Source organism: Juglans regia, chromosome 2 (genome assembly GCF_001411555.2).
Source record: "Juglans regia cultivar Chandler chromosome 2, Walnut 2.0, whole genome shotgun sequence".
Classification (NCBI taxonomy): Eukaryota; Viridiplantae; Streptophyta; class Magnoliopsida; order Fagales; family Juglandaceae; genus Juglans; species Juglans regia.
The window spans coordinates 35,468,627-35,609,838 of NC_049902.1; the positions used below are offsets into that span (position 1 = coordinate 35,468,627).

The 141,212-nt window shown below is 35.6% G+C and overlaps 17 protein-coding genes and 1 long non-coding RNA gene across 22 annotated transcripts; 10 read left to right on the forward strand and 8 right to left on the reverse strand.

Moving 5' to 3' along the window:
* Positions 1-19,322: 19,322 nt before the first annotated feature.
* Positions 19,323-24,358, forward strand: LOC109014317 (calcium/calmodulin-regulated receptor-like kinase 1). Its single transcript, XM_018996749.2, has 8 exons — positions 19,323-19,625; positions 20,587-20,954; positions 21,311-21,464; positions 21,873-21,999; positions 22,678-22,763; positions 22,859-22,930; positions 23,157-23,360; positions 23,864-24,358. Exons 2-8 carry the CDS (start codon positions 20,641-20,643, stop codon positions 24,200-24,202), a joined length of 1,296 nt encoding a protein of 431 aa, XP_018852294.1. The 5' UTR covers positions 19,323-19,625; positions 20,587-20,640; the 3' UTR covers positions 24,203-24,358.
* Positions 24,359-25,305: 947 nt separating this feature from the next.
* On the forward strand, positions 25,306-28,960 carry LOC109014328 (50S ribosomal protein L24, chloroplastic). Its single transcript, XM_018996758.2, has 4 exons — positions 25,306-25,503; positions 27,242-27,280; positions 27,727-27,957; positions 28,646-28,960. Exons 1-4 carry the CDS (start codon positions 25,399-25,401, stop codon positions 28,844-28,846), a joined length of 576 nt encoding a protein of 191 aa, XP_018852303.1. The 5' UTR covers positions 25,306-25,398; the 3' UTR covers positions 28,847-28,960.
* Positions 28,961-31,327: 2,367 nt separating this feature from the next.
* LOC109014337 lies at positions 31,328-34,370 on the reverse strand. The gene is made up of 2 exons (XM_018996767.2): positions 32,747-34,370; positions 31,328-32,191 (listed from the first exon to the last, which is right to left on the reverse strand). The coding sequence occupies exons 1-2, from the start codon at positions 33,441-33,443 to the stop codon at positions 31,560-31,562; spliced, it is 1,329 nt and encodes a 442-aa protein (XP_018852312.2). The 5' UTR covers positions 33,444-34,370; the 3' UTR covers positions 31,328-31,559.
* A 5,586-nt stretch (positions 34,371-39,956) lies between these two features.
* On the forward strand, positions 39,957-41,278 carry LOC109014347 (histone H2A.6). Its single transcript, XM_018996779.2, has 2 exons — positions 39,957-40,251; positions 40,774-41,278. Exons 1-2 carry the CDS (start codon positions 40,063-40,065, stop codon positions 40,987-40,989), a joined length of 405 nt encoding a protein of 134 aa, XP_018852324.1. The 5' UTR covers positions 39,957-40,062; the 3' UTR covers positions 40,990-41,278.
* Positions 41,279-43,291: 2,013 nt separating this feature from the next.
* LOC109014354 (formin-like protein 5) lies at positions 43,292-51,196 on the reverse strand. 2 transcript variants are annotated; one of them, XM_035687397.1, is made up of 8 exons: positions 50,985-51,196; positions 50,313-50,622; positions 48,398-49,154; positions 47,656-48,319; positions 47,365-47,567; positions 45,784-46,019; positions 43,957-44,822; positions 43,292-43,768 (listed from the first exon to the last, which is right to left on the reverse strand). In XM_035687397.1, exons 2-7 carry the CDS (start codon positions 50,478-50,480, stop codon positions 43,971-43,973), a joined length of 2,880 nt encoding a protein of 959 aa, XP_035543290.1. In that variant the 5' UTR covers positions 50,481-50,622; positions 50,985-51,196; the 3' UTR covers positions 43,292-43,768; positions 43,957-43,970. The 2 variants fall into 2 exon arrangements, with proteins under 2 accessions (XP_035543290.1, XP_018852333.1); XM_018996788.2 differs by having other exon boundaries at positions 50,313-51,196.
* Positions 51,197-54,158: 2,962 nt separating this feature from the next.
* Positions 54,159-55,198, reverse strand: LOC109014368. Its single transcript, XR_001999717.2, has 2 exons — positions 54,845-55,198; positions 54,159-54,340 (listed from the first exon to the last, which is right to left on the reverse strand). It is a non-coding gene; the product is annotated as an uncharacterized LOC109014368 (long non-coding RNA).
* A 2,021-nt stretch (positions 55,199-57,219) lies between these two features.
* On the forward strand, positions 57,220-58,374 carry LOC109014371 (21.7 kDa class VI heat shock protein-like). Its single transcript, XM_018996817.2, has 2 exons — positions 57,220-57,655; positions 58,034-58,374. Exons 1-2 carry the CDS (start codon positions 57,352-57,354, stop codon positions 58,318-58,320), a joined length of 591 nt encoding a protein of 196 aa, XP_018852362.1. The 5' UTR covers positions 57,220-57,351; the 3' UTR covers positions 58,321-58,374.
* An 11,475-nt stretch (positions 58,375-69,849) lies between these two features.
* LOC109014381 (kinesin-like protein KIN-14N) lies at positions 69,850-77,011 on the forward strand. Its single transcript, XM_035687893.1, has 17 exons — positions 69,850-70,117; positions 70,280-70,495; positions 70,653-70,797; positions 70,881-70,990; positions 71,081-71,200; positions 71,303-71,485; positions 72,924-73,133; positions 73,241-73,315; positions 73,465-73,611; positions 73,683-73,821; positions 73,944-74,053; positions 74,481-74,642; positions 74,732-74,937; positions 75,310-75,391; positions 75,562-75,666; positions 75,760-75,864; positions 76,719-77,011. Exons 1-17 carry the CDS (start codon positions 70,046-70,048, stop codon positions 76,896-76,898), a joined length of 2,367 nt encoding a protein of 788 aa, XP_035543786.1. The 5' UTR covers positions 69,850-70,045; the 3' UTR covers positions 76,899-77,011.
* Positions 77,012-77,430: 419 nt separating this feature from the next.
* Positions 77,431-78,499, reverse strand: LOC109014410 (photosynthetic NDH subunit of lumenal location 3, chloroplastic). Its single transcript, XM_018996879.2, has 3 exons — positions 78,165-78,499; positions 77,774-78,060; positions 77,431-77,684 (listed from the first exon to the last, which is right to left on the reverse strand). The coding sequence occupies exons 1-3, from the start codon at positions 78,442-78,444 to the stop codon at positions 77,586-77,588; spliced, it is 666 nt and encodes a 221-aa protein (XP_018852424.1). The 5' UTR covers positions 78,445-78,499; the 3' UTR covers positions 77,431-77,585.
* A 707-nt stretch (positions 78,500-79,206) lies between these two features.
* On the forward strand, positions 79,207-82,384 carry LOC109014401 (transcription factor ILR3-like). Its single transcript, XM_018996869.2, has 5 exons — positions 79,207-79,634; positions 81,044-81,106; positions 81,460-81,537; positions 81,620-81,782; positions 81,906-82,384. The coding sequence occupies exons 1-5, from the start codon at positions 79,495-79,497 to the stop codon at positions 82,170-82,172; spliced, it is 711 nt and encodes a 236-aa protein (XP_018852414.1). The 5' UTR covers positions 79,207-79,494; the 3' UTR covers positions 82,173-82,384.
* Positions 82,385-82,786: 402 nt separating this feature from the next.
* On the forward strand, positions 82,787-84,106 carry LOC109014394. Its single transcript, XM_018996856.2, has one exon. The coding sequence runs from the start codon at positions 82,896-82,898 to the stop codon at positions 83,916-83,918; it is 1,023 nt and encodes a 340-aa protein (XP_018852401.1). The 5' UTR covers positions 82,787-82,895; the 3' UTR covers positions 83,919-84,106.
* On the reverse strand, positions 84,102-87,706 carry LOC109014385 (probable galacturonosyltransferase 12). The gene is made up of 6 exons (XM_018996844.2): positions 87,249-87,706; positions 86,342-86,397; positions 85,925-86,080; positions 85,252-85,842; positions 84,783-85,085; positions 84,102-84,675 (listed from the first exon to the last, which is right to left on the reverse strand). Exons 1-6 carry the CDS (start codon positions 87,457-87,459, stop codon positions 84,388-84,390), a joined length of 1,605 nt encoding a protein of 534 aa, XP_018852389.1. The 5' UTR covers positions 87,460-87,706; the 3' UTR covers positions 84,102-84,387.
* Positions 87,707-92,439: 4,733 nt separating this feature from the next.
* LOC108999376 (disease resistance protein At4g27190-like) lies at positions 92,440-96,083 on the forward strand. Its single transcript, XM_018976268.2, has one exon. It carries the CDS (start codon positions 92,733-92,735, stop codon positions 95,706-95,708), a length of 2,976 nt encoding a protein of 991 aa, XP_018831813.2. The 5' UTR covers positions 92,440-92,732; the 3' UTR covers positions 95,709-96,083.
* A 704-nt stretch (positions 96,084-96,787) lies between these two features.
* LOC108999377 (autophagy-related protein 18f-like) lies at positions 96,788-106,526 on the reverse strand. The gene is made up of 8 exons (XM_018976269.2): positions 105,555-106,526; positions 101,130-101,594; positions 100,618-101,049; positions 99,936-100,172; positions 99,035-99,844; positions 98,762-98,928; positions 97,985-98,350; positions 96,788-97,004 (listed from the first exon to the last, which is right to left on the reverse strand). Exons 1-7 carry the CDS (start codon positions 105,828-105,830, stop codon positions 97,987-97,989), a joined length of 2,751 nt encoding a protein of 916 aa, XP_018831814.1. The 5' UTR covers positions 105,831-106,526; the 3' UTR covers positions 96,788-97,004; positions 97,985-97,986.
* A 7,015-nt stretch (positions 106,527-113,541) lies between these two features.
* Positions 113,542-125,090, forward strand: LOC108983527. Of its 4 annotated transcripts, XM_018955193.2 has the most exons (20): positions 113,542-113,903; positions 114,003-114,091; positions 114,343-114,452; positions 114,575-114,629; positions 115,110-115,198; positions 116,323-116,389; positions 116,473-116,535; positions 116,890-117,060; positions 117,361-117,454; positions 117,524-117,603; positions 117,738-117,813; positions 118,033-118,076; positions 118,529-118,596; positions 119,269-119,354; positions 119,475-119,632; positions 119,717-121,055; positions 121,217-121,503; positions 122,244-122,453; positions 122,544-122,700; positions 124,500-125,090. In XM_018955193.2, the coding sequence occupies exons 1-20, from the start codon at positions 113,792-113,794 to the stop codon at positions 124,796-124,798; spliced, it is 3,654 nt and encodes a 1,217-aa protein (XP_018810738.2). In that variant the 5' UTR covers positions 113,542-113,791; the 3' UTR covers positions 124,799-125,090. The 4 variants fall into 4 exon arrangements, with proteins under 4 accessions (XP_018810738.2, XP_035543807.1, XP_018810747.2 ...); XM_035687914.1 differs by lacking the exon at positions 113,542-113,903 and having other exon boundaries at positions 114,013-114,091; positions 114,544-114,629; XM_018955202.2 differs by lacking the exons at positions 113,542-113,903; positions 114,003-114,091; positions 114,343-114,452 and having other exon boundaries at positions 114,610-114,629; positions 115,117-115,198.
* Positions 125,091-125,950: 860 nt separating this feature from the next.
* On the reverse strand, positions 125,951-130,377 carry LOC108983540 (polycomb group protein FIE1). The gene is made up of 13 exons (XM_018955212.2): positions 130,092-130,377; positions 129,645-129,710; positions 129,420-129,542; positions 129,044-129,124; positions 128,874-128,966; positions 128,644-128,719; positions 127,796-127,875; positions 127,648-127,719; positions 127,088-127,147; positions 126,829-126,925; positions 126,540-126,603; positions 126,391-126,450; positions 125,951-126,293 (listed from the first exon to the last, which is right to left on the reverse strand). The coding sequence occupies exons 1-13, from the start codon at positions 130,266-130,268 to the stop codon at positions 126,230-126,232; spliced, it is 1,113 nt and encodes a 370-aa protein (XP_018810757.1). The 5' UTR covers positions 130,269-130,377; the 3' UTR covers positions 125,951-126,229.
* A 2,786-nt stretch (positions 130,378-133,163) lies between these two features.
* LOC109014956 lies at positions 133,164-134,091 on the forward strand. The gene has a single exon (XM_018997449.2). The coding sequence runs from the start codon at positions 133,180-133,182 to the stop codon at positions 133,963-133,965; it is 786 nt and encodes a 261-aa protein (XP_018852994.2). The 5' UTR covers positions 133,164-133,179; the 3' UTR covers positions 133,966-134,091.
* Positions 134,092-136,817: 2,726 nt separating this feature from the next.
* On the reverse strand, positions 136,818-137,878 carry LOC108999666 (glutathione S-transferase T3-like). The gene is made up of 2 exons (XM_018976574.2): positions 137,441-137,878; positions 136,818-137,363 (listed from the first exon to the last, which is right to left on the reverse strand). The coding sequence occupies exons 1-2, from the start codon at positions 137,876-137,878 to the stop codon at positions 136,818-136,820; spliced, it is 984 nt and encodes a 327-aa protein (XP_018832119.2).
* Positions 137,879-141,212: the final 3,334 nt, after the last annotated feature.

A 141,212-nucleotide genomic window follows, 5' to 3' on the forward strand; every position in this document is an offset into this window, starting at 1 on the left:
TAACGGCTCACTGTTTACCATTTTCAAAATCTGTCTGCTCTTATTTTCAAACAAATGGCACAGTGATATTCTTAACTAAGAATAATGATGAGTCAGAGGAGACTTTTTATTTTTTGTTTTTTAGTACGCTTGGCTCTTGGTATCGGTTTTCTCCGTGGAAATGCGGCCTACTACTCTGTTCTCTTAATAATATCAAAACCCAAGCCCACCGTTGTATTTGATTTGGGCTAGGACCAGATCCATGCCGACCAGCCAGCCCTTCAAACACACGTGAATTTTATTAGAAAGTATCTATTATTTTTAATTAATATATTAAACACACAATTAATATAAAAGTCTGTCGCATCTTTTAATAAGTAAATAAATATTATTTATGTTTGAATTTTTAATGGTACGTGAAGAGAAATAGCAAAGCTCTATGAAGATAATTCATTTGTTGAAATGCCTCAGTGGGCGTAAACTATTTTAATATAGTGTTACAGAGTATATTTTTACCATATATCGCACTCAGGGCTTGTACAGTATTTATAAATAGAGGAAAACAAATCCAATCATTTTTACATAATATTTCTACATGCTTCTATAATCTTCTTCTGTAGCATTTTGAGGTGGCCTCACACGGTTTTGCCTTTCTGTTGTGAGGCATTCTATTGGGCATTTTGTTGTGGTACGTTGGTAGCAGGTGAGTGCTATGAGCTGGTGTGCAAGGGTGTAGAATAGTCACTTGTGCAAACATCCCCCCGCGATGCAAGCGGCACCGCCATGATGGTGAGGCTTGATCCTAAAAGAGAGAAGCGAGCGGAGGAAAGCGGCTTTGTAAGGATATCCGCAATTTGATCTTTGCTTTGGAGAAACTTGACAACAAGTGATTTGGCAGCAACGCAATCACAGACAAAATGATAATCCAAATCAACATGTTTAATTCGTGAGTGCATAACAGGATTAATAAATAAGTAAGTAGCACCAAGATTATCACAAAATAAAGTGAGAATATTAGTAATAACAATTCTGAATTTAGTTAATAAGGATTGTAACCAAATAATTTCGCAAGCCGTCTTTGCCACGGACTTGGATTCGACCTCAGTTGAGGACCTTGCAACAATAGGTTGTTTCTTTGAACCCTAAGAGATTAAATGGGAACCAAAATAGATGCAAAAGCCCCCAGTAGATTTACGATCATTAGGACAACCAGCCTAATCCGCATTCGAAAATGTAATTATTTTAAAGGAAGAAGTAGGAGACAGGTACAGGCCGAAGGAAAAGGTGAGGCAAAAATAGCAGAGAATGCGTTTAACGGCTTACCAATGAGTGAGACGGGGACAATGCATGTATTGACATACTATGTTAACTGCAAACGAGATCTCGGGTCTAGTAAAAGAAATAAATTGAAGGCTTCCAACTATACTTCGATAAAGTTATGGATTCTTAAAGGAGGGTTTATCAACAATAGTGAGTTCAGTGGAAGAAGCCATTGGAATAGTCACTGTTTTGGACTGGTACATATTAGTGCGGTGAAGAAGATTAGAAACATAGCGATGCTAGGAGAGGAATAAACCAGAAGCATTTCTACAAACCTGAATACCAAGAAAATAATGAAGCATGCCAAGATCTTTAACAAGAAATGATTGATGCAAAGCAACAATGAAATCATTGATAAAAAAAGAATTAGAAGCGGTAACAACAATATCATCGACATAGACTAATACATAAATGGAGGCAGATGCATTGGAAAGAATTAACAGAGAAGAATCAGATGTGGAAACATGAAATCCTAAATCTAACAGACAAGAACTTAACTTAGCAAACCAAGCCCTAAGGGCTTGTTTGAAACCGTATATTGATTTTCGAAGCTTACAAATAAACTAACGATAGTCAAGGTTTACAAACCCAGTCAGCTGATGCATGAAAACATCCTCCTCCAAATCCCCATGCAAGAACGCGTTCTGCACATCCAGATGATAAATAAGCCATTTCCAAGTTACTGCAAGGGAAAGAATTAAACAAATTGTGATAGGCTTAACTATCAAACTAAATGTCTCAAAATAATCGAATTTGACTTGCTGGTGGAACCCTTTAGCAACAAGTTGGGCTTTTCGACATTCTAGAGTTCCATCAGCATGTCTTTTGGTTTTAAGAACCCACTTAGTACCAAGGTGTTGAGATTGGAAGAGGGAGGAACCAAATCCGAGGTGTGATTTCGTAAGAGGGTTTCGAATTCAATGGCCATGGCATCACACCAAGCCGGATATTGGGAAGCCACATTATAAGATGTTGGTTCTTCAAAGATGGAGGTCAATTCGGTTAGAGAGGCAAAGAGTTTAGGAAGATACCAAAGCAAGGTACCATTCGTGCAGTTAAGTGGACGGGAATGATGAGTCTTAGATTGTGCAAACATCGGATGTGAGGTAGAGGTAGTCTGTGAATGAGGTAAGGTAGGGTTTGGTGAGGACGGCACAAGAGATAAAGATGGAGAGGGAACACTCGATAGATTGGTGTCGGTTAGGGTTGGAGAAGATGGATTGTCATGGGCCGAAGGAATGGCAAGGGAGTGGGCCGAACATGAGGTAGGAGAGTGGGCTGGAGAGAGATGATAACTAACAGGTGAGGAGTAAGAGGTGATGGGGGAGGGAAGAACACTAGGCTCGAGAGAAATGGGCCGAGGAGGTAAATTGAATAAAAGGAGTTCCAGGCAGCTAGGCTAAGATGAAGAATTAGATGTGTTCAAATGAGAAATAGAATCAGAGAAAGGAAATCGATTTTCATCAAAACGGATGTCCCGTGAAACATAAATTTGACCCGTAGGAATATGCAAACAATTATAGCCCTTATGATTTAAATTGTATCCAATAAAAGCACAAAGTTGGGAACACATGTCCATTTTATAACGATTAAAAGGACGAAAATTGGACCAACAAGCACACCTAAAAATTCATAAAAATTTATAATAAGGTTGTTGATTGAATAAGGTTTGAAAGGGAGAAACATTTTTTAAAATTGGAGTAGGCATCGTATTTATTAGAAAGGTAGCCAGCCATTTGAAATGCATCAACCCAAAATTTGGATGGGGCCAAGGATTGGGCTAGAAGGGATAGCCCAATTTCTACAATATAACGGTGACGTCTCTCTACACTTCCATTTTGAGCGTGAGAATAAAGACAAGTAATGCGATGAGAAATACCAAAATTGAGAAGAATAGAAGAAAAGGGGCAGAGTTCTACACCCCAATTTGTTTGTACAACAATGATATTTTTAGAGAAAGTATTTTGCACAAATTTAATGAAAGCTAAGAAAATAGTAGATACTTCAAATTTAGCATGTAAAGAAAAACACCAAATATATTTAATAAAATCATCAACAATGGAAAAGTAAAATTTAAAACCACTAGAGGATAGCACAAGCGCCGGTCCCCAAACATCTAAAAATAAAAGTTGAAAAGCATGAGTTGATCTAGAAGGAGAAAGTGGGTGAGGAAGAGTGTGAGATTTTGCTTGAAGACAAGCATTACAAAGAGAAAAATGTGATATAGAGGTGGTGGGTAGATTATGTTGGCGGATAGTAAAAGATGTGATACGGGGAGACGGGTGGCCTAAGCGGGAATGCCAAATTTGAGGAGTTGTTCTTTCACCAATGAGGGTCTGATGTTGTATGGAACCAGTAGATCCGAAAATGAACTAATCATGTGATGAAAGCACGTACAAGCTGTTCTTAATGGGGCCCTGAAGAAATACTTCCCGGGAATGCAAATCTTTCACAAGAAAACCAGAAGAATTAAATTCAAAGAAAACAGAATTATTAAGGCAAAATTGTCGAACAGATAATAATTTTTTAGAAATAAATGGGACACGAATTAAATGACGAAGAAGAAATTTGCTAGTGGGTGTTAGAAGAAGGCCAGTGTCAGTGTGTTGTATAGGAAGAGAAGACCTATCACCAATAGAGACTTGATCAGGTCCAATATACGGTGTTGATTCCAAATTTAAATTAGATAAATTTGACATGAAATGGTTCATAGCGGCAAAGTCAAGAAACCATAAATTGGAAGGCGATGGAGAGCCGAGAACAGAAGTATAGTGTGCTGTAAGGGATGGGGGTGGGGATGGTTGATAATTGTGAGTAAAATGATGATAGCACTGAAACGCTGAGTGACTAACCTGAGTACAAATTTGACAAGTGGGTTTGGTTGAAGTGTGGGAGGAAAAGAAGTTAGGAGGCCCTGAAGATGAGTTACGGGCACCACCTCGATCACGGCCACGACCTTGGTTGGAAAATTTTGAAGAGGGGCGAAAGTAAGTAGAGTTAACCGAGAAGGACATAACAGATAGAGTGGTTTGGTTCTGATGAGCTAGACATGATTCATGATTTAGAAGATAACTATACACTTGAGATGAGGATAATGGTTCAGGTCTGGTGGTGATAGAGGATACAACAGATTCATAGTTAGATCCCAAACCAGCTAAGAGATAAACGATGAACTCATGGGGAGAAAGAGGATGACCAGCAGAGAAGAGGGATGAAGCTAATGCTTTGGCTTTATGGAAGTAAATAGAAACATTGTCTAAGCCTGTTTTTAGGGTAGCCAATTGATACTATGTCTGCATAAGGTGGGCGGTAGATTGAGCAGAGTAAAGGTTGGTAAGGATAGACCAGATTTCGTGAGAAGTTGGACAATCAACTACTTGGGAGAGAATATTGTCAGTGAGGGAAGAATAGAGGGTCGAAATGATCATCTGATCCTGTAGAAGCCATGAGCTATGAGCTGGGTTGGGCTTGTCATCGATGGAGGGAGGGGGAAGAGAAAATGAGCCAACGATGTAGCCATATAGTTGATGACTTTTGAGGAAAGCAAGAAGTTGAGCTTTCCAAAGGAGAAAGTTGTCATGGGAAAGTTTAACAATGAGAAGGTGGGTAGCGGTATTGGTGAGGGAGAGAGTTAGAGGTGGGGAAGCCATTGATGAATTGTAAATGGACAGAGGTCCTATATAGCTCGTGATACCATGAAGAGAAATAGCAAAGCTCTATGAAGACAATTCATTTGTTGAAATGCCTCAATGGACGTGTACTATTTCAGTGTAGTATTACAGAGTATATTTTCACTAGATATTGCACTTAGTGCTTGTACAGTATTTATAGATAGAGGAAAACAAATCTAATCATTTTTACATATATTTCTAGTTGCTTATATAATCTTCTTTCTTAGTATTTTGAGGTGGCCTCACACGGTTTTGCCATTCTGCTGTGAGACATTCTGTTGTGATATGTTGGCAACGAGTGAGTGTTGTGAGCTGGTGTGCAAGGGTGTAGAATAGTCAGTTGTGCTAACAATACGTACTCATTAATTAGTGTGTAAATAACGTGTTTACACACTAATTAATGACTACTAGCATTTTGCTATATTTTTTTCACGTTATATAGCATGCAGAGTTTTTGTTATAATTGATACGGATTGAAATAAGTCAAAACTTTAACATATTAAATTGTTTTCCCTTGCCATGGCTTTCTCTATAGAGTTATAGAAAAAAAGCCCAATTAAAGTAGTATTCAATTAAACAGTCAAACTTGCTATGGATCGACTGAATCAATCAGGTCAAAACAAACTCCCAAAACATGACTAGTTCCGCTGTTGGAAACTCGTGACGAAACGTTTAATTACATTCGGTTTGATACACCCACGATGAGATCGATCGATCTCAATATATGTCCACTAGTTAAGATATTCATGATTCTTTAAAAGTCAAAACACGAACTCGACGTTACATGTTCTACCTTTTATCATAAGTAAAAATACAACCAATTGATGACTTATAACTCTTGTTTAATCAGTCCCGCCACAATGGTTGGGCCTGGAGGTGGATATATATATATATATATATATATATATATATATATCTCTCTCTCTCTCTCTCTCATCGAATCATCCCCCGATCGAGTTGGGATCGATGAATGTCATGTCGAGAGAACAAATGCACATGTTCCAACATGTGTACATCACATGCATGGACCCGGAGAAAGAGGTGAGGCGGCAGCTTGCTTCAACCTCATGCCATCATTCATACTATCTTTGCATCCAAGATAAACGTGAGCACATTCAATGGCCCATATCTATACATACATATATATATATATATATATATATGTATAAATGAGATGGAGTAAAATTTCTGATGCATGATCTCAAAGTTGGAGAATGGTACCGTATTGGTATTGGTAATCCACTAATCCATGCCTTGCACGCTAGAAGCACGTTTGTGATTAAATATACTATGTGCCATAATAATAAATAAATTCGAAGGATCCCGGACTCTTGTGCTTTTGGTTTTCCAATTATAAATGTAGCCTTAAATAACGGGAGGCATATTAAAAATTGCCACTACTCCATGCCGGTAACACTTTCAAGTCAACCAAAGATAGGATCAATTATTTTTTTGATTTTTTTATAAAAAATTTAACATATTTTAATTTATTTTATGTATTCAAACACATATATTAACTTATTTTATATATTTAAATATATTTATTTATATATCAACGTAAATCATTTGATTTGATTTAAGATGGTTTTAGTATACAAAAATAACCTTAAAAGGTTTTAATTTTTTTTTTCTTAAATGTATTTTTTTAATATATATTTACAACTTAGAGTGTTAAATCAGGTCCCTTGGAACTTTAAAGGTCATTTGCTTATTCTGAAACCTTGGCCACTAGGAGCTACTCTTCAAGAAATCAGTTTAAACTATGCTATTTTCAATGTGCAAATACATGGATTACCTCTAGATCACATAACTCTTGAAAATGCAATTGAAATTGGGAAAGCTCTCGGTTCTTTGATCAAAGTGGAAGTAGACCCTCTCTATGGATTAGCCTTCAGAAAATATATCCGTATTAAAGTGGAGATTGATATAACCAAGCCTCTCAAGCAAGGTTTTATGATGCCAAGAATTGGGAACCATGAAGTATGGGTAGCTTTTAAGTATGAAAAATTATCAGACATTTGTTATGCGTGTGGGAGACTTGGACACTCTCAAATCTTTTGTGGATATCTAAGCTCACCTCCAACAAGACTTTCATACGGCCCATGGCTTCGAGCTGAATTCAACAACATCCCAGAAAATATTCAGTCAAACCAACAATCAGATAGTGGGCAACAGGAAGTAACAGATCACTTCGAACAATTTCATCCTCCGGCTTCAAATGCAGATGATTACAGTAAAGGAAAGCAAGTTATTTCCCCAAGAAAAAATTATGAAATAACTTTGGGTGGACAGAGTAATTTTACCAGTGTTCAAATAGAGAAAAATGCAAAAAAAATACCAGATGAGATGCAGTTCCTCCATTCTCCTTCAACTCACCAAAGCCCGAATGAACTTGCGAAGGGAACGACCCCAACAGATTCTCAAGCACTGTTTAACTACAGTGATCAATCACAATTAATTCTCTCACCTACAAGTGTAAATGTGATTACTGTTCGGCCAACCACTGCTCCCTGCAGTTTTAATACAAGTCTCAGTCAAATATCTCTTTTATCCTCAAATACAGAAGCGCCGACTGAGCAAGGAAAATTTATTCCACCTTATGATCCTCACTTTGTCATTTCATCATTTAATTCGGCGTCAGAACAAATCAATCCTTGGAAGACACAATGGAAGACTATCCATAAAGCTATGAAGACTTATCAACATCAGCAGAAATCTGAAGGGATGAGATCAAATATCGGGTTTGAATCTGAAATTGGGCTGGGTATTCATAAAGCCAGCTGTGTTGACTTTAAGGGTATTGAGACGAGGCCTTTATTTATGACTCCATCTAAGACTGGCCCATGTAAAGCTGATAATCACGAGTCCATTCAGCAGCAAACCGAAGCCTCTCAAGTCAACATATTTAATGCCCATTTCTTTCAGCCCGTAACAGCAAATGCAGGCCCCAGCTCGTATCCGCACAAGCACACCGAATCAGCAAGTGCCGGCTCCAGCTCGTATCCGCACAAGCAGACCGTAACAGCAAATGCAGAACCCAACCCGTATCAGCAAGCTCAGCCCGTATCTTCAGTCAAAACTATCCTCAGGCACGAAAAGCTAGCTAAGCCAATACCAAGTCACAGCCACTCATTGCATCTTCCGAATGCTGCATACGACCCAGGCAAATCTGATCTGCCCATAGAGATAAGCCAAGAACCCGTGAACATTGAAGACCAATCTGCCTCTCCAATGGATTTTCAGTTGATTACTCCATCCCTCAAAAGGCACCAGTTGGTAGAACTTTCTGAAGCTCCACAGAGAAAATCTCAAAGACTCATCAAAATAGAGAAAAAAGACCCAACAGCCTACTCCAATCCAGAAGATTCATCATTGGCTAAAGCACTCTTAGATATGCATTCTGGTAATATTGGAAAAGAAAAAAAGATAAAAGGGAAATCAAAACTTAATCCTTACAGCAGACCATCTTTCCAAGGAAAATCCAAAACAGCTTCTGAGGCAAGCTTTAAAATGCCTCCACAAGCTAAGTGAAGACATTAGTTTGGAATTGCAGGGGATTAGCCCGCCCTAAAGCAATCAGAAACCTTAGGGCTAATATTAGAATATATAACCCGGATGTAGTTTTTTTGTCGGAAACCTTGGTAGTTGATGATAACACCTTATCTATTGTTCATAGTCTAGGTTTCCATCATTTTGTTTGTAATCCTGCTGTTTGTAAAAAAGGGGGACTTCTACTTTTGTGGCGTCCGGGTGTAGAAATTGAGCCTGTAAATATTAATAGTAATGCAATTTCTGTATTAGTTTACTCTGATCCCCCACACCATCCTTGGTTACTCACTTATGTTTAAGCACCAGCTCAGTGGATTAACAAAGCTACTTTTTGGAATCATTTAGATTCACTTTCTCAAGCATTTCCTGGACCCTGGGTTTGCATAGGTGATTTTAATGATATTACTAACCAGTCTGAAAAATATGGGGGCAGGCCCGTTCCTTTCAACCCAAATAGGGGTCTTAAAGCCTTTATGGACAGAAATGGCCTGATTGATATTGGTTATATGGGTCCGAAATTTACTTGGACCAATAATAGACAAGGGAATGCTCTTATAAGAGAAAGACTAGACAGATCCATTGCTAATCAAGAATGGAGGCTACTTTTTTCAGATGCAACATTACAGCACTTGGCATCATCAGCATCGGATCATCATCCAATTTTGCTGCAAACAACAGCTAAGATTCGTCAAGCTCCATCATTCAAATTTGAAGAATTCTGGACTCATGAACCTCTGAGCCACCAAATAATCAGTGAAGCATGGAAGAAACCACAATTGGGCAACCCTTCTTATATTCTATGCATGAAAATCAAGTCTACAAAAGAAGCGCTCAAAATGTGGAACAAAAGTCACTTCGACAGGATCAATCACAATATCCTTCAGATTGAAACTGAACTTCTTGAAATACAAGGCAATCTTATGACTCCTTCAAACCAAGAAAAAGAAAGATTCTTGCAACATAGACTGCACAAGCAACGTGAATATGAAGAAATCCTATGGAAACAAAAATCCAGACTCACTTGGTTAACTTCAACGGATCTCAACACCAAATTTTATCACTTGACAACAACAATTCGTCGAAGAAGGAATGCAATTGAAACAATCAAATTGGGACCAGGTATTTGGTCTATGGATCCTCTTGAAATAGAATCTACTTTTATTAATCATTTCAGCTCTATATATTCCTCTTCAAATCCAATATTTCCTGAACAATTGGATAATCTCTTTGACAAACAAATCTCGGACATTGAGAATGATTCCCTAATTGCCATACCAGAGGAAAAGGAAATATATGAAGCTTTATTACAGATTCCAAGTAACAAAGCTCCAGGACCGGATGGAATGACAGCCCTTTTCTACAAGCACTACTGGAACATTGTTAAAATAGAAGTCATACTAGCAGTGCAGAATTTCTTCAGTAGTGGTCAACTTCTAAAGCAGATCAATCATACCAACATTGCTCTTATCCCAAAGACTTCTAATCCAAATAGTCCAAATCAATATCGTCCCATTAGCCTTACGAATGTCAGCTACAAGATCATAACCAAAATTCTGGCAAACCGTCTCAAAGTTTTACTCCCAAAAATCATCTCACCACTCCAAACAGCTTTTGTCCCAGATAGAAACATCAAGGAAAATACTATAATAGCTCATGAGCTTTTCCATCACCTTAAAAGAAAATCAGGGAAGAAAGGTTTGATGGCTATTAAGCTAGACATGGAAAAAGCTTTTGATCAAGTTGAATGGGAATTTCTCTATACAGTGATGAAGAATTTGGGATTCAGTCAGAAGTGGATAAATTTGATAAAAGTCTGCATATCTACAGTATCTTTCTCCATTCTCATTAATGGTTCACCCAGAGGATTTTTCAAATCACAAAGAGGTATAAGACAAGGAGATCCAATATCACCATTTCTTTTTACTCTGGTCACAGAAGCTCTATCAAGAATCTTACTGAAAGCTGAAGTTCAACAGAAACTGGAGGGAGTTCAAATTAGTAGAAATAGTCCATCTGTGTCACATTTACTTTTTGCAGATGATACTATTATCTTCACAAAGGCCACGGAAAAAAATGCAAAAAACTTATCAGAGCTTTTGACAAAATACCAATGTTGGTCAGGACAGAAGATAAACATGAGCAAATCTTCAATGTTCATCACCAGAAATACAAGCCAAGCAACAAAATCCTCTATTTCCCAATGGTTACCTTTTAAATCTGCATCGGCTAGAATGAAATATCTGGGTTTACCAACCTCTTTCAATAGAAACAAAAAAGAAAATTACAGTGATATGCTAGCAAGAGTGGGGGAAAAATTGGAAGGATGGAAATCCAAGCTATTGGCTCAGGCAGGCAGAACAATGCTAATCAAGTCTGTTGTAAGCTCGATACCAACTTATCATATGTCCTCCTTTCAGTTGCCAAAATCAGTTTGCAAATCGCTTGATCAATCTTTTAAGAACTTTTGGTGGGGATTCTCAAAGGATAAAATTCATCATATGACCTTAAAGTCCTGGAAATCTATCTGCATACCAAAAAAGGAAGGTGGACTGGGTATCAGATTAATGGAAATGATGAATCAAGCAATGCTTGCCAAAACAGGCTGGAAGTTAAGCGGTCATTCAAATGGTTTGTGGCATTCAATTCTATCTGCTAAGTATTTAAAGAACACAACTTTCTGGGAGGCAACACAAAAAACAACGGACTCATGCATGTGGAAGGGATTTCTTAAAACAAGAGAATTGCTTCATCAAGGTCGTTGCTTCCAAATTTATAGTGGAGAATCTATAAATATTTGGTCAGATCCTTGGATTCCTTCACTGAATAATTTCAAACCGCAGCAAATACAAGGTATGTCTCTTGATCACCCAAACCTTACAGTTTCAGATCTCATTATTAGTAATCCTAGGAGTTGGGATGTACCAAAACTACAAAGCCTGTTTGATCAAGAGAGCATATTAGAAATTATAAAAATCCCCCTCTCGGTAAGATCGATTGAGCAAGACAAAGTTGTATGGGCACTCAGTCACAATGGAAAATACTCTGTCAAAACAGCCTATCATGCATCTTTGCAAAATCAAGTATTGGTTCAACCTGGCTTCTCTATATCACTCTTCAAGCCTTTGTGGAGACTTAAAATTCATTATCGCCATAAATTGATGTTGTGGAAACTTCTCTGGAATATTCTTCCTACAAAATCACGAATTGGTGAATTCATTTCTCAACAAGATACTGAAGAATGTCCACTTTGCAACCAAGAGAAAGAGACTCAACTGCATCTCTTTATACAATGTCCTGTCATCAGAATCTTGTGGCAACAGAGCAGCTGGCCTTTAAATCTTGCTAGATTGCCTATAACTTCTATATCAGATTGGATTAGGATGATCATCTATCCAGATAAAGAGTTGGGCCTTCTTTCAGAAGAAAAGCATCATTTCCAGCTATTTGCAGTCATAATGTTAGATTTTATCTGGAGAAAGAGAAATGACATAGTCCACAATCACACTTCTTTATCATTATCAGATGCAAAAGTCCAACTTCAACACATCTTTGAAGTTTATAAAGCAGCCTGGGAAATAAAAAAGAGTCAACAAAGCAAACAAGAAGAACGGAATTCTCCTCCATTGAATTATCAAAGCTTCTCTTTTGATGCAGCAGTGAGAGATAATTTCTCAGTTGGCTCAGTAATACAAAGAAATCATAGAGGAGATATTCTGGGTATCAAAACGGAAAAATTCCATACCACTAATCCTCTAGTCGCAGAAGCCTTGGCAGCTTTTTTAGCTTCTAAAATGGCCTCCAATCAGAATAGTGTAATTATAGAAGGAGATGCCCAGTCAATATTTACATCTATTGCAAATCCAGGTTTGTCTCCTTTCTGGAACATTTCAACTATTATTGACGACATCATCCATATCTCCCAACTTCATCAAGACTGGAAATTTACTAAGATACATCGAGTTCAAAATCGATGTGCGCACTCGGTGGCGCAATGGGCAGTTACAAATTTTGTATTTGGAAGCATACCTTTAGATATTATTTCTAGCTGTTTTTTGTATCTTGACAGTGAAAAAGATCCATCTTAAACTTTTATAATTTACTATTTATAATATGATTGATTAGAAAAAAAAAAAAAAGAAGAAGGTACGAATAGAACTACAAAGTAAATAAATGCAAGGGACGTGTAGCGTGGTTTTGGGGGCAAGAGGAAAAGTAGTGGATAAAACTGAGATAGACAAGACTGAAAGCTCACCCACTCTCTCAAGCCTAGGCCTAGGTGATTAATTAGTAAAACCAAAACAGACCCCAAGCGGTGGAAAAAATTGCATGCTTTTATTTCCAATAGTCGTAGGCTTGGGAGTGGGGACAGACAATGACTACCGTTTTCTAGGCGTCCAAAGGCTCTTTTCATGGCTTTAGTTTGGCTCACTTTGACCGTTTTAGCAATTTGATTAATCACGTTTCACTGCTTTTTATGCCTTTATTTTGGTAAAGCGAAAGTTTTTGATGATCCCAACATTTTTTTTTATTGTCATTTTCAAATCCAAATCATCACCAAAACATTTTCCTTTGGTTTTTGCATTTAAGGAGGTCAGAATCGTCAGATGCTTGAATTTAAGCATTTGGTTGTGATTTCTAGAACCTTTCTTTGGTTTTCCCGTCAAACATTCTGGCTTTACTTTCTTTCAAGGCAAAAATACTAAATTGAACACGGACCCTCCATATGCTTTCAGATTTGCTTTCTTTATATATATAAATAAAATAAAATAAAATAAAAAAACTGACCTTTTTTTCTTGTGACCGATATACCCTTGAATTTTTTTATTCATTATTTAGAATATTGATAATAGCCTAGTCATTGTTAAATCTAAATTTTAATTAAAATTTTAAGTTTTAACTATAATATTAACCTTTAGTTAGGTAAATTCACATTAGACTAATTATCTTAAAGTCAAAATAATAATATAATATTATATATTTAAATAATATTTTATAACTTTTTTTTATATTTTGTAAATACACTTCATATATTAATTAATAATTTATATTTTACTTAAAATTATTGTTTCTCAAATATTTGTTTCATCAACCTAATATTAACATTTCATACTAATATTAACCGAGGTATTTAACTACATCCATTAGAATACTATAATGCTAATATACAAACAGATGCATGGCTGAACCACCCATATTACTATATAATATCATTTCTAATAAAATTACAAGTGTAATAAAATCTCACAATGAATCATGCAGATATGAATATCAAAATTGTGTGAGAGAGAGATAGAGACTTGAGTATAATTTAGACAACATTATGAGTGAGTGTGCAGCTTAAAAATCAGAACCGCTGGGACAGCTAGTATCCATGAACTTCATAATAAAAATGGAGAAGCTACAACAAAGCATGGTTGAAAGTTGAAAAATCCAAAAACAAAGTTGATTTCAAGTAAGATAGGTAAAGAAATACAGTAAAAACATCAGAACACTAAAAAAGGAAATTATCAAAATTGTACATAATATATATTGTAAGAATTTAAGAGGAAATCAAAAGACAAAATGAATTGAGACAAAACTTTATTCTCATTCATGAAAAGGAATAAAAAATACAAATGTTATCTTCTACCTAGCACTCAATTGTACTGTCCACTACATTAAAAATCAGATCTACTAAAGATACTAACAAAGACACTATAACAGAAATTTATTTACAAGCAACAAGCCAAAACAAAGTGGTTCTTTGGTAAGGAATGATCTCTGGTGCATCGTGCATTCCCTATGGCTATTGTGCATCACTTGGTCGCTGCACCTTCATGTTAGGATCATTGAGAGCCTCAACCTGATAGTGAGCATGATCATCATGCTTCAATATATATGGAGGGTTAACAAAGAACAATAGAAAAGTGCTTGTTAACAAGACCTAGTTGCAGGATCAAAAGGGTTTACAAAGTAAAAAATAACTAGAGAGAAGAAGAGTGTGATTCTAGGCCTCGAGCCTATGGTCAATTTTTTCCTTGTTTGTGAAAATAGAATTAAGAAACTATACTAAAAAGCCAGTGTACTATGAGGTCTTAAACCTTATAAATGACTTTGAAAGAACTTTCTTAATCAAGACAAGAAGCTCAAATGAGGAGTTGGTGGATAAATATCTAATCGAATGAGAAGGTAGTTATGGATTAGTACTGGGGCAGTTGAAGATTAGGGAGGGATATAGAGTATATTTCAAAGTGGAAGCAATACCATGTCTTTGATTTTTTTAAATGGGTAATAGATAATTTATTAAAGGTGCAACCACTGTACTAAGGTGACAAATCTACAAGTAGTAAGCTAAGGTTATCATATGCCACTGTACTAACATAGAGAGACTAAAGCATAATGGAATCATTCACCACACAAATAGGCGACAGAGATTACTATTTTCCCTTTCAGCTCCACCCTTCCCAAGGGAATAACCCAAACTATCCCAAGACATTTGAAAATTGTGACCAAAGTGCTCTGGCCACGGCACTTTGAAGTCATGCTCTTCCAACACATCCAACTCATCTCATCCACGAGTGTTATCTCCTTGACAATGTGAAGAACCTCATTTCTTATTATTGTCACTTTATCAAATAAGAATCTTTCTTACCAATCACTTCAATATCATGGAGATTGCACATGCGTATCAATTTCATCCTAACCAGTCTTTGATTTTTTGAAAACATGAAAAAATAAATAGCTGCATTGAGCTACCACTTTAATATAGTATATGAATCTCCTCAGAGATCATAACCAATCATGGCCCTAAAATTTATGAAGGTCAGCTAAATATATGTATAAGATAATTAACAGATTCATCTATCTATCAATGACTTAATTAGAAATATGAAAACGAAAATGCTACAATAGTGGCTCAAAGCTATCAAAAATCAATGGAATCAATTTGTTTTACCTCGCTCATCCTCGGGGGGCTTTAGCCTAAAGGAATCCGCTGTCTCAGAGTCTATACCATCTAATACCACAGCTTGATACGTCTTAATCTCACCTCCATCGCCAAGATCCTTAGCCATGAAGGTTATATAATACCCAATTCCCCTGGAAGCCTGACCGTTGCCTTCAAGACCTTAACAAACTCCAACTCTACATTGGCATCCTACACACCAACCAAAGCCATGACTAATTTTCACAAACAATTCCACAAGACCCATGTCGTCCGTCTCCATTGCTCTTTAAGCAATAACCCAACAATTGGAGAACACGAAGACAAGGCTAGTTGCTGTCGCTATCGCTATTGCTATTTCCTGAATGACCTTGGGACGACAGAATTAGGAAAATCAAGGATTCAAGAGATTTCCAGGAAAACAAAGACAAGAGGAAGCGAAGAGGGACATAAGAGCAAGAGTTTCCAAGTTTCTAAGCTTCCAGCACAAAGAGAGAAGAGAATAGAGCGCGAAGAGAGAATGAAATACGAGAGAAAGAGAGAAGGATAATTGGACGGAAAGAATAAAATAAAGGTTTGATCTTTCTACAATCGCTCATCAAGTATGGCTAGGGAAAGAATTTACTGTAACTCAAAGTCAAGAGATTATCCATTTGGCTAGTTCAATGTAGAGATTTTAACACAAAAAAATGTAAAATTTAAACTTGAACTTGACAATGGCTAGTCCATTGCCAATACTCTTACTTGATATATTTGTTGTTTTGTATTATTCATTCAGTCGGGACCTCCTCCACCACGTAGTGACCATGGATTTTGGGATAGGTGGGTATTTTCATGATCTGCTCTTTGACTAGTATAGCATCTATTTAGAACAAGCCAAACTTACGTAAATTATAAAAATAAATAATAAAAAAGGCTAAAAATGTCCTTAATTATTTTTAGCCTAGAAACGTCCTTAATTATTTTTAGCCAATTATATATTAAAGTTATGCATGCATTTCAATGAAATAAACAGACCATTTCCCAACCCAAAAAACATCGTTTTCTCTCGTTGGCAAGGTTAAATAGAATACATGGTGCTAATATCCTTGCGTGTAATTAGAATGCGACACTGTACCTCCAAGCAAAAAAAGAATATATATAATTTAGGGATATTAAATGGTGTTAATGGGTCATCTTCGTGTCGTATCAAAACATATATATTATACTATATAGGTCAATTTTAACCCGACCAGTTAAGCTTATCGTATCAAAATTTCAAATCCTAACACGATCCATTAACATAAAGGGTAGTATCGTGTCAATCCGTTTTGACCCGTTTATGTAAATGAGTTGAACATACATAAAATTAACTCATTTGACCTAATTAAGTTTAACATAATTTTATATAAATGTTAAAATCACAAGATCTATAAAAAATATAAAATTAACTATAAGTTCAAAATTACAATCCAAACAATAAAAATATCGAAATTAAAATTTCAACAATTTTATTTTTAGGTATAAGGGTATAATTTCCATATAGCTTAAAATGGGTTATCAACCCATTAAGCAATCGTATCTTAACGGATCAATCTGTTTTGATCCGAACCCTTTAAGGCTACACCCTAACTCATTTTTATTTCATCGTATTCATGTTGGGTTAACAAGTAGTGTTATATATTGTCACTCCTAATACATATATATATATATATATATATATATGCATTTTGATAGATACTTATTATTATCCTTACATGTAATTAGAATGCATTTATCAGATTTTAATGAAAGTTTGCAATCCGTCGTGATCTCCCATCAATGAAAACATGCATTCTGTCTTCTGATAGATTTAACAGGTTTTTAATATTATCATCTTATCCACACCCAAAAAAAGAAATAAGGTTATTGGTCAAAGTATTAGGGGAGATACATTGGTATACTTAAAAAAAAATTGATATTTATATTCATAATTTTATACACATAATCATGCATGTTGACCTATTAATTATTGAAATTATAAAAACTTTAACTAAAAAATAAAATTCATGACATTCAATATATACAATATTACGAAGAAAATTACACTACGTATACGTAACACTATTACTAAATTCTTGCAAGGAAAATACCTGAGGTGGACAACTTAGGCTGAAGGGACTCAGTCCAAGATAATATAATTCACTATTTTTTTATTTTTATTTTAAAAAAGACAAGGTTTGCAGTCGTTTTACAAGGAGGTCACATGTGGGGTTCATGATTATGATCAGATTATGTTTTTTTTTTTTTTTTTAAATGACTTTTAATCCATCAGATTAGGTGTGTGTTTCTTGGAGAGGAAAAACAAATAAAAATAAAATAAAAATGTATAGGATTAGGTGTGTGTTTGGTACTTTGGTTGACAGTTGCTCACTACCGTTCGCAAATTTTTCATACCTATTAACCGCCTCTATCAACAACCACTGCATCGGCCATAGCCAGAAAGAAACTAATCTCATCAATCCAACAAAAAAATCCTGAGTTTTAAACTGTTTTTGGATATTGATTTGAATTGAGTTGAATTAAAAGTTTTATTTACATTCAAAACTCACATCAACTTATTATTATAATTTTTTTAAATTCTCACACAAAATATAATAAACAATTTAACTTTTTTAAATTTCAAAACAATTTTTTTAAATTTCTACACAAAATATAATAAATAATTCAACTCTTATTCTACTATTCACAAACCATCTCAACCCATATCAATTATCCAAACTACTCTTAGAATATTATTTTTTTAATATTATTATTATTTTGTGATTTGAAAAAATTAAATTATTTATTATATTTTTGTATTAAAATTTTAAAAAAATTATAATAATGAATTGAGTGAGTTGAAATGAGTTTAAGAACCAAACAAAGCATATCAACTACTATTCATCTCTACATGACAATTTTTTCTTTTAGTATAAAGTATTTTTTATAAAATATGAGATATGAAACGGTGAATAATAAATGATGAGAAAGAACTATCTTCGTTACTTTTTTCTTCACAAGTTATGCCAATGAATGCTATTTGCCCTGGCCAGCAACCATAGTGTTCGTTCCATGCAGGAAGACTGACTGACGATAAGAGTGAATGATTATGCATTAAATCTCACATTAATCACTTGGTTAGTAGGCAGAATTAATTAACTTTATAATGATTATGAGATGTCTGATTCTTTTATAACGTTGATGATGATTACTTTTTGGATTATAAATTCAAATATGATTTCAATTTTTATTGAGTCCCTACAAATTTACTTGATGATTAAAGGCGAAACACGCCTCACTCATTTGGTATCATGATTTTGGACTCGTATTATAGATCATACATATTAACTTGTTTTAATTGCATGCATAGAGAGAAGTACAGCCGCCAAATAATAACATTATATACTCTAATCTTAAATTTACTTGGCAGTCATAAATTAGCCTAATACATATATATATATATATTAATGTACATCTCTTAAATTGAGAAGTGTTATAGTCATAAAAAAAAATCTTATAAATTTATATGATTTTATATAATATATTAGATCTACTTTATAATAAAATTAATTTTATAATATAATAAATTATATTAAATTACGTCAGTTTATAAATTTATTTTTTAAAATATTTTTATAATTAATAGATATTTTATCTCAAGGTAATTAGTCTACACCCATTAGTATTATGATACAGAACCACTTGCCTTAAATAAGTGGATATACTTAATTATATTGTAATTCTTTAATCTATAAATGTCATTAAAAATTAAACAAATGAGAGGACATTTTGGGAAAGAGAGGAATATTCAGACAGGCTGAGGCGCGTTCTATTTTTAAAAGAAAATTGAAGGAAGCAGAGAAAAACACATGGGGGGCCGATGCTATTTATTGTTTTCTCGAAGCATTCATTTCTCTTTTGGCTACGGAATAGATCGAATCTACCTGGTTTACTGGTTTGCTTCCCAAGACTCTTCGCTCATTCACCATTATTATTCCTTTCTCCTAGTCTAACCCTTCGAATCTCTCTTCCAAGAACTCGAACTCGACCTCGACCTCGACCTCGACCTCTTCTTCTTCTGCTGCTTCTTCCTCCTCCTGCACCCCCGGATTCTTTTGGGTTTGTTTTTCTGTTTTACGAAAGCATGTGATTGCCACCAACTTTGTAGTATAAAGTATGAACAGGTAATCTCGAGTTCGAATCGCTTCTGTAAATGCGTTACAGTTTCTACCAAGTGCGTTTCTCAAAATATGTTTTCGTTTTTAAAATTATTATTTTTTGCTCTTGGTCCCTTTTTTTGGCGTTGATTCGTTGTTTTATTGTGCCTTGATCTGTTGTTTTTCGTGGTCTCTGTTTGGTTGCTGTGGTTAAAAAGAAAACGCTGAGTAAAATAAAATAAAGGCAAAAGAAAAAAAAAAAGTGCCCGAGCTTTGTCACTAGCTCGTATTAGCATCAGCGAGGCGTTTTTTTTTTTTTTGTTCATTCTCTTTCCCAAAGTAAGTAATCGGGAAATAATATTATTTTTCAATGTTTACCCATTTTTCTTGATGTCGATCTTGGTCATCTGGGCTAAATCAGTTGCAGCTAAGGTGTAGAGATAGAAAGATTTTGCATCAGAAGGAAAAACTTCACAAAATTCTGTCAGTAACAAACGATGTCTCTCATTCTAGTAAGACTTGATTTATGCAAAGCTAAAAAATACGTAGATATGGTTTTCAAACCGCATAATGCTTAATTTTTCCAATTATTTAAGTCCCCTTTCATTTTTGTTAAGATATCGTTTATGCTAATGAAGTCACTGTAAAACCCGTTTGAACTCTGAATGATAGTATTTGCCTATTTGGGGTTTTGAAGTTAGTCTTTATCTAATTGCCATTGATTTTTCTTTGTAATAGTCATTGCGTGTCTTGTATTGAATTCCGCAATAAGACTTTTCTGTATGATTATTAGAATGCTCTTTTGGCATGCTTGCGTATTTTTTTTTTTTTTATCGACGTCTCTATTTGACTTCGTGGATGGCTAGGAAATATCAAACAAATTGACTTCTCTATTTTTTGCTTCGTGGGTTGAAATTTGGAACGAATAAGAGTGGCCTGGTGTTTTCTATTCCTTGCTCTTGTTGAAGATTGAAGGGCTAATTTGCAGGTTGGTCAATGAATTGGACGATTGAATAGGGGGTGGTGAAGCACGAAAGAGGAGATGAAAGGGGAGTCATCTGATTTGATCATTGGGATTTCCATAGGGGTGGTGATTGGAGTGCTCTTGGCTATTTTAGCACTGTTTTGTATTAGATACCACAGGAAGCGCTCCCAAATAGGGAATAGCAGTTCTCGTAGGGCAGCGACCATCCCTATCCGTACAAATGGTGCCGATGCTTGTACCATATTATCTGACTCAACTGTTGGTCCGGACTCACCTGTAAAGTCTGCACGTAATGGCATGTCCCTTTGGTTTGACGGATTTAGGAGGAGTAATGTGGTCTCCGCATCTGGAATACTCGAGTATTCGTACAAGTATGATTTTCTTGATATTCTGCTCTATATATGTCTTCATATTTTTAAGAATAACCAATAGCAAATTTTCCTTAGTTGAGATGTTCATGATACGATGTTAATCCAATCAACAATCATGGGAATACGTTGGTTGTTTTTCAGAGTTTAGATTAGCCCTGTTATACTATCTATGGCTGCAACAAAGATTAGATGTTTGCTATTTTGAGATGTGCTACTATTTCTCACACTTTTTGTTGCAATCAATAGAATTTACAATCATTTGACTTATAAACAAGTAGTAGCTGTTCTGCACATCTTTGCTCGACCGTCTCTTTCTTCACTTCTTAATTAATCTTGGCTTAATGGTATCCTTGCAGGGATCTGCAGAAAGCAACCTATAATTTTACAACTTTGATAGGACAAGGTGCATTTGGTCCTGTTTACAGGGCTCAGATGTCCACTGGCGAGACCGTTGCCGTTAAGGTTCTTGCAACTGATTCTAAGCAAGGGGAGAAAGAGTTCCATACAGAGGTAGTGATGGTTGATGGATATTTTTTTATTATTTTTTATCTTGGGTACCCAAAAATAAAATATCTGTATACAAAACAAATTTATTGGGAAAGTTGGGTAGTAACTATTGGAACTTAATGAAATTTAGGGAAGTGAGACCATGTAAACAAATGTCAGGGAAGTCTTAAGTCATTTATTTAAAATCTTCCTTGAAATTAGCAGATTACAGATATGAACAAGAAACTTGTTCCATTCTTTAAAAAAATCATTTTGCCTTTATGTATGCAATCGCCAATTTGGATGTCTTATTCTTTAATCAAAATCTGTCCTTAACTGTTTTTTTTTATTATAATCTGTATTTTTTTTATATATGAGAAACGTAGAACTGCATTTTAACATTTCACCTCATTTTAATTTAATCATTATCAGGTAATGTTATTGGGAAGGTTACATCACAGAAACCTTGTGAATTTGATTGGATATTGTGCAGAAAAAGGCCAGCATATGCTCATATATGTCTATATGAGCAAGGGCAGCTTGGCTTCTCATCTATACAGTAAGCTGTCTTTCAATATATATGAATAGGTCATAGGACTTGTGAAGTATCTTACTGCAATATTTGATGAAACATGCATATCATTTATTGTTTGTTAATTGATATCATTTGATTATATCGGGGTCTCTACAAATGAATCAATTGCATATCTCTGGCATGCCTGAAGCTCCCCCCCACCCCACACCACAAAACACACACCCACTCAGATGTTTGTGCAGCCATATCCTATGAAGATTAGTGGTATGTGTGCAATCTGGACTAGCATTAATAGTTCAATCACATAATCGCGTTCCTATTGTGAATTTATAAGGTCTTGTTTCATCGAAATAACCTAGTATCAGAAAGAATGAGTAGGCCTCGTTTGTTTTCAGAAAACATCCCATCTCATCTCATCATTACAACTTTCCCAACTTCCAATACAAAATAAAATAAACAATTGAACTTTTTTACATCCCAAAACAAAAATAATATTAAAAAATATATTCTAACAATACTTTATTCAACTTTTTAACTTATCTAAACTCATCTCATCTCATCTACGAAAACAAACAAGCCAAGTTAGCAAGAGAAGGTTGATACATTTGTCAAAAAAGAAAAAAAGAGAAGGTTGATATCTCTGCTTCTTGTTGTTTTATTCACATGCAATGTGATAAATATTATCTCGTTCTTTTTATGTAGGTGAAAATAATGAGCCATTGAGCTGGGATATAAGGGTTCATATAGCTTTAGATGTTGCAAGGGGCTTGGAGTATCTTCATGATGGGGTAACTCTACTCTACATTCTTTGTGTGTGGACCTGGACATGTATCTAGTTTTTTTAAGGTTCTTATTTGTTGGTTTTTCTTTAATATCACTTCAGGCAGTTCCTCCCGTAATACATCGCGATATTAAATCTTCCAATATTCTGTTGGACCAGGCCATGAGAGCCAGGGTATGTCTCTTTTCTTGGTTTTGATTATATTTGTCTCGAAGACAAGTTATTTTGCGTTGTGAAGAGGACCTTTCTATTTAAACCTTGCCTTTGATGGACTTTCTTGAGTTCTGGATCTTGTGAAAATTTATATATATTTTCTGAAGATATGAGTCTATGTACATTAATTAGTAATTGGTTAGGCTGCCTCTTATACTGTTGTAGCTGGTTATGTTGGATCAAGTAGGTTGCTGATTTTGGGCTTTCAAGAGAAGAGATGGTGGACAGACAGGCAGTTAATATACGGGGTACTTATGGGTATCTAGATCCTGAGTATATATCTACGAAGGCTTTCACCAAGAAAAGTGATGTTTACAGCTTTGGAGTCTTGCTCTTTGAACTTATAGCCGGCAGAAATCCTCAACAGGGTCTCATGGAATATGTTGAGCTTGTAAGATCTCTCTCTCTCTCTATATATATATATATATATATATATATGTATATAATAAAAAACAAAAACCAAAACAAAGTATAGGAACCTAGGGTCATGAACATGAAAGGTTTGAACGATAATGATAATTCTTCTATTGTGTTTGTTATATAATAAACTACTAGAGGGTGTGATTTGCCAGCTTTTGGTGGTTGAAAGATGCAATGTGTTAGTTTTAATACTTTAGAATGTATTAAAAAAACAGTGATAGGCCGGTGTTATAAAATGTGGTTTTCCTAGTTTTTTAAAACTATTCTCTTTAATTTAAACTCAAATAAAACAAATTCAAGAGGGTAGTGACTTTCTAAATTAGATGGTAAGTTTGCAAGTTAAAAATTTTTCCGTCAACTTTTCAAATGGAGAATATATTAAGACAATAAGGCTTTTGTTTCTAGCTCTAGTTGCATTAAGGCTTGTGTTTCTTGTGAATTTAATTCCTTTTGACTTTTGTTTGTGGTGAATAGGCAGCCATGAATACTGAAGGAAAAGTTGGGTGGGAGGAAATTGTGGATTCTCGTCTTGAAGGGATATATGATGTGCAAGAGCTCAACGAAGTAGCTGCTCTTGCATACAAATGCATCAACCGTATCCCAAGAAAGCGGCCTTCCATGAGGGACATCGTGCAAGTGTTGTCACGGATCCTTAAGTTGAGATACAACAGAAACCATCACAAAAAGTCGTTATCTGCCACAGCAGAGGAAGTTACTATCGATGTCGACCAATCAGAAACCAAGACTCAAGTCCCTGAACACAGAAGGGATGAATCAATGGATAGCAGCACGGCTGACACCTATGAAACATAGATGATGGTTCTTTCATTTGTTCATTTGTTTTGTTGCTCGGTTTTTTGGTTTTGCTTTCTCCTGTATATGGCATATGCAGTGCGGAAGGAGTTTTCAAGGCTAGAAATCTTCTGTTGTAGTTACGATTTCTGATCGAGTGCCTTCAGGATTCGAGTCAGTGTTCCTTGCAAATTTTACACAGCATAGTTCAGTCCTCTCTTTTTTTTCCTTTTCACCTTTTATTTTTATTTTCTTTCGCTTTGGTAATATCACCCATCTTTTTGTCTGTAAATTAAATAGTTAAGAAATGAAAACGAAAGAAAAATCACCATTTTTTTTTTCTGTAAATCTAGTATCTGCTAATTTATTTTGGTGTTGAATGCAAGGTTTTGACCCTGGGATTGTCTCATGCCAATTAGATATGGCATGTACTCTTGCTAAACTTCAATCACTAGAACAATAACAGGGACATTATCGCAATGAGATACAGAAATGACGGTTCTTGTATTATTAGTTTTTGAGTAATGCTATATACAGTCGTGGAATACGCAAACGTTATGCAGTCGTTTTGAAAAAGAGTGAGGTCTATTATTAAAAAATTAATTTATTTTCATGTGGGTTTTATGTTTATTTTTTTTTTTAAAGTGACTACACGGCATTTGCATATTCACGACTACAAGTATTATTTCTCTTATTTTTTTATACATACGGGAGGGGAATTCGATCTTTAGTTCTTTTAGTGAGAAATTAAGGTGTTGTCAATTGATCTAAATGATCTTGACAGTTCTTGTCTTGTTTTGCATAGAAGATTCCTCAATAAAACATAAATTTTGAACTTATATCTAACACCTAAATGATCATAATATTTCTCTGGTAAAAAAAAATGTTCGCCACATTATGTCTACAAGATGAGAAAATATTAATTTCCCTTTCACCCATTCGTATTTCCTCTTTCCAAATTGTAGAGAGAGAGAGAGAGATCGATGGACCCCAATTTGGAGCCCAAATCCCATCTTGAAAATTGAAACCCAATCTGCCTACAGATACGTCGTCGTTTCGGTAAAAATCTTGTTTTTTTTTTTTTGATAATAACAATCTTGTTTTAGTTACAGGTAGAAGTAGAACCCTATCCAACGTGCATTATTATCCTATCCTTATACCATTGTCAGGATAGAGCTCACAGCGAAAGCCACAGGGTCGAAGCAGCGGCATCGAAAATGGCAACCATGGCTGCACTTCAGAGCTCCATGACGTCTCTTTCCCTCTCCTCCAACTCCTTCTTGGGCCAGCGCCTCTCACCGCCTACTCTCTACGCTGTGCCGGTACCTTATATATTACTTCTCCTTGTCTCTTCTCATATTTCGTGTTTTGTACCTTCGAAACTCATGTGGGTTTTTGTACGAAATCCCCCTTTTCTCCCCTCAAATTATCGTTCTTTTTTGGTAATATTATAATGGGAGTTTCGAGGATTAGAGTTTCCTCTCAAATTTCTGGTGCTATGTAGATGCTTACTCGTTGTGTGGGTTGCCATCATGATTTTTTCTCGTGTTTTGATTCTTATTGGTAATGTTGTAATGTACGATTTTAAATTGGAGCTTATTGCGCTTTGAGGCTTTTAATTTCCCATAATAATTTCCTTCCTTATCAAAGGAAAAAAAAAATCTCTCAATAACTTAAAACTTGAAAAAACTCAAACAGGCGTCTTTAGTTAATATTTAAGAATTCGAAGTATATGTTACCTCTCAAAACAAAAACCGAATTATATGTTAGTAAAAGAAATTTGAAAGCTGTTATTTAGGAACAACTGGAAGGTCTTAAAAGGAGGAAGAAACCCGGTAGTATATTCTAATTGATTTAGGGGGTTTCAAAGTAGGTTTTAATCTTTAAGCATTATTTTTCATAGTTGGGGCATGGCATTGGGCATGTCAATGTCAATTTGCTTTGGCCTTGCCCGAAGGTGTTAAATGGGTGGGTGGGGCTTGAATATGCTGTTGGTTCAAATCTACTCAATCAAAAGGGAATGATGGAAAGTACCAATATGCTGAGTCCCTATAGACAAGGTGCCATGATTTAGTTTATGCTGTAGATTCCCGGTTTTCTTTCCTGGGATTACTAAATTCATCCTTGCCCAAATTTTGTTGATAAAAAATGTATTTTCTCTGTTGATGTGGATGTACTTTGTATAGGCCTATTTAGCAAATAGAAGTCCATGTTTTATTAAACTGGTAAATGTTTAGCCCTTTGCTGGTTTTCTTTATTGCTTATTCCAATGTATGTGGAAATAACTGCTTCATAAATTGTTTTGTGCGCATTTTCAAGTACAAACCATAACCCTGCCATCCAATGTTGTCATTAGTACTTAAACAAGGGTTTGGGCTCATGTTTATGATATTTTTTGGGTGATGGAACTTCTTGGCTAGATGGAAGTCAAGAAAACTTGAATTATTTAAAGATAAAATGGATAAAGAGATGTACTGGTTTGAGAAATCTTTTGTTAATAGCTTTTGGACTCAAATTTTTCTCGCCGCGCATGATTTTTTTCTTCTACAAACTTAGCTTACTGACAGAGAAGTATGTATGTATGTATGTATTACAATGCCTCCAGGGGATAAGAGAGAGTGATGATTAGAATATTGGAAGACAAATGAAACCCGACAATCTCAACAGCCAAGTTTCATAACGTCTTAGTTGTTTTTTTCTTGCCTAGAAGTTTGGACACGTGAATCTATGACTGAAATTTATTCCTTTACATAATCACATATTATGTATAGATGACTTAGTTTGCTATTTCACATATTAAAGGTATTTTTATGTGACGTGAAATAAATTGTGATTAACAACAATATTCACTTATCCCCCCTTTCCTGCAACACCCCTTCCTAAAAAAAGATGATGCATCTTTTGTGACTAATCCTATTATCGTTGCCATCTCAAACTTAGAATTAACTCGTTTAGCATAGGATTGTTTTTGTCATTCATCTTGTAGTTTGAATCCGAATCACTATACCCACCAAAAATGGTATAACTTGCTAACATCGTTTCTATTTGTTTCACATGCAGGCCAAGCCATCAGAGAAGCCATGTCTCATTGTAGCGAAGGTTAGTAATATGGTTCCTATGCTCATGTTCATGTTGATGAACTGTCTCATTTGTTGAAGGAGAATATGATGTACGTTTTTCACCGTTTAGAATGGAAACAAATATGATTAACAAAATTGTTGACCCGCCGAGTGGGTAGAGCACATAATTGTTTGGAACACTTCATTATGTCCATTATTAGTGACACACGGTATTTAGGGGTAGTTATTTGACTGCAACCTATTGGTGAGTGGGGAAGGAGATGCCAAAAATAAAATAAAATTTTAGAGAAACCAAGAGAGAGAGCTTGGTGTCTTTTTTACATGGGGTGGGTTCAATTTATTTTTGGCCTCCTGCTGAGGTTAAGGGCTTACCGTGAATGTAGTGTTTCCTTATAAGATTTTATTGTGTTACATGATTGAGTTGTCATTTCATGCTCTTATTTGTCCTCTTTATTCGTCTGACAGCTTAAGCGATGGGAGCGGAAGGAATGTAAGCCAAACAGCCTTCCAGTCCTACACAAAATGCATGTTAAGTTGGGAGATACAGTGAAAGTAATATCTGGACGTGATAAGGGCAAAATTGGAGAGATTACTAAGGTCTTCAGGCATAACAGCTCTGTAGTAGTAAAAGATATAAACTTGAAGACAAAGCATGTGAAGAGCAGAGGAGAGGATGAACCGGGCAAGATTCTCAAGGTTTTTTTTAGCCTCTAGTGAAAACATGAAATAATCAGTTTTAATCTATTTAGTTATCAAGATATATTGTTTTGATCAAACAGGAATTATCATTGCAATAATCTCTTTTAGGTGGGAGTAAACACCATAGTACAGATTACAACCAAAAAGACAAACGAAACATTTTTACACCCACAACCTATACAACGCAACTTATTTTACATATCAAGTATGGTAACCAAGAAGAGTCAGACCATCAAGCACCCTTTGATCTCTCTTGGAGGCTCATTAAAAGCCTGGAACTCCTTAGAAACGCCTCTTACAGTCTTACTCCTTGCTTGGCTAGAAAATCAGCACTCTGATTTGACTCCCTATAAATGTGCTTCAACTGTACCGCTAGCCTCCAAAAATGAACAATAAGAAAAGATTTGAATGTAGGAAACACTGATATGCTACCATTCCTCCCATCCAATTGTTATATCTGATGTTGTGGTGATGTGATAGGTGGAAACTGGTTATCTAGTTTTTTTTTTTTTAAATAATAAAAAATACCTTGCTGTCTAGTGATCTTCATGAAAATAGGTTTCTAGATTTCCCATCGTGCTTGGAATACATTCATGGCTCAAGTTGATATGCATTTGTATTTTATTGATATATGTTCATATTTACTACTCGTCATTACAAATAGATGTTTGATGTGATATATTAGATCGAAGCACCTGTCCACAGCTCGAATGTGATGCTCTACTCAAAAGAACAGAATGTAGCAAGCCGGGTGGGTCACAAAATCCTTGAAGATGGTAAACGAGTCCGTTATCTGATAAAAACTGGGGAAATAATTGATACTGCAGAGAACTGGAAGAGACTGAAGGAAGACAAAAAGAACACTGAAGTAGTTGCTGCTTCTTAGCTTCTTTCATTCTTTTTTGTTTTTTTTTTTTTAAATTTATCTAACTATTTTGTTACTGACACTTTGTTGATCCATATAAACTAATAGTAATATAGATTTGTCCATCCTGTACTAGTTCTGTCATCTATGGCAACCAATTAACTTGTAGCTAAAAGCCGATTGGAAACCAACAAACTTGGGGAGTTGGGTTAACTTGTTTTAGACGTCTAGAGACAAGAATTGAATGGCAACAAGATTCTAACTTTCCAAGTGCCAAAGGCAGCCATATGTGGTCTATGTAGCCAAAAGCTTTTTAAAACTTGTTTTAGACGTCAAAAATTGAATGGCAACGAGATACATAGTCCCAAAAGCAGCCAATATGTGGTCTATATAACCTAAAGCAGTTAGGTGCATTAATTGCTAGTCTTAAAGTTGTAGAACAATAACCATTAAGACCAAACTTGCCACACCCAAAAACATACATTCTCTAGCATAGGATTTCGACTGTAGAATGGGGCCTAAATAATAAATAAAGCTGATGATGTTTTGCAGCATAGATATAACAACAATATCTAGCAATAATATGAGAACAATACAAGGAAATCACTGTAGGTGACGCGAGTTGAAAATCATTACAGAACTCTTTCATTCGGCCTATGTATAAAGCTTTTACTTAAAGATCTACCTCTATACTTCGTCAACACTGTTATCTGTTTGCTTTTTCGGGCTCCCTATACAAGTTCTGTTGTTTCTCATTGCTTTAAGTAGATACATATCTCAATGATAGTCTAGGTGACTCAGCTTTCTCATTATCCAACTCTTAATTTCAAGGATAGTTTTATCTGGTAGGTCTATCTAGGAAAAAGTACATGCCATTCAAATCATATAGAAATGTGAATAGGCCATGAAAATGGTTAGTTTACTCCATGAAAAAAATTTACTTCTTGACGTATACTTCATGTTGTAAAGTAAACTCGATCTATTTCATCAATCATCATTGTGTAAATTTACTTTTTCTTAAGATCACTGTATAAATCTAGCATATCTCTTAAATAAAGTTGTATATATTGCAGCAATTGGCAGCCCACCAGATGAAAAGTCTCAATCAAGGAGTCGTGTGTTGATCTGCAACAAAACTACCCCAACCAGACTGAAAATGACGACTAACAATTCAATTCCGTCGATTCAAAATTTTAGGAAGTGTTATGAGGGTGGGTTGATATATTTATGAGGTACATGTGCCAGAGAGCTTTAAAGGCAGTGCAGATATTGCAGCAACGAAAGGAAGTGACTAAACTCATAAGCAGTCAGATACCCTTACAAAGCACTGAGGACTCTTTTAAAGTGAGAAATAAACTTTGCCATTTTGAAATTCGAGAGAGCGAGAGAAGAGACAGAGAGATGGGTCCCTGGCCTTATCCTAAATTTCAGCTGCTCCTCCTTCACACTAAAGAGATCCATAAGAGTTTCAGATAAAGGCAAACCTGGCAATTAAAGAGTAACAGAATATTTACAGGACAAAATAAACCATAGATTGGGAATATAGAAGAGACAAAATATAAAATATATGTCCAGACAGTTAGCATTTAACCCTTGAGTTTTGTCCTCCCGTTTGGAATAACCTTTTTTGTTTGAAGCATAACCCTCCAACGAGGGCCACATGCCCTTTTTCACAGTGAATATGCATGCTAGTTGTCATTAATATTATTTTTTGCTTTGGAAGTATGTATACTGAAACATACAAACATGTCATCAAAGAGCCTTATTTTCTTAAGCCATAATCATTTCCTTGATCACGATGGCTCCATGATCCTCATATTTTCTATCCATAAATATAATGGAATTTATTAATTGATTGGACTTTTGGCGTGCTTCGTCTTCAATGGCAATGGGACTATGAGTAATACAATGGCGGACTGGTATAAGCAAATGGTTTTGTTCCATCTTGTATTTTGGTGCATCGAGTTCAAGCTGACATTCTTTTCAAATCTTAAAAAGTTTTACCTAATAAAAAATTATTTCTCGTTAATCACTATTCATCACTTCACACTCTGTACCATATAAAAAACACTCATATCCTATGAAAAACACCTTCATATCTTATAAAAAACACCCTCATATCCTACGAAAAACACCCCACACCTTATGAAAAGAATGCGAGAGTGAATAGTGATTGATATTTTTTTTTTTTACACGACAAGATAAATTAAATGGCCATTAGAATGGAATTTGAGACTCAGGATGCTTATTCACTATGACCTGAAGTTCCCGTGTAGATGTGAATAATTCAATGAGTATCATAATCAAATACTCATAAAATTAATAAAGGCACCTTTCTTTTATGTCATATCGTGATCTGCCATACTAAAATATCTAACAACAATATTTAATGTTGTTAGCTAACATCCACAAGAGGCTGCAAAAAGTTCTCCATGCAATATACAATGTCAAATGTTAAGGAAAAACACAAATGAAGAGGAAGGATGGTGGTCCAATCGCATGTTAAATGCAAATGAAGGAAGAGGATGCTGCAATATTAAACGCAGAGAAATACATGTCTTCAAAATATTGGCAAGTGAGTAGAGGCTTGAAGAAGGAAAAATCAAAGACCTTCCACAACAACAAAAAATGGAAAAACCCATGGAAGAAAACATTCGAAAAACCCAAAACGGATTCACATGTGACATAACTTAATAATGATAATGTGAAACATCTTTCATCCTTCTTTCTTCCTTCAGGGTTTGCAGATTACCACAAAGCATGGAAGGAGAGCTCTAGGATTGAGCAAATAAAGCTCCTCGATATTTGAATAAAGACCCACTCTGCCAGCCAATGAATCAAATCCTGTTTGGCCAGCCATTTCTTGTATGTTCTCCAAAGGCCTATGAACCCTCCCAGCAATTACTCTGCAGACAATTAAGGCTTTCCTAATACCTGGGTCTCCCTCAAGAATTTCAATAGATTCAAAAGCTCTTCCACTTGTGGAGGTTGTAAAAACTCCTATTCCACCCTTGAGCTCCTTCTTGGCAGAGAACCCATTTTTTATAATCCTACACACACAGCATTTTTCTGATGCACAAAGACTGGAGGCACCATTTAGACCAAGAGAGCATGACACGGTTGTGCCATAGAACCTCAAAAGTTCGTTACCGTCGGCGAGGCACCGAGGGTGTTTCTTCGCAAGTTTGCTGGCTTTGATTTTCACCATCTCCCTATATTCTTCAAATCGAGCTAGAGTTTTTTGCATATTATGAACTTTCAAAACTCTCTCAATCCTGCCAAAATGGTTCTCAGACTTCAACCAGCTTGTCCGGCATATAATTTCAACAATTTTCCTTGATGAGTCGCCTTCCACAAGTTCAGTAACTGTTAAGCAGAAAAATATGGTGAGCTGCTAACTGACTGACTAAGCTATTCCAAACTCTCAGGGAAATTACTTCAACTGAAGCGATGGATTGCAGAATGTAGGAACATTAAAACAAACCCTCACAATCGAGCAAGTACTGACATTTGGGTGAGATATTTTGGAATAGCTTTAAAATTGCAAATATTCGAAAGGCTTCTTTCAACGGGGAGAAAAAGGAGCAAGTTTTGTAAAGTTACCAAAGGTAAAATTGCAGGTGAATCCAGAATCTGGTTCCAAAAAAAAAAAAAAAGGAGATAAACAATGGAAACGGTTCACTGGACATAAAGCTGAGAATTCTCTCAAGTTTGCAAAAGAATTATAAAGGATTTCGTATGCAGAGAGATAGAGACTTTTGTGGCCAGGAGAATACACGTTACATGGAGTGGAGGCAAAACAAACAGAGGAAGATACTTCACTTAAATTAAAAAAAACTAAAAATATTAAGGCACGGCTGAACCACAATTAAGAGCAGCAATAGAATTACTCAAGCGAAAATCCAAGAGATGGTTACTTACCAGCATGCTTGGAGAGATGATGAGCTTCAGCAGCTTCCCATTTGCTAAACTGCTCTCCACATTTATGGCACGTCACCGTTGAAAAGCCATTAGACTCTGTCTCAAGATGGATCCTATTGCTTGAATGAACTCCGCCACCGCCGGAACCAAAAACAGCAGAACCCCCTAACCCAGACCCGTCTCTATCTGATACAGTAAAAGGAGACTTCCTTGGAGGAGTTGCTGATGTCCTAACAGAATGATTAAAATAGTGCATTGTAGGGTGCCCTCCAGGGCCAGGTGTCCCAGGCCTTAAAGTGCCCACAAATGTTGAACCGCCACCACCACTACCGTTGTTACCGCTAAGAACGCCGCCGCCGCCGCCGCCGCCTCCACCACATGCCCCTTCTTGGAAACCACCAAAACCAGTGATTTTGAGCTCACATCTTGAGTTACTCAAGATCACTTCATGGGTTATTGGATTCAGGAACTCACTGCTCCCAATAGATCTAGGACTGCAACTTGGTGGCTTCTCCGAATGTCTCTTACTTCCATGGATTACATCTTTGAGATTTGCTATGGACCTGGAACACCCTGACCTTCCAGCTTTTCTAGTCAAGATTGTGCTCAATTGCTTCCTTGACTTTGGGTCATGAACATCCGATGGCTCTGATTTGCAGTGTAGAGACCTTTTTAGAGAGAACCACACTGTTGGCATATTTTCCTTCCTTCTCCTTTTTTAACTAATTAAGCTACAAAGCTTCGCATCCCTTGATGTCTTTTCTACTCTGCACCTACATTCTCAAAAGCATATCACTTTCCGTTGCCATTCTCCAACATGAAAAGCCGAAAAGAAAAAAAGCTAATACCAACACTTCTTCTGCAATATCTTTCTACTTTAGGCACAGTACCCACTAGGCTGAAATCTCATTCCCATTTCCAGAAACTAACAACTCAAGTACTCAGTACTCACCGACCCAACAAAAAACTAAAGAATTGTACCTGAGAAGAAACAAAGCCATATATATATATATTCATGCAACAGCCCGAATGAAAGTTCGGAAATTTTCAAGCACCATGCTGTTTTCTGGAATGCTTTTCTGAAAGCCACTGAACCATTAGGAACTTGGAAAATATGGATGCCCATGAGGCCATGAAGGAGGAAGAAAGAAAGACAAAACCAAGGTACCCATTTATTAGATTTAAGATGCAGAAATTCAAGAAATAGAGAATCTTTGGCTCTTGGGGAAAATGACAACCAACTAACGAAAACCTTGCTCAGTGACACCAATAAATGCCAGTTACCGATGAAGGCAAGCGGTAAAAGATTTTAGAAAGAGACACTCTGAAAGCTGAATGGACCCTCTCAATTGAATTGGGTTGTTCAAACTTCAAATAACTAGCAGGCTGCTTCAGATGCTACTCAGGTCTGAAAGAAATTGTAGTATTTACTGAAATTGGAGTAATTACGGCCAAAGATAACGTTTAGCTGAAAATGATCATAATCTGTAACAGCCATGCCCCTTCTTTTGGCGGAAGCACGAACCCATCTTTGGAACGGTGGAATTTGGGTGCATATTTCCAATCTTGCTATCGTCGAGAAAACAAAAGGAGATCAAAAAAATAAAAAACACGCACAAACGTAACTCTTGAATTTCACTATGAATTTGCTTGAAATACTCGCCTCTTGACAACTGGATCTTTATCCTATAAAGTAGAGTCATAGTTTAGAGATGAAAAGTTTTATTTATCATTTTTACACACTACCCGCCACGTTTTTTTTTTAATAGCAAAACTCTTTAGAGATTTGTCCGAGCAATGAGCACTAACATAGACTCGCCCACTAAACTTTAGTTCAAGAGTCTTTTTTTGTAATATTTTAGTTACTTATATTTCTAAAAAAAATAATAATAATTATAATCGTGAATGTGTAAATGACATATAATTATTTTGAAAAAAATAATAAATACTAAATTTATATGAAAAAATAATAATTTTTTAATAATAAATTTAATTCTTTTTTAAAATAATTACATGATATTTACGCACTCCACAATTACATATAGCATTATTAATTTTCAAAACGTCTACATGTAATTCTCTACTTTCAGTACTTTATTTATACAATCACTATTTGAGAAATGATAGAATTCCTACTCTATACCTATAACAACGTATTTACAATTATTTTGAATAAATTGTAAGGCTATCACTAGTAACTACTCGTCATCTTTTGAAACTCACTTTTATTTTCTTTTTTCCTAAGGGTCTTGTTTTTAAAAATGTGTGTTTAATACTTTTGTGAGCTAGGATATAGATTCTTGAATTTAAGAAATTGAATATCAAAGGGAGGAGAAAATATTTTGTCAATTTTTGGCTAAAAAATCAATTTGAGGAGCCTGAATACTCTGAAGTAAGTGAAAAGAAAGACAGCCAACTCTTCATAAAAGAAAACATATATATTTTTCAAAACTAAATAAAAAAAAGTATATATTATTGCTCTAATGAAAAATATTTTGTAGTAATATTTTGAATTGATTTATGAATAGTAATATTTTATAGATTCTATTAAAATATATTTGAATATAAATAAATTGATATATTTATTTGAATGTATAATTAGATTGATACGAGTTTAATTTTTTTATAAAAATTAAAAAAATAATAAATCTCATTAATTTAGAATAATTGAATGTGATTTATTACTATTTAACAACAACAACAACAACAACAAAAAAAAACAAGTTAAATGTGAAAATATTGAATGTGATTTGATTTTTAAATATGTAGGCATTTGTACTCTTGTTTTGAATTTTTTTAACATTATATGTTTTTTGAATTTTAATTATTCTAATCTTTCTGTCACTTGCGTTCAAGTCAAATTCAATAAAAACAATACATAGTACCAATAAAATACTGACACGTCTGAATAAAAAACACTTAAAATAAAGAAATGAAAAACCTGAGAGAGAAGTACTCATGTGGGGTTGGGCGCCATCACCATCGAATAGGTGTCCAAATTACTGCAGTACCGCTGCATTTAATTCAGAAGAACAGTCTCTTTTTTTACTATTTTTCCCGTGACTCGCACCGCTAAAAATATTTATCTATTTTATTTATATTAGATGAAATTAAAATTAATAATTAAATAATTTTAATATTATTTTAAATTTTAAATTTTTTAAAATTAAATTTTTATTATAATTTTGAGTAAATCTTGACTTCTTATAATGATCTTTTTAATTAATATTTTCTTCGATTATTTTTCATTATTATATCACAATTTCAATTTATTTAAATTTTCTTACGATTAAGTGAAAAAATAATTTATAATTATTATAATAATTATGTACTTTTATAAGTCGAAGAAAAAATAAATTACCCAGGTAATTTAACATAGAATTATAATTTATCCTTTTTTTTTTTTTTTTTCAGATTTGCATCCAATTAAAGGCCAACCCAAAGGGTCATAATCACGCTCCGATAATAATCATTTCAAGGCCTACAACGAAAAAATAAAAAAAGAGGAAGGAAATTATTTTTTGGTTTATATTTTCATAAATATCAATTAAATTAATAATTTTTTATTTTCCATTTTTCTTTAAAAGAAATATCTACTTTGTGGTCAAAGCGATCAAAAGCAAATAGTTCCCCAATCATAGAGTCACGACATTTGGGTGCACATCAATCGGCAGAGATGGCCTACATTCTGTTTGAGTTATTATTATTAATTAATAACATGTGATTCTCTGTTTTCTTTTTTTTTTACAAAACATTAATTAGTCCCCAGACACGAGCAAGTTAATTTCTTAGCAAAGCGTGCACATGCATGTACATGTACATGTACATATAATTAATACTTGTATCCAAAAGAGTCAATGTATTTAGCATGTGAATGGTTAGTATATGCAATTAATTAATTATTTGGGGTTAGAAGCTGAATCCATCCATAACACTGATAAAATGTCTATTCCTCAGTTCGTAGCAGCAGGGTAAAAAAATCATATCGTGAACATTGTGAAGCATTGACGGCATACATTGGATTGGAGTCAAAGAAGCCCAAAGCAAACAGTTGGAAAAAATCAAGTTGAAAAAAGACTCTCAAAGAATAATAACAGTTTTGAACGATCCCAAAAACAATTAAGATTAGATTGCAGAAAGAATTACCGGGGACATCGGAATATTGCTTAATAAATTTGCCTCTCAAGAAACAATTAAAATATATCGGTCTTACAATCGTGCACATGAATTTGCACGGTAGACATCCTCCAATAATATTATTGCAAGCATACTCCTTATTGTTTTTGCCCTATGCCTTCTTGCTTTTCATAGTCACAAAGGTCCACTTTTTTGTAATATCTACATAAAATATTTATATTGTACTTGGTATATTAATGCAGATTTATTTAAAAAAAAAAGAAGCTGAATAATAATATTTTTTTAACATAACTATCCTACTTACTGAAACTTTAATGATATAGTAAAGGTCACTTAGATGCATTTGCTAATTGATTTAAATTATCATTGATAATTGAATTGAGAATCATCACCATCAAATCAATCAAATGGGGTCACATGCTTTCCTTTGTGGGGACCAAAACCTTGCAATTTATAAGATGAGTCCAAATTGCTTGGGTTGCACGAAGAGAGAGAGACAATGAAACTTATATATTAGATTAACGTTCATCCTTGATTTGTGGGTTAGAGGGAACCAGCAATAATGATAACCCACACTCCAAAAAACAAGTGGTGTCTGCAGAGAAACAGGCCTCATTATTATTAGCCTTGACCTTCAAATCTCCATTGGGAATACTTTATATATATATATAAGTTCAATTTTGGAAACCAAGATGGTTATGAAATAGAGGTATAGGAAAATGTTACAATTGAATTGGTCATAATCAGTCATGAAATTGGGATTAGATTTCTCATATTTACTAGCTCAATTTATTTTTATGACTTCTTTTTTGTCATTTTGCTAAACAATATATTTTTTTTTCACTGTCAAGTTTATAAAATTAAAAAATTTATATTGTAATGATTAAATTTAAAATTGTATGAGACAGATTTTTTTCTTAAAAAAAATTAAAATGGGAGGAGAAATGCAGCATTATCAAAGCAGACTGCTGGGTGACAAATCACAAAAGCCATCCATGAATGGAGTGGCAGTTGGAGCCAGGGGGCCTCAGACAGCAATGAAGTCATGACTCATATTCAAGGGGTTGGTATCCATCTATCTATCTATGAACATTGGACTCTTTCAACCATTAATGCAAGCACATGTGTGAGTAAGACAAATTGGTAATTTGGAATACTGTAGCTATTTTTCAAATCGTTTTTAAATAGAATTATGTTATAATCATCTTTGTATATTTTTTTACTTATTTTATTGATGTGATTGATGAAATTAATTATTTTATATTAAAAAAATGACTTAAACCAATTATATTAATAAAGTGCATAAAAAGGTACATAAAAATGACTGGATATAGAATTTTTGTTTTAAATATTATTATTCTTATTTGAAAACAAAACATATGTCGTGAAGTGTTTGGATTGGTTCAGTTTATGAGGCTCACAAATACTGGTGATTTTGTTGTTGGGTCATGAGAAAGAAGCTTTCGGGCCTGTGAGTATGTATTGTCCAATCTAACTCGAACTGGGCTTTTATTTCTTTTCATTTTTGTTCTGTTTTCCCAAAGTTTAGGCTGGAATGAGGTTAGCCCAATATAGGCTGACGTTTTGGAAACCCAAGTCCAATCATAACAGCTCCAAATTGCACCAAAATTTCCCGTTAGAAATGACACTAGGTGCGAGTTTTAATGGGTTGAGTTTGAATAAGTCCGCAGCTGATGCACACATGATGTAAACTAATTCTGGATTTCAAGCTAAAGGCTAGCAGCTGAAGAAGCTTAAGCAGGGACTACCCCAATTCAATTTGGTTGGGCATTGCTCGGCTCAAATTCGGGGCTAATAAAACCAACTAGTCAAGACAATTAAAGCATACATCGTATTACAAATGCTTTTTTTTGGGGCCTAATGGTATTTGTCTCTCTTTCGTTTAAGTTCATTTTCGATCCATCATCAGAACTTGCCTTTGTTACGCATAGTATTGTATTTTTTGCTATAGCCTATGGTCAACTTCTAAAATGAAAGCCTTATTGAGAAATGTTACAAGGAAGTCTTATAACAGACATTTATATTTAACCAATGTTTATAATTTTTGTCATTCTATTTAAATGGACACATATTTAAGTAATAAGATAGAAAAATAAAATTAAAAATTACATATTAATTAGGTGGAAGTATGTGATGTAATATTTTTATGTAAAATTTTTCATATATATTAACCCTTAAGTGTCGTACTATAATTTTTGTACTGCTAATTTTATTAGGAAGAATTGAAAAAAGCCGATAAGGTTGAAATTCTTTAATAGGTAATACTATATTTAAAACTATTTTATTATTTATTTTAAATCAACCAATACATTTGTGATATTTTATTAAAAAAATAATTTAAATTTTACATAACTACCCTTAAAGTAGTAAAATAATTATAAACTAATTATACGTTTATCATTTTCTTTCTTTAAATATTAAACGTTTTTTTTGTTGCCAAGAGACCAAAAAAAAAAAAAAAAAGAAAAAAGAAGAAAGAATCGTTTTGTGCTTGTCATGTTCCGTGTTGCTCGAGTGTTTAGGCATATGCTAATTCAAAAGCGCTGCGTGGGTCACGACACCGTTCGACACGTTCCACGTCTTCTTCTGCCGAACGGGACCAAATTCCACCGTGTAATTATTAAAGAAAAACTTTATTTATTATTTCTCTATCATATCACGTATAATTTTTTTTTATTTTTTATTTTATTAAATGTATAGCGTATAGATAATAAATAATTTTTTTTTTAATTTAAAAAGAATAAAACAAATAAATAAATAAATAAAATAAAAAATTATATATACAATGTGTGAGATGGAAATGATAAAAAGCTGATTACCGAAATACTACGAGCGCATTTCATCGAAATCTCTCCCCAAAAGTTAACTTCCATTCCCTCGTCTTTGTTTTCCCAATCCAAATTCTAAACAAAGCCAAAGCGGTAAAACTCTGTGGTTTCAAGATCTCCACCGTTCCTCTCCATCCTAATCCAACGGTGCTCTCCCTTGATCTGCGTGCTTCAACCCCATTGGTCCAATTCTTTTTCCCACCTACTATATATATCCAAGCTCCATCTCCATAATTATCTATGCTATCTCGCTCCCCCTTTCTCTGACCTAGTTTTCCCTCTCCCATTTTTCGCTCTCTCTGACTCTTCGATCATTCGTCCTTCAAATCAATGGCGGGTCGTGGTAAAACTCTTGGATCAGGGGCCTCCAAAAAGGCGCAGTCTCGAAGCAGCAAGGCCGGGCTCCAGTTCCCTGTCGGCCGTATCGCTCGCTTTCTGAAAGCTGGAAAGTACGCCGAGCGTGTCGGAGCTGGTGCGCCCGTCTACCTCGCAGCTGTCCTCGAGTACCTGGCTGCAGAGGTATCAATCCTTCCTGTATCGCTCTCTCTTTTTTTGGTTATTAATCTTGTGCACGGCGTCGATGCACACGTCTATACACCTTGTCGTGAGATCTAGCATTTCGAATTCTTACATCTTCTGTGCAATTTTGTCTAAATTCAATGTTTTTGTGTATTTATAATGCAATTGTGCGAAAGGCCCCTGAAATGCTAGGATATGGTGCTATATTTTGCTTCTCTCTGTAATTCTAGGGTTTTGAATACGTCAAAATGATTTATATGTTCAAGTTTATAATTTTCCTTCATATTTATTTATCTAAGATGACAAGTATATGTCCATTTGTATAGTAGTGGAAAATATGTAAATGCCTCAGTGATGGTTCCTCGCGCCTTATATTGATTAACCTGGTAACTTCTAGATCCAGGTCTATCAGAGACCCGCTACTCAGTCTGGGTGGATTCCTTCTTTTAAATTTTATTCTTGTTCTGTAAAACTAGGGCTTTAAATTGATGCCTAATTGCTCACAACATTGGGCGTTTTCAGGTTCTTGAGCTGGCTGGAAATGCTGCGCGAGACAACAAGAAGACTAGGATTGTTCCCCGACACATACAGTTAGCTGTCCGGAATGACGAAGAGTTGAGCAAGCTTCTTGGGGACGTGACGATTGCCAATGGTGGTGTGATGCCGAACATCCACAACTTGCTACTGCCGAAAAAGGCTGGAACTTCAAAGGCCTCGGGTGGAGACGATGACTCTTAGATTCAAGTGAAGACAGAGTTTAGATTTTCGTCCATCTACGTGTTGGATATCAGAATCACTTTTCTTCGCCATGGTTTTTTTTTTTTTTAGTTCCGGTTAGGATTTGAGTACCTATGTGATTGTGGAATTGTAGTAGAGTCGGTGGTAGTAGTTAGGTTTTCCGGTTGTAGTGAATGTGAATATAAATGATCTTCTATTCGTTATAGAAGATAATGTCGAATTTAATTGAAAGATTACTCATGTATTCATAGTTCATGACATTAATGATGCAGGCCTTAATTCTGACGTCTCTGTGTTTTTTTTTCCCCGAAAAGTTGTTCCGATTTTATTTTATTTTGTTAACATTTTTTGGACTTTTTGTGTATGCTGAGGCCATTGAATTCAGTGTTGCTACATGAGAAATGTCTTTACTTATTTGGTGTTGTATTTGCCATTTCGGTTTGTTTGGCATCAGCAAAACCCGGATCTTTTTTACCCAAAAATGTGATGTTTCTAGATGGCACGAAATGTTTAAAACGTTTGTGGGGCGAGTTTGGGTTTTGAGTAGTTGAAATCTTTTTTGAATTGTTATTAAGATTTGCATTTAAAATTTTTTATAAAACCGCGAACAAGTTTTTTAAGGTTTTATCAAGGATTGTGGTAAAAGCACATTGTGGCGGCAGCGATGATGAACATTTTTCTTTTAGGATGTGTTTGGACGTTGGAATGAGTTGAATTGTGATGATAAAATATTGTTAGAATATTATTTTTTAATATTATTATTATTTTAAAATTTAAAAAAATTGAATTGTTTTTTATATTTTATATTAGAATTTAAAAAAATTATAATAATGAATTGAGATGATTTTGTAATCTAAATTCATCCTTACAATCTTCTCGTAGAGCGTTAAGGTTAAATACGTGATTTCATTTTATATCATTTTATTATTATAAAATTTTTAAAATTTTAACATAAAATATAATAAATTTTTTAATTTTTTTAAATTTTAAAATAATAATAATATTTTAATAATATATTTTTTAATTTTATTTTTCATTTAAAACTTCTCATCTCACCTATAAATCCAACCTAACCCTAAAAGTTGTCCGAGAGCTGTCGCCGTCCGAACTGGTGAACCTTTTGCATTTTAATAAAATTGCGACTTTGTCCTCTTTCATGAAAAAATACAGAAAAAAATGACTGTCGGGACCCATTTTGGGGCTGAGGCGATGATCGGGACCCATTTTGGTTCGAGGGCTTTTTGGGTGTATTTTAGAGTTTGTTTTGATTTTAAAGATTACAGTTGCATGAATTTTAAATTAATCATAAAGATAAGAACTTTTCCCACAAAAATACGTCATCTTCAAATTATAACTTAAAACAGAGATTTTTAACACTGTTTGGACCAACAAGGCAACAGCTCTTCCGGAATGGAGATAAATTTGGGAACTACTCTTCTTTGACATTTGAATAGGAACCTTATAATCTTTTTCCTTATTACCAAACCAAGTTTTATCACCAAAGATTCCTAAATCTGCAACAGAAAAAAACACGAGCAGATTGTTTTTGTGCATGACAAGAGCTGAGAGCAGTACTGTGAAGAATCACAATGGTTTAAGTAAATTAGTATCTAATAGTCTTAAGGTTTTTGAATCAATGATTGAGTCTTTAACAATTGTTATCAGAACAAGGACTATGTCACGAGTTCAAGTCATGGAGAAAGTGACTTATAGGCTGGATTAAAATATTTTGGTACTATGTATAAACATAGTATTAAGTCATTAAATATTGATAAATGAGTGAAGCCGTTAAAAAAAAAAGAGCTACCATATGGTTAGTGTCGATAGAGTGAACTGCCGTGGACATTGGATTCGGAAGTGTACTAGAATGTTATGATCCTGAAGGTTAAATGTTTAACCAAATTAATATCCAACAGTTCTAAGACTTTTAACTCAATAGTTGGGTCTTTAACAGATAGCTACCTTGTTGTCTTCTTGTTCTATCTGAGGTTCTCGACTCAATTCTTGGAGGTTCTGAGCTTCTTTTTCTTCCTCCTGAGCCATGCCTTCACAGAGAGAGTCAGGAAAAATAAGGGGTCAGTTAGGAGCCTTTTGATTTTTGGTCGGGTAGCATTCAGAAAGTTTGTTCAAGAGGGGGAAACAGTATATTACACATGGAACCTAAGGCCAGGCTAAGGTAGGCTAGAACCGAACTAGTGTTCAATGATTGAGCCGGTACAGTGGGTTCGGTTTAGGATGGAACCAGTTGTTCTCTTATGAAATTCCGGCCAAAATCATTCAAGAACAAAAAACAAAAACTCGCTACTAAAAAGCTCAGTGACATTTGTTGAGAGGTCATACAGCAAAAATTCAATATTGTTTTTTCATGACAGCGAAAAGATCAACTATAAACATAAAACCTTCAGGTTACATATTCCACTTTCAAAACATGAAAAATATCAACATAACAAAGAATGAAAAATTAAATAAACAATGAATACGAACATCATTTAATCTAATTGCCAATGCACATGGGGTTTAATTTAAGGCGAGATCATGTTGAACCATTAATCCATTCCTGATGGATCCTTCAACTAGATGAAGGTAATTGTTCCGTTGTGATGTCATATTCAGTCACCCAAATGTTACAAGGAAACTGGAAACCTATCAGTGGAAGTGCAAACACCATGTGCTAGCATCTACACTCTGATGCTTTCTAGGATGTTGTCCTTTATCAGCCCTGCATGCATGATAGGATCGTGGGGGCAGATATCTGTAGAATTTCTGCCATAAGAGCCACCTGATTAAACAAAGGACAGAGAACCACTTCTTTAGATTCCAATAGTATCTGGTAAAGGAAAAGGAAAGGACGACAAACTGGGGCTACCCAAACTTCCATTGCCTATATCTAGTTGAAGAATTAAATCCTACATATGGACTCATACTTAAAAAAAAAAGTTGCTTGCCAATGAAACAAAATTGAATTACCTTTTCTAAAAAATCTATGGACTCTCATCATCTGAACTAGAACTATCTATCCGTCTATCTGTGATTGCTGGAAAAAGGCGCTGATGGAGATCAAGGGGCTGGCGGGTATCAGAGGAAGCCGCCACTGTAGGGGCTTCTTTTTTCTGTGTTATTGTTCGTCTCTTCACTGCATCTCTAACATCTTTACATGCTTTGTCTAACATTATCAAGAAATCCCTTACTATGACAAACAAGCGTAAGCCCTCATCCTTCCCTGCTTTCCCATGAAAGTAGTCACCAGTGCTCTTCACCAAAGTCATGATTCTCCTTTCTTCCTCCAGGAACCACATAACATCAATCTCAGCATCCTGCACAAAACTCTTTAGTGTTTGATGGAATCCACGATCTTCTTCTATACTTTTCATGTCCAAGTTCAGGAAGTCACGAGTTTTAATCAGCTGCTGGCCAAGTTTGGCAACAGTTCCTGTTAAGCTGTCAGCATCGAGAATTGCCGCTTTCTTGACATTCTCAAGTTCATTGCCCAAAGCTGAGACCACCTGAAGACCTAGGCTACGATAATGCTCTTCTGTGTCATGGGAAGTTTCCTCAAGCAGATCGTCTGATTTGAAGCTAGAGAAGCTCTGGCTCCCTTTAGCTCCACGGGCAGCTCTTACACCTTCAGAGCGGATAATTTCTTGAACAACAAAATTCAAGAGTGTGGTCTTGCCATCTACTCCTTTTACATCTGACAACTTCAAAAGTGTGTCAAGTTTGAATGCTTGTGCACCACCACGGAATGTTCCATCATTCATGCGATTTCCAGTTTTAAGAACCGCTTCTAGAAGTTTGAGGAACAGCCTGCTGTTTCGGAGTTCCTTGCAAGCAACCTGGTGCATAAGAAAGAGATACCCCAAGAATTAGAGATTGTCAAGCAAAGAATTTAACAAAGATGACCCAGAAACTACGGTCAGATTAGGTCACATTCAAATGCAGCACTGACGGTCTGAACAAATAGAAATGCAAGTACCAAGCATGTCTTTGAATGGTGTTGATACTATTTTCCAAATGAAACACAAAAAACACCAGTCAAAATCGTTTGCTTCAACCTGGTCCAGTAATTCAACTTGGTAGGTGCAAATTGAAGAATAGATCCATTTCAAAAACGTGTCCCCTGTAAATTGGAAGCAGAATTGAACCATTCACTAATATCTTGTTCTATACTCAACTACTTCAGCTAAGAATAATTTTTTTTTGATCGGTAAGAATAATTAGTAGATCCAGGTCATGCAGGTCTAATTTGAAGGGCAATCAGATTGACGAAAATGAAAAGCTTTGGATTTCAAAGCCTGCATTAAAATTTGAAGCTCCACAATTTGTTACCATAAGAGGGAAAAAAATCCACATTAATTTCTCCTTAAAGATTAAAAAGCATTGGTATCTGAGCTGTCTCAGCTTTATATAACCATGTCTTTCGTTATTTATTTATTTTTCCTCTCAAAGAGATGAAAGATATATTATAGTTATTTTCATTACATCAAGTCACTAGTTCTTGTGTACTACTTCATTGTATCTTTTATGTTTTAAATAGCTCCAAATAGCTACATGTATTTATGCAGGCTGTCAATATCTGATGCCAGCTCAAGATAAGCTTCCACTATGTCCAGCAGTTTGCTATTTCATTATTTGCATCAGCCAATTTGGGTAATTAATAACCAGATTTATCCAACTTGATTTAAGAAATATTTTTTTTGATAGGTAAATTTTGCAATGCATCAAAGAGAACTAAAGAGCTAAATGGTGAGACCGGAAATACAATATGTGATGTAACCCAGAGATCCAGTGTGTTACCTCTAAGGTCGCAAAGGACTCTTTAGTTATGGTTGCCTCCTCCTGAAGGGTACACATGAAAAGCAATGCTTCCAATCTTTTAAAAGCAAACGGTATATCAACTAAGGCTTTCAAGAACCTGTCAGCGGGCCCAAGTTGAGAAAGTTCACCACTGAACAGCCTAAGTTTCAGCTCTTCATCTGCAGTTGGTGCCATCTTCAACAGAGTTTGAACAAAGTCAGGTGGAAGCTCATTTCCTGATTCAATAGAGGCCGTTTAGGATATGCTTATCATTGACATTCAAATAAAAATGCAATACAGACAGAATGATCACTTTTGTAAATTGTTTAAAAGAGGTTCTTTTCCTTGCCCTCACAGAATTTTTTTTCAGAGAAAATAAGAGAATAAGCTTTTCTCATACCTCATAATTTACATGCTTTGGATGATATATTTTTTTTCTTGGCACCGGGTGTCCAAGAACAAAGTCCCGACTAGTCCCAAGGGTGCACAAGTCCTCGGCAAGGAGTTTCTTGCAGGTGCACCTTGGGTAATTCAAGGGGAAGTTCCCCCAGTCTGATGACCCCAAGAAATTGTTTGCACTCAAGAGGATTTGAACCTTAGGTCTGGAGGGAGCATACCACCATGACCAAGGCCTTTACCATTTTAGCCAACCCTAGGGATTTTGGCTGATAAATATCAATCAACTTGATAGTGTAAACTAACCTAATTTTTTTATTGGTAAACAAAGTGTAAACTAACTTACCTTGAAAAGGTCTAATACTTATTCCAGTACACATCATTCAGAAATTATTTCAAGCTTCATTATTGGATTCCACCTTTCACTCTTATAATGGAATTCTTATTACTTGTTCAAAATGAATTATTTCAACAGCTTCAGTTATTATTATTTTTTTATTGCCGGCGGGGACTTTTTGCTTAGAGCCATTGGTCTTGACAGAAAAATTAAGAAAATGGTGCATAAATGATGTGTAATATAAATATGACATCTAAAGTAAATGCATGAATTAGTATATTATTACCCATATTAGAGATATAGAGCATGTATATTCACAGATAAATCATAATTTACATGCTTTGTTTGATGAGTATCAACCTACTTGATGGTGTATTACTTACTTTCATAATGTCTAACACTTATATCAGTACATCTCATTCAACAATAAAATCTTCTAATTGCGACAGCTTCAGTAGATACGAGATGTTAAAAAGCATAGATCAAGTCTTTTCAAAAACTCACTTGGCCGAAAGCCCTTGTCAGGCATAGGCAATTAATAGAACCACTTTTCCCTAGAACCATTTTTTTCGTTTTTTGATAAGTAACTTTTCCCTAGAACCTAGAAAGCAACCCCAGATAGCATGCCCAAGGGACAAGTGGTGCAGGTCAAAAGTGAGTGACTGTGAGTGAAAGGAGGGAGGGGGATAATGAACAAAAATCAAAACTTGGTTATGAACACTTAAATGTGGCTATAATATAGTGAGATTGTCTCCCTATAATATTGTCCAATAATGACTTTTCATGTCTTTTCTTCTAGAATAGTGAACAACAAAATATAAAAAACAATACACAGGAGAATAAGCTACCTTCATGAAGCGCATCACAAACTTCTTCTATGTTAACATTCAATGCCCGCAGAAGAATCGATAGATTTTGTGATTTTTTTGGATCAATGATTTGAATATACTGGGGGGAAGGATCTTGTGAAGAAGATTCTTTCCTGCGTTCATTTTTGCTTTTATCAACAGCATTATACCCAAACAAAGTTTCTATCATCTCCTCATTGAACCTGTAAAAGTAGGAATAAACTGAACTGAGCAGCTAATCATCAGTATTCATTCATGTCAAATGCATATACAAATGGAATTTCCACTTACTGGAATGATCCTGATTTAATCTGATGCCAAACCATTGATTGATCAGGGCTTGCTAAAACCTTATCCCAGAAAAATGGCTTCAGCTTTGCTTTAGGAGCATTAGTGTCACCCTCCAAACCAGCTTCCTCACTAGACATAGCATTTAATGCACGTTTTGGTCCCGGAGGTGGTTGAGCTACTTTTGAGCCTAAGGCAATCGGTTGAGGCGGCCTAGGGGGAGGAACACCACTCTTTGGAGGTGGCGGTGGGCGGGAACCAGTTTTGATGCCAAGAGGTATAGGTGGTGGTGGAGGTGGTGGTCCTGGAGGGGGAGGGCCTGACCCACTAGAAGAAGGTTTCAGAGAGGGAGGTGGTAGAGGAGGTGGAGGAGGAGCAGTTTTGCTAGGAGGAGGCCTAAAGGAAGAACGTGGCTCAGGAGGAAGAGGATCTGCCCGGTCAGGAGGAGACTTCTGAGGAAGCAGTGCAGAAGTGGTGGTCCCCAACCTTCCAGGAGGAGGCTTTAGAGGAAGAGGCGGTACTTGTCCAGTAACACTGCTTGTTGCATCCAATGATTCAGGTGAGCCATGCAGAAAACCTGACTCAATGTGGGCATTACCAAATGACTGGTACTGAAGTTTCTCTTCTTTTATTGTATTTCCTAAAGCAGAAGATTTTGTTGAAGAACCTGAAGGAACAGCATTGGAAATATTATTAAACTCAAGTTGAACAATTACGGATGAAGGTATTCAAGTGAGATATATACCAACAGAGAAGTCGTTTAAGCTCAGGCTGAGAAGAGGCCTCTCATCATTTCGTCTAGCTCTGGAGCCCTTGCTACAAACCTTAGTGTAGCACAGAAAGAACAACGCCACAACTACAAATGTCACCGATGCAGTAACAGCAACAGCAATAACGACTGATTTATGGCTATTACTTTGCTTATTTTCCTGAACGTTTGAATTAGAAGGACTGCCAGAAAAAGAATCATTAGCTGAAGATTGAAAAGTTGAATTGCTAAAATTTGGTGGAAAGAGGGGCACTCCGGGAGATACAGCAGGGCTCTGGGGATTAGGAGCTGGAGAACTGAAAGGCACTGGTGCAGGGGAGGGCGCTGGATCAGGAGATGGCGTTGGACTGGAAATAGGCGGTCCAACTGCAGGTGCTAGGGATGGTGTTTCCGAAATCTGAAGCAATTCAGCACCCAAATGCCTTCTAGGAGCATTAGGCCTGGTAAATAAAGAACCAAGATACTTTGCATGCCAAATCTTGGAGCCAACTTCTTCTCCAGAGACCTGAAAGAGAATATTATTCTTTCTTAAACAATCTAGAAGTGTTCTTTTCAACTGGGGATGCAGGACACTGATTATTTTCTGAATGTTCTCTTTCGCTAATGATCGAAATCTTGAATTGATGTCATTCGCACTGTTGAATTTTTCATCCAGAAAGCATAAGTTAAGATCCTTAACAGCTTCCCTCAAATGGATCAAATCTTGCCTGCAACTGATCCATACTGCCTCTGCCTGCAGGAGGAGAATGTCAGCGAATTTTTTTTTTTTGATAAGTAAAAGAGAATGTCAGTGAATTTCATTAGTGCATTCTTTTTTATAAGTTCATTAGTGCATTCTTAAGCACAATATTATAGTTCTTTGTTGTATCAAAATCCAAGAAAGGTCAATCTCTACTCTCGAGACTTCAAGAAAGCCTAGAGAAATGATCCACAAAAAGGAATGCCACCACCCCCAATCCAAAGCAACGGGGGAAAAAGGGGGGGAAAAAAAAAGGAACAGTACTTTGCAAGCACGTGGACAGTGTGAAGAAGCATAATGATATGTGCTCCCAAATATTATTTTGGTTGTTTTGAAGCACACAGATAATATCAACATGCATAAGCTAGGATCATTTATCCACAATAACAAGGCAAGAACCGAATCAATCTTCTACAATCTGAGTAAAGCTCATCATACATCTGGAATTGAAAACTGTCTAAATATGTATCGTATTTACACATTCACTAACTCACAAACACACATATGAACGTGAAAGACATTAAGAGTTAAACTTATTAATAAAATATGGTGCAAGCAGACATTTAATTTTTTTAAACCATCTTTTCATGTTACTTTTTGTTTCCAGTTCTTTACCCTATTTTTTTTCCAAAAATAGAAATTCAGAATTTATAATCAAGAGATAAAACCTAAAATGAGTCACCTCAAACATTCTAGTGAACAAGTTACTCAAATACAGCATGGAAGTTACCACTTTTGACATAAAAATGAGTCACCTCAAACCAATCAATGCATAAATTTTAGTGAAAAGTACAATATTCAGTCGAGAATACTTCAAATGAAATAACTTTGCCCTGGACCGGTGCATAGTCTACCATGATCATGAGGAAACTAAGATGCAAAATTCTAGAACTGATTACTGGAGTTACTATTTTTCCTATAATTATTTGCGCTGTTATTATAATGCAATAAGATCATAAAGCTGTGTAATAAAATCCTAACATAAATTATGCACAAATAAAAATATCGTAAAGTAAAAACCAGCTAGCCAAATCAATATGGAATACCGCATACCTAATTGCTTTTAGGATAATAATTCCCCAAGACAATCATTCGAAGAAAAAACAATATACACTAAAGCAAAAAAGAAAATAAAAATTTGTAGTCTCTCACCATGTCTTCATTTATCTCCCCAGACGCCGGATCAACTAATTGCCCGAGAAACACTTCCGCATCATTGTTCCTCTCTTCTGAACTTACAGCTGCCAAGGTGAAAAGCAGACTTACCAAAACAAGGAAAGAGCTTGTCTTTATGAGATCCATAAGTTGTTGAATAATCATTCCAAACGCATACTGTCCTTCTCATTTCATCAATGCCAAAACCTCTCACAAGCACAAAAAGAGCTTCATATCCAAAACCACCCAGAAGCTTCAGTTTTTAACCACACGCCACCGACCCAGTTCGAGTTTTTCCAAGGAAACCCTAAAATATCCCCATTACAAACAAGTATATCCAAATCCTCAAACATCCACAAAGAATTTCTGAGCAAAATCTGAAATTTGGAATAAAGCTCAATGCACAAAACAAAACGCAGAATTTTCTTCCCCAAAACCACCAAAATACAGAATCAAAATCGCACTCAGTAAGACTCCCACCGAGCGTTAATAAAAAACGCGCAAAAGGAGCTCAAACACGACCATTACAATCAAGTTTTTCCTCTTGATTTTCCACAGAAGAGGCTCTGAAAATTCTACGTGAAATCTTCGAATTAAATATTCGATTATGACCAGATCCAACAAAAGAAGCTAAAAAACATTAGCTGTACATGTACGTAGAAGAATTACCGGTGTTGACTAAGAAATGTTGAAAAGGTGAATTTTTGCTTCGCGGGGTTTCGTTTGAAAGCTGCCAAGAGTGAAAAATGAGGACCCTCTTTCTTCTTTTCCCTAACGCGAACTTCTGCGGATGTTTCTTTTTTATTCAGATCTTTTGGTCCGATTTAGGAACTTCACGCGTCTAATTCATTGCGTAGCTTTTGCCTTTTGGAAGGGACCTGAAATTTGTTTGAGTTTTTGTATGAGAAAATCTTACCACGTCTGATATCCCTCAAATAACAGTTCTCTAATGGGTATTTGCCACGTAGCTTTTCCATTTCTCATTTCCGGTGTAATAATTGCGAGATTTATGATATATAACTCTCTTTTTAAAGAAAACTAATTTAATAAATGAATATTTAGGTACAATTTGGATGGTGATATGTGATTAAATAATTTATGATAAAAATTAAAAATTAAATAAAATATTATTTTTTAATATTATTATTATTTTAAAATTTAAAAATTTTGAATTACTTATTATATTTTACTTAAAAATTTAAAAAAAATATAATGATGAGATTAGATAAATTATAATATTTTACAATCCAAACAGACTTTTAAGAGTTCTGTTAAGCGTAGACGATAATAAATTGACTAAATAAGGCCAACGATGTTGTTTTGTGATAATATTTGCTCCATCTCTCGTGTGGTATTTAATGATCGAATCTCTGAATTCTTTCCTACATCACATAGGCTTTTGCCAAGGCAACAAGACCCATCATCATAAATACTTGCCTTTGATTGTGTATTTGTAAGATAATTAATAAAGAGACTTGCTATGAACAAATCATGTACCAAATATCACATAGCTTTTTTTATTGAAAATAAAAAAGATTTTGAGAGAAGAATAAAAATTTTTATCTCATAAAAATAATTTTCATTTTTAATTTATACCATTTTATTAAACGGATGTCTTACATATCAGTATTAGTACAAAATTTAGTGCATAAACTTCCATGCAATAAGTCTTTTACATTAATAAATTTTCTTAAAATATGGATGGTGTGGCGCCTTCATACAATCAGAAGATGATGATATGCCAGTTAAATTATTTATATAAATACTACATTTTAATGACACGTCATTTTATAATAAGTTAGAATTGCCTCGTATCGGTATTTCGAAATTACATAATAATTATTTGTAATTTATATTAATATTTGTATATGATCGTATTTAGCATTTAGCATATAATCGAGACCGGCATCAACTTCTAAATTGAAAAACTTATCTTTCCATGATCAATTCCAAGTTGTACACCCTGAACGACTGACTCTATTGTCTTTTAGTGAATTTCCCTTATTAGAGCTCATAATAGGCATCCAATACAATGTCTCTTTAATAAATACAATGTTTCAACTCTTCTCAACTCATTTTATTTCATCTCATTTAATCATTATAATTTTATTAATTTTTTACATAAAATAAAATAAATAATTCAACTTTTTGAAATTAAAAAAAAAAAATATTCTAATAATATTTTATTCAAATTTTAACTTTAATATTAACTCATCTTATCTCATCTCATCTATAAAAACAAATGAGAGCGTCACCTCTCGTCACTGCCTATCAAATCATAAATATCAATCATCCAAAATGATATTGTATCTATAGTTATTTTTCCTCTTAGATATTTAAAGTAAATATCTGATTGAGATTTTTTGTAATTTTATCTCAATTCTAGACAGCAAATTTTGCAATGGTACTAAATAGACAACATATAATATATAACTCATTCTGTAAATCACACGTGGTTTATTTTATATTTAAAATGACATTAAATATAGTGCTTGACATGTATTTTGTGAGATCCCTATATGAAAATTAAGACCAAGAGTCCTAGGACTGTTCATTTGGATTCCGGCCCGGGAACTCGGGTATACCAGGACCAGAATCCGGATTTCAAACCCGGACCGGGTCTTCTCCGGTCAGACCTGGGCCGGAACCCGGATTCCGGGTTAAACTCGGTTTTTTTTTAATTTCATTTTATAAATAAAGGCCTACTTGTTTTGAACATTTTTTCATAAAATAAATGTTGATATAGCATTCAAACTCTATTTGTTTAATTTTATAAAATAAATGTTTTCAATGAGTATGTTAACATTGTCGACAATAATAAAAATATATGAAAATGGAAAGCTAAATTTTATGTAAAAAAATTACTAAAGTTAGAAACAACTAATTACCTAAATGCATCTAAGAAAAAGAAATATAATATTTAAAATGCATGCAACACAATACAATTCACTACATATTATATTATTTGGTATTTATACATTACATTACATTACAAAATACAAAATTACAATAAATGAATTATAAATCAATAACATGTTCTTCCATCAGCAATTTGCATTCTTGTATTTCAACTGTGGCTCTTTGTTAGGATCCAGATTTGAATACAAAAAAAAAAGGTTAAAACCACAAGAGATTGTCACATTCAACATATTTTTACCTGCACATGTTGAATCAAACAAACTATATTGTTTGATAATATCTAATACCTATTGTGATTCTGTGAATAGATTAACCATCTTATCAGACTGAACAACACTGCTTTGTAATACACAATATAAGTGATCAAAAGTTTATAACTATAAAGGTAGCTTCTTTAAAGTTGGGCACACAATAGTAGACAGATCTATTCTATTGATCAGTCTCTGGATATTTTTTTTTTTTTAAAATTTGAAGCAGATATTACCTTGTTTTTATGGGCAGTAGACTTCAGTTCAGATGGCACATAATTCTTGAACTGATCAAGGGAACAGAGTTCAGTAAATGAACTCATGTGACCATTTGAATATGCCCACTTTTTGGTGTTTTCTTCATGTGGTACAACTACTGCAACCAACATTGACTTAAAGTTGTTCCGATAGACCTAGATCTTCAAAGCAATGGGAATATTATTGAATAAATGGCTTGTTACCCATATATATATATATAAATCTAATGACTAAAAATAAAGAACTGGAAAATTAGCTCACATCTTCAATAATTGGACTGATACCACAAACATTTTCCAATTACTCTAGTGCAATATACTCTCAATGAGAAAGTTTTATAAGATTCTTTTTTCGATCAATAATCTTAATAACTCCATTTGGAAGTAGTTCCCCTATGTCCCTTAAGAATGCCAAAGAATGACAACGTCAAGACACAAAATATTATTAAGTAAAACTAACTTAGATCCAAGTCCAGAACACCATTATTTAATCACAAAGCGCATCACATTAGACAGGACTTTAATGAGAATAACAATGATCAAGAAAAATTACAACTTTTTAATCAGGGCCATTGGCTTCCGCTTCAATCCCCTCTGAAATCTGTAACGCCAACAACCAATACACAGAAATCAAACCAATTTTCAACCTTAACACAAAGGACTCACAAAAATTTCAGAATCATATCCTTAAATCCTTTGCGAAAGTTATAAAATATACCTTCTACATCCAAATCTACAGCATCCTTCAACATTCACAATATGCATCAAAATCTATATCTCTACAAGTCTATAAAACTCTATTCACCACCAATCACAACTAACAAAATAATAACAACAAAGAATCTAAGCTAAACAAAAATCTAACAAAACACTACTCACGCACTACCACAACATAACAGGTTATAGAGCTGGGCTACGAAATAAAACCCAAAAAGAAAAGAGCAGATCTAGCCAAACGACAACCTCTGCTAGTCACCGACGACGATAGCTAGGGTTTTGGCTTCCCCAACACACTCTAGATACGAAAGAAACCTTCCCCTAAGAGAAGAGATCTAAATGCTCAAAATAGAGAGAGAGAGAGAGAGAGAGAGAGAGAGGAACATACCGAGAGTAGCAAAAAGGCTTATGTCTTCTGTGAATGGTGGCCTCTGATAGCACCGACAGCAATGGTTGTGGTTTCGGCACTCGGTCGAGAGAGAGAAGGAGACAGAAAGAATAAAGAGAGCAGAGAGAGAGAAGTTAGACAGATAAGAGAAAAGAAGAGAGAAGACTTTGGTCTGGACTTTGGGCAAGAGAGAGAGATCGAGAGCTAGGGTTTTCGTTTAACACTTTGGGCGAGAGAGAGAAAGAGATGGAGAGCTAGGGAATCGTGAGAAAGGGTTTGGAGTCTGGACTTTGAGCGAGAGCGAGAGCGAGAGCGAGAGAGAGATAGAGGAGATAGCACGGAGGATTGAAGAATATGGCTTTTTTTTTTTTAATATATATATATATATATAACCCGGGTACCGGATTTTAAATCCGGAACCGGTTTCATAACCGGATCCGGCCCAGATTAATCTGGATTTTTCTAATGCGGGTTCTGGCCCTGATCAGATCTGGTTATGAAACAGATCAGATCCGGGTAGGAATCCGGAACCAGAATCCGGATTCCGGACAGGGCAGGAAAAAAATCCGATCCAGATGAACAGTCTTAACCAAGACTAAGGTGAGAAGAAGCATCTAAAATCCACAATTAATTAAATATGGTGATGGTAACAACGACTGGACCAAAGTAATAACTAACAAAAGGGCGGCATATTAGAATGCATGATTTGATTTTGAAAAGTGTTTTGTTAAAGCCTTTGTGAATTTGCAAGCAATGCAAGTACATTATCCTTCCAAAGTGTAGAATTACAAGTTTTCAACTGAATTTTATTGTTGTTCTTGCAAGTAGCTAAGGCAACACAGTTTTTCGGCAGGTTTGGAGCCTTAAATGAGATACAAAATTTTCATTTGATCTGATATAATCTTATTTCTAAACATAATTTAAATACAAAATTTTCAAACTAATCATTACAATTTTTTTAAACTAATAATTATAATTTTTTTAAACTTTTAAATAAAAAATAAAAAACAATTCCGACTTTTTCAAAACAAACCGTTTATCTCTAAAAAAAGGCTCTCCATACATACTCTATAGAATAAAACCAGCAACAAATGTGTCACTTTGCTAATTAGCCTCAAAATGTGCCTAGCTGCCAAGTTGTTTCATCTACAATTAGTAGCAACCCACCTATTCACTGGCAAGATAGCTAACAAAAAAAAAAAAAAAAACATTATTATTGGAATATGAGAGGGATTGGTCGTTTGCCCTTTATTCCTTACCTGATTTGGTTCGATAAAGTTAATGTCAAGGATAAATATTCAAACATCAAGAAAAAGAGAGAAACAGCTTTATACCTGGTTGTTACATGCATCAAATCAAATTTCAATATTTTAATAAGTTCTACATCCACCTTTGTAATAATCCAATAGAAGAGCTTGGAGCCCCATCTCACTTCAAATAATGCTCTGTCAACCACATTCAATTTAATACTTTGCTATCTAACCTTGTTAATGGGAATTGACCACCACCATTTTCGGCCTATTTGCAGGGGTCTGCTCGAGAGTTGGGCTACACTTAGCAATTTGTCCATATCCTATTTTCACTTGTATTGATGTGTCCAATTTGGCTATTTGCCTCTCTTGAAAGGCCGAGCCTTACCCATGTAAGTCCGGTAACTCAAAAGTTTGGCTGCATCTACTTTACTTTTAAATTTTTAATTGGGAACACAACACAATCATGGGCAAGCCCCACTGTCCAAAGTGCCTGCAGATTTCCCATGGATGTCAATGAATTCAAACAATCTATCAAGCATATACCAAACCTGCTTTTTTGGAGGGGAAAAACATTAGTCCTGCAGATGCCAACACCATATCACATGCATTGATAAAAGCCTCTTTATTTGGCAGTAATCAATAAATTAATTTTATTGCCACTAAAAGACATGAAAAGTATGCATTGAAAGAGGGAGAAAGTGCAAATTGACAACATGCACAGAACATTTAAAGGATTCCTTTCACACATGATATCCCCCTTTCTTTTTTCTTCTTGCCAAATGGTTTGAGCATATCAGCTAATTGGGACATGGTCAGGGTCAGGGAAGGGTCTTTTCTGTTTCCAAATAATACAACTAATCGGGACAAAAGGAGTCATGGACACTAACATGCATCGTGTAAAAACTCAATAAATTTTAAAAAAGTTGTAATGATGAGATGAAAATTTTGTATCCCATCTTACTTGCCAAACATATCCTAAATACATTTCCATTTTGCCACAATAGAAATGGAAAGCATGCATGGGCTGCCACATGGTCTCTTTGCATCCGTAATTCGCCTACCATAACTTATTCTTATGAACGAGGTAGAAATCTCTAGAAAAGAAAAATATTCCTAATAGCTTTACAGCCATCTAAATATTCTCACGGAATTGGTGCACTGCTTTTTCAAAAGGCTTCGCTCGCACTATAAGGGAACAAACCACCCAGCACTCTCTCCATGTCAAATTCTCAAACTTTACTCTTCTAATCTTCAATGGGTAGTCGTAAACAGCTCGAAGTTCATACAGGCGATCAAACTCCACACAAATGGTGTATCTTAGGAGAAGAGGTCTTCAAGAGATTCATCTTCCAAGGCAGCCCGACAGTGCACAAGGTTTTCAATGAAGGGTCACTTTTCAGTCCACTCTTGTTCGGGAAGTTCTTTGATCCTTCAGATGCTTTCCCTCTCTGGGAGTTTGAGTCAGATAACTTGTTATCTAATCTCCGGAGTTCTGGCCGAAGCACTGTCGATTGGTTTCAGACAGATCATGAATATGTACTAAAAGCAGAACTTCCAGGTAAGAGACCTAAAGTTTTCTGTTCAATTTCATCTGATTCTGCTATTTAAATTACAAACTTAATGTTCATTAACCAAGGGAACAGCAACTAGGAAGTTGTCAGACTGCAAGATATAGACCCAAGGAGTAGAGGCATTATTCTTTAACTCGAAGGTAAATCTTCTGGTACAGGGGGACCCTAATATCGAAAACATGCATAGAATCTTGGTTCCAAGCTTAAAGAATGAGAAAATAATATGTTAAGTACCTCGTGGATGATCATGAGTTGGGGATAAGGCCAAAACTCCTTATGTATGTTTAATCTAATTAAGAAAAACTGCATGCTTTAACAAGGGCAGTGTAATAAAGTGCAGTGACATTAGTTATGTGTTAAAACAGGAGTTGGGAATAATGTTCAAGTGTTCGTTGATAAAGGGAAGGTTGTTGAAATTAGTGGGCAGTGGAGGCAGCAAGGAGATCAGTCCAAGGCAAAGAACTGGAGAAGTGAGAATTGGTGGGAATATGGGTATGTTCGGAGGCTTGAGCTGCCAGAAGATGCGGATTGGAGGAAAATAGAGGCATACGTGAATAATGACATACTCCTGGAAATTAGAATTCCCATGAACCTTTTGGATGGTGATCCTCAAGGAAATGTAGCTGCCAATGATTCTGAAGTTGGTGTGTAAATTAAAGCAAACTGCTTTAACAACTTTTCATGCAATCTAGATAACATGATCTAACTTCTTCCTCTATATATACACAGATCATATATACCAAACCTCTTAATATTTATCAAATCAAGACAGGGAATTAGAATTTAAAATGCCTGGAAGATGAGGAGAGCAAACACTAATAAGATAGATGGATGGAGAGACATCATATTTTGTATGAAGTAACTCAACTCCTAGTTGTAAGTAGACGCACATCTCGTTTTGAGACATGAAAATTGTTAATTTACATGGGAGGACTTTGGGCCATGCTAGCTAGCTAATTGGCTCCTCGAAGCAAATTAAGTCACAATTCATTGATCTTTATTATTTTGGAGGTAAGTATTTCATTTATCTTCTCTAGATATAGCTGGCTGCTGAACTAGTGTTCAAAGCCCAAATCCGTTTCATATATAATGTTTTTCCATTGCTTCACTAATTACAAATACTCGAGGAACGTACAACTATATAGGAAATTACTGTCAGCTGGAGGGGCCTGTTCCAAAATTTGAAGCTCCCATCCAAAACAGACTGGATGCAACATTTTAATTCCAAAGCTGCAAAATATAGGCTGCCCAAAATTTATAATTTAGTGACAGATGATCAGAGAAGTCATTTCTTCTACGTATGTATCGTTTCAATAGATAAAAGGAAGCAATAGTATCAATAAGATTTAAGAAAAGTTTACGCAAATGTAACACAATCAATAGAATAGGGAAGAATATAAATGAAAGAGATGGCTCACTTTGAGGGGAGCACCTCCAAAGAGAAAATAGACCAAGGAAAAAGTAGGGTTTTTATTTATTAGATTTCAGATGTCATTACATGAGGTAGTTCCTTGTTACCATATACTACTGTTTTACCTTTACTAGGCCCTGGGCTGAGCCATTAACACAATAAAGTAAATAAAAAACAAGACATAAAATACCCAGGTCTGGCTACTACGAACCCAGCCCCATACAAGACCCACTCAACTTAATAAAAGAGACTTACGGCCCACAAGATGGCCCATGACCCTTCTTAGACTAAAGACATGGAAAGTAAACTGAAGTAAACAATTGAACTAGTTGACTCAAGTGAAGTCCTTCCACGCATGAGAAGCTTCTGGCTTTCCTCCCCAATCACATTTCCCCTTCGTGCCACTGTGCAAACCCTAGATCGTCTTCCTTCACATCCCACACCCAAGCTTGTTACACTGCCCCTCCCTTTAAAACACCTTGCCCACAAGTTGGGGAAATGTACTATTTAGCCGTGAATAGGGCTCCCACGTTGCTTCTTCTTTGGAATGCCCCTGCCACTTCACCAATAATTCCACTCGAGCTTGGTTACCAGCCTTTACCATTCAACAATTCAGTACAGTTTCAGGCTCAAGGCGAAGGATTCCATGGTTGTCGACGGGAGGTAGCACTGGCATCACAGTAACATTGTCTCCCACCCTCTTCTTTAACAGTGAAATGTGGAATGTCGGATGGATCCGAGATCCTTCTTGTAGATTTATATGATAAGCCACATCTCCTATTTTTTGTAAACTTGGAAGGGTTCGAAAAACCTAAGGGATATTTAAGGCTTCTGTGATGCACCATTGATCTTTGTTTGTAAGGTTGTAATTTTAGGAAGATTGAATCACCAATTTCTAATGATTGCTCATTTCTTTTTAGATCTATATATCTTTTCATCCGATTTTGTACCTTTTGTAGGTTTTCTTTCAACAGCTTGGATATGTGATCATGGGTTTTCAAATTGCTCTTCACTACTTTCAGCCTTGCAGTGTCTAATACTGCTTCAAATGGTGTGAACCTAGTAGATAGATGTGTAGTTGTGTTGTGCCACCATTCTGCTAGTGGTAACCATAGGACCCAGTCACTTGGATGATCCCCACTAAAACACCTTAAGTAGTTTTCAAGGGTTTTATTCACAGCATCTGATTAGCCATCCATTTGAGGGTGATAGGTCGTGGTTAGAGACATTTGTACCCCTATAAAGTGAATAACTCCTGCCAAAAGCCACATGTAAATGTGTTGTCCCTGTCTGAGACAATAGATAGAGGCAGCCCATGCAATTTGAAAATATGTTTGAGGAAGAGTTCTGCTATGTCTTTAGCAATATATGGGTGTTTAAGGGAAACAAAGTGGCTAAACTTGGAAGTTTGTCCACCACCACCCAAATACTATTAAACCCCCTTGACTTGGGTAAGCCCTCTATGAAGTCCACTGTGATGTGAGTCCATGGTTGCGAGGGTATGAGAAGAGGTTGTAACAGCCCACTTGGCTTAGTGTTGTCTATCTTAACTCTTTGGCACATGCCACAACTTCGTATGAACCCCCTCAAGTCATTCTTTAAGCTAGGCCAGTAAAAGTCCTTATTAGCTCACTGTAGTGACTTATCATACCCTAAGTGTCCTCCCCACGGGTTGTTGTGGATGAGCTCTAAGACCCTGGTCTTGAATTCCCCATCATTAGGGATGTACAATCTACCCTTATATAGCAACAGTTCATTCCTCATGTCATAATCTAAACTTAGTGCTCATTCTCTTAACATCTTGATCATCCCTTATCATTTCTCATCCTTAGTGTAGGTAGCTTTCAAATCATCCACCCATTCTATAGATGGAAATGAAATCAGCATTAGGGCCCCCTCTTCCTTCCTTGATAGAGCATCTACCACCTTATTCTCGGACCCCTTTTTATATTATACAACAACGTCATACCCAAGCAACTTAGAGACCCATTTTTGCTTCATAAGAGTCCCAATCTTTTGGTTCCAATAAATGTTTTAAACTTTGTTGGTCAATTTTGACCACAAAGGCTTGCCCCCAAAAGGTATAGTCTCCATTTAGTGATGGCTGAAACCACTGCATACAGTTCATTCTCGTAGGTGGATAGAGTTAGTGACTTCCCCTTCAAGGCTTGGATGTAGAATGCTATGGGTCTGCCTTATTGCATTAATACAGCCCCAACAACGTGTCCTGATGCATCACACTCAATGGTGAAAGGCATTGAGAAGTTTGGGAGAGCCAACACTAGGGTTAAGTTATTGTCTCTTTCAATTGGTGAAAAGCCACCTTAGCCTCCTCACTCCACGCAAAACTATCTTTTTTTAACATTCTGGTCAAGGGTGTTGATATCCCTCCATAGCCTTTAATAAACCTGTGGTAATACTGCGTTAGGCCCAGAAATCCCTGTAAGGCTTTTAAGGAACTCGGGAGCGGCCATTCTTTCATTGCCTGAAGCTTTTTAGGATCTGCTTGGACTCCTCCAACTAAGATTAGATGCCCCAAATAGGCTATTTCACTGCATCCAAAATATCATTTGGACTATTTAGCATATAACCTGTGCTGCCTTAGAATCTGTAGGGCTTTTTGCAAATGAATTTCATGCTCACCGGCTATTTTACTGTAAATCAAAATGTCATCAAAGAAAACTAAAATGAAATAGCCATTAGGGTCCCCTATTCCTTCCTTGATAGAGCATCTACCACCCTATTCTCGGACCCCTTTTTATATTATACAACAACGTCATACCCAAGCAACTTAGAGACCCATTTTTGCTTCATAAGAGTCACAATCTTTTGGTTCCAATAAATATTTTAAACTTTGCTGGTCAATTTTGACCACAAAGGCTTGCCCCCAAAAGGTATAGTCTCCATTTAGTGATGGCTGAAACCACTGCATACAGTTCATTCTCGTAGGTGGATAGAGTTAGTGACTTCCCCTTCAAGGCTTGGATGTAGAATGCTATGGGTCTGCCTTATTGCATTAATACAGCCCCAACAACGTGTCCTGATGCATCACACTCAATGGTGAAAGGCATTGAGAAGTTTGGGAGAGCCAACACTAGGGTTAAGTTATTGTCTCTTTCAATTGGTGAAAAGCCACCTTAGCCTCCTCACTCCACACAAAACTATCTTTTTTTAACATTCTGGTCAAGGGTGTTGATATCCCTCCATAGCCTTTAATAAACCTGTGGTAATACCGCGTTAGGCCCAGAAATCCCTGTAAGGCTTTTAAGGAACTCGGGAGCGGCCATTCTTTCATTGCCTGAAACTTTTTAGGATCTGCTTGGACTCCTCCAACTAAGATTAGATGCCCCAAATAGGCTATTTCACTGCATCCAAAATAACATTTGGACTATTTAGCATATAACCTGTGCTGCCTTAGAATCTGTAGGGCTTTTTGCAAATGAATTTCATGCTCACCGGCTATTTTACTGTAAATCAAAATGTCATCAAAGAAAACTAAAATGAACTTTCTCAAGTGAGGGCGAAATACCTAATTCATTAGGCTTTGGAATGTGGAGGGAGCATTAGTTAACCCAAACAACGTCACTAGGAACTCATAGTATCCCTTATGAGTCTTAAACGCTGTCTTGAGTACATCTTCCGGTTTAACTCAAAGTTTGTGGTAATCGGATCTCAAATCCAGCTTAGAGAAAATAGTGACCCCATACAACTCATCCATCAATTCTTCCACCACGGATATGGGAAACTTATCTTTAATGGTGACATTATTTTGCCCCTCTATAATCCACACGTAGCCTCCAAGTCTCATCCGCCTTTTTAACCAACAGCACGGGTGATGAGTACGGGCTTTGATTCGGTTGTATGACTCCCAATGATAGGAGTTCCTGCACAATCCTCTCTATCTCATCTTTTTGGTAGTAGGGGTAACGGTAAGGCCTCATGGATATGGGTCTAGTGTTGGGAATTAGGTTAATTGTGTGGTCATGGTTCCTTTGTGGGGGGCAGCCCTTGGGGTTCAGGAAAGACATCTGTGTATTGTTGTAAGAGTAAAGCTACATCAATTCCAGCCTTGTGCTCACAGTTTGGTTCCCCTTGCAGCATTGATAGGATGATTTTCTTCTTTTCTAGCCCATGAAATTTGTTTATTGAACCTCTTCAATTAATTGAGTAGCAACAAGACCTCTGATTTCTACAATTTTTTATCCATAAGAAAACCTCATTGAGAGTTCTTCAAAGTTCCACAAAATGGACCACAAACCCCTTAGCAATTGTACTCCTAGTACCATATCACAACCTACTAGAACTAGGACCCTCAAATCCACAGTGAATATTGTCCTTTGAATTTTCAGTTTGATCCCGCTACAACTCCCTTCACTAGGAATCCCTTCTCCATTGGCTACCCTTACGTTTACTTGGTTAGCTTGGTTAAGGGGTAGTTAAGCCTTACTACTAACAACTGGATCCAAAAAATTGTGAGTTGAACCCGAATATATCAAAATGGTTACCCAAAGTGCTCCAAGTTTTCCTTTAACTCTTATGGTTTTGGGGTTGAGAGACCCTGTTAAGGCATGCAGTGAAATTTCAAGGTTTTGTTCTGGCAGTATTGCTTCAATAACTACTGCTTCTTCTTCTTTCTCTCTCAACTCTTCTCCTTGCTTCTCCCACCCACCATTATTCAGCATCACCTCTTTAAAAAGATATAGCTTTGGGCTTTGGCATCTATGCCCAGGAACCCATTTAGTATCATAATAATAACACAGGTCTTTGTCCCTCCTCTTCTTCATTTGAACTTGGCTAATTTTCTGGATAGGTAGAGATGGTTTTGGGTTGGTTTAAGTTTTCTTCCTGTATTTTTGCTAAGCTATAGGCAGATGTGAGGTTGTTTGAGTTACACATTCTAGCAGGCAGCCTGATCTCATCCCGTAACTCACTCAAAAGACAACTTAGTTTGTAATTATCTGACAATCCCTTTAATCTGTTCGACAAGGTTTCAAACGTTGCTTTATACTCCTCCACAGTGCTAGTTTGTCTCAGTCTAGTAAGAGCCTCCATGGGGTCACCGTATGCATTGAGACTAAACCTCACCAATAAGGCTTTAATAAAATATTCTCAATCATGGATCTGTCCACTTTCTTCTAGATATTGGAACCAAATGAGGGCTTGTCCCTCCATGTCGAGGCTAGCCTCAATCTGTGTTGAGGTAATGTATTGTGAAAATTGAAAAACTGATGGACTTTGTATACCCAACTTGCAGGGTCCTTACCATGAAAAACTGGAAAGTCTAATCTCACAGTTTTAGCATGTACCTCACCCATATCGTGTTGTTGTTGTTGCTGTCGTTGCTGTTGGTGGGGATAGACAACGACATCACAGTTCTGCACATCATTTGAGTACTCACCATTGCTGCCATCTGGGTTCTTTTTCTACAACTCCACTGTTAAAGCTGCAAGTTGCAGGACTATTGTCTTATTTTGTCTTTTCAATGCTAACATCTCAGTTTCTAGAGTTTGATACTGTGATTCCAGCTTTTGCTGCTATGAGTCAATAGACTTTTTTAGGGCATTGAGCCCATCCTGCAGTTGATTTAATCTTGTACCCTCTGCCATTTTTTTTTTTATATAAAGATAACAAAGAGACTTGTGTCTCTTTGATACCACTTTTGTAACACAATCAATGGAACAGAGAAGAATGGAAATGAAAGACATGGCTTACTTTGAGGGGAGCACATTAACACAATAAAGTAAATAACGAAACAAGACATAAAATACCTAGGTCTGGCTACTACGAGCCCAGTCCCATACAAGACCCACCCAACTTAATAAAAGAGACTTACGACCCACAAGATGGCCTACGACCCTTCTTAAACTAAAGACATGGAAAGTAAATTGAAGTAAACGGTTGAACTAGTTGACTCAAGTGAAGTCCTTCCATGCGTGGGAAGCTTCTGGCTTTCCTCCCTTATCTCATTTCCCCTTCGTGCCATTATGCAAACCCTAGATCGTCTTCCTTCACAGCCCACGCCCAAGCTTGTTACAACAAACGAGGATGTTGTACCGCCATAGATTAAGGGGTTCTCTTCCTCCCTAATTTCCTCTTGATTCTTTCCTTCCCATCCATCAGACCTTGTTTAACTCTTTGAAGACCATCGGGCTTGTTTACTGGTTTTGGTTGTAATGGATAATATTTACGAACAAGAGATGGGTCAGGCAGATCCCTTCGAACTCTCAAGAGAAATTTGAGTGAAATTTGGCCCATTTCTCGAGGGTTCTAGATGCACGTTGAAAGAGGTCAATAGAATGAGAAAAACTTAAAATAGGTCGGGTGTTCCTTTCTCTTTTACACCAGGCAATAAAAATACAACACGTGGTGGACTTATTGAAGTTACGGTAGGTGTACATCCATTCTCCCATCTCACTTTTTCATTTTTCCTTTTTTATTCTCCATTCTCTCTTTCCTCTTCCCCCAAAGCCCTCCCTCGAACCCAATTTCTCATCAGCATCTCTCAACAGTTGATAAATTAGAGTGGCAATTGTCGAATATAAGGGCCGGTGGAAATAAGAAAGCAAAAATCAAACTCAAGATCTTTTCTTAGTAGCCAAAGAGAAATAGATCCCACATTTTCTCAACATCCAAACAACATTACATTTTCTTATCATCCAAACAAAAATATATTTTCTCAACATCCAAATATAAATTTGATTAGAATTTAGATTTGGGTATGATCTATAAAACTAAGATAGCATTCTCCATTAAAAAGTAAAATTAAGAAAGAGAACACAAATTACAAAAAACATTAAATTCGGAATTGTAAACGTAAAAATAGAACCAGAAAGAAGAAAGAAATCGGATAAAAAAAAAAGGGGAGAAGCAAACCACAATAATCTAAAGATGATTATTCCTCCATAGTCACATAAAGAGTATATAAAGAGTACAGCTACTCCTTTTAGAGGGTGAGAGAGAGAATTAAAAAAGAAATAGAAAAAGTGGTCTTAAAGAGCAGAAATCTCTCCCTGCAGTTGGCGTCTTTCTCACTTTTTCCTCTCAACTTTCTTGGCAATATCTTATCCATCAAGAATGCCCTTAATTGTATTCTGCTTTTTAGTGAGAGAGTATTTTAGTGTAAGAGATAGCATGGAGAGAAAGAGAGATCAACGAGTGATGGGGAGGAGGGGAGAGAGAGAGAGAGGGTTGAGAATGGGTTCGGGGTGAGGGAAAAAGATCAAACAGCTGTAAAAAAAAAAAACAATTTACCTGTATGTAAGTGTATATTGTAATTTGTTATGTCTCTTACATGGCAGCTTGTGATTTGCTAGTGTAAAACAAAGACAAACACCCGATCGCATTCCAAGCCCAAAATATAATTTTCTTTTTAATTTTTCTTCCACCCGCTTCTTTCTCATTGGGTAAAAATGTCTCGTTTATATTCGTAACCCATCTCAACCCACCTCAACTCATATCATCTCATCATTACAACTTTCTCAAATTTCCACACAAAATATAATAAACAATTTAATTTTTTTAAATTTTAAAACAACTTTTTCAAATTTTCACATAAAATATAATAAATAATTCAATTTTTATTCTACTATTCATAAACCATCTCAAACCATCTCAACTCATCTCTGAATCCAAACCACTCGCTAGTTGATTAGAAAAGATATATTCACAAACTTCCTTATTGAAACATTCAAGTGATATATCATTTAATTGTTAGCATGGTCTTCCTTTATATAACAGAGTACGTCAATCTCCTTCTAAAAAAAGAAATTGTCAAAGAAAATATTAATACTATTTTGTAAAGTATGGGTGCAGGCCGTGCCAGACTTGCCAGTTGCTCTTATGATCTCCTAAATTAAAAAATAAATGAGACGTAAGGACAGGACTAGAGTACAACACAGTGGTCAATCGCTGGCTCTAAAAAGCATCAAGATATATTCCACACCTGAAAACGTGCCATGTGCATATATATATATATATATAGTCTTGGGTTCTAAGATCCCATTATGTATATTAAAGATTCGAGTGACCAGCTTACAAATTCTCTTCTGTTCCTTTATTTTTATTCATTGAGTTGAAAGTCACAACAATAGAAAGAGACTTCCAAACTACTTAATTCAATGACACTCCTGCCTCCTAAATGTTATTATTTATGTGGTTTTCCATACAATTTGTGACAAAAATCATCGGATCTCAGCTTGACTAATATCCATTTTACATTGCCAACGTACATATAAGTTACAAGATTAATTATCCTAATTAATAAGCCAACTTGCTTAATTAGAAGATTTCAATTGATTAAGCCTCTATAGTTTTACAATGCCAATCATTAATTTTTTACTCATCTACGACACGAATCCAACTTAATACAATCCGAAACCAGCAAAAAAAAAAAAGATTACCAGCCTTAATCTTCTAGACACGACTTGTATTGTCTCTTTTGCAAATATAAAAGTAACAATCCTCTTTAACAAAAAAATAATGTTACCTATTCTTATATTTTTATTTATAATTTTATTTACAAGACTTATTTTATTAATTAGGTTTCTTTTAAAATTCAAATTCATATAAAAAAATACATGTGATTTATAAAAAAAAAAAAAAAATGTTTAGAAGTTGCAGGCTGACATTATTTTTTAGTGACTTGTTGACTATGCCCATCCGATGACATCTCTACAATAATATTTATATATATATATATATATATTTAAATAGTCAAAAGATAACGCGTTGTATATATGATATAGATCAAGATGATTGGCTAAACCAATTAAATTATTTAATTAGAAAAGTTTTCAGTTGATTGGACCAGCCGATTATATCTCTATAAATTATAACATAACTTGCAATTGCATACTCCGATCGAATGTAAATACTATAGTGGTTGCAGGCTGACATTATTTTTGGTGATTAGTTGACTCGGTCTCAGTATCCATATATCTAAGTTCAGATCAAATCTATTATAAGTTGTACCATTTTTTTTTTAGTATTTTAATGCGTCCGAAGATGTCAAGGAAAAGGGTATGTTGTGCTTATATATATGAAATTTTTTTCTCATCAACCACTATTCACCACTCCACATCTCGCATCTTATGAAAAACATCCCTACACCTTATGAAAAAATTATAGGTGTAAGGTGTGAGAGCGAATAATAACTGATACATAACATTTATATATATATATATATATAAACACATACACACAAAAGACGCAAACTTTCATCGTCTTTACGAGAAGTCATAAATAAGCGCGCACTTACGTTGCTTGTGGAGGCAGCAAGTTGATCAGTTGGAGCAGTACTTAAGCCCAATGCCATGCATTTTAATTAATTCCTATCACTTATAATGTATATAATTTTATTGAATGCGACCAAGTTGCAGTAAAAGTCCCATACGTACGTACGTAGACCCTTTGAATATTTTCATATCTATATATATATATATATATATAAATATATTACACATGCAATCGCAATGTGCAGATCAGTGAAATAGAGTCACAGCTTGCATGCACCAACATTGATTAATTGCCAGCTCTGATCTCCTTTCAGCTCATGTTTCTGATTAGCTATCAGAAAAGGCAAGCTATGAACATCAAGATTGACAGAAAGGATTACGCGGTCTTTATTCTCTTTGGTAAAGAAGGATCAGTGATTCAGTACTTGTTGCTTTAGCTGGAGACTCATATAGTAATATATATATATATATATATATATATATATGAAATTATATTTTTAGTGGAAGTATTAGCTCAACAAGTTTGGCATAAGCTCTTTTGAGAGAGAGAGAGAGAGAGAGAGAGTCAATTTGAGCATGGGTAAAGAAGAAGTTTCCAAAAAGGATAAGTGAAAAAGACATTAGATTGCAGCTGAGCACCAAGAACTGAATAGAAATACCAACAACTAGTACCCTCCGAGATGGATGTTTTTAAACTTTCTAACAAGTCTGTTACCTCACCAAGAGAATGGCATGAAGGGTGTCAGTGCGAACGTAAAGGTGAAAATTCTTGACTCCCATCCAACGCAAGAGAAAATTATTGTTTGATTCTAAGCAGGTGGGGAACTTTAGAGAACCTTTTTATGAATCTATTACACAAAATTTGTCTAATATTTATGGTATGGCCAAAGTGGTAGGTTGGTACTCCATGAATGGCTCTGGCTCTTTCCAGACATGCTTAACTTGCTCGTAAGAATCCGTTTTGATACAGAGGTGAGATGAAATATCTCATCTCATTTCATTTCATCTAATCTAATTTCAATTAATAAGTTCATTACTATTCACAAATCATCTCATCTCATATCATAATTACAGAAATCATCTCACATCATCTAATCATTATCAAATTTTCACACAAAATATAATAAACAATTCAACTTTTTCAAATCTTAAAATAATAATAATAATAATAAATAATATTCTAATAATATTTTATTAAACTCATTTAAAATCATCTCATCTATTCTCATGTCAATATCTAAACAACTCTGATTAAGGTTTTGTACAAAGTTAGCCATGGATTTAGGTAAAAGGAACCTAATTGCCTCTTACGATAAAAGAAGCTAATGCCACAAAAAGGCAAATCATGTCCGGATGAAAACAACTGAACAGTATGAAATAATAAATATGAATTAGATAAGGGCCATTTGGGAATTACATTATTCTAACGAATCTGTCTGTCTCACATGCTACCGCCTGATCCCATTTCAAAATATTCAAATCCCAATGTCATTGAAAGGAAATCAAACCATCAACACCAAGCACCTAATCTAAACCTGAGAAAGATTCAAGCTTTTTCATTATTTAATAGTTTCTTACATATTGATTTTGGTATTAGAATATTATTAACCATTAGTTTAGTTCCTTTCTTGATCACCCATTTTCCTGCTCGTTCAAGCAACGGCTCTGATACACTGTTAGCTTTCATTGCAATCCATGGTCCCACTCTGAACCTCTCTGTTTTATGCTTAAAAATGGCCAACAAGAACCAAAACGAGCCTCCATTTCCCAACAACAACCTCACAACCACAAAGCCTCCTTCAAATGTAAGTTTTGATTTACTCTTTCATATCTTATAGTCATATTTCCAAAACCTGGGTTCAAGCTTCTCGAATTTTTCATTAATGGGTTGCTTTTGTTTTTCTCTTTTGGGTTAGACTTTCATTCTTAGAATTTCTATTTGGTGGAATTTCTTGTGGGTTTTTCAGAAGAGGTACGTTGGTGATGAGAAAATGGTTGGGACGGCAAACAATGGGAGGAGCAGGCAAGCGTTTTCGGTCGTGAATGGAGGGCAAGATCTCGGCCCGAACAGTGCTCCGGCTAGCAATGCAGGTTCAGAGTGTGGAGGGATTGAGTTGACCAGAGAGGAAGTTGAAGCACTGTTGAATGAGAAACCAAAAAGGAAGGATAGATTCAATCTTAAGGTAGGGGGGATTTTAGCATTGAGGTTGCCTTGTTAAAAAAATGTTTCCTTTCTCCTCTCTCTCTCTCTCTCTCTATCTCTACTAACTGCTATTCTTTTATTGGATTTTGAACCTTGTTGCATCAAATTTATTTCTTTTTGAATTGTTGGATTTCTAGGAAAGATGTGATAACATGGTGGAGTACATTAAGAGGCTCAAATTATGCATCAAATGGTTCCAAGAGCTTGAAGGACACTACATATTTGAGCAAGAGAAGCTGCTGAACGCGTTGGAGTCAGCCAAGCAAAAATGTGATGAAATGGGTATACGATTGATTTCTTTTGTTTCATTGATTTCTATTTTAATTTTCTTAATGACGTAAATAGATAAATTTGTTTGATTTTAGAGGTACTGATGAAAAACAAGGAAGAAGAACTGAATTCAATTATCTTGGAGCTAAGAAAGAGTTACGCTTCTTTACAAGATAAATTTATGAAGGAAGAATTGGATAAGTTGGTAAGTACAGCCGAAATGCTATAGTCATGAAGTTCTTGTTTGAATGAGTGTTGTTTATAAGCTATAAAATGTTTTGAATTCAAAAATCAGGCTGCAATGGATTCTCTTACAAAAGAGAAAGAGGCTAGACTTAATTTTGAGAGGACACAAGCTTCTCTTTCGGAAGAGCTTGCCAGAGCTCAACGAGAGCTTTTAAGTGCTAATCAGAAGGTAAAACAGAAAATGTTTTTCTGACCTTGTCCTTCCCCTTTTAGTTATGTTTATTGAAGTACTGTTATAAATGTTTGCGTTTGGGTTTGCTGAATTATGCAGATATCGTCGCTTAATGATATGTACAGACGCTTACAGGATTACAACACAAGCTTACAGCAGTACAATGGTAAACTGCACACGGACCTTTCTACAGTTGAGGATGAGCTAAAGCGTGTAGAGAAAGACAAGGCTACTATAGTTGAAAACCTCAGCATGTTAAGGGGTCAACTTACTTTGTCCAGAGTGAGATTCTTTTTCCTGCGGACAATTATCCATTGCATAAGGCATATATCTTCTTTTCGTTTGATGAACAATGACTTATGTAAGAGTACATGGCTGGTAAGTCATGAGATTGCCAAAGAACTTGGTGTGACAATTGTTTAACCAAGGAAATGGTGCATTCTTTTGTGAAAGAACCAACTTAACACTACTGATAGATTGCGTGTGTTGAAATTTTTTAGAAACCTCATAGAAAACTAGGCTCCTATCCAAAGTATCCCTTTATCAGACTAGTGCAAGATTGGGAAGTGGAATTGGTCTCTACGCTTCTCAGCCTACTTTATTCCACTTAGGTTTAGAAAACATTGGGATTATAAAACGGGATGAATCATTAAAGAAGAGAAAAGTATGAAGTCAAATCTTTTTATCAAATGTTACACCCTGCAGCTAGACCTTCCTTTCCTTGGAAAATTATAAATTTATATGACAGAATAAGTCCCCCGTAAGAGTGTCATTCCGTGAAGAGTGTCATTCTGTGTATGGACGATAGCATTAGGGAAGATCTTAACTACGTATGAACGACAACATTAGGAGGCATAAATGGTGATGGGCTAGTGTTATATGTGCAAGAAGAGGAGAGAAACTCCTGATCATTTGTTGTCTCATTGTAAGGTGGCTAGGGCCTTGTGGGTCTCAATATTCTGGCCTCTTGAGATTGAGTAGGTGATGCCTCAAAGGGCAGTGGGGTTATTGGATGCTCAGAGAGGTAAAATGGAATGCAACTCCCCCGTAGAGGCCTGGAGGATGAGTCATTTGTACTTAATGCGGAGCATTTGGAAGGAATGTGACACTCACAACTTAGAAGATTGCAAAGGATGCTATTAGAGTTAAAAACCTCTATGCGCAATTGCGAAAGAATGCTCACAACAATTTTCACTTTTCTTCTTTTGTAGTTATTTTTTACTTGATTTCTCCTTCTTTGCTTTAATTAGGTGTTTTCCTTTGTATACTCCGTGTGTACTTAGGTTGCACCCTAGCTACTTTTAATGAAATTTGGTATCTTTACTTTTATGTATATAAAAAAGGTCACAATAGTTCAAGCTGCTAGGATGTAGACCCACAATGCTCATCAAGATCACAAATATACTGACAATATTAGTGGTTTTATGAAAGCTTGTTTTAGGAAAAATTTTGAAAATATTTGGAAGTTATCTGTGTTATTTTCTGATTGAGATTGTTGTAAATATAACAAATATGTGGGGGAAACTTTTGCATAGAAAATATGGTAGATTGTTTTTTATATGAAAAGGTTTTACTTTGGAATGTGTAGGTAAAATAAATGAGCAAGTCACCTCAATAATTTTAGGTTGAAGAGTGAAATTTCTCATTCCTTGTTACTTCTATTGTTATTTTTATGGTTGCTTTTATAATTTTATTATGAAAAGGAATTTGATGTTTATAGGCTTCTCAAGATGAGGCTATAAAGCAAAAGGATGCTTTGGTGAATGAGGTTGCTTTTCTTAGGGTGGAGCTACACCAAGTGAGAGATGATCGTGATCGCTTGCTGTCACAAGTGCAGATTTTAACAACTGATGCCACGAAATATAAAGAGTCTACAGAAAAATATAGTGCCGAGTTGGACATCCTGACAACAAAAGTGAATCAATTAGAGGTTGATCTTCCTGTTTCAGTAACATCATTCGTTTTATTGTTTTATTAATATCTTAGGGCTTTACTCTTAAAAAGAAAAGGTTGTGAGACGTAGGGTTCCTTTTACAGATGACGTGTTCATCACAAAATAACCAAATAGTGGTACTGAAGAACCAGCTATCTACTGCAGAGGAGAAACTGCAGGTAATGATATAAAGTCGAGCAAACATTTGTTGTCATGGGAATTTTATTGTGTTAGGAATATGTGCCATATCGTTATTGGATATTAAGGCATGAACCATTTGATCTTGTTGGTAGATTTATAAGTATGACCAAATTTTCTCTCTTTCTAGGTTTCTGATTCATCTGCAGTTGAGACAAGAACTGAATTTGAAGGGCAAAAGAAACTCATAAATGAATTACAAAATCGCCTGGCAGATGCAGAATTCAAGCTTGTGGAAGGAGAGATGCTACGTAAAAAATTACATAATACCATATTGGTAATGTTCTTTCGCAACAATCTTTATATTAGCAGGAATATGTATGTCTTACTAAACTACTTATGTTGTAGGAACTAAAAGGGAACATTCGAGTATTCTGCAGAGTGCGGCCTATTTTGCCTGATGATGGTATTACCACAGAAGGAAAGGTCCTCTCTTATCCCACATCAGTAGAAGCGCTTGGACGGGGAATTGATGTGGTGCAAAATGGTACATTCTTTGGAGGAGAAATATTGGACTATTTGTTTTTTCTCCACATAATATTGATTACTTGAAATATTCAAATCAGGTCTTGAAAATTAAGAACTCATGTAAGTATATATTGTAATCAGGGCAAAAGCATTCCTTCACATTTGACAAAGTTTTTATGCCTGAAACAAGACAAGATGATATTTTTGTTGAAATCTCACAGCTCGTACAAAGTGCTCTCGATGGTTATAAGGTGATTTATGAAGCTCCATCTCGTTTAATGTTGAAGTCAAAATTTGTGTACTTATATAAAGAATAGTATCTTAAATTGAATCAGTCGTAATAATTTAAACTTTAAGTTGGATAGTCAACTATGGAAAAGCATTGTGGTTCTCAGTAAAGTGTTGTTTGTGTCTGATTAGAATTTTGGGAGTTAACAAGCAACAAGGTCACTAAAAATACTTCAACATCCCGCCAATTCTGTTATACTTACAGAACTTTACTCATAAAATTCAGAAGCGGGTCTTAAAATTGGAACTTTATTAGTCAGTGATTAGTAGTTAGAATTTTTTTAAACATGCATCTCTTTGAATTCCAGTCTACTTTGCTAGTATAATGTACACTAGATATAATTTTCACCATATTTGCCTTAAGAAATAGTTGGTGCTTTTGTGTTTCAGGTTTGCATTTTTGCCTATGGTCAAACAGGTTCTGGCAAAACTTATACTATGATGGGTAGGCCAGGACATCTTGAGCAAAAAGGTCTGATACCCCGTTCACTGGAACAAATATTTCAAACTAGGCAATCTCTTCAACCTCAAGGTTGGAAATATGAAATGCAGGTGAGTAAGAATAGTTTTTCATTTGCAGAATAACTGAATGTATTCTTATGCGTTATTATTGAAAATTTGACTTTCAGAAATACATGTAGGTATCAATGTTGGAAATATATAATGAAACGATTCGTGATTTGTTATCAACAAATCGATCGTCTTCAACAGAAAATTCTGTTTCTGCAAAGCAATATGCAATTAAACATGATGCAAATGGAAACACGCACGTCTCTGATCTTACAATTGTGGATGTCCGAAGTGCGAAAGAGGTTTCATTCCTTCTAGATCATGCTGCACAGAGCAGGTAACCATTCATAACATGCATTCCAAGCTTGATTTTCAATTGTGAAATTTGTTTCTGCTTCAGAAATTATATTTTGTTTTATAGTTTTATTAGGGATGGCTATTCAATCTAATTGTAAGGTTCTGGGTTTTGTTCCATTTTGTATATTTGTATGGATCCATATATATGTTTAGCATTTGAATTCCCTTAGTGGTATAAACATTTGTTAGATGTGATCCAATTTCATATAGTAAATGTTGTTTAAACGATACATGTAAACTACAATGCAATATTTTGATATTGTGTTCTTCTTTCACTAATTTTTGTCCCAAAGTTCCCTATACTTCAATTAAAGGGTTTGTTGTCAAAAATATTTTACTTGTATCCTTTTAGGTCTGTAGGCAAGACCCAGATGAATGAGCAATCATCGAGAAGTCATTTTGTTTTCACCCTCAGAATATTCGGTGTTAATGAGGTACAGACATTTACCTGCTTCGTGTAACCTCCACTAGTATGTATTGCTCACGAAAAGAAGAGAGGAAGAAGAAGCAAAATCCACTAGTATATCTCATATGTCTCTCTTCTGTTTCTCAGATATTGTCTTTATTGAAACTTATTTTTATTAACTTCCACTCAATGTACTAGAGTACTGAGCAACAAGTACAAGGAGTCTTGAATCTTATTGATCTTGCTGGGAGTGAGCGCCTTTCTAAGAGTGGATCAACAGGGGACCGATTGAAAGAAACTCAAGTATTAATGCAAACTATTCTGATTGTTGTTTCTTTTAGATTTTGATCATGTAGTTTCAATGAATCAATTGCTTCTTTTATGCATCTGGAACAGGCAATCAATAAAAGTTTATCATCCCTAAGTGATGTTATATTTGCCTTGGCAAAGAAGGAGGACCACATACCCTTTAGGAACTCGAAGCTTACATATCTTCTTCAGGTAATTTATTTAAAGAATAATGAAGTCAATCTAGTTTCTATTATTGAGGTTCTCTTTAATACCCTAGTTTCACTATGGATGACCTGGAGTGTCTCTCTTCATATGATAGAAGAAATTCAAGGATTATCCTTGAAAATGTGAGGAAGAAAAACAAAAAATGCTTTGGCAGTTTAGTGTTGTGTCTTTTTTATGAACAACATTTTGTGCTTTATTGACTTCGCTTCTTTCTAGTCATGGCAACATATGTGTGAATTATCATCACAATTGGTCACTAAATGGAGAATTGCTAGTTGGATTTTGTAAGTCAAGTCCAGGTGGTTGAGATGAAAGTTGGGATCTAAATAGTTGCCCAATTTAGCCATTCCATGGACCAGAAGTATACTTGTATTAGAATGATATCATTGTCTTCGCTAGTTTTATGTGATCAGGACAAAGAGCAAGCTAATCACTACATCTGATGAATTTGACTTTTATTGTTTCTCTTTCAAGCGACTCTTTGTTGGAAAGAATGGCAACGAATATGTTACCATTTTGAAAGAGGAATTTCAACCTTTGTTTTAAGGACAATTTCAACGTTTGTATCTTTGTTTTAAGGCAAAGAAACAGACTATGGAAACGTTTGGATTCAAAGATGAGTTGAGATGGATTGTAAAAAATAGTAAGATGAGTTGTGAATAGTAATGAGATTTGTGAGTTGAAGTTACTGAATAGTAATGAATAGTAGTGAGATGAGTTGAGATGAGCTGTGAATACAAACGTCTCCTATGTTGCCTAAATACTGTTTTCTTGGTATTGGTTGGATATGATCAACGTAGATCGATGTTCTAATCCTGTTTAATCACTGGTGAACCCAGCCTTGTTTAGGTGGGGACTCAAAGACATTGATGTTTGTAAACATCTCTCCGGATCCCTCCTCAGCGGGCGAGTCACTTTGCTCACTTCGTTTTGCAGCCCGGGTAAATGCTTGTGAGATTGGGACTCCTCGACGTCAAACCAACATGCGGCCTTCAGATTCACGCTTAAGCTATGGCTGATTTTTTTTGATAGATTAATGATTCTTTTTCTATTCTAGGCACCTAAGTTTTCTGTATCAATGATAAAAGTATCAAAGAGATGCATAATCCTGATGTAGGGTTTATTTGTATAGATAAGAAAATATTGAGTTTGTATTAATTTAAGAGAATAAATTTATGATTTCTAATTATGCTAAGACTGGTTTTAGCTGATATTCCCTCCTTTCATTGGCCAAGCAATAGCCCGATCGAGCGATCAAGACCCAGAAGCTCAATTACTCCCTTCAGTACAGCTATAGGATTTCCTCCTCGACTGACTACCTGTACTAGATGCCAGATGGGATGGTGAAGGAACAACCTATTCCCTGAGACGCAATGCACTCGCTTCTTTATTGTTTTGAAGTGAAACTGACCATGAAACCAAAATGTCCCTACAGGACATCTGATAAAATTGGAACCATACAAGGAAGATTACTATGGCCGCTGAGCGAGGATAGATTCCTATGGCCCCTGTGCAAGGATCAGAAGAACAAATCGAGAAATGGACCATGAAACCGAAACCAGAGCTTTGAAACATACTATATTCATTCAGAAAACAAAAAAGGGCCATTTATTTATGGGAAGTTAACTGATTAAATATACTTGTTAAAAATTAAGGGGAGAGCATCCTGCAATCCAATTTGATCTTGTGTAAATCAGGCCAACAGATTATGCCATTCGCTCCATGACCTCTTGGAGTATAACGGTCGTGTCCCGATAATATGATTCTGTCTGAGGCAGATTCTTCTTCTTGGCAGCATCTTCAAGCTGTCAACACATGATTTTACAGTTCTTTAAACAGTTCTGGTTTGAAGAATAGATATGGGAAGTTTTGAACTTTATGTGAACCGATTTACCTTTTCGAAGCTGTCGAACAATCTGTTAGCCAGATCCAACAGAGGTTGCTTTTCATTCACTGGTGCAGCTGAGATCACTTTATCGAAATCGTAGTACATGAAGGTGGACTTGAGTCGTAGATACCTCCTGACATAGTTTAAAGTATCTTGTCCGACCAAATCCGCCATTGCTAAGAGATCAAATGCATATTTTCTCAGCCGATAGGCACTACCTTTGATTCCAATATTAGCCATATAGATTCCTTTCTTCAGAAATGAACGAGTACCCGTTTTCTCATTTGCAATCTCTATAAGCAAAAGAAACAGTAAGGAAACAAGAAAAGGAGCCCTTTCTACCGAAGCAAGAAGACCGAGCAAACTGCAGAGTTTTATGAACTGAAAGCTTACGTACCGTTGTAGACAGGCGGCACAGGTAAAGGGCCGTCGATCCAGAAGCCATTGTCGTCGGCTAGAGATATCATCCCATTGGCTGAATTTCCGATAAGAGCTATGGACGCAAGGCTTATTGCTAATCTTCTTGTAGTTTGTAATGGGTGTGTTCCAAGACCCTCGCTTTTCTTGCCGAGAAATCCAACTATTTTCACTCTGTTTGAGGTCCATTTGACGTTGGGAAACTTTGGAAGGGCTGGGAGAGTTTTGGAGATTCCATTTATGTCTGCCATGCGAGCCATTTTGGAGGAACTAAAGTGATACAATGAGACTTCTTTTTTCCGTTAAATCCGTTTGGCAAAGTACCGGCCACTACTGACCACCGGTGAAGGATATCCTTATTGAGGACAGTTTGGTCAATTTGCCAATAGAGATTTATTTTTTGTTTTTCCAGCAAAAGTAGAGATCTCACCCTTTTAGTACGTAAATATAGAATTTGCCAATAGAGATTTATTTATTAGCTTAGAAAAAAAAAATATAATTATTTTATTTTTAAGTTAGTGATAGGTCACATAATTCATACTTTTTAAATGATAATATTTAATTTTTAAAATTTAAAATTTAAATTAAATTATATTATGTAAACACATTATCTGTGTATCCTATATACTGACTTGAGAGTATAATTTTTTAATAAGACGTAGAATAAGGATTTCGATGGTGCCTCTAATTTTGCATTTCCCTATTTATAATTTATATAAAATATATATGAAAAAATTATGTTTAATATCAAAATCTAATCTATTTTGTAATTGAGTAATGTTAGATATAGTTATTGATTGCATAAGTACAGCGCATTACATGAAAAAATTAATTTTTTAATAATAAATTTTATTTTTTTTAAAAAAATATGCAACATTTACACAATCTATAATTATATTTAATATTAATTTATGATAATAATAATTTATTTTTCTCTTGGGTGCGAGTGGGCTTAGGAGAAGAAGGCTGAGGCTGATGTGCTGTTAAGAGGGCTCGAAGCCCAAACCCAAGAAAAGCCGTTTACTGGGGCGAAGGATGGGTGACGAGTCCCAACACCGCACCACAGTTCACAACACGAGACACCACCAGCACCAACCACCAATCCAAACCCCCAAAGGCCAAGGCCGAAACTCCTTTCCCCACGCCCTGACCTCACTCAGATTCTCTTTTCCCGAGAAAAAAAAACCTGCCGTCCCTCTTTTTTCTCTCACCAAACCCTCTCTCACCCATCCGCGTCTGTTTGTTTCTCTGTATAACGGATTCTCCGCCGGGAAACCTGAATTTTCCGGCAAACTCAACCCCTAACCGAAATGGTCTCCCCTGAAAATACCAACTGGCTCTACGATTATGACTTGATCGACGATATCCCTGTCCCCGACGGGAATTTCTCTGCTTCCAACCCGGGATTCTCCTGGCCCGCACAGGCCCTGAATGGTTCTCCTAATGTCAGGTACTAAACTTCTCTACAGACTACCTCTAGCAATTAGGGTTTTTTTACTTTGTTTCATTGAGCAACTTACGGCTTTTAAAAAATAAAAATGAGAAATCTCCTTCGTTGGGTTTTGTTTGCTGGATTTGTGTTTAATTTGTATTGTGTTTAATCTACCTCTAGCAATTAGGTTTTTTTTACTTTGTTTCATTGAGCAATTTAGGGCTTTTAAAAAATAAAAATGAGAAATCTCCTTCGTTGGGTTTTGTTTCCTGGATTTGTATTGTGTCTAATCTGCTGCTTGCGATTTGGTCATTGGGATGAAATTTTTGGTTCAAAGTTGATGGATGAGAAGGCAATTGGTAATTTTTAACTATTTGTGTTATAATTTCCGTATTGTTTAGTTTTGATTTCGTGTATTTGGGATGATTGAGAATTTGATGATTATATAGGAAAAGTAGTCTTTTGATACTTTTGGCTTATGATGTTTACTAGAGCCTGAGTCTGCCTTTGTACAATCTGCAGGATGAAATGATTATTTTAGTTGTACGTATGCCTGAGCATTTCTTTTTAACGCATTATTGATTGGAGTTGAGGGTAGTTTTTGGGGACAAGGTCCATGTTGGCTGACACGTTTTACGTTTTATTTTTTCTTTTTGGGAAATCTTTTTATGTGTGGGTAGTAGTCGTTGCTAAATTTGCTTTATCGAACTCTACTTTCTTTTCTGTACCTTAAGTTGAGAGATATATCTATGGATTAAGTGATGGGGTAAAAAAACTTTAGACCAATATATAATGTTGGGACAGAGGTTTTGCGTCTATACCAAAGATGGAACTGTGTGAATTGCAATAGGGAGTGGAAACACCTTTCACTCTTTCGTAATTATTGAAGAAAGGGGGGGGATTCAATACAGTAGCTCATTGGTGTTCACGCAACCATTTTTATTTTGCAGATTTTCTATTTTTCTAATATTATTTTTGGGGTGTGCAGTAAGCAAGTTAGATGCTATTTAGTATCAAAACGACTACCTGATTCTTTGCAGACATAGAACTATACTGGTATAAGCAGAATGGCCTGTTATATCTCCATACTAATGCAATATAGAGCAGTCATGAGCTCTGGACTGGGAGTCCAGGATTAAATGTTGACATGATTGCATTTAGAATATCTTAGGGGCTTCATTAACATTCAACTTATCACAATATTATTTTTCATGTTAATGGGAAAGGTTTTTGACGCATGTGAAGATTGGCATAAAGCAATTTCTTTTAATCATATGAAAAGTCATGTTAAAGTTGAATAATGACTAACCGTCATTTTGTTTTCACTTGCGATGTGAGGATGTATTGTTTTATTAAGTTTTTTAATTTGCATCTGTGTGGTTACTGATGTCCTTTTGTTCTTGTTTGATGAAATGAGCTGTTTCTAGTGTGGAGATTGATGGCTCATTGGGGGATTCAGACGGCATCAAGGACTGTGGCCCAAAGAAAAGGTACACATACAACTCCCTCTTTTTGCTTTTTTTTTAAAATATGATGAACAAAATCGTGTGCTACTTAAAACTGTGTTCACCAGTTTATGGGAAGGGCTACATGAATGTTTTTCCCCAATATCTGTGGGCCTTCAGAAGATTTTGAGCATATGATTTTGCTGAGTAGATTTTCTGGGTGAAATTTTAACTATGGACGCATACATAGGCCAGAATCCAAGTAATTAGATGGAATCTCAAATTGAGGCTATTGATTATCACAACTGTGCTTTGTTAGACAATGGGTCCAAACTTGATTTGTTAGAAGTATGATACATGGATCAATGAGATTATCTGTCTCTCTGTATCTTCTGCAGGGGTAGATCTGAATTGTGCTGTGCTTCTAGTTCCAAAGCTTCTCGGGAGAAGTTGAGGAGGGATAGACTGAATGACAAGTATTCTCTTGTTCTTCTTCTTATTATTTTTCTTCTTTCTTCTTCCCCCCCTCATGCATGTTTTTGTGTTTGTGATGATTAGGTTTGTGGAATTGGGCTCCATTATGGAGCCCGGGAGGCCTCCAAAAACGGACAAGGCTGCTATTTTAATTGACGCTGTCCGAATGGTGACTCAGTTACGGGGTGAAGCCCAGAAGTTGAAGGACACAAATTCAAGTCTCCAGGAGAAGATTAAAGAGTTGAAGGTGAAGCTATTTTCATTTTTGTTCCATTCACACTACGTTTTTGCCACCTCAAAAATGCCAGTATGTCCTAAAGAGGATACATGATCGTTTTCTGAGGCAAGTTCCATTCTGTACCTTGTATAGGCTGAGAAAAATGAGCTTCGTGATGAGAAGCAGAGGCTGAAGGCAGAGAAAGAGAAGTTGGAGCAGCAACTGAAAGGCATGAATGCGCAACCTGGTTACTTGCCAGCTCCTCCTCCAATTCCTGCTGCATTTGCTGCTCAGGGCCAGGCCCCTGGCAGCAAGTTGGTGCCTTTCATTAGCTACCCAGGAGTCGCAATGTGGCAATTCATGCCACCTGCTGCAGTGGATACCTCACAGGATCATGTACTCCGACCACCGGTTGCTTAGGTTGGCAGTCCATCATGATTTGGACTCGAAGCCCAAACAAGTGTATTCGATTTGTCATTCCTATTGCCTGTAGTAGTTGTTGCTTAAGTCTCATAAGCTGTAACTGGATTTTATGGGAAACTTTATTTTCTATCGAAGGTACATTTATGAATTGATGCCGGTATTTGCATGTAAGTGTTAATAAGTTTGTCTGGCAATCCTTGTTTCTGTTTTGACTGCAGTCTGCTTTGATGGAGGCATCGTGCCTTTTGGGTTCTCCTGTTGGCACTGCAAGTTGAAGTGGAATTTGGCTCCACTGTATGAGCGAAAGTCTTTTTTGACCTTTTTGTGAACTGTAGGAAGTAGCAAGCATTAATCCAGTGAGTACAAGACTCCTCATATGTTAAGATGGTATATGTTTCGTACTTCCCATCCATGAGAAATTTTTTTTGGAAACAACGGCTGAAACGATTTTTATGGATAATCAAACTTGGTAAACGGATGTACTGTCCGTATTTGGTTTGGGACAAATGTTGCAGCAATAATCACTAATCATTCGAGGATAAATAACGGTGACAGCGGTTTCTATGCTACACTCTTTAGACTTGAGAGGCTGGTTTGTAGCCTGTCGTTGGAATTTGGGATTAGAAACCTTATCTACATCATTTTTTGTTTTGGTTTTTGAGTGCCCTTTTCTTTTTCAAGCCAACTACTTCCTTTTTATTTGCTACTTCAAAGCTCAAAATGGCTTCCAATCTTCTCAAGATTCATCTACGAACCATTGAAACTGCGAAGCCATCAATCCCATTTCCTCACTCCAAAGCCCACTTTCCGTTTCTCCCATTTCATTCACATCAACAACTTTCCCTTTCCCGTATCCATGTCTCCTTTTCTCCAATTCTGCCCCGTAAACCCATATCCGTCCGCTCGTCCCTGTCCTCTTCCACTCCACCCACTTCAAAAGAAGAAGCCATCCTCCAGGCCAAAACCTGCCTTTCATCCACCTTAGAAAAGCCCCTCAACAACCCCAAACTCGTCGGTAAATTCAAGAAGCTAAAGCAACCCAGGTTCCGACTCGAAATTCCGGTCATTGACGACTCGCCCGCATCGCTTTCGCAACTCGCTCTCGATGTCTTTCAGGACTTGCCCATTAAAAGAAAAGGCTCTCCTGTTAAGTTGCTTCTCCTATGGCCTAACGTTACCTTAAGAGAAGGTGCAATGGAAGCCTTTGGAATTCAGTCTTCCAGCCAAATTGAACATACGGACATTTCTTCATTGAAGACCGAAAATGGTGATACCAGAATCTTGAGTTCTGCCGATGTGGCAGTTTTTTTGGTGCCAGAGGCTTCACAGTTGGAAGTTATAAAAGCCGTTACTGACAGCTCGTATCCTAAGCCGGTGGTGATTTTCAACCCCAAATGGGTGTTTGAGGAGGAAAGCAATTTTGGTGAGCTGGGTGGCTTCGTGGGGTCATTCGAAGTGATATATTCATTCATGGGGTTGGAGGTTAGAGGGCTTTTGAGTAGGAGGAAGGGAGTGGTTTTCAAGTGCGTGAGGGATGGGGTTGTGAGTGGTGAGAGATGGACGGTTCTTGTTGAAGAAGAAACTGGGGAACTGAAAGTGGTCTCGAGGTTCAAGACACGGCCATCGATCACCGAAGTTGAGAATGTTCTGTACAATTTAATGGCAATCAATTCGCCCATCACGAAATCTGCAAAGTTCTTAAAGGATTTGGTGTCAAATGTAACTGGGAAAAAAGCAAGTTAAAGCAACTCTGATTTTGATCTCGATTTTGATTATCTTGAGGCAAGCTGTCCGTCGAAATGCCTGAAAGAAACCGGTTGTAATCTTTACTGACACTAGATATGTCAAGTCTGTGATATAAAAATCCCTGCTCGGTGTATGAAAAAGACGGGGCTTATTTAATACAAAATTATGAGATTGTATTTCTGGTAGTCTGTGTAGAACCTCATCATAGATGTGAACAAATCACTTAAGTGAATAAATATGGTTTGGAAGCATGGAAAGATAAGGAAAAATGGGAAAGAAAGAAAGAATAAGGAAGCTTTAACCAACAACAAATGATAGTTCAGAAAAACAGGAGGCTGATGCTGTTGCCATCGCTGATTCAGTCCTCAAGGCCTTGAATTTGCGAAGAACTCTCAATCGCTTATCTTCTTTTTTAACATATACAAAAGGATATTCGTTTACCAACATATTCCTCTCAAAATCCATTCTAAGAAGATGCCCTTATATGACAGCTCTTGATGAATTTATCTGAAAAGTTCACATACTTTGCCCATAATGGCCTAAGTTGCGGGAATGCTATCTCTAGCCACGGCTTCGCCCTGCCGTTGAAATGGATGACACCAGCACTCTCAGCATCAGCAAAGCTCGTATTGTCCTGGTAACCCAGCCCCAGCATGTGCCAAAAGGAATCGATAACATAGACATGTCCATGGAAAGCTATCAGTCCAGGGGGTAATGTCCCCAGTTGCCACAAACTGAGATCCGATTTCAAGTTCTGCAGACATGAAAACATAATAAAATCGGGGTAGAAACTGAATAACATCATTCTGCTTATACCCTGCCTTTCTTCTTAAACATAGGCAATGTACGATGGGGATATACCTGTTCAAGCCAGTAATGGTATGAAAGGCTTATGTTGGTCTTCCTCCATGCATCTAGATCAAAAATGTTCATGCCATAAGCCCATGCACATTCATTGGGATCGAAATTCTTTGATATCAAAGGATGGGAGAAGTTCAGATAGCTCTTGAACCGCTTTGACATGACAAATGTATCTTCTCCCCTGCAAGTTTCCACTGCTCCATTAACTTTTCCATTAATATCAATGTCCCATAGTGGTGAAAGATCTGTTTGAACCACGATGTCGTCATCCAGGAAAACCACCTTGTTTAGGCTGGGGAACAACTGCAAAAGAATTGAAATGACATTTAGCCGATTAAGAGCATATATTAAGAAGAAACAAACTTGGTTAAATTTAAAAAAGTGATTTCTTGTTTTTCTAGTCGAGCAAAAATGCAGGCACTGCAGCTTTCTCAAACAATAAAACGGCTTTCAAAATAAAGTTGTTTACCTCTGGTAGATGTATTCTGATGTGATTCATCACAGAATTGTATTTAGGACTCAAAGCTTGTAATTTTGCTGCAATGACTTGGGGCTTCTCAGTATTATTTGCCACAATTGCCGATGACCCGCCTCTAAATTGCGATCGCACACGTTGGTCCTTTTCCATTGCCTCCAAAACTGGCACCTTCCCCTTGGAAAACCAATCAAAGTGGTGCAATGCCTTGACTTCAATTATTGCAGGAGATAAGGGATGCAGTGAGAACCATGCCTGCATGGGATAGTAAGTTTTTCTATCCGTGATTATATGAAGGACAACCTTTTGGGGGCGCAGCGAGTTCCGGACAAGTGATGTTGCAACAACGGAGGCAGCGAGCACATTGTCAGAAGCAAGGACAAAGTGGAAGTAGGAGTTGTCAACGAGGGCAGGGACGAGTTCAGCAGAAGGGAGCTGGAGGCGGGCGGCCGCATTGGTGGAGTGCTCGTTGGCTAGCTTTAGAGCAAGGCAGTGGAGCTGTTTGGGTATGCTACTCGACGCTACATGACGGTATAAATATTCTTGGATTTTGGCTGTCCGAGTTCTTTGTTCAAGAAGGGTAACCTGAAAAAATTGTAAAATCTTAGTTGAGAGCTCGAGACCATAAACTTACGATCGAGTAGTACTTGTGTCTGTTGTTGCATACCATCTCTCTAAGCTTGACAGCAAATGTCTTGGCGTCGGATTTGCTTTTCTTAATCTCGGCCATGAAGTCCTCCAAAGTCTGAGGAACATCAGATCTTCCTTGTAATTCATCTTTGTTCATGGGCTCTTCTAGTATTTGGTATATCACTTCTGGGACCTTTAAGACACCAATTTTTTTTTTTTTTTTATTCAATTCATAAACACAATTAGCAATAGGATATAAGATTTGGATTGGGAATGGGGGCTGGGAAGTTGGGAAAATAAGTAAATGAACGATGAATAATTTTATTTGAAAATCTTTTACGCCACACATCATCTACATATCAAACTATGTCATGTGAATGATATGTGGTATAAAGACCTTTAAATAGTCCTAAATAATTTAAAGTCAAAAAATATAGGAGTCCGGAGATATTACATTTGAGTCGAGCCGTCTTCCCAAAATACCCGGTCTTAATCTTTTACCCAGGCAACCTACCATTAGAACACATGTAGTATGATATAAGTAACTACAATATTGATTAAACCTAACATTTCATTAAGCACCCAAAACAAAAATATCAATAATAATTAATTAGGTTGGTACTCGTGGACCGACCAAACACTTCTGTGCGGTTATTATGTCAATTAATTATATATATTTTTTTGGTAAAAGGTCAAAAAAAATTATTAAACAAATTAAATGGTTGGAAGTCATCAACAGGTCACACCTAACTAGAATTTCAAAAAGGGTATCTAAGACAATTTACAAATGTATATAATCAGCATGCATGCAACATATATATACATCTGCAGGCGGCAAAGTTCATTAATGGGCTCAACGATATTGGTTTTGAATAAATTCCTTGCTTGAATTTTCAAAATTTACTATATGGATAATCATTTCTGAACCGCTAATTAATTTAATTTATCGATGATTATCAAAATTTATATCTTATTAGTTTATACTTTTATGGATATATATATATATATATATATTAAATTTTAAATCCACAAAGTCAGTTACGATATTGTATTCTAGGTAGAATAGACGTACTTCTGCATGCCGGTTGTCTAGATAATGTCTCTTTATAAATCATATATATATATATATATATATATATAATTTGATCTGGATTTTTTTATTTATTTAATTAGCAGTAATATTGGAATTTCAATTTTTGTTAGTTACTCTTGCATTTTCAAATTCATTCTTCAATGCTCCAATAAAATAAAATAAAATAAAAAAAACAACAACAACAAGAAGAAAACCAGTGTGATTTGAAAGCTGGAAACTCATCATGCAATGGCTTAGAATAATGTTAATTACGCACGTACGTACGTACCTATGGTAGAGCACTTGTTTTCTCCATCAATGGTGTCCACTGCTGTCAATACGAACACGAATCGGAGAAGAAATGTAAAGAATAAAAGCGAATAGAAAAGCACTCGATACGAGACCCTCCTTGAGCCAACCTTCACTTTGATAAACTCTTTAAAGCCTTTCCCCGGAAACACTGATATGTGCCTCAAACTGGGTGATATGTAAAGCTGCATTTCTCCAGAAAAACAAGACAAGAAACACACACGCACACGCACACGCACACGCACACCCACACCCACACACCGGAAGGCAAACCGACGTCGATCGAAGTTTTTCTTAAGGGCTAGCAGCTTGTTATTTCATTTGGAAAATCACCCAAAGAAGAAGCGAGTCGAATTGCAAGAACCCTCCTTGTGATGGTTATGCTGTAAAAGGAAGAATTCGATGGTGTTTAACGTAGCTATCTTTTACCTAACCTTGCTTAGCATTTGGGCTTGAGTTGTCAAGGTTCTGGAGGCTTATTTATTTTAAGAGGTGAGCGGGGGGTTGTTAAAGAGAAAGAGACATGAGACTGAGAAGAGGATGTCTTTGTTTTGTGGGTATGTGTTTGGCTTGAGCTTGAAGGAGGGAAGTTGAGGGAGCAGAGGAAAGAAAAATAAAAAGAAAAAATATGAATATATTTGAGATGAGGTTTGTTTGGTGTTTGCTTGGCTTTGCCTCCACATGAAGTTTATGTAGCATGCAAAGACTTTGAACTTTGACACAACGGGGCTTCTACATGGAAAATGACTCTCTCTTTGCTGTGGGTTGGGGCTTTGGTTGTTGGAGTAAAAGTACAGGAACCTCTGTTCCACTTCTCTAACAAATAAATGCAGAGAACTTCAAGGAGGTTTTGATTTGTGTTTGCTGCTTGTAAGGCTAAATTTCTCACTAAAAAAAGACTCAATTTTTGGAGTTAGTCATGTGAATCTTGGCCTTAGTGCACAAACAGGAGAGTGTAGTGTTTACCACATAAAACAGATATGTAAATGGTATGATTATGTTTCTAAGCCTTAATATTCAATCACATTCAACAGTCCAACACAAAGAAATATCGATATGGTATTTAAAATTTTTATGAGATTCACACTACTCGAAAATTCTAAACAGACAAATTAAAGTCTCGTTTGGAACTTAGACTGAACTCAGTTCAATCAATCTAATTTTAAACTAAATCTAACATCTAAACGTCCAATTCTCAAATCACTACACTCATCTTAACTTAAAATTTTTTTACACGTGAGACTCATAACTTTTTTCAACTCAACACCTATTTACACGTGAGACACATAACATTTTTTAACTTCTCATAAATATATCTAAACTCATATAAGGTGAGCTTCACAAAACTCATTACACCATCTTAACTTACTACTATTCATAAAGAATTTAACTCAACACAACATTCAAACAGAGCCTAATGTTACAAGATTCACATGATGCATCTATCTTTTCTAAGAATTAGACCATTCAATTCGGTCAGACAATTAAAAATGATCTCAATTGTTTAGTTTGAGCAAGTAGTGATACAAGCAATTACGGATTTGAAAAATTATATATGAACATTTTTCAGTCCTATCTAGTAGTATGTATTCTACTGATTAATATATAGTTTGAGACTTTTACTATAGTCATCATTGGCTTAATGGAACTTGGAATATTATTGTGTTAGTGGAAATGGTTAAGATTAGAAACAAGCGCTTGGAGCCACGTGTAGATGGAAAAATATAGAGACAGCATATCTGCATTTGACTAAGAAGGTAAAATGAGGTGGGTTTTGGATAGGTGCTTCCAACCTAAAGACTTTGGTCTTGTCCTAATCTGAAATGTTTCCAATTTTCCACATGATTTCATTTCATTGTGACCATTACCGATACCACCCGGCCCAAAAACAGCAAAAGTTTGGTGGTCTTCAATGCTTCAGCCAAAAGACCCAAAACCAAAACAAGATTAGTTTGTCGCGTCAGCTAATTTGGAGCCATTAATTGAAAGTACTCCTACATCTATAAAAAAAATTATATAAACATAATATTACAAATTATTGATATAATTTCATTTAATCTATTAAATCTATTTTACAATAAAAATAATTTTATAATCTAACGAATCACATCACTTTGTGAAATTATTTTTATATAATTTATTTGTAACTAAAGATAATTCAATATTTTTTTAATATTTAAATATATCATATAAAAATATTATAAACACGTTTATGATATAAAAATATTGTCAATATATAAATCAATGTAGGAATATATGGACGCATATTTTATAGTAATTAAAGATATATATAAGAGTTTCCTTCTTTTACAAAAAAGATTCATATTCAAATTTAATTGCAAGAAAAAGTGTTAAAAGAACCTTGGAGACAAAATAAAGAGAAGCCATGCATTGAAAATATAAAGTTTAAGAAAAGAGAAAATATACTTACAACCGTAAATTGCGTAACCACCGCGTAATCGTTTTGAAAAAAAATGAATAAAACATGGGAGTCAAATGAAAAAAATTAATTTTTTAATAGTGGACTCCACTCTTTTTCAAAGCGATTATGCGACGATTACGCATTTCACGGTTGTATGTAGAATTAAAATGAGAAAAATCTTGAAGATGGCTCAATGAAGAATCGAGATAGATTAGAAGCTATTAATTTTTTTTAGCATATAAGTCTTTACCTCTAGAAGATCTTGAGAGCCAAAGGTTTAAACTGGCTTGTTTGGAAAAAGTTTATATCTCAAAATTCTCATTTTATCTCATTGTCAAACATCACTCAAATACAAATACTATTAAACTAATCATTATAACTTTTTTAAACTAATCATTATAATTTTTTCAAACTTTCAAAAAAAACACAATTTAAATTTTTTAAATTTCCAAACAAAAATGATATTACAAAAAATATATTCTAATAATATTTTAATTTTATAATATTTTTTATTTAATTTTTTCTCTCTCATTTTCTAACATGACATAAAATATTAACTCAAACTATTTTATTACTATTCACAAATTATTTTATTACTATTTACTATATTCACAAAATTTTCATCTATCACACTCTTAAAGTTTTGAGTAAAGTAAATCTTCTAACCGGTCACATTATTAAAGGGCCGAAAACAGCCTCCAAATTTTTTTTTTCCACGTAGTCCACCCACGGGGTTAACAATGGGACCGCATGGCACACAATCAGAAACACCTATGGAAGCCCTCTCGCCCAGATCCCTCACCCCTTTCCTCTCTCCCATTGACATCGTCGCGGCGGCGATCGCAACTCTTGCGAGGAGTCTGTCTCAGCGGCGATCGCAACTCTCTAGGTGGGTGATCTAATGGCATATATAGACTATGGTAGTCCACCAGAGGACCAAGTGCAGCTGGTGAAAGACCGACTGGAAGCATAAAACTTAGAAGCGGCTTTGGAACTAATGGAAGAGGAATCGACAATCACATCATTGTCGTTGTGCTCGTCTTCGTCGGACGAAGAGTCTGGGTCGGGGAAGAGTAAGTCAGGAGGGTCGTATTCAACGAGGTTGGTTAGGAGGTCAGAAGCAATCGTGTGCTACCCATGGATCTCATTGGTGGCGGTGATGATTCAGGCACTCGCGCATCGCGTGAGTTATGTGTGGGTTGTTGAAGAGGATGGGAGTTTGTCTGGGATTGTTACACTTGCAGCCATGTTGAAAGTTTTTCGAGAACATTTGAACTCGTTATAAGAAATAACTCAGAAGATCGATGAGAACTCAAACGTCAAAATTGCAAGATCACCATAGAAGAGTTTGCCAAAGAATCTGAATCCCACAAATAACATCTCCTTCGACAAACCATCTAACATCATAGCACGTGAATAAGGCTTGCGAACGTCGTTCTTGCCAAGGCGACCCAAAAAAGGTTAAAAAACATGAATTATCTGCCACAAGATAATTGTCAGGAAGATGTGGTCTTCAACGTGTATACGTGACAAGCAATCGTGATCAAACTTCAAAGAACATCAAATCTAATGAAAACGTCCAATGAAGTCAAGTGTCTTCGTGAAAATTCTAGTTAAATTCACAAGAGGATTTTGCTTTCAAGTTTATACGGATTTACTGGTCATCCCTTTGTGTTATTACATTGGATCACACTTTAACAACGAATATTTACAAAAAATAGATGCACCACTGTGATGATGAAGAGGATGATGGTAGGACGATGGTGAGTGGTGGCTGCGTCGAACTCGTAGTGGTCGTCTACCGGTGGCGGCAACACAACTCGTCGGGTTTTTAATTATAAGTAGAAATCCCATGTGGTTGAACCTCATGATGTTAACTTACGTAATGCTGAGATTTCACCTTCTTATTCGATGCTGGTTGAAACCAGCATGTACCATTCCAAAGCGTTCCTGTTTTAAGTTTTTAAGAAAAATCTCTTCTTTTTTTGGGGTAAGATTTGGAGTTAAATTGTGAATGTTAACCAAGAATCTAAATTTATATATTTTTAAATTTTTTGAAAAAGCGTTAGTTTGTTATATATTTTTTGGATATTAAAATAAATTTTTATAAGATTTTAAATATAAGAAAGAAAATAAGTTTTTGTTTAGAGTTAAGTAGATTGAACTTATTTTTCGTTTTATGGGCCAGTCAGATTGAACCCAATTAGCATTTGTATGGGCTTAAAAACTATTTATAACAAATATAATTTTTGAAATAATAGTGTCGTTCGTGTTTATTATAGGCAATATCTATGAGTTATTCTAATTTTAAATCGCAAGTTGGTAAGAAATATATCATTTATATTATTTAAATTTTAAAAATTTATCTTTTAAATTAAAATTTTATTTTATAAGTTCTATGTACTCAAGAGAGTTTTAAAAATTTATCTTTTAAATTAAATTATATAAATTTTATTAAATAAATTCCATGTATACAAGAGAGTAAAATCAAGTCTCTTAACATCAGACTCGTTTATTTTTAAGAGTAAAATCTAAAATTTTAAATACTTTAAAATTTTTTTATCTCGCCATTACAACTTTCTATCTCATCATCATTATAACTTAAAAAATTTTGAAAACCCAAATCAAAGGATGGCCTACTACCTCGTACAAATTTGAGTACCAGAGTCGGTGTAGTTAAGTTTTATTTGGCCACTTCCATCTCCTTTGTTCGAGAAAAAGAAAGCCGGCTCACTATTAAGTTTCGTCTGAAGGCAAGGAAGATGGCACCATGAAGGACCCCACCGACGGCTGAGAACCTGCCAGGGTCTAAGTAGCACACGTCATTTACGCCATAAATCACCCCAGAGAAAAATAAAGGACGCGCATGCATGCGTCATCGTCTGCGTTCACATTGAAAATTCTGCCGAGGCTGAAAGTAATTGGAGGAACCAACACCCTTGGTAAATAGGTTGGGGCAAATAAGCAGTTTATTAATTTTCAGCTTGATTGGCTGTGAATTTTTTTCGTGCTTCCGGCATCTCACATAGCAAGATTTCTGGCATGGAAGTGGTGGCTTCGATTGTTGGTGGACTAGTTGTAGAAACTGGCCGGCTTTTCTTTGGCTGTATCCATTCTACGACCAACACTATCAAAGTCAGATCAAACCTCGATGCTTTGGAGAAGGGGACGAGATCCCTTAGGACTCTACAAGAAGAACTCATAAATCAATCGGAATTAGCTATGAGAAAAGGAAAAGTGCCAGATACTCCAGTTACGGAATGGATTAAGACGGTTGAGGAGTTTTTGCCTAAAGTCCATCAGATTCAAGCTGTAAATCTTCCTCGACATTCCTTGAATTGCAGTAAGCGGAATAAAATAAGCAAGAAAGTGGTAGAAATGCTCAAAGAGATAGAAAGGCTTATACTAGCTGGAGGATCCCACCTTGGTAAAGTTGCTGTCAGTTGTTCAGCACCCACAGTAGTGGAGCATATTCCTGGACCTCCAATTCGAGATCAAACGATGGCATCTACAATGTTAGCCAAAACTATGACTCTGTTGTCTGATGATGGGATCGGGAGAATTGGGGTTTGGGGAATGGGTGGGATAGGGAAGACTACTCTGGTAAGAAATTTGAACAATGAGCTCAAGAATACTTCGATGCAGCCTTTCAGCATCGTGATATGGATCACGGTTTCCAGGAACTCGGACGTATCAAAGGTCCAAAGAGAAATAGCTGCGAGATTGAATTTGGGGGCTAGAATGGGAGAAAGCCTGGAGAGAATGGCTATCCAACTTCATCACAGGCTTGAGGAGGAGAAATTTCTTCTCATTCTAGATGACGTTTGGGAGAAAATTGACTTGGACAGTTTGGGCATCCCACAGCCTGAAGTTCAAAAGGGTTCTAAGATCATATTGACTTCTCGATTTTTGGATGTTTGTAGGTATATGATGACAGATGTGGAACTTAAAGTGGATTGTTTAGGCGATGAAGAAGCTTGGCAATTGTTTACTCGACATGCAGGGAATGTGGTTAGTCTGGAACATATTAGACCATTCGCAGAAGTAATTACTAGAGAATGTTGCGGATTACCTCTAGCCATCATCATTGTGGGAGCTGCCATGAGAGGAAAGACAATGGTCCAGCTGTGGGAGCATGCCTTGTACGAGTTGCAAAGATCAGTGCCTTGTACAGGAAGCGTGGAGGACAAGGTCTATAAGCCTTTGAAGTGGAGTTACGACTCATTAGAAGGTAAAAACAAAAAACCTTGTTTCCTGTATTGCGCTTTGTTTCCCGAAGACTTCTCAATTGAGATAAGTGAACTAGTATGGTGTTGGCGTGCGGAAGGTTTGATTGATGAACAAGAAAACTATGAGGATTCATTCAATAGAGGAATTTCCTTGATTGAAAATCTCAAGGATTCTTGTTTGTTGGAAGATGGTGCCCGTCAGGGCACTGTGAAGATGCATGACGTTGTTCGTGATGTTGCTATATGGATTTCATCCTCGTCTGAGGATGGATGTAAATCCCTTGTGCGTTCAGGGATTAGCTTGAGCGAGATCTCAGCTTTTGAGCTATCGAATTCTCTCAAAAGAGTTTCTTTCATGAAGAACAAGATAATAAGGCTACCTGATTGTGTGCTACAATGTTCAGGGGCCTCAACTTTGCTACTACAAGGTAATCCTCCCCTTGATAGAATTCCTGAGAGATTCCTGCAAGGATTTGAAGCACTCAGAGTCCTGAATATGAGTGGAACTCGCATTCAGTCATTGCCTCTCTCTCTACTTCAACTTGGTGACCTACGTGCTCTCATTTTGAGGGATTGCTTCTTCCTTGAAGAACTACCCTCACTGGAAGGGCTTAGTAGACTTGAAGTGCTAGATCTCTCTGCCACCCCTATCGGAGAATTGCCAGGAGGGACTGGAAACTTGAGCAACTTGAGGCAACTAAACTTATGCCGTACTCGCCTTCTCAAAACCATTCAAGCTGGAATTTTATCCAAGTTGTCTTGTTTAGAGGTTCTGGATATGACACTCAGTGGTTACCAATTGAGAGTGAAGAGAGTCTCAGAAATGGAGCAGGCATCTTTTGAAGAGCTGGGATGCCTTGAGCGATTGCTGGCTTTATGCATCAGATTGAAGAGGATACCTTGTCCCGACTCTGAAGATCTTTCCTGGATAAATAGATTAAAAAGATTCCAACTTTTCATCGGCCCAGAAGCCATCTCCTTAAAGAGTAGGCATGACACAAGGATGGTAACTATCGGCGGTCTTGATCTTTCTGGAGAACGGATTGGGTGGCTGTTGGGTAATGCAAGTTCGCTTGTCTTATTTACTTGTTGGGGATTGAATGAAATGCTAAAAGACTTGGTGATCAACAATGTTGGCAGCTTTGCTGGTTTAAAATCACTTACTATTGCAAGGTCTGACAGCAGTTTTGCAAAACGAGGAGGAGGACATGCGGTCCGTTGTGACCTACTACCAAATTTGGAGGAACTTCATCTCGAGCAGCTGACTTGCATAGAAAGCATTTCTGAACTTGTTGAGCATCTCGGGCTGAGATTTCTTAGACTAAAATTAATGGAAGTAACCCGATGTAAGCAAATGAAAGATCTTCTCTGTTGTGGTTTCTCCATTATCACCCTGCCAAGACTAGAAGTAATCAAGATAAGCTACTGTCCCGAGTTTGAAGCGCTCTTTAACTGTCATGCAATGCAGGGTACGACTCCAGATACTGTTGTTCCAAACTTACGGAAACTGAAATTGGAGGATGTTCCCAAATTAAGGACTCTTTGCAGAGACCAAGAGACATGGCCGCGTCTAGAGCAGGCTGAGTTTATCAATTGTAATCGTCTTAGGAAGCTGCCTCTTACTGAAAAAAATGCAGATAACATACAAGAAATTAGAGGAGAAACAGAATGGTGGGACGCATTGATGTGGGATACCGATTCAACGAAATCAAGTCTGCAGCCTTATTTTCATCCAGCTGAGCCCCGGGTAAGTACGTGTCAGACCCGGTCTAATTTTAAGAGAGAATAGCCCAGAGAAGAAGATGGCGTACGTAGGGCAACTAAACTCATCCTAAAAAGCATTGAAGCTGGGATTGTATCCAGCCAGGTCGGTGGATATGTAACGCAGAAGTTAAGTTAGCAGTTGAGGAACAGAAATCATTTGGAAGAGCTCCTATGCACGACCCGCTGTTGTCTCCCAACACCTGGCTTTTATAGATAGCATTTCACTCAGAAACAGAGAGCATTGGTATTTACTTTATCAAAAGCTTAGCCAAATATAAAATATGATAAATGTTATCAAAAGAAAGCTTCAATGAATTAGCCAAAAAGATAAGTGCAAAGTTTTGAGTCACATTCGTTTCTTCAAATTTGAAGGGTTAATGTTCACCTATCAAATCTATTGTTTATTCACTTTTAATTTCCAACGATCTTTTTATTCACGTTTAATCTCCAACCGTCTTGTAATAATAATGTAAGAATCAAATTAAATTATTAATTAGCATACGATTAGTGTAATTATAAAATATGAAAAAAAAATATTATTATTAAAATAAATTATATTATATTATTATTTTGATGAATTCAATAGCTAATCTAATGTAGAGTTATGGATAAGGAAGTTTTAAATATATAAAAAATATGTACATTTCATCAAAATTTAAAAATAAATTTAATGAATCCAATGCTAGTGCTCCGAAGATTTATTGGACTAAAATAAAATTGTAGTCTTATTAGGAAGCTGAGAGGTCCTACTGAACTGATTGCTTAATATTTGATATTTTACATGAAGCTCATACCTCACACCATTGTTGACAACTTTTGAAGCAGCTTTCCCTAATGTCAAAAGCAGCAGCAGCAGCAAACATTTTCCCCCTAAAACTAATTAACGAAAGAAAGATCACAGACTCACGTACACAGTTTCAGTTTAGTCTAGAAATAAATCCCCCCCGATTTAAACCATCTAAAAACTCAGATGCTAGAATGGGTAGAAATCCAATATATATATATATATATGCACAAACCGAATATGAAGCTGGAACACAACATTACTCCAACATCTCTTCATCTCAGCAAAATGCCAGAGCGATAATAGAACAAATTTTAAAATTAATAGAATAATGAAAGTTTGAAAGAGTCATTATGAGATGCTATTATTTACATATTACAAACTTAATATAATGTTTGTTATTTACAAAGTCATCAGTAGATTAAAACCAAACAGCACTATCGACATTTCCGCTTCACACTATCCTCTAACTTTCCACCGATTATATTAACACCGCGTTAATGAACCCCTTTGGAGAATAAAAGAATATCTGCACACCTGAGAAAACGAACGAACACAATAACTCAGCACTGCAAGAAACAAAGAGGGAAACTAATTCAATTATGACCAGAAAAAAGTTACAATACTTGTGCAAATCCATCACTAACCACCCCAAAAGCTCGGTAACCTAGGTTTCGCAAGCATGTGAAAATCCGTCATATAATCATATTATACACCGGCTCTCCGAACGTTCATTAATTTATTAACCTCTATCTACCTTTTTAGTCAGCTCAAGACTATAAATAATGGCTCAAAATGGACTCTCTGGACCAGGCTATCTAAGTCATCTATTACATAAAACATCTCTTTTATGCCTCAAGTTCAAACCAAACCAATACAAAGCCAAAAAATAAACATTGCTGCGGGCAATGGTATGACAGTATGTATATGTGTAACGTGTCCTAAACTCCAGAGCAGTGACCTACAAGATAGAATGTCACGCGAATACACTGCATGAAGAAGTTCAATTAAAATCAAGTACTTGGGTAGAAAAGAAGAGGGAGGAAAAAGGAGATCTCAATATATATGAGTGCCAGCATCTTATATTATTAGAATGAACTGACATGAGAACTTCTCACAAGCCTCGATTCCAGACCTTGGGTAACACAGGAAAATATTATTACAATTTGGAAGTTCCAAATAAATGTGATCTCTATTTTAACTTGAAATGAAGGTCTAAAACCCAGGTGTGAAAAACAGGTGTACAATAAAGTGAGCAAGTAACATTCTTGTGCTGATATTAGATGGATTGGTGTGGTTGATGCATTGCCAATACCCTACAATGGCATAAAACTTCAAAGTATGTGTCAAAGAACTATCGTACCACTCTCAAAATTGCTAACTAATAAAGTAATCCATACACATTTTTACCAGATAGCAGGCTAATAGACACCAATAAGTTCAGCAACTTCATTATTTTATGTCTGACAGACTATTTAAATCATTAACAAAGAAAAAACAATTAGGAAAAAGCATACCTCTAATCAAACTCAACACCTTCATCTTCAAAATGATTCTCCATTTTTAGGCTTTCTTTGTTACTATTTACAAGCTTGAGTTGAGCCTCCACTTTGAAGCTCTCTCTATTATTTACAATCTCAAGCCTAGTCTTTGTTTTTGGGCTGTCATTATTATTTACAAAGCTGTTGGTTTCTACTGGCATACGAGGACCATCTGATTCAGTTTCTTCGATGCCATTGTGAAATTCTGCCAGTGAAGCACCACTGTCAGTCACAGAATCAAGAGAGCCAGAGCTGCTCCTGCGTGAAAACCTGCCATTTGCCAACAGACCAGGTCTCTGTTGCTGAAGTCGCCCATTAAGATTGCACTCCAGAGCAGGGTTCCTGTATGACAAGGTAAATGGTGCTTCATAAATGCCAATATGGCCCCTCACTGTTGGGCACAAAGACAATATACAAGTGAATATAAGCAAAAGATACTACTATGCACATTAAGCAAAACATATACTTTTGTTTGTTTGATAAGCGGCATGCCACCAGTTGGGTCTTAATTCCAATACATCCCCTTCTTACTGAAGGTGTTATTTAAGCTATGGCTCAAGCAAAATACAGAATCAACAGATATCAAGTTTTATACAAGATTTAAGTACTTCAAGTATGATAATATGAAGAATCAGGTACCCCAAAATTGAAATCAAAGCTGATTTTTTTTATTGGTGAAAACATAATCGATGTCATGCAAGTAGTCGAATTTCCAGAAATAAGTAAATAAATAAACTCACAAAACTTGTGCACCTTGTTTGCTGGATTTTTGGGGTCGAAAGATAGTCGAAAACTGGAACCAAGCCTTTTGACCTTGCTTCAATCACACAAGTTGGAATCCTTTCAATTTCGATTTCCCCCCCAGAAGCATTTTCTTCATCCCTTTTGGGGCCTCCCACCATCATCGACTGAAAGTATATCTGGCAAGCAAAAGTAAAAGAAAAGGGACACATCAAAAATCAAAGAAAATGCATGCATGAATGACATAAACAAAACATATTCCGTTCCAGCAGAAGACAGATATACCTCAGGTTTTGCCCACAATGGTGCCCGAGGTTGATGCATCTGTAGTTCAGCTTCTGATATATAGAAATGGTGCTTCTCCTCGGGACTGATCTTTGCCTTTGCAAATGTACCCCCAGCTTCAGGATAGATGCTATTTCCCTTCCTCACTCCTTTGGAATATATTTTATTGCTGTCTGAGTTTCCATTCTCACCATATATGTCAATATTATCTTCTCTCTCTCTTCGGTTATGTTTCTGACATATATTCCACTTTTGGATAGCCTCGATGACTAATCTTGCATCACATTCTGGTGCTAACTCAGGACCAGTGCTTAATCCAGGCACATTAGCTGTTGGGTCTAGACAAGTTGAGGTTCGGAACACATACTGTGTCATACAACCAGACGGAGAAAAGACCAAAAGGTGGTACTTTGATTTCGAAGAACTGCAATCCACGTATAAAGCATTCCCTCTGCAATTGTGGAAAGATGAAGCAATAGCCCCAGAAAGAGAACTCATCCTACCTGTTGCAGCTGCTGCTGCACCACTTACAGTTCCTCTCCATCCATTGTTTCCATTCCTTATTCTGCTAACAACAGAAAGTGTAACTGGAGGACCAGCTGCACAAAGGCTCTGTTGATTAGGTGGCCAACGCACTGACGGGTTAGTCATAACACCCAAACTGCTATTTTTTATGGTAAGACTAGCATCAGCAGACTGAAAGTTTACTGATCCCCCGAGAGGATTAATAGTAAACAGATGACTTGTCCCCCTTGATGAACTGATCATAATCCAGTTACTGTCGTCACTGAAAGTGATATCCTGTATGACCTGAATCGATTACCAAAACAATCCTAGAAAAGTGAGATGATAACAATGACATATTCAAGAAGGAACATTGAAAAATGTATCTGACACTTACTGCATTTGTAAAGCCACGTTGCAACCTGTAAAGATGTACATAAGATGCACCTGCATCAGATGCAGAGGAGCTTCCAGGGAGTCCGGGGATTATTTTGAAAACATTTATGTTGTGCCCCTGGACCGAAGCGGTAACTAAAAGGGTGCCGCTGGGGTCAAAGCATAATGCTGAGATAGGACTCTTGTGTGCCCTGAACTGGGCAATAACAACTTTGCTGACAATATCTCTGACAATGACCTGATAACCAAAAGAACAATAAAACCTAGGGAAAAATATTTTTTGACAAGTAAAACCTAGGGAAAAATATATGAGATAAAAAGGATCGAGCCAGTGTCATTCATAAATAGCTTTATTCGTATATGCTACAACAGCAAGAGGTTGCACAGCATAGGTTGAAACCATACTTGGTACCAGGAAACCCATGACTCAAAACACATTAGAATAATTCATAAGAGAGGTCAAACTTAACAATATTTTCTGTACAGCTCTTATTCTGTAACTATATTTTCTGTACAGCTCTTATTCTGTAACATAATGCATTCACAAAGGCAAAGAAGCAAAAGCAAAGTAAAAGTACATGAACTCTAGTCAAACATGCAAAAATAAAGCATTAGAGAAATGAAGCAAGCATGCATATGTTGTTTCAGTAACAAATAAAAGCATGGTTGAGAAAAGCATGTACCATTCCGGCATTTTCCGCATCTATTAGATGAATATTAACTGTTCCATTACTTTTCGAGCCAGGATTCCCCGATTGCATTGAAGTATTATTATCAGGCAGTAGCTCAGAGCAGTATCTGGACAGCTTCTTATACCCCATGTCTCCTAGGGTCACAATCCCAGCAGCAAGTTGCTTGCTGGATTCTTTTGCATAGTGAGCCACCATGCTCCCATTCGAAGGAAAACCGGGAAAGCTGGCAGAAGGCAATAGATGTTGTGGACTGACACGCCCTGAATTCAAGACTGCAACTGGACTTCCACTATAAGCAAGCCATCGAGGACCCACAGCAAGAGGCCCATAACCTATGCCTCCAGAACCAGGGCACATCGTAATTATAGGATTCGTAAGAATGGTATAATCCCTCTCTAAAGTTGTGGCATCAAAGCAGTGTATCTGCAATTTGTAACACTTATTTTTTTACACTTATAATAGGCATAAGAAAAGGGTGCTTGAAAGATATGCAAGTAATATACCTGAGCTGCTTGAGAAATAGCGACAACTCGGGAACTGCATCTTACAGAGTAAACAACTGATCTGAACTTTAGCACATGGACGTAAGATTGAGATCTAATTGAATAAAACCGAACAGTAGTAGGCAAAAAAATTCCATTTACAGGATCATGGCCATTTGAGATGCTACCATTGCCAGGAGTGGCTGAACCATCCTGAATGTTACCACCAATAGAAAGGGACCCATCACCACAAACTACCAGCATTGGGTGGCAGTCTGCAAACTTGCCTTGCAACCCCTTTGTTGCCACCGGTTTTGGTAGCATTTGCATAAATGAAACAGGGCCGTCATGTCTCGAAACTAGATCACGGACATTATCGGCATCCTCGACATCCCAAACCTGGAAACCGGACCTGTAAGCCAGCAGGAGAACTTGTCGAATGACATCTCCCTCACCCTCTAACTTGTCAAACCCAGCCCAAATCACCTATATAAGTTTTACATGAAAAATATAAAACTAGTTATCTCCAAGTGTATTGGTTACTTTAACAAATACAAAATAACATATTATGAGAGGATCATTAATTTTAAAGATGCACGACTAGCAGCCTTTAATACACACACACACACAATAGAGCCTATAAAATATATAAATATACACAATAGAGAAAGACCGCAAATAAGAATGTAAAAAGCATGACTAATCTACATCAACACGGGACAAGATTCAACCTTATCATGCACGTATCTTCAATTGTCAATGTGAATTTATCAAAGAAATATAAAACATTGGATCAAAGATTTTCAACTGCATAGCTTTACAGTATTATGGCATAATAACACCTCACTCACAGTCTACATGTCCACATTCGAGCACATTTGGCCCCATGTAATTAAGCATGCAGATACAAATGACTTGCATTATTATTGGCATTACATTTTTATAAGTCAAAAAGAAGGCGGAATGTGAAGGGAAGCAAATGCCTTGCAATTATAAAACCACTTCCATAAGCATTTAGCATTATTTTTTCCCAGTTTTGTATAAAACATCTCCTTTTATGGGATTTTGTAACCTTTTCCCCTCAATTTACGCTAACATGATATAAGCCTGCTACGCATAGGATCTTCTATTGCTATCTTGTGAACACTCTCTGAATATAAGACTGAATAGGAACAACATTAACCACATCCTTCAATAAATACCATACACAAACTCCTGAACTTCATCGCCAAAATTCCGTTGTAGAAGTTGACGTCTATGTATTAAATTGCGAAAAAATCTATTCATCATCCCAATTCCCATCATCCAATGATGTGGCATTAGATGATAAGTTCCTTATCATCTAATGCCACATCATTGGATGATGAGAAGATGATGGAAATTGTACTGATGAATAGCATTACTCATTAAATCGCACATAAACTCCTAATGAAGCAGCGATCACAAGTACCACTCCTCCGTTAGATGGTCAATTTTCAATGGACCCCACTAATTTCACAAACCAAAACACACAAGTGTGCATACAAAAAAAAAAAACTCTGTTCCCAAACACATTTGCCTTGTGTACCCACTCCCTCTTTCACATGCACCAACAAAAACAATCTCGATATTTATTTAATGACTACAAAAATCTCAAGAGATTTCCATAGCCAAACAAGCCTTACATTTCCCAATTTTATTTCATGTTCTATGTTACTGAACAGAAAAAATAAGGTAAGATTTGTGTCCACCAAATAAGTAGTGCATAACAAGCAGCAAATGTTCCAACTAAATGTTATTGATTTGATTCCTGATTCATGAACCAAATGAAGCCCACAGACTGACACAATCACAGCACAGAAAACCAAAAGATGTGGAAATAACACATTTAGCTTAAACCCAACTACTACTTGATTAAGAGGACGGCCATAGTTTTATTCAGCAACAAACCTATTTGCTTTCATACTTTTTAAACAACCTTTAATAGCATCACAAAAATCCCAAAGGTAAGCACATATGCTAACGTCAGCCGCAAACATACTAAAATAGAAATACATTTTAAAATTGACAACCTTAGCCAATCAACAAACAACTTTTTTTTTTTTATAAGTAATAAATTTTATTCAAAGAAATAGGCATAAGCCCAAGTACACAGGACGTATACAAAAGAAATACCTACAACTTCCAGAAACAAAAAAGAAAACTACCACCATAAAGCTAAAACAGATGCCGAAAATTATCCCCCATTACAAAATCTTTAGCCCAAGAACTCAAAAGTACTCAAGAAAAAAACTCTAAGATCTCCCAAAGAATGTTCTCTATCTTTGAAGCATCTCCCATTTCTTTCGAACCAAATGCACCACATAAGACAAGGAGGAATCATTTTCCAAACACACATCGCCTTCTTACAGCCCTTCACACCCTTCCACCCTACCAATAAATCCACCACTTCCCTGAGCATAACCCAATGTAATCCTGTCCAACTCAAAACCTCGTTCCACAAGAATCTTGTCACTTTGCAGTGAAGGAAAAGGTGATTTACAGATTCTCCATCCCTTTTGCACAAAACACACCAATCAGCAATAAACAAACCTCTCCTTCTAAGGTTTTCAGTAGTCAATACTTTGCCCAAAGAAGCCACCCAACAGAAAAAAGCAACCTTAGAAGGAACTTTCACTTTCCGAATACTTTTCCAAGGGAATACGCAACTACCATGGCTTGACAAAATTCTGTAATAAGATGAAACTGAAAACTTACCATTTCCAGCAGGAATCCACACCATACAATCCTCTCTATCTTGGACCAGTTTTGAGCTGTAAAGTTTAACCAGCAGAGCCTTAACTTCATCCACTTCCCAGTCATTAACATTCCATTCAACCTTAAGGTTTTCAGTAGCCAATCAACAAACAACTAAGACATTTTGTTTCTAAACATGCCAGTTGAGAGCATGATTGTAATCATTTTTAGTGTTACTCCTTACTCTTACGGGGACAAATTATCAGCTCAACCAGCAAAAGTTAAATTTGTCCACCTCTCTGTCACTAAACAAGCCAATCCTCGTAAAGAGCTCAGGAAGTATAAACAATACAAATCCATAAGATGAGAAGACACGGCATGATCTCTCACACACCCAAAAAGAAATCCTAAACTACAAGGATAAGAACCCAAAATTATGTCCCCAACTATCAAGCCAAAACACAGGTATCACTTATTAGACTACATGGCTGCCAAAACCTATGCTATCCACAATTGAAAAGGAGTGTCAAGCAGCAACAGGAGGTCAAAAATAACTAAGGTCTTGTTTGTTTTCGCATATGAGATGAGATGAGTTGAGATAAAAGTTGAAAATTGAATAAAATATTGTTATGATATTTTTTTAATATTATTATTATTATTTTGGGATTTGAAAATGTTGAATTGTTTATTTTAGTTTGTGTGAGAATTTGGAAAAATTTTAATGATTAGATAAGATGTGTTGTGAAAATAAACAAGACATAAGATGAACTATGGTTAACCCCAAAAAATCCACTTACAAGACATCAAAACGCATTGAAAACCTCTCATACAATCCAATTGACTAGATTATCCTCTATAAACCCTACTAGGACATACCAGCGTCCTCTACATTTATTGGGTCAACGAACAATTTTATTGGGTCACCTTATAAGATGAACTAAACTACATTTATTGCAGCGTCCTCAACTGCAACACAACTTCAATTACAATTTTTTTTTTTTTTATCGGTAATCAAAGTATTTTATTCATAAAAGTAGGCAAAACTCAAGTATACAATAAGTATACATGAGAAATACCTAACTAGAGTTTACAAACGATAGTAAAAAGTCATGGACACTTAGTCCGTTACGAACAATGGCCCCCACCCATGAAAACAATGTTTTAAAGAAAAATACTTTCAGTCCCACCCACAACTTCAACCACAATTATCAACCTTTCAACATTTGCATCTGTAACTTTTCATATCCAGCGTACTAACTTGTATGGGCATACAGCAATCATCTTTGTACAGGAAAAACAGGCTCAAAGTAAAATTTTTACTTTGCCCAAAGAAAAGCCTCGTATTTCCATGCTTAAAGTAATGCATGAAAATTCCAAGTTGGGAATACCCATAAACTGAAATGGTGGGCAAAAGATTCTCAACCACCATTCTTTCTTTTATCAGCATATTAAACTAAAACTACATTCATTTAATGACTTCCCCATTTAGAAAGTTTCAAGTAGTTTTCTATCTAAGCGGGGAAAATTGCAATAAAATCATCTCAACAAACATATAAACACTCATTATATTTACTCCGTGAATAAACTATTATATTGTACATTTACGTTCCCTTAACTCTTATGGGTTCCGTCCTACACAACAAATTCCAATTGAGCAAAACTAAAAATTTCGCCGATTTCTTAACTTGGTAATACTTAAATGAAAATAACGAAAACCATTACACCTCATACCTGATCATGGTTGGCATCGTCGTCCCTATCAACAATCGATGACGCTACCGAGGCCGCTGATCGAGCCACTGTCGATGCCCCCGATGACACGATCCTCAGGTAGCTGGAAATGGCACGAAACGAGCTCGGAATAAAGCCGTTGGGCCGGCCTGGCCTTGGCACACCACCCTGCTGTTGTTTCTGGCCATCATTCCTCATTCCAAGAACCAAAGACAGTAAAATAGCCAACACCCAAAAAACAAAAATCTCCGATTCTCCAATAGCTCCCTTAATCATAACCCCAGGCTGTTTCTGTTTTCTCTTCTAAGCCAAACCCCCGAAAGAAAGAAACAGTCCCAATTCATTCGCCCGATTTGCAATGGTTTCCATCCCCTCCCTTTGCCTCAAACAAAAGCATTCAATCCCAATTCAGAAACACCCAAACAGTGCACAACCAACACCCACAAATGAAAACAAAAAACCGCTTTGATTCTTTTGGCGTTTGCACATCCAATTCTATATTTAAAAAAAAAACAATGATAACGTTGAAAGTGCTTTGAAAACAAAGTTGCAAGGATTTGTCTTCAATAACCACAAAGCCAAAATCAAAGCAGCATAAAAAAGAAATTGAAATCTTCAATAGCAACAACAAGCTTAGTGGCTAATCACGATAAAATAATCAACGAAATTTACAGACAAAATAAAAAAAAAACAAGCAAAAAAATAGAAAAGAATTTTGTTTGAATTGGGAAAGTTAAAACAAGAGAAAAAGAAAAAGATTGGAAAATCAAATTATGGTACAGGATTGGAGGGCAGAATCCAGATGTTTAGGGTTTTGGAATGAAAAGTTGAAAAGCACCGAAAAATCGTCGAAAAATAGGGCGAGATCGGAGGAGAGAGAGGGAAAAGTATTATGGGGAAAGAGGGAAGAGAGAGTTTGGGAACTTGGATAAGGGAGGAGAAAACTTTAGAGGAAAAACGTGTAAATCTATATTTGTCTATCGTATAATTTTTATACAAGTTTTCTCACTTTTTTTTTTTTTTTCTCAAAATTGTTGGTGTGCAAATTGAGTTCGTTTCCCAAGTTCAAGCTGATATTCAAAACAATCTCGTAAAAACCTCCAGCGCACGTCTCGTTCTGTCGTCTCAACGTTGTCCAAAATAGTTTTTCACTTCCTTTTTTTCTAATTTAAATCATGATGAATCGATGATGAGGTATGAATTTTATTAAAATAAATTATTGGTAAATAAATAATTTTTGTAAATTAATTTAATTTAACGTGATAGTTCTAATTTCGTTTGGATTCAGAAAAAATCACAATCTATCTCTTTTCATCATTATCATTTTCTTAAATTATTATATAAAATATAATAAACAATTTAATTTTTTTAAATTTTAAAATAATAATAATATTAAAAATTAATATTTTAACAATATTTTACTCAATTCATCTAGAACCATCTCATTTTATCTCACTATCTAAATCAACTTATATAAAATCACATCAATTTATATGATTATTTTTATAAAATCTTTATATAAATGTAACACTTCTCTCCTTTAATAGTATTCACTCCGTTATGAATTTATTGTATTTCTTCCTTACCATACGATGATATGTAAATTAAAATTGATACCTACATACATATTTTAAATTTTATGACATATTATGATATGATAGAAGTATCACGTCATTCATATTCTCAATTTCCTAACAATCTTCACCTCAAACTAATATTAAGGTTATCGTTGGATCTAAATTCAAATGATTTATGAATAGTAATTAAATAATTTGTTAATAATAATAAAATAATAGTTAATAATTTATAAATAGTAATGAAGTAATCTGAAAATATTTAAAAATACTTGTGTTTTCAAACAAGCCTCAACTTGGATTAAAGGTTTATAAATGTCATTATTAACATTGATGAACATACTAGTTAGAAAACTTATACATGTCATTAGTTTTTATTTTTATTGTTTTCACTTTAGCAAGTATGTAGTGAAAGAATGATGAGTATAATAATTTAATTAGTTTAGTAAGAATAAAATCAAATAAATAAATAAAAATAAGTGTAGTCTGTAGATTGATGAATAGTAAAAATCTATTAGTTAGAGGCTTAAAAGGCCGTCCAAAGGTTGATTATGATTTACGGGCTCATAATAGTTACACCAATGATCAATCATTTGCTTCCTTTGTCGTTACTTAGAAGCACAATGCCTTGTAACAGATATCACATGTTTTCACCAATATTTGCTACAAAACAACTAAAAACAAAAACGATATTCAATAGTGGAATAATGTTTGGCTAGGAATGACAATAATGCTATAATGTTTGGTGTTTTTTGCCCACCAAATATCTAATGCCAGAGAAATAACAAGTTTTGTTTGGATTGAAAAAATATCTCAATTTATTTCATTTAATCATCACAACGTTTACAAACTTTTAAATAAAATATAATAAACAATTCAATTTTTTCAAATCTCACAATAAAATATAATTAAAAAATAATATTTTATTTAACTTTTATTTCATCTCATCTTAACTCAACTCACTATCTAAATCTTATTTAACAATTTTTTTTTCCAGGCAAGCATTTTATAGATAAACTAATCTCAACTAATCTTATATCATTATTACAATTTTTTTAAATTTCCACACAAAACACAATAAATAATTCAAATTTTCAAATTTTAAAATAATAATAATATTACAAAATAATATTATAATAATATTTTATTCAAATTTTAATTTTTATCTAAAATTATCTCATTTTATCTCACTATCCAAACGGGGCCTAAGTGGTTACAAGATACTAGATTCAATTGAGTGGGAATCCCCAACAATTATTTCAAAACAAACAAATGCAACACAAGAGAAATATAAAATAGGGATCTAGAGCCAACAATTTAGCTCCCATCCATTTCTCACTAAGGGGAAACCGCTTCAAGCGGTTGTATGGTATGATAAACAAACTATTAAACTACGACTAAAAGTCATAGTGGAATGTTGGGTGTTACATTTTGTTGGTATGAACCAGCTGAATGAAACTTTCACAACTATTTTATCTTGATATTTGGTTAGGAAAAACAAGAATATAGGAAAGTAACAATCAGAATATGAGTCGATACGTCGAGATAGAATCGTCACTGATTGTGGAGGCGCGTGTGGTTCACGCCCCACTCTTGGAAAGAAGGTAATAGTCAGATCTAAGAGATCCGAAGTCGTTGATCTCAATGGTACCGTGTGTGACGACGCGTGAGACTTATGCGCCGTTTTTTAGGATAGTTTTTTTTTTTCCACCTTTTAACAAATCGGCGGTTGGGGAGTCTGCTGGTAGGGCATGTGGCAGTCGTAGGAGGCCAGTAGGAAACAAGTCAGCACATTTTGGTGCTAGGAACAGAAAACTACAAAAAAATTAAGAAAAAAAACTATATAATTCAGGCGTTGGCCGGACAGGAGGGGGCAAGGAAGCTCCTCCCTCTGGACAGAAAGGATGGGATCTTTGATTACTTTGGTAGAGAGAAAAAGAAACCTCTGGAGAAAGAAACGTTGTGTACCTTCCTCAAATGTTATTTAACCTCCTCAAACGGTTACCAAGTCTTACCCATGTCTTATGTAGACGATAAATAATATTTACAGTCATATAATGCATAAGCACATTATTCTTGAAAAAATGTAAGCAAATGTATGATCTATATGAAAAAATTAATTTTTTAATAATAGATTCTACTCTTTTTTAAAAGGAGTGTGCAATGCTTGTAAAACTCATGATTGTATCTAATATTATTCTTATTTTTTAATATATTATTAAATAATTAAAAAATTATTTATTTATATAGTAATCATTTTATGCAACATCAAAAAATAAAAGAGTGATAATTTATAAGTAATATATCTGTCATTGCATTATGCCATTACATATAACGTGAAATCAACGTAGTAAAACCAGGATGTATTCTTCATGATGGACAGCTTAGTCATAAATATACGTAGCTTTCGTTAACAGCTACGTAGTAGCCGTCCGTGAAAGCTGTTGGGGTTGGACAAACGAAGGTTTTGTCACACGGCTTTAAGAAAAAGGGATAAAGAGTGTCCGCATAATGTTTCTTTGTAGCTACCCTTCTAAAATATGAGATGAAAATGGCGATGCCACGTTGGAATCGGATTTTTGATAAAAAAATTTAGAATAATATTAAATACAATCTTAAATTATATAAGTTTTGTTCACTCATTTTAATAAAAAACTAAATCCACCACTAATATAATAATTTTTTAACCTAGATCTTAAATTTATCAAATTTTTTTTTTAAATAACGAAATTTGGACATTCTAAATTTATAAATATAATTTCTTAAAAACTCAAGATTCGTTTGGATGATTAACTTATCTCAACTCATCATTAAAATATTTTTAAATTATAACGTAAAATATAATAAATAATTTAATTTTTTTAAATTTTTAAATAATAATAATATTAAAAAATAATATTATAATAATATTTTATCATTTCAACTAAATTCAATTCAGTTTAACATCTAAACGTAGTCTTAATATGATAAGACGTGGTAGCTCTTGGAACAATTTACTATTATTGTGCAATGTTTGGTGAAGTATGCGTGGTAGATAGGAAGGTTGGTGGAATAAATTATAATACTAATGATACGTAGATGGAAAATTGGAAATAGAAATTCCGGAGGAGTTTAGATTATTAGATTGTACGGATTGGTGTTGAAGCCAAGTTTTCTTGTCAACCAAGCCCACAATATATACCTCCCGGAAATTTAGTAGCTTCTTTTTCACTCTTTCGATTGAATTTAGGGAAACGGTCCAATTAAACACAACCATATAGGATATTGGTGTTCTTATAGCACTTATCATTTTATTTATATCTGTTTCTAGTCATATTGTTTTTTGGTTTTTCTAGGCAGGAGGAAATGTTCAATCCTGATCCCAACTTTGCTGTTAACCTGTTGTGACTTGTGTCAAACGTGGCTTGCAGCCGAATAAGTATATTTCTAGAGTTATAGAACCAATGGATGGCAAGAAATTAAGTAGAATTTGTACTATACTGAGGTGGCTGGATAAACATTAATGCCAAAGTGCTTGACTAGTTATCATCTTTTACATCACAAATCAGTAAATGATTTATCATTTTTATTATTCTATTTGAATATATATATTGATATGTATTTAAATAAAATAATAAAATTGATAAATTATCTATTAGTATAATGTATAGATGATAAATAAAATTTCTCTTATTTATTATCGACATCAAAAATAAAAAACAATTTAGAAGTTAAAGAGTTTAGGTTACGTTTAGATGTTGATCTGAATCTAATTCTTTATGAATATTAGGGAGTTAAGTAGTAGAGATAATTATATTAGACCCATCTAATATGAGTTTAAAGTATATTTAGATGTTAAGATAAATTTAATATTTGTTATAAAAAATTAAAAAAGATTGTGTGTCTTATGTGTAAATAAATTTTAAATTAAAATAAATTTAAAAATTTAAAAATTAAATATTCAAATATTAAAATCAATTTAAAGTTAAACTCAATTCACCTCAGTTACAAACGCAGCCTTTATCCACGCCAGTGGGAAGTTCTGTCTTCGAGGTTTGCTACACAACCTCCACCACACTCCACACTTCATATTTTTTTAAATTTTTAAAATTTTTTTTTTGAGTTTATTTTTTTTAAATTATTTTAAATTATTTATTCATTATTTATATAATAAATATTTAATAAAAGAAAAAAATAATAAAAATTAAAAATAATATGAAGTGTGGAGGTTGTATGAATAGTAAGAGGTTGAGTAGATTTTTTGTCTTCAATATCCCTGACCTCAATTCATAAAATAATTTTGACAATCACGAGAAGATATTGAAGAGTTGCTGTGGAGACAGGTGAAGGCATGACCATTAACGTCCTTTTACTGTGTACAAAGCTTCAGATACGTATGGAATCAGTCGTTGCCATCACAACCTTCTTGGCCTGTGTTGAACAGATATTTTATATATAAAACATATATAAAATATCTGTTCAACACATTATTCACGTGAATAATAAAAAATTGCAAATGTTCCGTTAAAAACTGAACGTAAACATTTTATTTTTATCATTCATTATTAACAAATTAAGAAAGAGGTGGTTTATGACATGAATATTATTATTTTAAAATTTTTGTATCACATATTATTTACGTGATATAATTTAATTTAAAATTTTAAAATTTTAAAATTAAATTTTATCATTTAACTGATATAAATGATGTGATAGAATATAATTAAAATTTTTTTTTTATACAAGAGTGAAAGGTTTTAAACCTAAATTTGTTATTTAGAGAATCAGATCATATATTATTAAACTTTTGATATAATATATCTTTTAAGGATAATGTTTCTTTTAAGAATAATGTTATTACAGTTTTAGAGTATGTAAATATTACATAAAATTTTTTATTAAAATAAAAATTTTATGTAAATTTTATATTTATCTACTTTTTGAAAACATTCATAAAATCTCCTCTAGAATTAAAAATTTCATTTCAATCTTCTTCTGATCATGGTTGGAAAACTGCAAAAAGTAGACAAGCCGTCGTAGCTGGCTGGCTAGATAATATACTCGTCAAATTTGCCAACTCCTCCACGTGCGCCCACATTTTAGTAGCTTTGACTTGATAAATCTTAATTCAAGTTTACTTTACTTACCGATTACCTCAGCCTCAGGACCCATTAGATAATAATTGGCTGGGCTGCATGCCTGAGCCCAAACACAAAAAAGGTTAAAATCTCTGTATGGGCTTCAGCCCAGACCCGAGTAGCAATTATTTGAGTTGGATGGGTCTTCTCATGTGAAGCTAAGGCTGGCCCACCAAGCAGCCATGCATTGAATTACGTGCACTCCTGTGTAAAGCAACGTATTATACTTATATACTAGACTGGAGGAAAAGACAATTAAACCAAGTCAATTTCACCTTTAAAGCAGAGAATTTCGGCTGAGTAGACGTTGCCGACTCCAGTCCTTTTAAAATATCTTAGCTACGAAAAAATTATATAAAAATAATTTTATTAATTTGATATGATTGTAAACTTATTTTTTTATAAAATATATATAACGATTAACGAATCATATAATATTATATTAATTTATAAAATTATTTTTCTATAAACGTTTTTTATTTTAAGAAAAAAAAATGAGAACGCTAATCCCAAGGGTATTCCTTTCTTCGAACCGGCTCCCACAATTATTTCTCTGATGAGCTGTATCAATCGACGGTTTTAAAGAGATGATTTATGAAGAAGTAGCAAAACGAATGGCTGGGATTGGTATATATACCATGTTATAACAGTCATTGGGTCGTGATGGTGTTAGGCTTTTTGCGGCTAAAGCGTATTTGGCCCATCGCCACAATCATATCATCACATGGCTCCACATTAAGCTGCGAGCTTTACGTATATAACACTCGAAATACTGTTAGAAACAATATTACAGCAAGATCCCATGCATTCCCATTTTCAAAGATTTTTAATACTGTTTACATATTTTTATTATTTTTTAAAGAATAGTTACTACTACAAATTTTTTTTATAAATTTAAAAATATAAATTAATCTGATTTTATGTGATAAATTAAATATATTTTATAATTTAAATATCACAAATAAAATTTTTATAATATAACAAAGCTCTTTCGACTCATATTAAATTAAAAGTTTTTTTAAATAATGAGATAAGATGAAATAATTTTAGATAAATTAAATAAAATATTATTTTTTAATATTATTATTTATGATTTAAAAAAATTAAAATTTTTACTATATTTTATATAAAAATTTTAAAAAAATCACAATAATAAAATAAAATATCTGAAACCAAACATGTCTAAAATAACATTTGCCAACTTTTGACGTTAAAAACAAAATTTCCAAAACACGAGAGCGGACACCGACAGAATCCGGCCGTTCTTCTCTGGCATAACCCCTACCTAGATCCAATGCACTTTCCTTTCGCACGTGCCAACCCACCTCCTCGGCTCCTCCACCTCCATCCCTCACTGTTTTCAGATTCCCCCCTGCAGTTCCATTCCCGTACAAAAAGCAAATCACAAACCTAACAACCCACCCGCCTCTCAATGCTCACCCCCACACGGACCCCATCCCGACTATACCTTCCCCGCCTTCCCGATCACGTCCCCCTTGGCCCCGACCCGTTTCCGGCACTTCTTTAAAGCTTCTAGAAGTCGAAAATGGAGTCGATACTGGCCCGGGCGCTGGAGTACACTCTTAAGTACTGGCTCAAATCCTTCTCCAGAGATCAGTTCAAGTTGCAGGGCCGGACCGTACAGCTCTCCAATTTGGGTAAATTCTGCCATTACTCTGCTCAATCTGGTCGAATCTTGTTGTTTGATTTTGATTTTTACCGTTTATTGTTGGATTCTCATTTGAACTTTGGGGCAGATATAGATGGCGACGCTTTGCACTCGAGCGTCGGATTTCCGCCGGCGCTGAATGTGACGACGGCGAAGGTCAGAAAATTGGAGATAATGGTTAGTGACTAATGGCTCTGGCTCTGGTTGTATTTGTTCCAGTTCACTGTTTACCATCTTGAATTGCAAGATTCTCAAATAAGCTCAAACTTAGTGCGCAAGGTTCAACACAGTTGATTTGTCCGATCTTTAGGAGAACAAAATAAATAGTTTTAACAAAATCGCCCTCTTTTCTAACTGTTCGGTGAACCAAATTGTTGTGCAAGGATATTTTGTTTTCATGACAGGGTTCAATTTATGTTCTTTTGCAGCTGCCGTCAGTAAGTAATGTTCAAGTCGAGCCAATTGTTGTGCAAATTGATAGGCTTGATTTGGTTCTAGAGGAGAACTCTAATTTAGATGCATCTAGGAGTCCGAGCAGGTATTGCTACATTCTTTTGTGCTTAAGGTTCTGTTTCAAGATTGGAGTGAGTTGTAGTAGATTTTTGTGGTCTAATTACCTGTGTTGTTAGTGAAAACTGTTGGGTTCTGCTTTGATCACAGTACACCGACATCGGCTAGCTCTGGGAAGGGAAGTGGTTATGGATTTGCTGATAAGGTGTGCCTCCACCTTGGCTCAACTTAAACTTATATATTTGGTACTTAGGGTGCTATAATTTCAGTCTATATAAATATTAAACCTAAGACCTATCCTTGTCCCACCCCTGCATTTTATCACTTGGGCAGTTGCAACTCAATTTGTTATGTTCATTGTCTTCAGCTCTGTACCAGTTGTCATAATCGCTTCGACTTGAAAATAGCCACTCTTCCATTTTAAACATGTGAGATCTGAGATATTCCTTACAACTTCTATCCATGTCCCTTTTGCTACTTTTCTCATTGTGCTTTCAACTCATACCGACTCACACATCTTAAATGATAAGATCAGTGGCGCATAGAACTTGATCTGAGAATACCTCCTATTGGGTGCTGGTTTCCAGTCTGACACAATTTTCCCTTGTGTTATCTTGTTAGCACTTGCATGAACACAAGTGCAATCATTGAATTTGAAAGACAATTCACCTTATATGATTATCAGATTGCAGATGGAATGACTATAGAGATTCACACTGTCAATCTTCTCCTTGAAACTCGTGGTTGTGACCAAGGTCAAGGAGGAGCTACGTGGTAGGTTTTTGGTGCCTTTATCCATCTGTTTGTTTAACATTTGTTTGTCTAGCCATAGAATTTGGTCATGGATCCTTTGCATGTGGTCCATGAATTGACTGACATCTATGTTATAAAATTATGATTTACTCCCACAATATTATACGTGAAATATGTTTAGTCAAAGTTTAAAATCAGAACAAACTTAGGAATAACTCTACTTCTGAATTACACCTTTACTTTAGGCCGATGATAAATGTTTTTATGATGATACTCACATGCATGATATAACAGTAACTTATCAATTAAGTTTAGCTCTAAGGCTTGAATATCATTGAAACTTTGACCAGAAAAGAGAAATCTTTGTCCCTTGACTTGAAAAGGTCATTCTTGTTAAATTGTAAATTAGTTTTGTGCAACATTCTTATATTACATTTTTTCTGCATAAGTTTTGCTCTTGGTCGAGATTAGAGCTTTTTTTCTTCATACATTATTCCATTGGTCAATTGTAATAGACTTTAATGGCATGAACGTACATGATTTTCTTGTATCTTTAGGCAGTCATGCATAGGTGTGGTTCTTGTATATGTCCCGTGTACTTGGCTTCGCCTATATTTAATTAAATTCCTATTTACTGATAACAAAAAAAGTTTTGCTCTTGCTCTATTTCTTACTGTGAGGATCTGCCCTATTGCTCTGCTTTTTATGGAGTTTTTAATGCTTGATTTTTTTTTTTTTTATGAAGATATTGCAGACTTGCAGACTCCTAAAGAGTGTTTTTTATTCATTAGTGTACATTCAAACAGCTGCATTTATCTGAGCATTTAACGTGTCTTCATGTTTCATTTGAAATTCAGATTATCTTTCCGTGTTTAAAATTGAATTAAGGTTCATTTGTTTTCTCACTGTGTTCATCTTCAAATCTTGTCTTGTCTAGACAAGTTAAAGTATATAGTGACTTACTCATAATGAAATTGTATTCTTCTTAGATACTGGAATTTTGAATATGTTGATTCTAAATAACGGCTTAACTGATAGCTCTAATAATGACCCCTGCAAAATTGTGGTTGAGGTTTAGTCTGAATTGCGATATGAAGCTGTTTCGGAAATATATTCTCATATATACATATGTTAACCATCCCCAGGGCACCACCTTTGGCATCTATCACTATACGCAACCTTTTGTTGTATACCACAGATGAAAACTGGCAGGTAATTACTGGTTATGCTTGTTAGATAATTTATTGATTACTTTCTTCTGTCAACACAGCTAATTTAACAACTTGTCCTAACAGGTTGTAAATCTTAAAGAAGCGCGGGACTTCTCCAGTAACAAAAAGTACATATACGTATTCAAAGTAATATGCTGATTATCAATAACATCAATACCGACACGTATATCACTATGTGCATTGGGTGGCTTTTTATTCTTCTTTATTTCCTTTTTCAGGGTCAGTTCCTTTTTTTTTTTTTTTGGGGAGGGCAGGGATTTCCTGCTCCCTTCGTTTGAATTTGAATTGCTCCACTATTTCACAATTTACTATTTTAATGATTACAATTTAGGTGTGGGTATTTATCGATAAAAAAATGATTACAATTTAGATGTGGGGCAAAAGATGCTTCTTGTGCATATATTTCATTATTCTCATATATGAAAGATGCTAAATGCTGGTGTTTGCATGAGTATCTAATGGTGCTAAAATCCTTATCAGAAACTTGAATGGGAATCTTTGTCTATTGATCTCCTGCCTCATCCTGATATGTTCATGGATGCCAATTTAGCCTGCTCCCGAGAGGGAGGAAACCAGAGAGATGATGATGGCGCAAAGCGAGTTTTCTTTGGTGGAGAGCGCTTTATAGAAGGAATATCAGGACAAGCATATGTAATATAGATCTGACTTTTTAAGTTTAGTCATATATTTTGTTGAGAAAACTATTGCTAGAATAAGAAATGATATTCGCAGTCCTAGGGTGTGCAAACCCCGCGCACTCCTTTTGGAAAAAGTGGATAAATCTGAGACTGACATGAAAAAAAAATCATTTTTTAATGGTGGACTCCACGTTTTTTCAAAAGGGGTGCGAGGCGCACACTATAGGACTATATGTAGCATTACTTTGCTAGAATATCCAAATTTGTTTGAGTTTCCATATTACTCATAGTACCGTAACATTTTGGTTACCAGATTACCGTGCAAAGGACTGAACTAAACAGTCCACTTGGGCTTGAGGTTCAGTTACATATTACCGAAGCTGTTTGTCCTGCTTTAAGTGAACCAGGTAATGGTACTTAGAATTTTATTTTATTAGAACATGTAGCATGGGGTCAATGTCATTTTGTGTGAGCAGGACTACGCGCGCTTCTACGTTTCTTGACGGGATTATATGTCTGTTTAAATAGAGGGGATGTTGATCCAAAGGCTCAACAGGTTTTTACTTGCCTTATTTATTGTTCTTTATTGATGTTATCTTACTAACCTGTCATATACCAATCTCAATGAAGTTTTCACTCACTCTCTCTCTCTCTCTCTCTCTCTTTCTCTCCGCCATGGAATCCTGGCAGCGATCTACTGAAGCAGCAGGGCGCTCTCTAGTCTCTATTGTTGTGGACCACATATTTCTCTGCATTAAAGATGCTGGTTGGTCCCCTCTCCCCATAAAAGGGCTGTAGGTTTTCTAGTTATTATTTATGCATATTATGCACTAAAATGACTTAGATATAAAACTGTTGGTTTGATCTCTTTCTACTCTCTCTCTCTCTCTGAGGCTTTACCCTTCCTATGGTAGAATTTACATTTTTCTTCCCAGGACCTCATTTTTTAACTGGGGGCCTTGTTTTCCTGCTCTTTTACTTGCAGAGTTCCAGCTCGAACTTTTGATGCAGTCGCTCCTATTTTCACGGGTATTTAGTGACACTAACTAAATCATTCTTCAAATTTTCAATGACATCTTACTGTTGTTATTGAAGGTTTTGTGACTATAGCAAACAAAGAGATACAACGAGTAACTCTTGAGTTTGTCTATATAAAACTAATATTACTGTTATGGGTCCTTAGAGAGTATTTTTTGTTAAATTTTGGCTCTTCATCATTCATTTGAGATGATTTTGTTCAAAGATATTTTTCATGGAAGGACTGAGATGCTCCTTGTTGGTTCGATCAACTTCAAGTGACAAGTTCTACTAGTGGCTTATTTAACTTATTTGACTATAGCATAAACTATCCTGTAGTTTTTGTCCTCCTGCTTTAAACCTCTAAGGCCTCTTCATAAATTGTTTCTTGTCTATCCAGTAGTTTTTGTGCAGTTCCATGCAACGAGTAGGTTAATACCTTATCTGAGATTGCTCTCTTGCAGGCCAGTGTTTCTGATGGAGAAAATGATGATATCTTGTCTAGGGTCATGATTGGTGGAATATTCTTAAGGTGAGGTTCATTTTATGTCCACCTTTTCACAGAATTTGGTCATACTAAATATTATTTCTCATTATTTTTCTTGCATCTTTACCTAGAAAGAAAAAGGTTTTCTTATATTTCAGTGTTGCTATGACTAAAGTCTGTGGAATGCAGCTTTCTATTTTTATTCTTTGCTTTTTAAATGTTTTAGCTTTTTTGTGTGTGTTTATTCCTTCTCTTTTTCCTTTGCTATAACTTCCGCTCAAATTTCTTTATTTGATTTTGTGACAAAGTAGTTATAAAGAGAAGGAACCTACTGCACATAATCAGTATACAATAGGTTCCCCAAGAAATTACAATCTAAAATTCAAGAATTTATAAAATCCTTTAAAGGAATGTAAGTAGAGGTAAAATCTTTACACTTAGAACTTGAAAGTTTGTTTATTACCTTGAAGAGTGCTTTTGTTTTACTAGATGTGGATATGAACTATTTCTTGTGAGCTCCACCGTGTATTTATTCCAACAAATTGATTTAATTTAGTAGGTTTCTTATACAGCACAAATCAGTCTAACAGGATCTTCATGCCAGTCCTCAACTGTTTGGAATGAGGCCTTTTTTATTTCTGTATTTGTCCTTCTGCATTGATTCAAGTTTTGTTATCATCTAAGTGAGTTATAACTATGCGGTTTGCTGGAATATAGGGATACGTTTACACGACCTCCATGCACCTTAGTTCAACCATCTATGCAAAGTGTCACAAAAGATCTTCTACACACTCCTGAATTTGGTACAGTTGTATTTATTTTATATTTTTTAGAAAACCAGTTTCTGCTCAATAGCCATATATTTAGTTTTGATCGAGTCTATGTGAGATAAATTGATTTTGTTCCTTTCTCTGTTTGGCCAGCTAGGAGTTTTTGCCCTCCCATATATCCTCTGGGAGAACAGCAGTGGCAGTTGATTGATGGTGTTCCTATCGTATGTCTACATTCTCTTCAGATCAAGCCCTCTCCAGTTCCACCATCTTTTGCTTCACAAACAGTTGTAGAGTGTCAACCTCTGATGGTATGTACCAATTTTTGTTTCGAATGACTTCTTTTGTGTTAACTTTCTAAACTTCTGAGTAGTATCTTCCTGTTCTTGCCTCAGATTCATCTTCAAGAAGAATCCTGTTTGAGGATATGTTCCTTCCTAGCTGATGGGATTGTCGTCAATCCTGGTGCTGTTTTACCAAAATTTTCAGTAAATTCTTTCATTTTGACTCTGAAGGAATTAGATCTTACTGTTCCTTTGGACATGGGCAAATTGAACAATACTGTAAGTAACACGAACAGTGGTGTTCAGAGCTCATTTTCTGGAGCAAGGCTTCAAATTGAGAGCTTGATCTTTTCAGAATCGCCTTCATTAAAACTAAGGCTACTGAACCTGGAGAAGGATCCTGCTTGCTTCTGTTTTTGGGAAGATCAACCGATTGATGCTAGCCAAAAGAAGTGGACCACTAAAGCATCCCACCTTAGTTTGTCCTTAGAAACATGTACTGGCTTAAGCAGACTTCAAAATTCTCTTGACTGGAGTTCAGGCTTGTGGAGATGTGTCGAGCTGAAAGATGTGTGCATTGAAGTGGCTATGGCAACTGCTGATGGGAGCCCATTAGCAGATATTCCTCCTCCAGGGGGTATTGTTAGGGTTGGGGTTGCTTGTCAGCAATATACATCTAATACTTCAGTTGAACAGCTGTTTTTTATCCTGGATCTTTATGTGTACTTTGGAAGAGTGAGTGACAAGATAGCGTTTGTTGGAAAAAGTAACAGACCAAAGCGAAGTAGGAATGAATCATCTGGTGGAAGGCTGATGGATAAGGTTCCAAGTGATACCGCTGTAAGTTTAGAAGTGAAGGATCTTCAGCTTAGATTTCTGGAGTCTTCTGCAGCGAATGTTCAGGGAATGCCTTTAGTCCAGTTTCTTGGGGATAATCTGTTTATCAAAGTTACACATAGAACTCTTGGTGGTGCCATTGTTGTTTCATCCACATTATGTTGGGAGAGTGTTCAAGTGGACTGTGTAGATACTGAGGGAAAGCTGGTACATGGAAATGGGTCGGCGTTAACTAATGTTGAAGATGCTCCTTTGATTAGTGGAAATGGATACCCTCAACTAAGAGCTGTATTTTGGGTACAGAACAAAAGGAGCCTTTATTCAAAGGGAAATGCTTTGGCAGTTCCATTTCTGGACATAAGCATGGTGCATGTAATTCCGTTAGATGAACGAGATGTTGAGTGTCATAGTTTGAATGTGTCAGCATGTATATCTGGTGTTCGCCTTGGTGGAGGAATGAACTATGCTGAAGCCTTGCTACATCGGTTTGGAATACTTGGTCCCGATGGTGGTCCTGGGAAGGGGCTTTCTAAAGGGTTAGAAAACTTACGAGCAGGGCCATTTTCAAAACTTTTTGAAACATCACCTCTCATTGTTAACAACCTGGATGGAGGTATGGAACACATTATCATGGGTAATATTGTCTTTGTATGTGTAATATTGTTTAACTGGTTGCATCTGAGCAACTCCCTCTCACATGCTATTTTTTTTTCGTCTGTCCCTTATCTTCTAGTTCAACTGCATTTCTATTAACTTTCCTTTCTTTTAAACCAGATGGAAATTTAGGAGATGGGAAAGAAAGTAGCTTTCTGCAGTTGGGAAAACCCGATGATGTTGATGTAACTATAGAATTGAAGGACTGGTTATTTGCTCTAGAAGGAGAACAGGAGATGGCAGAAAGTTGGTGGTTTCATAATCATGAGGATGTCCGTAGAGAAGAGAGATGTTGGCACACAACTTTTCAGAGTCTGCAGGTGAAAACAAAAGGTAGTCCAAAGCACAAACTGAATGGCAAAGGAAGGTCAGAGGAAAGGCAGAAATATCCTTTGGAATTGGTCACGGTAAGAATGTGATTTCTCTTTGTTTCCTTGTCTTTAACATTTAGTTTTAAGGCTTCAATTTCTCGATTAGTTTTAAGCTGCTAAAATCACTGTTAATGGAACATGGGATGAATGCAGATTGCTTGTTTGACTGAATTTAACCTAACATGAAGGATAACCATTATTCTATTGATATGTCAAAAGTTATCCCCAGGTCCATTGCCAGGATGATATGCCTGTTTTGAAGTTGATGTGCTGCAGATCTTTGGTTATAGAAGCGCCAGATGAACTTTTCTCTTTTTCTAACAAGTCATTCAATTTGTAGTACTTTGTAAATGAGATCTATGTTGTTTATCTAAATTAAGGAATGTCTAATTTAATTCAAACCATTAGTTTTTCTGTCACATGGGCTTTGTGTTTCTTGTTGGTTGTTGTAGTGGGAATGTTTGGTATTGGGACTCGTACAGAATAAAATGAGCAAAAAATTGCACTTGATTTGGAAGCCTGGTTTGTATGCTGAGATTACCTTATTCAACATGCCCAAGGTTCCCCTGGACCATGTTGGTTCCTTTGCTGGTGCTGTAGATGCAAGATGTAGCTTAGTTTAGTTTTACGTAAAAATATAACCCTGCCTGAACATAGACGCAACCGTATTCCTGTCATCGATTTTGATTTTGTGAGCTATCTTGTAATTTTTCTGCCTTCTTTTTTCAATTTTAGAAATAGTCTATTCATGATCTCACATTTTGAGATGTTTGCAGGTTAGTGTGGAAGGCTTACAGACTTTAAAGCCTCTGGGCCAAAAGGGCATTTATCGATCTTCCTCCTTACCTGCAAACGGTATTAAAGAAACTGCAGAGACATTCGGAGGGATAAATCTTGAACTTGGCTTGGTGATAGCTGAGGACTTTGTTGATGGTGAACTAGCCAAGTGGGAGGTGGAAGACTTGAAATTCTCTGTTAAGCAACCGGTAATAAAATCTTAACTTTTCAGTTTACAGGTGTATCCATGTTGACTTTTATCTTGGGAAGGTCTTGTAATGATGATTTTCACACCACAGGTTGAGGCAGTTGTTACCAAGGATGAGTTGCAACATCTTGCTTTTCTGTGCAAGTCTGAAGTTGACTCAATGGGTCGAATAGCTGCTGGAATTTTGCGGTTACTGAAGCTGGAAGGTTCTATTGGCCAGGCAGCAATAGATCAACTAAGTAACCTCGGTATGCTAATGATATTATTAAGATCAAACAAGTCCCCATCTCTTGTAATTAGAAGAAATTCTTATCATCCTCCAGGTCCCTATCCGTCAAGGTGCAGCCTAGGCCCCGTTTGGATTGATAAGTGATCTCAACTCATCTCATCTCATAATTACAACTTTTCTAAATTTCTACACAATATAATAAACAATTCAACTTTTTCAAATTCCAAAACAATAATAATATTAAAAAATAATATTATAACAATATTTTATTCAACTCATCTAAAACCTTCTCATTTCATCTCATCTCATCTAATCTCTAAATCCAAATGGGGCCCTAATGGTCACGAGTGGGCTTGGGATGAGCTGTAGACTCAAACATCTTGGATTTTTATTTCGCATTAGTTGTTCCCCAGATTGCCTGATACACAATTATGGCAGTTTTACTCCCTAGGGGTGGGTTCAAAGGTCCCATTCTTGGTGAGGTTCTGTGTCATAAAAAAATATATCCTCTTCCTAGACTGGAATGCCTGACTTTGACTATGGGCATATAAAACTATTAAGGCTTATGGTTTTGTCTTAAGTAATCTGTCATTTGGTACATGATAGGGGTCATCATGATCTGGCTTGCTGTTTTTTTCTAAATAGGGCTGTAAAATTAAGTATATAAGTAATGAAATTGAACTTTAGTAGGCTAAGTAAAGATTACTAGGATACCAAGAGAATGAAGATTTACTTGAAGCAAAAGGTCTCAAGACTGAAATATGTCAAATTTGGTCTATGAGGGTGCAATTGAAGCCAAGGACTGTAATGTGTTATGCCTTGGATTTTAGCAGTTATAGAAGTTTGATAAAATGTCAAAAACAGAAGAATATGGAAAGATTTAATTAAAAGTATGTGAGGAATATATGAATCTTTTACTGACTGGTGCTGTATGTGCAAGAAGAACCTGGAATCTGTAAATCACATTTTACTCCATTGTGCGGTTGTTAGAGCTTTGTGGAATGATTTAGTTGGGTTGGCTTGGGTTATGCCTAGAAGGATAATAGTAGATTCTTCTTTACTAGTTGGAGAGGGTTATCTGGATGTTCATAAATCGCAGCCGTATGGAAGATAGTTCCTATCTGCTTGATGTGTTGTATTTGGAGGGAAATGAACTATAGAAATTTTGTACACTCCCTGTGTACTCGGGCCTTGCCTAATTACGTGGATTAATAAAATCTTTTCTTACTTATAAAAATAAAATAAAAATTTGAGGATCGTGAGAGGACAATAGATGAGCTTAAATTTTTTTTTTTCCAATATATTATTCCTTTAAGCAGCAGCTATGGATTCTCATAGGCTGAGTTTTCATGACTTTCTTGTATCCTATCTCTAATTTGGTGTTCCTCTTGTATATGTCGAGTGTATTTTGCCTTTTGCATTTTCTAATAAAATACTCGGTTACTTCAATTTTTTTTTTTCATTCAAGTTTATGGAATTCATCAATGACTAATATATGAGTTGCTTTTTCATATTATTTCACTTTTTTAAAACGTTTAGAATGTTGAATTATGATGGCGCATTCAAGTAGCAGTGTATGCTGTTTGGGCATACCACCACCCTGGATCCCTCTTTCCTCACTGATGCACAGCGCAAACCCCTTGGAACTGCTTGGGTTGAATGGTCTATCCTTTATTGAAATGCAAACCCATGCTTCCTTTTGTTCATTTTGTTTAACTACTTGTACATGTGTTTGAGATGATGAAATATCCTTGTAATTTCTGCGAGTTCGATCTTTCCCTGATGAGGGTCAGAATCTGATACATTGATGAATTGCAGGAAGTGATGGTATTGACAAAATTTTCTCTCCAAAGCACAGCACCGGCAGTAGTGCTGGCAGTATCGGGCTATCTCCATCACCGCATCTGATCAGCGAAAGCCCTCATACAACCCTTGAAGCAACCTTGGCTTCACTAGAGGATGCAGTTACAGATTCACAGGCCAAGTGTGCTACTCTTACTGCTGATGTAGATGGTTCAGAATCTTCATCAATACAGGATCTCGAGACTGTTAAACAACTTGGTCAGACACTTGAAAGCATGCAAAGTTTATTGGCAAGGTTAAGAACTCAAATTTAGTTGTTTGGATTATCTTCTGCCGGTTTGGCTGTTATATCTTGGGATAAAGGTATCCCACCCATATAATTACCCCATTCTTTCTTGTATATAACATATATACAAATGTGTGTTTGAGAGTATGCACTAGTCAGCAGGCAGGTAAGAAAGCTGTTCATTGGTGTAATGAGAAATTTTGTATCCAAGGATAAGTTGCAGTTGTTTCAATATCAATTTTTGTAGAATATGCCGTAATTCCACCCCATCAGTTGTGGCACCCCAAATTATGTTGGTAAAAAGACGCCGATGTTACCCTCTTTTTGTAGTTTCTAATTGGCATTCTACACATTTAAATCGGCTAATCAATGTGTTCTACTGTTGGTACTTCTAATAGCACAAAACAAGCATTTCATATTAATTTTGTTTTTTAAATGAGTTCTATTTACAAGCTTGTAAATCAAATCATGTAAAGTCAATCGTACAGAGTCTTTCATATCAGTTTCCTTCTCTCTCATTCGTCCAAATTTTATACAAGACGTGAGAAGGTGTTGGGCAGACGACGGATGTCGCTGCTTAGTTTTGACAAAAGCAGAGGAAAAATGAACGAACTTGGAGAAAGAGAAAAGGAAGAAGGATCAAGATCAACACCCCCAAATTAGATTGTTCGAACAAATGTGTTCCCTCACCCCCATCCGTTTTTATTTATTTGTATTTTGGTTATAGCACCTCAGAGTATGATGAAGGTCAACACGTATGATGAATGCAATGGCGCTACCACATTTTAATTGAGCCGCCAAGATGAAGCACATGACCAGTAGATATTGCCAGTTTACAGATTCCTGCCAAGCAGTTTCAGCAGCACGCATGCAACCAACGTATCTACTTTTGAATGGGCAAAGAGTTCTTGTCCGGTTTTCTCGCTAGGGATGGCAACAAACTTGTTCAGGGTCTTATTTTTAACGGTTAAAATATAAATATAAATATAAAAATAAAAATGTCTTTTCAAACTGTGATTTTAGCTTTTTACTGGTAAGGTTATGTAGAGGACTCGGGGCATTGAATAAGGAAGAAGAATCACCTACATAGAGAGCACTGTGTATCTTTCTTAGATGCCAGATGCAGCAGTATGTCAGTGTGCTAAGCAATAAAACCCGTGTAATACACAAGAATGGACGGTTTCTAGGCAAGTCTTGTGGTCTATCCTCTCATAATATGCCATTCGATTAGCAATAACATCATATTTTCATATAACTTGCATGGAACAATTTGTTTTCAACAGAATGACCAACTTGTCCGATGTAAAGGGTCACCGGTCCGAGTTTCTCTAATCAATGGGGGTCTGGCTTCCTCTAAACGCCCATTAAATATATGTTAGAATAACAAACCAGACCCAGCTTGCGTCGCGCACTAAAAAGTGCATCTTCTAAACCTGACAATGAACCCACTCAGACAGCCTCAAGAAGTTGACACTGCATCCCAGCGCCAAATTGTCCCATCTTCACAGCAGCTGAGAATGGTGCTGCAACATACAGAAAGGAAATTGTGTTTTTCAACAGTCACTATCGTGTAAGATTATATATACTATATGGACAGGCTATAACTACATATGGGTTCACCTTCCATCAAAGGACATGGCTGTTTGTCTAATTGGAGACTTTGATTGAGCATGCGACAGCCTGAAACATGTGAAGAAGTAAGAAATCATTTACATAGCACAGAAACTGCAACTACTTTTCAACAAACTTGAGAAGTAAAACCAACGAACTTGGCAATAAGAACAGGGGGGCTCGATTGCAATTCCCAAACAAAGATCTTTCCTTCCCTATTCCCTGGTTAGACAAGACCGTATGTGATGAGACCACATCATATAATGATTCAAAAGCTTGAAGAATGTTATGTGGATGCAATTACAAGGAATTATATCGGAGAACATTGCGTATATTATACCATTCATTGCTGTGTCCTTGTGTGTTTCCTTATATAAAGTTTTGTTTTTTTTTTTTTTTTTTTCCCTAAAGAAGTATAAATGAGGGGCCCACTTAGCCTTGCATTACCTATTGCAGCTGCATTATAATGAAAATCGCAGGAAAACTTGATGAACCATATGTCGCACTCTGGAACAGGGTATTTCTGAAGGATATCAACTGAACCCTAAACAGAAAACATTTCGAACTTCTTACAGCAGCAAAAGGCTGCACTGAGATTCACATGGTCAATGAAGATAAACAAAAATACTTGTGAAATAAAGTGATATAGATGATGTGTTTTTGAAAGAAAAAAATTTTAAGTGCATGAGTCATGAGGAATTATAACCTCCCCAGGAGACTGGTCCTTCGTTTTGGGTTCCCATAAAACAATTTCGTTGTCAACACTCTGGGAACAAAATAAAAACATTATGAGTATGGTAGACGTCACCAATAAGTCATCTAGAAGAAACTCCAAGTTATGATCATTCCAATTAGTTTCTTACACTTGCCAGGCAATTTCAAGTTCAAGCCAGCTCAAAAAAATATAACGAGTAATCTTTTCATTTAAGTATGCATATAGGCCTTTCTAAGTCACTCTGATAGCCATCAAAACTTAATATTTCTTGAAGACATTCCAAGCAAATTTGTATATACTAGATATCAATGCCAAAACAAATGAAACACAACCCATAAGGCTTGAGCAAATGGTTTTTTAGGAAGTTATTTAAAGTAACTGATCTAGATGATTTTAGTCAGTTGATTAGAAAAGGAAACACATATTTCAATCCCCAACCCACATACTATGGTCTGCCCCCTCTTAAAACTCCAAAAAAAAAAGAAAAAAAAAAGAAGCTTTTGATTTCAGATTAGCAGAAACACAAATGTTGGATCAAGCAAGAATTTCACCTTTGAGAGGATAAAATCACCAAGCCACCTATTACAATCAACATAGTTTGAATGAACTGAAGCTATGAACACCTGAAAAGTGTGAGGTGAACTAAGATTCAACAAGAACAGAAACTCATCTGTAACACAAAACACAGCTGATACTCACAGGAAACTGAACATATTTTGTGGGGAACTTGGAAGGGAGATCTGTCCATGTGAATGATTTCTCTACGTATGTCCAGAACTCTGAAGTAGGGTTAATAACAAGATAAGATATTTTAGAAGTTAACGATCTTAACTTGCAGAATTAAATACAACAAACCAACCCGCCAGAACATGAATCTTTAAACAGATTAAGTAATGTAAAGAAAGAAAACAAAATCAAATTGGTGTTACAATAAATAATTCATAAATAAATAGGATCAATAGACTTTCCAAAGAAAAACTTTTACATCAAATGAGGAAATGTTCTATACCAAGGGTATTATCAACCAATTATGTCCAAAGTTTTGTATTATTTGCCTAGAATTCAACACTTCCAGAGTAACCAAGATGTTTAGCACTTTAATCCAATCAAAACGAAATTTTAGAAATTTCAAGAAGGCTCTAATTATTGCACCCATTACATCCTAAAGCAGTATTAACGGAGTATAAAGAGATAAATACCAAGTTGATCATCAATTCTAACACTGAATTAATGGCCCTTAGTAGGGTAGGCTAGGCTAACTCAGCCGCTTACTTCTACTAATGTAGGGCTAAGTAGCGCCTTTCCTTTTTTAAGAACCCATTCTCATTATCTTTCATAAGTCAAGTAGGCGAAAGATTATTCAGAGATATGTATATTGTTTTCTACTTTTTCCTGTGTTAGAATTGATATATAAAGCCACACAAAATGAAAAATATCTATTTGAGTAGTCCAATGTTCCAATTTTGTTGAAATGATGGTTATATTTTCTTTTTTCTTTTTAACAATAAATTATAATTTTAACAAGAAGAACAACAGTTACGTCCCACCTTTCATTGACCAGATCTTTACCGTGTTGTCCATTCCACAGCTTGCAATGCGATATATGTCTGAAGGATGGAAGTCCTACAATAACCAACAGAATGCCAGTCTAATCGTTTAAAATCCTTATCTTGCATCGTAGGCTACAAATCAAATTACCATAAATAACCAGAGGGTGTTTCCCCCTTACGACTTTATCAAGAGAATGTGAGGACAACTCTTCTTATTCTTCACTTACTACGCTCAAGACTTCATTGCGATGACCACCAGCTCCAGCAAATATCAAAATGCATATTCCAGTATGAATATTCCATAGACGAACTGATTCATCCTGGTCACTCTCAAATATTAGTGATATGCTATAACACAAAGGGTAAGAGAGAAAAAAAAGGGTGTTATGATGCATACTTTGCTTGCAGACACCACAAGTGATGGTTTCAGTGGCTGGGTCCTGATCTCATTTATTGAATCCCCATGGCCAACAAAACTCTGCATGACATGAGCATGTCACAGGGAAATAGAAAGATAAGTACCACATTTTCACCATTATACACTTATATACCACGTATAGTCTTTTATTGACTCATAATAAATTTATACCCGTCCTAATTGTACATGAAAATGCTAACGTGCGACATCCTAGATGATGTGTGACACATAAAAAAGGTCGACTAGTGTTCATCTCTTGCCAATAGATTTATAATAGCTACTTCTGTTACTACCATTACTTTAGAAATATAACCACCACAAAAATAATAGCTCAAAATTGTTGAGAACAAGAAACCTTGTGTATTTTCTCACTGCCAGCATCAATGACACGAATTATACCATTGAGTCCTCCAGCCACTATAAAAGGAGTTCCATCAACGTTGCATGCCCAGCTCACAGTGTAGAAAGACTCATCCTTCTGATGTACAAAACACATGGAATTTGCAAATTTTCTTCACAAAAAAATTAAATGTTTGGCGTGCGAACTATAATTCAATAAATGACATCTGTCTTCACATACATCTTCATCGACATAAGACTGCAAGACAGCTATAACACCTCCTTCGAGACATTGGTATACAGTCACCTGTTAAAACATTAAGAAATACAATTACGTTGAAACAAATCAAGATTCTAACTTTTGGTTGTTCAACCAATGATATTCAGAATACAGTTTTAGGGTAATGTTAGTATATGAATCTGTGGTGCCTATCACTCAAGATCACAAGCCCAAGTTCCTAAAGCACCGACATTAACTCTAGGGTCCTCATAAAAGCTCCGACATTTGCATCATACGAAGCACATAAACTTGCACAGTAATCGTAAATAAAACATTTTCAGTAGTAAAATTTAAACTTTAGAGAACTTCTTTGAACAAAAAATTGAATCTTTTTAGAGAGAGAGAGATTTAGACGACGAAAAGCGAATTTTTTACTCGGGCAAAGACGGGAGTGAAAGAGAAACGGACCCGATTGCCGCCGACGGTGGCGAAAACGTTGAAGTAGCGGGAGTCGATGAAGTTGAAAACGACGGCGTAGAGGGGACGCTTGCCTTCTTGAAGCCTGTTAGTAACTCTGTAATCGCGCTTCTTCGAAGGGGTGAGCGAGCCCACCACTGGCTCGCACCCTAATGCGAACTTTGACATCTTCACACAATACCACTTTCCCACTCCGCCCTCACTCGCTTTCTCTACCAACTCTCTCTTCTTCTTCTATACCTCCTCCACCTCTTCCGAGCAACGAGTCGGTAATTATGAGCTTAGCTTCGTTTGGTTAGTTAAATATTCTCAACTTATCATTATAATTTTTTTAAATTTCAACACAAAATATAATAAATAATTTAATTTTTTTAAATTTTAAAATAATAATAATATTAAAAAATAATATTCTAACAATATTTTATCATCTCAACTCAACTCACTTCAACATCCAAACACAACCTAAATTACATTACATTCAATTATATCTAATAAGTAAAATGAAATCATTACTTTTCAATCAAAATGCAACTTTGATTCTTTCTAACTTCTTATAATAGCATTAGTATTGAATAAGTCATCTTACTTTTTAAATTTTAATTAATATATAATTTTTTTTATTTTTAGTTAATCATTTAAAATTTAAAATTTATATTAAATTAGTCATTATTTTTCATAATAATAAAATATTATTATTTTTTATTTTTATATTTTTTAATTAATTATTATTTTTATTATTTATTTATTTTATTTTCATAATCTTTAATAATCTCCAATAATCATATTCATTTTCATTTTCACAATCCAATAATTTATAATATAATAATCTCATATGTATATAGATGGTAAAATCTCATATGTAAATAAAAATTTCATATCTATAATATAATCATCTCAAAAAATATTTTTAGATTTGTTATAGTTCTTTTCATATTTGAAAAGAATAATAAATTTACTATAATTTATATTTTGGATGAAAACAATTTAACTAATTCAATGTGAAGTAAATATAGATGATATTTGTTAAATTTAAAGATAAAAAAATATTTGATTAATCCAATACCAATACTTATAATGTATTTTTTTACTGATTGCTAACAAAAACCTTATCCCCCCGTCTTTTCGATCCCTGTTGTCTTTTAATTCTTCTCCTTTTAAAAACAAAAAACAAAAAAAATTAGGTACCATTAACATTGATATAGTAAGTCATGGTTTTCGTAAAGAGTTTTGCTATATAATTTTCACTACACTCCACACTTTACATTTTTTTAAATTTTTTAAATTTTTAATATATTTTTAAAATTTTTTTTGAGTTTATTTTTTTTTAATTATTTCAAATTTTTTATTTATATAATAAATATTTGATAAAAGAAAAAATATAGAGTATAGAATGTGAGAAAGTCAATGCTGCTGGGTACAACCGGCCAGCGTAAACGTGGGGTAACCGGCTGGCCCACGGGGAAGAGAAAAAAAAAATAATGCAAAAATACAAACAGAAACGGAAAAGGCAAAGAAAGAAAAAGAAAGGAAGAAGGTGGGAAAGCAAAAAGCTGAGAGCAGTATTGAAGCTGAGATTTTCTTCTTCTTTAGGCTAGCAACAAATCAAAGCTGGTACGTTGTAGCATTTCTCCACCTCGAAAAAAAAAAACCCATCTCTTAGATTTTATTGTTAACATATTTCTTTTAAACCCATTTCAAATTTTTGCCAAACCTATTTCTTATATTTTTCCCAAAACTCATTTTCAACCCATTTTTATTGTTTCTTGTTGATCTTTCTAAATAAACCTCTGTTTGTAGCCGAATTTGCCGTCGTCAACTTCAAAGCTAGCTTTCTCCTTCCTTCTCTTGCAGCCTCTAAAATAGTCAGAAAAAAAAAAGGAAAGGGACCATGTATGCTGCGAGTGCCATTACTTGGATTTCCTTCTTAAAGCATAAAACCAACTATTCTCTTGTATCTCTCATTTTGTCTTCAATTTTTCAAAATGCAAAATTTCAATTTTTGTAATGGATAAATATAACAATCATTTGGATATGGGGAACTCTGCTCTTGTTTCACTCAGTGAAACTTGTTTTATGGCAGTGCACTAACTATAAAACGAGTCTTTGGCTGAAAAAAAAAAAAAAAAAGGCCATGGGAAGAACATATACCATCTCCAGAATTCCAACTGAGCCTCTCGTCAATTTTTCGTCTCTGTGAGCGCTAGAAGGATTTCTTAGTAGATATGATGAAGTGGTCTTCGATGATGGCTTTGTGGGTTCGTAGAGACAACTAAGGGTGGAGACGACGAAGGGAAAAGATTGGCGTCGTGGAGAAGACGTTGGGCAACGATGCATTTTGAGACATCAAATGAAATTGGGCGTTTCATCTCCACGTGGGATTGGTTCCCCAAAGGTTTCCCAAGTCGGTTGTATAAAGCATTTTTCAAAAACTAATATTAAGGCAGGTTTGAACCTTGAGTTGAGCAGAGTTGAACTGAATTCTTTATAAATAATAGTGAGTTGAGTATGTGGAATGAGTTATATGGAGCCATCTAAAATGAGTTTAAATGTATTTAGATATTAAGATTGAGTTTGGATGTTGAAGTGAGTTGAGTTGAGTTGAGTTGAGATGATAAAATATTGTTATAATATTATTATTATTTTGGAATTTGAAAAATTATATTATTTATTATATTTTGTGTTGAAATTTGAAAAAATTATAATGATAAGTTGAAATAAGTTGAGATAGGTTGATAATCCAAACAAAGCCTAAGATGAATTTAATATTATTTATGAGAAATTAATAAAAGATTATAGATTCTACGCATAAGGAGGATTTGAATTAAAATGAATTTAATAATTTAAAAATTAAATATTTAAATATTAAACTCAACTTAAAATAAAATTGAACCGAATTCATCTTAACTAAATCTTGAAACCAAACGGGCTAAGTGTTCGATCCTTCTTTTAATCAATATCTGCTCCTAAATATCTTGGAGATATTTGCTCTCTCTCTCTCTCTTTTTTCTTTTTTTCTTTAAATTAAAAAAAAAAAAAATCTCTTGACCTATCTACATTCACTTTTTCATCTACGCTCTACATGAAGCCAAAGGAGAGCTTATCTTCTTTCTTAGTTCTTACGCTGTTCGAGTTCCATTTCCGCATTGTTGGCATGGCGTCCACACTACTTCAGTTCCTTTTTCTTCCAAACCCTCCTCATCTAAACCACCTCTTCCCAAGCCTAAACGCCCAAACCTCCACCAACTCGTCACAATCACTCGTCCATAGCCCAAGCAGAAAGAGCTTCTCCATCAAATGTGCTACTTCTAACTCCACCCCGCAGCCTGACTTCCCATCCCCATCCCCATCCCCAACTCCAACTCCAACTCCGACTCCGACTCCGACTCCGACTCCAAGTTCTGATACCCTCAACAAAGCGGACAGTTTCCCCATCGAAAGGCGAAGAAAATCTGAGATAATCCATGATCGAAAGTCGAGAACTGGCCTGGCAATGCCCGAGCCACCCAACTTTGAGATTGGTTGGAAGAGAACAAAGGAGATCAATTTGGAGAAGCCAAAAGGGTATGTCATAGCCGACTTTCTAGAGAAATTGGAGGGCCTAATGGGGAAAGAATTTGGGTCGACGGAGCTGCTGGCAAAAGCCGGAGAAATTGTGGCAGAGAGAGCCAGAGAAGAAGCAGAAGTGTTGAGAGATGAAGGAGAAGTGGAGGAGAGGATGATCACGGAGTTGTTCAGGGTGTTGAGACTGATGGAGATGGATTTGGCCATGGTAAAGGCTGCTGTCAAGGAGGATACATTGGGTGAGAGGCTTGAGCAGGCCAAGGCACGGTGCAGGCAAGCCATACTTGTAGCTCTCTCCTTTTGAAGCTTGAAATGGCCATGTGATGAGGATGATGAAGAGTTGAATAATTTGCCACATTTCTTTTTATTATTTGTATATTAACTGAAAGAGTCCTAGATTATACATTACTTTGATATAAAATTAAGCTGATATTGGTACTCAAAGAGACTGATCTTAGGTTGTGTCTTTGGTATGGCTATGGTGGGTTGTATGCACTTGATGATACTAACTTTAAAGATGCATGAGTATCACGGATTTGTTAATTTGTTGGCTTTCCTTCGTCTTCCTTGTGCATTTTTGTTCTTCTTCTTTTGCAACTTTCAGTAAATTTGCTATTAGTTTGCTTTTATAGTCTTTCGTGTAAATTTCTGTCCAGATTTTGAGAGGGCGTTTGGAAATAGTTTTGTTTTTATATCATGTTATAACATCTATTTTTCAAATATCACTTAAATATAAATATTTTCAAATTAATCATTACAACTTTTTCAAATTATCAAATAAAAAATAAAAATAAAAAAATTTTAAAATCTTAAAATCTTAAAATAAAAATTATATTATAACAATATTATAACTTTATAATATATTTTATTCAATTTTTTCTTTCTCATTTTCTAAAATTCCATAAAATATAAATTATCTCACTAGTATTCACAAACTATCTTATTATTATTTATAAAATTTTCATCTCATTTTATTGCTCTAGCATCTCTTGAGCTTTTTTCTTTTGCTTTTTGGTCGTGTGTTGTAATTTATAGATGGATACATCATACAGCCTACTTTTTAAGATGGATACTCCAAATTTGTGGATCATCTATTATTTGATATATAATACCAAATGTTGATCTTCATAAAGGTTTAGATGATTTCAAATATGAACTCAATGAAAAGAAAAAAAAAAAAAGGAAAAAAGAAGCTTAATGATGTTGTGTATTAAATACAGAGCAACCCAAAACTCCTGGGTCAAATGTTCCCCTCCCATTTTTTCATTTGAGGGCAATTGGATACTATTTACTTTTATTTTAAAATGATAGAAAATGTAACATTCCCCCATTAATTAATTCCATAACTGTTCCCTGTCCTTGAGTATTAGAGCATTGGCATTGGGTTCATCAAATTCATCTTCAAATTTTGATGAAAAGTACATGTTTTCTATATATCTAAAACCTCTTTATCCATAACTCCACATTGGATTAGCTATTGGATTCATCAAAATAATAATATAATATTATTTTTTCAAAAATATTATTTTTTATTTTTCTTTCATATTTTACAATTACACTAATCATATGTTAATTAATAATTTAATTTGATACTTAAATTATTATTTTTCAATTAATTTTTTTCCTCAACTTAATTATTCAATAAATACATTTTGACAACCATTATTATTTTAAAGCTTTTTATTGAAATATTGTTTTAAAGCTTTTTATTGCATGCTTTTTATTGGATATGCAAAATGACAAGAGAGACCACAAGTACTTTTATATAATATGCCAACAAAACTCTGCCTATCGATGCAAATTCAGATTCATGCCTATCCAACATCATCAAGTGAGAATGACACCATGTAGTAATATAGGCAGCCCAGATCATGAAGAGAGAATGACTTTGCTTGAATGATTACATCAAATACACAACTCAACAAAAGAGAGTCACAAATCCACAAAAACATAAACTAAATTTCATATTAAACTGCAGCTGTCCAACTTACAGTTTCCCTCAACAAAATGACTAACAAAATCCACAAAATCATAAATCTTCTTCATATTAAATTGCAGCTGTCCAACTTACACTTGCCCTCAACAAACTAACAACAAAATCCATAAAAACATAAACTAAATTTCATATTAAACTGCAGCTGTCCAACAAACTAACAACAAAATCCATAAAAACACAAATCCATGATGGTGATATAGACAGTGCCAATGCTGTATTTAATGAGGCATTGGATAAAGGATTGAAACCTGGTATTGTTCTCTACAATACCTTAGTCAAAGGGTTGTCTCAGCATGGACTAATTTTGCAGGCCTTGCAACTGATGAATGAGATGTCAGAAAATGGTTGCAAACCCAATATATGGACTTACAACTTAGTTATCAATGGGTTGTGCAAGATGGGTTGTGTCTTAGATGCCTTTAATCTTATGAATGATGCTATTGCTAAAGGCTACGTTCCTGACATATTTACCTTTAATACTTTGATTGATGGTTGCAGCAAACAGATGAAGCTGGATGATGCACTTGAGATAGTAAATAGAATGTGGAGTGAGGGTGTTACTCCTGATGTGATCACATATAATACTGTGTTGAACGGACTTTGCAAAGCTGCAAAGTCTAGAGATGTGATGGATACTTTCAATGCAATGATACAGAAAGGGTGTGTCCCTAACATAATTACATATAACATAGTTGTAGAGAGCCTGTGCAAAGCTCGAAAAGTAAGTGAAGCTTTCAAAATGAGTTTTGTTCCCTCAACAAAATGACTAACAAAATCCACAAAATCATAAATCTTCTTCATATTAAATTGTAGCTGTCCAACTTACACTTGCCCTCAACAAACTAACAACAAAATCCATAAAAACATAAACTAAATTTCATATTAAACTGCAGCTGTCCAACTTTCAGTTCCCCCCAACAAAATGACAACAAATCCACAAACACATAAACTAAATTTCATATTAAACTGCAGCTGTCCAGATCACAGTTCCCTTCCACAAAATCAGGTCACAAATCCACAGAAACCTTTCAAAAATATAGTCATCTATTTAAAACAAAACAAATTCAGATATCATAGTGGCTGCCCAGCCACATGTTTATCCAAAACATGTGGCTGCCCAGCCACTAAATGCTGGAAATTTTTTGCTTGACTGCCAACAGTTACACATCTCCATGAGGTGTGGATGGAGATGTGTCAAACAGATCTTCGTCATTCAAAGAGTTCTCATAAATCTTCTTCTGAATATTATGGAAATATGCTTGTTGCATGACAGTCATGTTAGAAAGATCCTTACTCATCATCTCCGCCTCAAACTTTCTCTTATCAAGTTCTAGTTGTGCAACTCTAAGTTGATCAGACTTCGTCACTTGTGCTCTCCTCTCGGCCATGAACAGTCGTCTATCATCGGTCATTTTTTCTAACGCACCGTTGAAGTCAGCATCACATGATTGTTGGGCCTTCCGCTTCCTCAAGTTATCTTTCTCAGCTTTTTTGCCTGGAGGCCTCTCAATGTTCTCCTCCACAACGTTGTCGACAACTTCACTTGATTGCTCATTAGCTGGACGTTTATCATGTGGTCTTCTCCTCGTATTCAATGAGATCATGTGTTGCTGCCATTTGGGTTGGTGTCTCAAAAGACACCAACAATGATCTAGTGTGAAGTTAGATTTCTCTATCTCTTTGTACATTATTTTTGCTTTTTCAATCTGAAAAAGTGAAGAAATATTGTCAGAAAAGAAATCTTAGATAAATAAATACATTATTAAAGGAAAATGGTACATACCTTATCTTGCTCGGTCGCACCACTTGGGTGCAATGATTCTACTTGCGCTAGAAATGCACAAAACTTGTTTGTGCATTTCTGGATCATGGACCAACGATTGATCAATGACCCTATCGAACGGTTCACAGTATTTGGTTTTTTATACTCGTGATAAAACTCAGAAATTCTGTCCCACATTTGAGTGGATTTTTGATCAGTACCCCGTATGGCATCAATACTAATGTTGAGCCAACCGGAGACAAGTACATTATCCTCCTCTACAGTGAAAGATGCACCTCTTTGAACTTTTTTTGCCGGAGGCCTCTTTTCACCGTGAAGGGGAGTTGTTTGGACCAAAACATTAGAATATTGCTCATATGTTGGAATGTCATTACAGCCTTCTCCTCCACTTTGTAAAAGAGTGGTGAAGAAGGGATCATCCTCAGATGGAGTGTCCATCCTTTAAGAATTGTAATATTTAACTTGTTAGACGAGGCACCACAAGAAAATAGAGACAATACATCACAATAAAATAGATACCAGGCATCACAAGAAAATAGATACAAGGCAGCACATTTGAAAAAAAATATATCAAACCAAACAATTAGCAATACAGAATACAATTAGCAGTATCCAAATAAATTCAGCAAACAATTAGCAGTGCTTGCAATATTCAGCAAAATTACTTTAGATACTGTGCTTGCAAGAGTTGCAGCAGAGAAAAGGATATCACTGATCAGGGGAGTTCCTACCAATTTATTATTTCCTCTTATTATTTCCTCCAAGAAGAGGTAAATGGGTAGAGAAAAGATGTTACAACATGTTGGTGAGCTTTCCATTTGTACACAAGCATAACATGATATCTGTCTCCCCAGTGTTTGCACATCTATAACTTGTTAACTCTAAAGAAGATTAAAAAATTTTGCTGACAAATACTACAGGCCAAATTTTGCTGACAGGCCAAAAAGAAGATTAATCTCTTGGAAGATTAAAAAATACTACAGGCCAAATTTTGCTGACAGCCGATTGCAAAAAGAAATGGTAATATTACTGGTAATATAGGCAAAAGGTGAGAGCTCAGGGCGGTGGCAATTTGGCCCCTGAAATTATGCCATAGAAATTATGCAGCCCCAAGTATCCCCTTAGATTCGTTCCTATCATTAACCCCTGAAATATATAATAATATAATTGATTGTAACACTGTAAGCATTTAAGGAGAGTTCCTATCCGTTTTTGTTGCCTAGTTGTTGCTGAGAGAACTGACCAAAGAAAATGAGAGGCATGCTTTGACCAAAACCTATACTATTGGTCTTGAGAAATACTTCCAAAATAGATTTGCAATAAAATGGATTAGAGTGCAACTTGAAAGTTAATTTAATCAAACTGATAAAGACACAAATTGAGGTGTATCATTACACTGAAGTCTTGTTTGTGAATTGACTGGATTGAGATGCTCATTGCTCAGAGTTTTTCTCTAAATGCATTCATCTTAACCTATTCTTGGTTTAGCTCAAAAAAAGTTTGCATAACGTGCCTCTGCTTGAAAATATCTTTCCAGAAAACTCATCACCCAACTAATATTTGTTACCTATAGACAGATATACAATTTACTAGCTCTGAAAGCTTCATTATCAATATTTGCATGACATTGAAGTCTAACTTAACCAAAAGACCTGATGTGCTTTGTGCACAATAGCTGTAGCTGCTTTAGAGGTGTATTGATTACTTTTCGGTTTTATTTTTATTCTTGCTAATTCATTATCATGGTCTGTTACTTATATGCTGAAACCGAGTTGAAATTACTGAGGTGTATTACTTATCATGGCCTGAAACCGAGTTGAAATTATTGATAAGGGCTCATAAGAAGCTATCTGCCATTGGGGCGTGGGAAAACAGCAAGAAAGCATCTATAGAGGCTGAGTTGAGAAGGATTTAAATCTGATATAAAATCACCTTAAGCTATTAGTATTAGTCGCATAAACATTCATTAAATCTCTTATTGGGACCGAGAGTTCAGATTTGCAAAAACCTCAATCCAAACAAACACACAGATTTGCATTTTCAGCCAAGCATTTGGCATTGAAAATCGAAAAACTATAATACCCAATAGTTAAACAACCAAACCCAGGAACCCTAACAATCAGATCATTCGTACCTTCGTTTTACGAGAACGAGAGAAAGAGAGAAATGGAGCCTGCGATTCGCGAGAACGAGAGAAATGGTGATTTGCTGGAGCTGGAGCCTGCGATTCGCGAGAATGAGAGAAAGAGAGAAATGGTGATTTGCGAAAATGAGAGAAACTGAGAGAGAAAGGGGTACTGTGATTTCCAGAGAACAAAAATGGGGAGAAAAGACGCGGGGAGGAAAAAGGAGAGAGAGGGGAAAAAAAAAAAAAGCGGTTGTGGGATTAAAAGACAATAAAAAATATATTTGCTTGATGAATAGTAACACTTCAAATTTGAAGAATACTATGAATTTACTGTAGCTCACAACTTCCCATCTCTTCCTTTGATGAATCCAATGCAGTTGAATTTTAATTAAATTCATCAAATTTTACATTTAGCTACACTTTTGATGAACCCAATGCCAATGCTCTTATAGACGCCAAGAGGATTAGAAGTTCAAAGGAAAGTAATGTGCAACGTGACATTTTCCGTAGTGTAGATTGAGTCAAAAAGGCCCTTGAACAATAAAATTGACTAAGGAGTTTTGAGATAATAATATTGGTATTTAAAGATCAGCATCCTGCATTTGTTGAATGCCCTAAGGAATTTCTTGGCAAAAGCCTCCAATAATAACATTCCAAAATAAATCTGGGCTAAAATGGCACCCAAATCAACATACTGTGGGTTGAATACTCATACAAGAACTCAAGTGAAATGATCAGAGAACTATTTGGTTGCAAGGTGCAACATTTCAGATCTTGCCTCAACCAAACTTACCCGCAAATTTTTTTCATCAAGGATCACTCTTGTTGTCCATGATCGATGTCTTTTGGTACCTCAATTTCTCAATTTCCTTTCCCAGAAAATCTGTAGTTGTGTCTGTAACATGGTTAGGCAAGCATCCTGCATCATTTTTATGCATCATTCAGTCGACTTGCCTTGCTATGAACTTCAATAAGAGTATTAAAAATGACAACATCAGGATTGATTCCACAAGTCCTCATCTGCTCAAAAAGCTTGTTTACTTCCTCAATCCGGCCAGCCTTCCCAAGGGCATTAATCAGTGTGTTGTACATGACTTCATCAAGATATCCGCCATGCTTAATTAGCTTATCAAGGACAGTACTGGCTATATCTGCTCTTTCCACCTTCCCTAAGCCTTAAATAATCACATTGTATGTTGCTATATCTACAGGGCAAACATTCTCACCCATTTCATTAAGGACACCCCATGCCTCGTTAAAATAACCCTTCTTAACAAATGAACTCATAATAGATTTGTACGAGTAACTCACTAACACCCATATCATTAAAAATCTCAAACAATTTGTGTTAGGGATAAAATTGACTGGATCCAATCTATTGAAAACATATCACTAATAATAAGGAACGTGATAAAGCCAAAATATAAGACAAGGAAAAGATAAATCAAAAGAAGTTGATTCAAACTACTAAAAGGAAAGGATTTCATAAGGCAAGTTAGACTCAATCACTTCAAGGAAGAAAATAGACATCTATACAAGGAGGAGATCTCTACAAATGAAGGGGATTCTCTCCACAACTTCTCGACACCTAGACTCCACACACACAACGACTCCAACTGATCTTCTCTCAAGTGAAGTATCATC

Coding starts and splice junctions, on each gene's coding strand:
- LOC109014410 (XM_018996879.2), bottom strand. CDS start 78,444: ATGGCTCGCATGGCAGACATAAATGGAATCTCCAAAACTCTCCCAGCC. Junction 78,061..78,164: donor TGTGCCGCCTGTCTACAACG/GTACGTAAGCTT, acceptor TTTTGCTTATAG/AGATTGCAAATGAGAAAACG. Junction 77,685..77,773: donor TGTTCGACAGCTTCGAAAAG/GTAAATCGGTTC, acceptor ATGTGTTGACAG/CTTGAAGATGCTGCCAAGAA.
- LOC109014381 (XM_035687893.1), top strand. CDS start 70,046: ATGGCCAACAAGAACCAAAACGAGCCTCCATTTCCCAACAACAACCTC. Junction 73,822..73,943: donor AATTGATGTGGTGCAAAATG/GTACATTCTTTG, acceptor TATTGTAATCAG/GGCAAAAGCATTCCTTCACA. Junction 75,865..76,718: donor AGCTTACATATCTTCTTCAG/GTAATTTATTTA, acceptor TGGTGAACCCAG/CCTTGTTTAGGTGGGGACTC.
- LOC109014354 (XM_035687397.1), bottom strand. CDS start 50,480: ATGATTATTCAACAACTTATGGATCTCATAAAGACAAGCTCTTTCCTT. Junction 49,155..50,312: donor GGGAGATAAATGAAGACATG/GTGAGAGACTAC, acceptor CTCCTCCTGCAG/GCAGAGGCAGTATGGATCAG. Junction 46,020..47,364: donor TTGTGATGCGCTTCATGAAG/GTAGCTTATTCT, acceptor CTATTGAATCAG/GAAATGAGCTTCCACCTGAC.
- LOC109014371 (XM_018996817.2), top strand. CDS start 57,352: ATGGGTAGTCGTAAACAGCTCGAAGTTCATACAGGCGATCAAACTCCA. Junction 57,656..58,033: donor ACTAAAAGCAGAACTTCCAG/GTAAGAGACCTA, acceptor GTGTTAAAACAG/GAGTTGGGAATAATGTTCAA.
- LOC108999376 (XM_018976268.2), top strand. CDS start 92,733: ATGGAAGTGGTGGCTTCGATTGTTGGTGGACTAGTTGTAGAAACTGGC.
- LOC108999377 (XM_018976269.2), bottom strand. CDS start 105,830: ATGATTAAGGGAGCTATTGGAGAATCGGAGATTTTTGTTTTTTGGGTG. Junction 100,173..100,617: donor ATGCGGAAAATGCCGGAATG/GTACATGCTTTT, acceptor TTTGGTTATCAG/GTCATTGTCAGAGATATTGT. Junction 98,929..99,034: donor CATTGTGGGCAAAACCTGAG/GTATATCTGTCT, acceptor TTTGCTTGCCAG/ATATACTTTCAGTCGATGAT.
- LOC109014956 (XM_018997449.2), top strand. CDS start 133,180: ATGAAGCCAAAGGAGAGCTTATCTTCTTTCTTAGTTCTTACGCTGTTC.
- LOC109014347 (XM_018996779.2), top strand. CDS start 40,063: ATGGCGGGTCGTGGTAAAACTCTTGGATCAGGGGCCTCCAAAAAGGCG. Junction 40,252..40,773: donor TCGAGTACCTGGCTGCAGAG/GTATCAATCCTT, acceptor GGGCGTTTTCAG/GTTCTTGAGCTGGCTGGAAA.
- LOC109014337 (XM_018996767.2), bottom strand. CDS start 33,443: ATGCCAACAGTGTGGTTCTCTCTAAAAAGGTCTCTACACTGCAAATCA. Junction 32,192..32,746: donor TCATCTCTCCAAGCATGCTG/GTAAGTAACCAT, acceptor TCTGCTTAACAG/TTACTGAACTTGTGGAAGGC.
- LOC109014317 (XM_018996749.2), top strand. CDS start 20,641: ATGAAAGGGGAGTCATCTGATTTGATCATTGGGATTTCCATAGGGGTG. Junction 22,764..22,858: donor TGGAGTATCTTCATGATGGG/GTAACTCTACTC, acceptor ATATCACTTCAG/GCAGTTCCTCCCGTAATACA. Junction 23,361..23,863: donor TCATGGAATATGTTGAGCTT/GTAAGATCTCTC, acceptor TGTGGTGAATAG/GCAGCCATGAATACTGAAGG.
- LOC108983540 (XM_018955212.2), bottom strand. CDS start 130,268: ATGTCAAAGTTCGCATTAGGGTGCGAGCCAGTGGTGGGCTCGCTCACC. Junction 128,967..129,043: donor TTGTGGTGTCTGCAAGCAAA/GTATGCATCATA, acceptor GAGAGTGACCAG/GATGAATCAGTTCGTCTATG. Junction 126,926..127,087: donor AGGACCAGTCTCCTGGGGAG/GTTATAATTCCT, acceptor TTTTCTGTTTAG/GGTTCAGTTGATATCCTTCA.
- LOC108999666 (XM_018976574.2), bottom strand. CDS start 137,878: ATGGACACTCCATCTGAGGATGATCCCTTCTTCACCACTCTTTTACAA. Junction 137,364..137,440: donor GTGCGACCGAGCAAGATAAG/GTATGTACCATT, acceptor TCACTTTTTCAG/ATTGAAAAAGCAAAAATAAT.
- LOC109014328 (XM_018996758.2), top strand. CDS start 25,399: ATGGCAACCATGGCTGCACTTCAGAGCTCCATGACGTCTCTTTCCCTC. Junction 27,281..27,726: donor CATGTCTCATTGTAGCGAAG/GTTAGTAATATG, acceptor TTCGTCTGACAG/CTTAAGCGATGGGAGCGGAA. Junction 27,958..28,645: donor AACCGGGCAAGATTCTCAAG/GTTTTTTTTAGC, acceptor GTGATATATTAG/ATCGAAGCACCTGTCCACAG.
- LOC108983527 (XM_018955193.2), top strand. CDS start 113,792: ATGGAGTCGATACTGGCCCGGGCGCTGGAGTACACTCTTAAGTACTGG. Junction 116,390..116,472: donor CCACAGATGAAAACTGGCAG/GTAATTACTGGT, acceptor TTGTCCTAACAG/GTTGTAAATCTTAAAGAAGC. Junction 119,355..119,474: donor TCTACACACTCCTGAATTTG/GTACAGTTGTAT, acceptor CTGTTTGGCCAG/CTAGGAGTTTTTGCCCTCCC.
- LOC109014394 (XM_018996856.2), top strand. CDS start 82,896: ATGGCTTCCAATCTTCTCAAGATTCATCTACGAACCATTGAAACTGCG.
- LOC109014401 (XM_018996869.2), top strand. CDS start 79,495: ATGGTCTCCCCTGAAAATACCAACTGGCTCTACGATTATGACTTGATC. Junction 79,635..81,043: donor AATGGTTCTCCTAATGTCAG/GTACTAAACTTC, acceptor AGCTGTTTCTAG/TGTGGAGATTGATGGCTCAT. Junction 81,783..81,905: donor AGAAGATTAAAGAGTTGAAG/GTGAAGCTATTT, acceptor TACCTTGTATAG/GCTGAGAAAAATGAGCTTCG.
- LOC109014385 (XM_018996844.2), bottom strand. CDS start 87,459: ATGCAGCTTTACATATCACCCAGTTTGAGGCACATATCAGTGTTTCCG. Junction 86,398..87,248: donor AAACAAGTGCTCTACCATAG/GTACGTACGTAC, acceptor TTCTAATGGTAG/GTTGCCTGGGTAAAAGATTA. Junction 84,676..84,782: donor ACCATTACTGGCTTGAACAG/GTATATCCCCAT, acceptor TCATGTCTGCAG/AACTTGAAATCGGATCTCAG.